A 114,214-nucleotide genomic window follows, 5' to 3' on the forward strand; every position below is an offset into this window, starting at 1 on the left:
TTTGTTTGGGTGTTTTTGTTACGTGTTTGTTTGGTCTTCGTCCCCGTGCCTTTACACGGCACGCCGTAATTTGGGCCTTAATAAAAAAAAATATTACGCATTCCTGCGTCTGTTTCCCGAACCTCTTCATACCGACGTGACAACGACTATACCACTTAGCTAAGAATGATGTAAATAATCAAGTCAATAAATGTTGGGTAGTTAGTTAGATAGCAGATAGTTAATATACTGCCTGGCAAGTTTGATGTATTAGTAGCCAACTAACGTTAGGTAACTAGCTAACATGCAGGTACATATTGCTGTAATGCTATGCGGTTCTTAAGGATAGCGTAGCTAACAAATTGTCAGCCAACATAATGTGTAACGTAACTTACTTTATTACATTTTTTTTTAAATGTTCTTAACATTTGTCATAATTAGTATGCGCTCTCGTCGGACTTCGGCTGCATATTTTCCACCATTTTCTTTACATTTTTCATTTTAGTCATTTAGCAGACGCTCTTATCCAGAGCAACTTACAGTAGTGAATACATTTCATACATTTTTTCTTTTCTCCGTACTGGCCCCCCATGGGAATCGAACCCACAACCCTGGTGTTGCAAACACCATGCTCTACCAACTGAGCCACACGGGACCTGAAAAGGTCTGAAAAGTTATGAAGCCACGGCCGTGGCTGATGAATTGCACGGAAATAGTGTCCACTGCATGTATACTTCGTATTTTGTCGAATTTAGTATGTCATCCGGGAACCTTTGGCATACTAACTATATCCATACTATGACCAATAAGCATACTATATACTCAATTCACGTCACAAATTGTACGGTTAGTATGAGTATTCGAACACAGCTCCTGACTCTCTGTCAGGTTACATGACAGACTGAGTAAGGAACAGACTGACTTCATGCACATGTTCCCCTCCTTCCCCCATACCTTCTTCCCCTTTTCCCTCCTTCCCCACCATCCACTCTTTCAACACTCACCTTGGTGTTCTCCCTGACTCTTGTCCCGGGTTGATGACATCACCAAGCACCTGCAGAGAGCACAATGGTGGTTTCCCTCCTGTTAAAGTAATTTAGGAGCAAAATAGTACAGAAAAGAAGGAACGAAAATAAAAAATAAATACGGAAGTCAAGAGATAGGAATAAAACACAGATTGGACTAAAATGTTTTTAAGAGCACTGGGTCTATTACCCCAATATCCAAAGGAAGTGAAATATGTCTGATCAAGTACTCCACAAGTATGTTTTTCAGTTTAGAGATTGAAGGATAGACATTACCATGCTGACAGATTAGTAGTCTGGCCCAGGAATCAGGCGTCATTCTAGACGGATGTTTGATGTCTAGACTGCCAACGACATCCTTAGCCAACTAAAACACAAGCTGTCAAAATGATCAGACACGTAACAAAAATGGGTGAAACTCTATGCTATAGGCTATTCAAGTTAAGGGTAATTGGTTCACTAAAATCGCAGCTCATAAAGCAGATAAAACACACACAGCCCAAATATATTCTGAACTATTTTGGGATCATTTGTGAAGATGAGATTTTACGTACCCATTATCCATCACCATAGGAATTGCTTGAGCTTTTATCAAAAAAATATCTGTCAACTTTTATTCAACACTATAATAAATTAAATGCTCGCTCTCCATCAACAGTGTGGTGTGAGTACACAACACTTTCAATCTGTTTGTCATACCATACAATCAATGCATGTCCACCCTCTGGTGGTGATAAGAGGCCAAACACTTCAAGAGTAAAAAAATAAATACTGGTGGTACCATACATAAATAAATACTCCTTATCTGCACTGGACAGACCGTAATGCAACAAATACTTTTTGAAATATTAGTATGAGTTTTGAAAGAGTGATCACCTTTGTTTACAATTAGAGTTTATTGGAGTTCACTGAGATTGAGGATATCTGCATACTTCATCTAAGCACATGAGCCAAGTCAAAGGGCTCTTTGTCCAACTGCATCTCTCTCTCTCTCTCTCTCTCTCTCTCAAACTGTTCATGCTGAGCCTAATGGATCACGTTCTGTCATTACCATGGAGACAGCAGGCAAGAGGAAAGCTGATGTAAGCACCTTCTAAAAGATTGTTTTAAAAGGTTGAGTGAAAGTCAACCTACCTACTGTTGTTGTGACACCTGTCTAAAGCAATAACCCACTCTCCTTGTCTGTAAAAACCTAAAGCTGATATGTGAGCCATAAAAGAAGACCATAGACCTACTGATTATCAGTCAAATATTCAAACCACATCTCAATGTACTGTATCATAAAGAGAAACACAAAAAAGGGGGTCATAAATGTTCAATCACATTCAAATGTACTATTCAAATGAGAAGAATGGAGCGGGAGGTAGCCAACTAAGCCAGCTAGGCCAGAATGGGAGTACAGTACACCACTGCATGAGGTTACTTACTCCTTCCCCTCCCTAGTCCCTAACCTAACCGGTATTACCAGTCTGCCTCTGGAGGAAGAAGAAAACAGCCAGTTGACTCTGACAGTCAGCAGTAGTGTATGGGGACATATGAGTCTCAGGTAGTTATTGTAAAAGACTATGAATTACCTGGATAAATATGTGGTTAATAAACAAGAGAAAGCCATAAAGGAAGGCAACACAGAGGAGGACATTGAGTCCCTCATTGATGGCATGGCGTACATCCCAGGTCACTTCCACCTGGACCTCAACCTGAACCATGAGCCCAGCGGGCCGGGGGAGCTGCGGAGGAGGGACACCCAGCTGAAGGTGGACTCTCTGGGGGCTGAGCTGGAGGCAGAAGTTGGGTATTGTAACATATTATCTTATGGTTATAAGGATGGAGTTTGGGATGTCTGATATTGTTAATTGAACTTTACTGAAATCATGGGTGTACATACAGGTAACTGCCAAAATAAAGGAAACACCAAAGTGTTAAGTGTCTTAATAGGACAAGTGTCTGGAACTCTATTGGAGGGATGCGACATCATTCTTCCACAAGAAATTTCATAATTTGGTGTTTTGTTGATGGTGGTGTAAAACGCTGTCTCAGGCTCCGCTCCAGAATCTCCCATAAGTGTTCAATTGGATTGAGATCTGGTGACAGATGGCCATGGCATATGGTTACATCGTTTTCATACTCATTAAACTATTCATTGACCATTGTGCCCTGCAGATTTTTATTCAGGAACCTAAGCATTATGGAATGTCAATTGTTTATTTAACTCAGGAACCACACCTGTGTGGAAGCACCTGCTTTCAATATACTTTGTATCCCTAATTTAACTCAAGTGATTCCATTATTTTGGCAGTTACATTGTTGATCACTAGCTAAAGAGTGCTGGAGTAAAACATGGAACTGGAATTCTAATTTCCCTTCAGCTGGTACAATGAATAATAAATGGACTGGACTATTGTTTTCAAAACATTACAGGTACCTCCAGTATGGTGTCCGTAACCTCCTGGGTCTCCTGGCTTTCCATTTGGACCAGCTGGAGCAGGCCGAGGAGACCTTCATGAGCATCTGTAAAGAAGACCCGGGGAACCTGAACGCTTGGGCCAACCTTGGCTACGTGTACGACCGCCTCCAGAGGGAGCTGGACGCAGGGGAGTGTGTGGAGAAGTTGTCCCAGCTCATGGGTCTGGAGGCTGGGCAGCCAGGTCATGCGGAGTCCAGGCTTTCTGCAGCCCGGTGCCTGGCAGAGCAGGCCTATGCTCATCCTTATGACATAGAGCTTGACAGAGAGGAAGACCGGAGGGAAAGACTGACCGCCTCTCTGATCCTGTACAACAGAGCTCTGGACTACGGGGGAGAGCTGGTGAGATCTCATGTTAGATTACTTACGAAGAACGTAATTTCACATCTACAGTAATATATTGATTTAGTAAAGGTTAATGTTGCTTATTTTTTTAGATACCAACAGAAGAAAAGAGAAGCTGGTATTTCAAAATGGCAACAATCTATATTAGGTAAATTGTGTCTTGAATGTTTCAAATCTTTTCATAGAAAATAAATTAGAAAATAATATCTACAAGCTCATGTGTAAGAAAAATGTAAAGCAATCTATTTTTGTAGACTAGATGATATGGTAAAGAACAAGGAAGACTCGGAGTACTCCAGACTGTTTCACTACAACAAGGGACTGAAGCTGCTCACAGAGACCCTGAAGTCAGAGAAAACACATCACAAAGGTATACAAGAAGGAAGAAAGATGGGGGGGAAAAAATACATTATTATTATTGCTCTCTCTCTCCATCTGAACCCACAAGATGAGTGCTGTGTCTTACTGTCCTAAAGGTATTGATTAATCATTCAGTATGTTTCTACCTGACCCCCTCGCCCACACAGCACTATCCTGGTGCTACATAGGCATCATGTTAGAGAGGAAAGAAGAATTCTCCACGGTGCCCATGTCTGTACATGACTGTGGCTACTCTGATTCTGACCCCCTGTCCTGCTTCGGAACTGTACGTACAACACTCACAGAAAAGTGGGACTTATAAACTAGAACAAGTCGTAAAGCCCTAGGGACTTGTCTCTTGCTTTTTAATGCTTCTAATGACTGCTTAGTGGCATCTTATCCTCACAGCTGCCAGATTCATTCAGATGACAGTGTATCATGAACGTTTGAATAATGATTAGCTGATATGTCTGCTTCCTCATCACCTACTGTATAAAGGGTTATAAACTTGGCGCCAACTTAAGAAGTCTACTACCGTATCTGCCCTCAGTTCTTCTGCAGGGTCGAAAACTTCTCATAAGCCCTTGTCATAAGCCCCTGTCATTCTTCAGGTTATCGTAAAACCGAATGTAATATTGATTGTCCCCTGCAGGCCATAAAACTAGCTGCAGACGATGCGTTTATCCTGAACCAGCTGGCCAAGGTGTTCTATCTGCTGGGGAAACATGAGATGTCCACAGGGATCTGTAACATGGCCCTCAATGTGCTGCCTGACCCTGAACTCAACTGGCAGGCCTACTGCACCCGCGCCAAGGTACACTACAGTAACCCTAACATGTCTAAACACAATGTTCAACTCAGTTTAACACTTGACACTATTGTAATATGAAATGTCACTTCAATAATGTTAATACTAAACCAAATGATAAATCTAAACTCTACATGACACTCGCAGGGATGGACTTACATGACAATCACAGAATACACACATTTACATAAACAGACATGCTTTTATTCTCAGATCAATGTGATGGCCTATGTGAGGGATCTTGAGAGGGCTAAACAGGGACAGGGTGGGCTCCCTGACAGACATAGCCTGACTGAGGCCAAGGCAGACCTGGAGAGGGTGCTGAGTGTTCGCCCCTGTCTACGCACACACCTGGAGATGGGACAGGTAGGTGGGGATGTGTGTGCTGCTCTCTGCTGTTTAACAAGACACTGCAAGCACTTTGACAGCAGTCACATCGGGCACGTAGAAATAAGCCGTGTGAGTGAAAGATCAACAGTAACTTGTCAAGAAAAACAGAATATCTACTGAGACATACAGTAATGTGTCATTGTGTTGCTGTGATAGGCAAACAAATGAATGCAGGTGTTACTACAGGTGTATCACCACACAGTATAATACAACTGTGTGTATTTTACCAGGTGTATCACCACACAGTATAATACATCTGTGTGTGTCTTACCAGGTGTATTACTACACAGTATAATACATCTGTGTGTGTCTTACCAGGTGTATTACTACACAGTATAATACATCTGTGTCTCTTACCAGGTGTATTACTACATGGGTGTGGATGCCCTTCAGGAGAGCCTGCTTGTGGATGAGGGGGCGTTAAACAGAGCCCTGGTGTCCCTCTCTCAAGCCCTGCAGTGTGACCCGGGGGACAGCCTCCCGGACCTCCACCTCCTCCGGGGGCGCTGTCTGCTGCTGAAGGGCGAGGAACAGAATGCAGCCGACTGCTTCAAGAGGGCCCTGGATCTGGAGCGGCCTGGCAGCAGGGACACCATGGCTCTACGCTGCCTCCTGGAGGCCCTGTTGGGGCTATTCACTCAGAGTGGCTCCGACCCCGGCCCCGCCATCACCCAGCTGGAGGTGTGGGTACGGAGAGCCCAGGAGAGGTACCCAGAGGACGCGGTGCAGGCTGAGCTGAGAAGCCTGTGCAGGGCACACACCGGGGAGGTGACCGAGCTCTCCAGGGCTCTGATCAGCAGGGGCAGGCTAGAGCTGGTCAGGAGGCTTCTGGAGACTGTGCAACCCAACCAGCCAGCCAGGAAGAGACCACTGGCCAAGTCTATGTCCATGTGAGTGGTGTCTAATGTCGATAGAGAACTAGCAAAGATCAAGCACTGATTGAACAGCCGGGTTCCTTTTCTTTAGTGTTCCCAGTATGACAGGAAGAGAGTCATTTTTCTGTTTCTTTGTTCCAATGAGGAGCTTGCCTTGTGTCAGAAGACTTTGTACTAATCATGCAATGTTCTAAAGTGAAATGGTAAAATACATCTGTGCACAACTGCTTTTTTGGAACCCGTTTCTGCCTATTTTGTCTTGCTTGAATCAACTCACAAACTGAATGTGCATCAGTCATCCAAGGAGTTTATATAAGACAAATAAACTGCTGATCCGAGACATTCAGGAAGCAATGAGGACACACCTATCATTTTAATGATGAACCATACCTTCCCAACAATGGTGATAACTCTAAAGCAGTGTTTCCCAAACTCGGTGCACATTTAGTTTTTTTGCCCTAGCACTAAACAGCAGATACAAATAATGTAAGTTTGATGATTAGTTGATTATTTGAATAAGCTGAGTAGTGCTCGTGCAAAAAATCTAAAAACGTGCACCCTTTGGGGTCCTGAGGACCGAGTTTGCCAAACACTGTTCTAAAGCTTATTGGTTTAACCTGTCCCAGGTATTTTCTACAGACCCCAAAATAAAGAGTATTTCCATAAAGCCAGCCAGCTTATTGAGTAATGCTGCTTGGGTACTATGGTGCACTGTAACACACAAGCTGCTGGAAAATGTCCTTACATGGCAAGAAAAGCTGGTTTAGTCAGATTGAGTCTTGTCAACTACATGTGTAACATATGGGTTGGTTTGGCTTTCACAATCATAGTATGTTGTTGAGACAGTGAAAAGGAAGTGACAAAAACAAATTCCAATACTTTGTTGTAAGGCCTTTTAGTAAGAGTGACATGGTGACTTAATTATAACAGATTTTATGACAGGTTCCCAGATTGACACTCATATAGAATTTGATCGATAAATACAGCAATGAGCACTGCAATCTTGCCAATCACAGAGTATGTTGGAGATATCTGGAACAATGTAAAGGCTCCCAAACATAACATTAATCTCTTCTCTTAAATAACAAAATCTGCACTTTTACAAATACTTTGGGCAGGGAGTGGAGAGGAGTGCAGTCCTTTCCGATCGGTGGGAAAGAGTTCATACCAGTAGTCTGTGAGATCGACAGGTCTAGGCTGATTTAATGAGGAGTGTCATTACAGTCGATGGGTTTTCCTTTCTGATAAGAACTTCTCGCAAAACGGCGACCCATTTACCAGAATGACAAAGCTGGGAGTTCCTGCTTTTACAAAACACCTGTCAAAAAAAGCAGGAAAGATCAGCCATGAGAAAGCAATTAGCAAGTCACAGTATACAAGTGAGTTCAAAGAAGTGAGAAAAAAATACATTCCGTACCTTTTATGCTGAAGGATTTTAATGAGAGGCGTCTCTGGATTGACTTGATATAAGGACTCTTTCTCGTGGTCTTCAAAGAACAGCTAAGGAGTCAGAATGGCAAAATAGTCAGAACCAACTAAGGAAAACACAATTTCAGAGATAGAGGATATAACCCCAAAACTGTTCAATGAAACCAATAAATCAAAGTAAAAACTACTGACCTGGAGGTTTTGGGGAGAATACTTCCGGTTAGTGTCCCAAGGTGGGAGTTCCTCTCCAAACATGAGAGTCAGGTGATCAAGAAAGCTAAAAAAGCAAATGTTATGTTTAAGCAATAAGGCACGAGGGGGTGTGGTATATGCCCAATATTCCACAGCTAAGGGCTGTTCTTAGGCAAGACTCATCGCAGAGTGCCTGGACACAGTGCTTAGTCGTGGTATATTGGCCATATACCAAAAACCCCTGTGGAGCCTTATTGCTATTATAAAACGAGTTACAAATGTAATTAGAGCAGTAAAAATAAATGTTGTCATACCCGTGGTATACGGTCTGATATACCACGGCTGTCAGCCAATCAGCTCGAACGACCCAGTGTATAAAATCTGTATTATTTTGAGTGTTATTGGTCATTAGCAATGTAATGTTGGTTCTACTTTAGACATCTTGTAGAGTATTGAGTTGGATGATTTCTAGGATCTACAAACCAACATACTGTCTGATTTTATGTAGACCCTTCCAACCCCACATGATAGATAGATAGATAGATAGATAGATAGATAGATAGATAGATAGATAGATAGATAGATAGATAGAATCATACCTGGAGGATTCGCTGAAGGCTGAGATGAAGTCTGTTTGTTGGTGTTCGGGGTAGAGGAAGAGGACTGGCCAATGCATGACACCCTGTTCATCCAGGAACATCTTGGCCCCTGTGGCCTCCACAGAACACAGACCATCCAGTTCCAGGCCTGCCATGGCTCTAGAGGAGCCTCTATTATCATCCTCACTGTCAGAGCTGCGCTTAGGACGCTGCTTAGGCTTCAGTAACTTGATGCCACGCTCCTGTAAAGCATGTGTGTCATAAAAACGATGTATTGCCACGCGGCAGTGCCTTCATCAACCCTCCTTATAAAGGAATCATGTGGTCGGATGCGTGTCTTGTGTGACTATGATCTCGCTCACCTTTATAGCAGCCAGCAGAGCCTCTCTCTCACTGAGCTCCTTCTTTTCTTTAACCTTCGCCTTCCTTGCATCTCTCTCTGCTGCTCTCTGAACCACAAATACAACCATTTCAGCATAGGTTCATCTAAAACATGGACTGGACTCCACAACAGAAAGGAGTCAAGGCCATATTAAGGCCTGTAATATACCTTGTGTTTATCTGCTGTAGCTCTCAGCTCCAGTAGCTTCTTGTCTGTGGGCTGCTGCTTGAGCCCCTCCTCACACCACAGCAGGGCATCTGTATATTTTTTCAGCTCCATACAACACGAGGCACCTGCACAGACACAGTCACAGAGCAGGAGAAAGAGAGAGGAGTCATGCATACAGCATTTGTCTCATTGCAAATGTTCAGTGTCTAGATGTGTCTTCCAGTAGAATAGTGAAATGTGATGTTTATCTATGGACAAACCTCTAATTAATGTTTTGAGGTGGTCTGGTTTAAACTTCTTTGCAGCGACAGAATCATTCAGTGCAGAGCGCATGTTACCTGCAAGGCAAGAAGAGAGAGTGACTGCAACAAACATCCCAGACCAATATCATGAGATCTACAGATGGGTAAGTTCTAAGAACAGGTCTGTACCCAGGTGGAAGTGTGCTGCCGCTCGGTTAGCGAGCAGGATGGCATTGACATTAGAGTCACTGCAGTTCTTCTTCAGTCCGGCTGTGTAGGACACTATAGCTTTCTTGTAGTTCTTCTCTTTAAAGTAGTCGTTCCCCTCATCTTTCAGGCTCTCGGCTTGCTCTGAGTAGAAATAAGGAAACAACCATTGACTCTGGGTTTGGCTGGGACAGCCAATTCATTCCTCAGGAGTGGAGAAAAAGTACAGCAACGGCTACCATACCCTCTAGTGGTCTGTCATCGTCGTGGATGATGGACTGAATAGCAGCCAGCTCCGGGTGTTTCATGGGGTCAATCTCATCAGGCGCTGTCTTCATAAACATAGGCACCTTATCGAACTCCTGCAGGACAGTGCAATGAATGAGACAGGTAGTAAAGCCTGTGGCCTCTGGAAACCATGGGGACAGTTCTGGGCATAGCTGAGTGCACGACTCTTTGCCAGTAACTAACATAACTAGCTAGCTAGCCAATCAATGAGACTGGCAGTATGACAAAATGTAAAGAAAACTGTGTTTTATATCAAAATGGTTTAGCCATTTAAACAAATCTTTAATAGTATTCTAGCTAGCTAACATTTGTCGTTAGCGCCCATTCACAGATAGCTAGCTAACCAGTCATATCTAGCCAACACTCCAATGATACTGACAGAGTAATGACTGAAAACTGTCAGTGCTATATCAGTCGTGTTTGTAGAGATGTTGCTAGTTACATGTCTTTACTACCTCTTCCCAGTTCTTCTCGGAAAAGGCGTTGCTATATTTCTCTTTCTTGAATTTCTCCATAAAGTCGTCCATGCCATCGTCGCTATCATCGCCCTGTTGTGATAGTGAAGCCATATTCACTCCAAATAAGGTGGATGTATTTGAAGATTAAACTAGTTGCTGAATTACGGTTTCTTAGTATTGACTACTGAAGCGACACGTATGACAAGAAATATGTCTACATAAAGTATGTAGGACAAAATCATACAAGTTGTTTACACGTGAACGTTGCGGTGCAATATCAAAAAGCTTCCGTAGGGGGGACAGTTAGAGCTTTAATAGTTCTGATGCAATGTGTGTATATGACTCGTGTTACTGTATCTGACCGAGCCCGGATGGAAAAAAATATTTTTAATGACAGACATCACACATGACTAATGAACCAACGTAATTTGAGAATAATTATTGAACCTCTTCCACCGGCCCTATATTGGACTAAAGGAGCCTAATACGTCTTAGTGCAAGGATTTGCATGTTCTGTTTAAAGGGTGAATTGGCTCTGGAAGCCTAAAACAGCCAAATACTCCCATCTAAATGTGAATCGATTCTCAATTGCGGTAAGGTTCTTGAAACCTAAATCCCTCTACTTTCATATCACATCAAAAATAATTTCACAAATGCTAAATACACACTTATTGTACACGGTCGTAACCGGTTTTAACAGTTGCAGATTACAGTATTTTTCAGTGACAACACGTTTGTGGCGTCCATCTTCCGTTTACACACAGGTGTCCGGAGACTCAGATAGCATATTAGCACAGGTAGTCCACTCTGTCTTCTGTAACATGGAAATATGACCATGTGGGAACCCTATAAAAGGTGTGTATCAATTGAACCTTTATTAATGTATATATTTTTTCCTTGCTGATATGAAAGCAAAGGTCCTTATGCTTCCAAAACCGTACCGCAAGCGATCCGTGTTAATGTTCAGACCGAGCGTCGCGGCTCTTGACAAAACTTCCTCGTACAGAAGACGCCTTCGTCCAATTGATTTACAGTTGAAGTCGGAAGTTTACATAAACTAGATTTAATGACTCCAACCTAAGTGTTTCAACCACTCAACAAATTTCTTGTTAACAAACTATAGTTTAGGCAAGTCGGTTAGGACATCTACTTTGTGCAACAAATTTCCAACAATTGTTTAGGCAGATTATTTCACTGTATCACAATTCCAGTGGGTCAGAAGTTTACATGCAAGTTGACTGTGCCTTTAAACAGCTTGTAAAATTCCAGAAAATGATGTCATGGCTTTAGAAGCTTCTGATAGACTAATTGACATCATTTGAGTCAATTGGAAGTGTACCTGTGGATGTATTTCAAGGCCTACCTTCAAACTCTGTGCATCTTTGCTTGACATCATGGGAAAATCAAAAGAAATCAGCCAAGACCTCAGTGAAAAAATTGTAGACCTCCACAAGTCTGATTCATCCTTGGGAGCAATTTCCAAACGCCTGAAGGTACCACGTTCATCTGTACAAACAATAGTATGCAAGTATAAACACCATGGGACCATGCAGCCGTCATACCTCTCAGGAAGGAGAGAGTCTCCTAGAGATGAACGTACTTTGATGCGAAAAGCGCAAATCAATCCCAAAACAACAGCAAAGGACCTTGTGAAGATGCCGGTGGAAACCGGTACAAAAGTATCTATATCCACAGTAAAATGAGTCCTATATCGACATAACCTGAAAGGCCGCTCAGCAAGGAAGAAGCCACTGCTCCAAGCCGCCATAAGAAAGCCAGACTACGGTTTGCAACTGCACATGGGGACAAAGATCGTACTTTTTGGGGAAATGTCCTCTGGTCTGATGAAACAAAAATAGAACTGTTTGGCCATAATGACCATCGTTATATTTGGAGAAAAAAGGGGGAGGCTTGCAAGCCAAAGAACACCATCCCAACCGTGAAGCACAGGGGTGGCAGCATCATGTTGTATGTTGTGGGGGTGCTTTGCTGCAGGAGGGACTGGTGCACTTCACAAAATAGATGGCATCATGAGGGAGGAAAATTATGTGGATATATTGAAGCAACATCTCAAGACATCAGTCAGGAAGTTAAAGCTTGGTTGCAAATGGGTCTTCCAAATTGACAATGAGGACAACAAAGTCAAGGTTTTGGAGTGGCCATCACAAAGCCCTGACCTCAAGCCTATAGAAAATTTGTGGGCAGAACTGAAAAAGCGTGTGCGAGCAAGGAGGCCTACAAACCTGACTCAGTTACACCAGCTCTGTCAGGAGGAATGGGCCAAAATTCAACCAACTTATTGTGGAAGGCTACCCGAAACATTTGATCCAAGTTAAACAATTTAAAAGGCAATGCTACCAAATACTAATTGAGTATGTAAACTTCTGACCCACTGGGAATGTGATGAAAGAAAGAAAAGCTGAAATAAATCACTCTACTATTATTCTGACATTTACATTTACATTTACATTTTAGTCATTTAGCAGACACTCTTATCCAGAGCGACTTACAGTAGTGAATGCATACATTTCATACATTTTTTTTTCTCCGTACTGGTCCACCGTGGGAAACGAACCCACACCCTGGCGTTGCAAACACCATGCTCTACCAACTGAGCCACACGGGACCAGAGAAGAATGGCAGAAACTCCCCAAATACATGTGCGCCAAGCTTGTAGCGTTATACCCAAGAAGACTCGAGGCTGTAATCGCTGCAAAAGGTGCTTCAACAAAGTACTGAGTAAAGGGTCTGAATACTTTAGTAAATGTATTATTTCATTTTTTATTTTTAATAAATTGGCAAAAAATTCTAAAAACCTGTTTTTGCTTTGTCATTATGTGGTATTTAGGTCTGAAGGTCTGAATACTTTCCGAATGCACTGTATATAACTTCTACATATAAAATGTAAATGCCATTATAATATACTTATGAAAAATATATTCCATGTACAATTAATTACGCAGTGGAAAACTGAACATGAAAAAAAAAATACAATAATTAAGCAACAGATATAACATGACAATACAAGCAACAAACCCATTTCAATGTGAGCTTAATTTTGGTATAAAGTGATTAATCAAATGTGTGTGTGGGTCACCAGCCTGAGGGTGTGTGCGTGCATGTGCGTGGGTGTGTTTAGCTCACCAGCCTGAGGATGGCCAGTCAGACATACATAACACGTTAACCACCATTCAAACATCCTATACCAAATGTTGCTTTGTCAAAAGGCACACAATTCTTTCACACCTATGCCCACTTAATCTTTTCCCCTCCACCTTTGGTTTAATGATCCCTCATTTTCCATAGAACTTCTTGTTGAGGAGGAAGATGAGCAGGTTGACGTTGACTTTGGCTTTGTCAAACATCTTCATCACCGCCACTCCCTCGTACTGCAGCTGGAGCAGATCCTGGAAATGGAGTTGAACCTTTTCCATCTCAACTCCCATGAACTTGGCCTTCACCTCAAAGTCCCCAACTTCCTCACTGGGAGAGATGTCAAACATTACATTTTTGAACTGGTTGGTCTGCAGCCCCTCTATCTCCAGGATCACTCCCTTCTCATGCAGTCGGGCAGCCGTGTACTTCAGAGACTGATGCTTCCACTTCTTACTGCCCTTCTCCTCCACCTTCCTTTCTAGCTTGATGGACCGCCGCGTGTTCTTCCTGTTGAGGTTGTCGAGGCAGGTCTTGATGTAAGTGTCGTAGTAGTTGGTCTGGTCCTGATAGAAGGCTGTCTTGGAGTTAAGCGCGCTCAGTGCCTGCTGCAGCTTCACCAGCTCCGCCTTCCTCCTCTGTCTGTAGCGTCTCTGGTAACGAATGTCCTTGGCGATGTCGTTGATGAGGTCTTGGTACATTTCACATTCTTAAAATAAACTGGTGATCCTAACTGACCTAAGACAGCAAATTTTTACTAGGATTAAATGTCAGGAATTGTGAAACTGAGTTTAAATGTATTTGGCTAAGGTGTATGTAAACTTCTGACAACTGTATGTGTAATGTAATGGAACTGAGAGTCATGATCAAGGGCTACTTCCACCCTACCCCACACATACATGTCCATAACAGTGTAATAATAGATTTCAGTCCAGCTCAGTTTGCATCAGACTTAGATTGGCCTTAGTAGGTATAGGGCTGTTGAGCAGTAGCCTCTTTACCACGTATCATCCCGCCCAACCACAAGCATGCCCATTTCAGAGGAGCAATAGAGTTCCACAGAGTTCAATAGTTTAGTCCAGGTCAAGATCAGTCCAACTCAGACCGTCTCCACTCGTCTGAGTAGGTCTACCAGTCCATCCCTACTGAGGAACATAGTCTCACCAGTCTGCTGGCAGATCACCTCAAACCTGGGTATCTCCTCTGTAGCCTTCTGCCCCAATGCCACCACGTAGGGGTATCCAAGCTGACTGGCATCCTTCAGCCTCTTACCAATGGTCATCTGTGTACGGTCATCCAGAACCACCTCACCTCTTAGGCTGGGCAGAGCCTCCCCCAGAAAAAGGGCCACCTCCTCAGATAAACCAGCCACCTCATCCACCTTACTGCCCCTTTTAGGGGGCAGAACACAGACCTGGTAAGGGGCAAGCAGCCCAGGCCAGCGGATAGCCTCCTCTGTGGACATCACCTCTATGGCGGCAGCAAGGATCCGGGTCACCCCCAGCCCGAAGCAGCCCATCTCAGTGACAGCAGGCTTGTTCTGGGTGTTATTGAAGGTGGCATTGAATATGTGGGAGTATTTGGTGCCAAGGTAGAACGTATGACCCACCTCTATGCCCTTGGACTCCACCAGTGTGCCTGCCTGGCACTGTGGGCAGTCAGTCCGGCCTGGTTCCATGGTCTCCACATTGGCAGAGAAGGAGCAGCTCCCACAGACCAGTAGTCTGTCCTCTCCGATATCTGCTGGGAGCTGGAATTCGTGGGAGAGTTTACCTCCGATTTTCCCTGTGTCTGCCTGGACCTGAACAATGCGCAGGCCCAGCCGGGAGAAGAGACGGTTGTAAGCCTGACATACAGACTCATACGTGTGGTAGGCAGCCTCTTCACTCACATCAAACGTGTACATGTCCTTCATGTAGAACTCCCGCCCCCGTAGCAGCCCGAACCGAGGCTTTGGCTCATCACGGAACTTGCGGGTCATCTGCATAGACAAATGAAACACATCAGCTTAATACCATTATAATATAAACCCAAGTGTACGATAAGAAGAAAGAAGCCCCAATCTGAATAAACTAATGAATAAGGTTTAATCTGGTGCCATACTGTAGCCTATACCTGGTAAAGCATTAGAGGAAGCTGTCTGTAGGACAGGGTTCCCTGGGAGGCCAGCAGCTCTGTCACTGCCTCCTCATGGGTGGGGCCCAGGCAGTATTCCGCTCCGTGGCGGTCCCTCAGGCGGAACAGCTCTTTTCCCATCAGGTCCCAGCGCTCGCTGCGTCTCCACAGCTCCGCAGAGCACAGGCTGGGCATGTCCAGCTTCTGCCCACCGATCCTCTGCATCTCCTGGTCGATCAGCCTCACCAGCTTCTCCATGGAGCGCACTGTGGCTGGGAGGATGTAGTAGCAGCCAGGGTTGGAAGGGTGGATGAGACCTGCCTGCTGCATCAGTCTCTGGCTCTTGCAGGTCATCTCCCCCTGAGCACGACTCTCCTGCCCCACATCACGCAGGTTGGAGGGCTGGAAGAGACGGGATACTAGGGGAAGGTGTGTGCTAGGTCGGGAGATGGAGTCAATGAGGGTTGGCTTTGGGGCATGTCCTGCAGCACAGCTTGAATGGCTCTTACAAGGAGTGGTGAAGGTTCTGGGCAGGTGGGGTAAGATTCTCTGCCGAAGGTGATGCATTAGGACTTCCATTGTAGTAGACTGGTGTCAATATCCTAGAAATATGAGAAATCAAGGACTTGTTTTAAATATACTGAACAAAAATATAAAAAGCAACTTGTAAAGTGTTGGTTCCATGTTTCATTAGCTGAAATAAAATATCCCAGAAATGTTCCATACAAACAGAAAGCTTATTTCTCTCCAATATTGTGCACAAATTTGTTTACATATTTGTTCGTGAGAATGTATCTTTTGCCAAGATAATCCATCCACCTGACAGGTGTGGCATATCAAGAACCTGATTAAACAGTATTATCATTACACAGCACCTTGTGCTGGAGACAATAAAAGGCCACAAATGTGCAGTTTTGTTACACAACACAATGCCACAGATGTGTCAAGTTGAGGGAGTGTGCAATTGACATGCTAACTGCAGGAATGTCCACCAAAGCTGTTGCCAATGAATCTAATGTTTATTTCTCTACTATAGCCACCTCCAACGTCATAGAGAATTTGGCAGTACGACCAACCGGCCACACAACCACAGGCCACATGCAACCACGCCAGTCCAGGAAGTCCACATCTAGCTTCTTCACATGCGGGATCGTCTGAAACCAGCCACCCGAACAGCTGATGAAACTGAGGAGTATTTATGTCTGTAATAAAGCCCTTTTTGTGGGGAAAAATAATTATGTTTGGCTGGGCCTGGCTCCTCAGTGGGTGGGCCCAGGCCCACTCATGGCTGCTCCCCTGCCTAGTCATGTGAAATGAATGGATTAGGGCTTAATTAATTCATGTCAATTGACTGATTTCCATATATGAACTGTAACTCAATAAAATCGTTGCGGCTATATTTTTGTTCGGTATAAAAATAGATTGAGGATATAAACCCAAGGTCAGCAAGAAAGTTTACTTAGCTAGCTTTAAAACCTAACATTGACACTTATTTTGTTAGGCAATGCAATAAACCATAAAACGATTATATTATCCAAATGTCAACTATTTGTAACCATTGAAAGTACCAGGTTGCTAGCTAGCTATATGCATTCCACCAATGCATTCAACCTTTCAGATGTAGCTAGCCAGGCAGGTATAACTAGCTAGCTAGATGTTAGCAAACAAGTTAGGTAGCTAGTTTGCTCTGCAATGCAATTCGGGAGCAAGCACGAGAGCAACTCACCTTGTGTATGAAACCGAACGAGTAATGATGAGCTGGTACTTGATCCATGCGAAGTTTATTAGCTAAAGAACGTTAGCTAAGCTAGCTAGCCGTGCGTACTCTTCTTCGACAGGGATGTCGACCCCGTGGATAACTATCATCTGTGTACTGCCAACTACCGTACTGGAGTAGCGAGCTAAAACGTCTTCATTTAAAAAAAAAATCCAACATGATATTTTCAAAACGGATGCATTTCTGTTATGGACAAGCACCGTCAAGAAAAGCAGACAACAGAGTCCCCAAAAAGTGGATCTATACACTAACGGGTCGTTTGTAAATTTTCCTGACCAATCAGAATCTTATCCGTCTTATGGGAGGAGTATGTTGCTATAGTAATATGAAACAAGAAACTGTGAAACGTGAAGTTAGTTAGCTAGCTTTCTTGCTGCCTCGAATATGTAACGAAGTCATAAACCGATTAGTAAACACCACTATTGCCTTTGTACTAACGACAACATAAGACCACCAAAAATGTCAACCACCAGAGCAAAACTGAAGAAACCCACTCTAAAAGTTACACCGTAAGTTGCTAGCTAGCTAGTTACCCTAAAAGCTAACCTGTCAAGCTAACATGCTAATGGAAATGGCAGGTGATGCTAGCTAGCTACTGTATGTAGACTGTTATCAGCACTTTTACTCCTAGGCTATGCTCTCCAAGGCATTTAACACCCTGTCATTTCACCATATCCTTTGCCCTATTAAATCACATGTTACTGTGTAATAAATCAGTGTGATCTCATTTATTTATTCATTTTTTACAATTTAAGCTAGTAGATAGGGTCTAACTTGATGTGTTCTGACCAGTAGACAAAATGCTTTTACTGTCTTACAGATCTTCCCGGGTAATGAATGTCTCAACATCAGGCGTACTCCGGGTCAACCACAGCTCAACATATGCTCGGAGTATCAATGCCTCAGTGAGCCGGAAAAGTTTCAGTTTGGCTGCTGACAGTAAAATCTTGGATAAAAGCTCTGTTCAAACACCAAAACACACAGTTCAGGTACAGCCCTTTATTGACACGTCTTCTTTGATACATTGCAGGCTCAGCTTCCTCCTGTACTCCCTGTTCACCCATGACTGCGTTGCTGTGCACGGCTCCAACTCAATTGTCAAGTTTGCTGACGACACAACAGTACAGTGGTAGGCCTGATTACCAACAATGATGAGACCGCCTACAGGGAGGAGGTGAGAGCCCTGGAGTGGTGCCAGCAAAATAACCTCTCCCTCAATGTCAATAAAACTAAGGAGCTGATCGTGGGGCCGCCGTGGAGGTCAGAAGTTCCTCGGCGTGCACATCACTGACAACCTGACATGGTCCCTTCACACAGACGGTGTGGTGAAGTAGGTGCAACAGTGCCTCAGGAGGCTGAAGAAATTTGGCTTGGCCCCTAAGACCCTCACTAACTTCTACAGATGCACCATTGACAGCATCTGGTCAGGCTGTATCACCACCTGGTATGGCAATTGCACCGTTCACAACCACAGGGCTCTCCAGAGGCTGGTGCGGTCAGCCAAATGCATCACCAGTGGCACACTGCCTGCCCTCCAGGATATTTATTTACATTTTATTTAACCTTTATGTAACTAGGCAAGTCAGTTAAGAACAAATTCTTATTTACAATCACGGCCTACCCCAGAACAAACCCTAACCCGGACGACGCTGGGCCAATTGTGCGCCGCCCAATGGGACTCTGAATCACGGCCGTTTGTGATATAGCCTGGAATCGATGTGGGTCTGTAGTGACGCCTCTAGCACTGAGATGCAGTGCCTTAGACCCCTGTGCCACTCAGGAGCCCCACATCTACAGCACCCGGTGTCACAGGAAGGCCAAGAAGATCATCAAGGACCTCAGCCTCCCAAGCCACGGCCTGTTCACCCCACTACCATCTAGAATCCGGAGACAGTATAGGTGCATCATCAAATTAAATCACATTTTATTGGTCACATACACATGGTTAGCAGATGTTAATGCGACTGTAGCGAAATGCTTGTGCTTCTAGTTCTGACAGTGCAGTAATATCTAGTAATCAAGTAATAACAAGTAATCTAACAATTCCCCAACAACTACCTAATACGCACAAATCTAAAGGGGTGAATGAGAATATTTACGTATAAGTATATGGATGAGCGATGGCCGAGCGGCATAGGCAAGGTGCAATAGAAGGTATAAAATACAGTATATACATGTGATATGAGTAATGTAAGATATGTAAACATTTTTAAAGTGGCATTATTTAAAGTGGCATTGTTTAAAGTGACTAGTGAATCATTTATTAAAGTGTCCAGTGATTGGGTCTCAATGTAGGCAGCAGCCTCTCTGAGTTAGTGATTGCTGTTTAACAGTTTGATGGCCTTGACATAGAAACTGTTTTTCAATATCTCGGTCCCAGCTTTGATGCACCTGTATTGACCTCGCCTTCTGGATGATAGCGGTGTGAACAGGCAATGGCTCGGGTGGATGTTGTCCTTGATGATCTTTTTGGCCTTCCTGTGACATCGGGTGCTGTAGGTGTCATGGAGGACAGGTAGTTTGCCCCCGGTGATGTGTTGTGCAGACCGCACCACCCTCTGGGGAGCCTTGCGGTTGAGGGCAGTGCAGTTGCCGTACCAGGCTGTGATACAGACTGACAGTATGCTCTCGATTGTGCATCTGTAAAAGTTTGTCAGGGTTTTAGGTGACAACCAAATTTCTTCAGCCTCCTGAGGTTGAAGTCGCTGTTGCCCCTTCTTCGCCACACTGTCTGTGTGGGTGGACCATTTCAGTTTGTCTGTGATGTGAACGCCCAGGAACATAAAACTTTACAATTTCTCCACTGCTGGCCCTTCGATGTGGATAGGGGGGTGCTCCCTCTGCTGTTTCCTGAAGTCCACGATCATCTCCTTTGTTTTGTTGACGTTGAGTGAGAGGTTGTTTTCCTGACGCCACACTCCGAGTCCCCTCACCTCCTCCCTGTAGGCTGTCTCGTCGTTGTTGGTGATCAAGCCCACAACTGTTGTGTCGTCTGCAAACTTGATGATTGAGTTGGAGGCGTGCATGGCCACGCAGTCGTGAGTGATCAAGGAGTACAGGAAAGGGCTGAGCACACACCCTTGTGGGGCCCCAATGTTGAGGGTCAGCGAAGTGGAGATCTTGTTTCCTACCATCACCACCTGGGGGCGGCCCATCAGAAAGTCCAGGTCACAGTTGCACAGGGTGGGGTTGAGACCCAGGGCCTCCAGCTTGATGATGAGCTTGGAGGGTACTATGGTGTTGAATGCTGAGCTATAGTCAATGAACAGCATTCTTACATAGGTATTATTTTTGTCCAGATGGGATAAGGCCGTGTGCAGTGTGATGGCGATTGCGTCATCTGTGGACCTGTTGGGGCGGTATGCAAACTGAAGGGGGTCTAAGGTGGCTGGTAAGGTGGAGGTGATATGATCCTTGACTAGTCTCTCAAAGCACTTCAAGATAACAGAAGTGAGTGCTAAATGACTGACCCTGTACCGATATTCATTTAGTTCAGTTATCTTTGCCTTCTTGGGTACAGGAACAATGGTAGGTAGCCATCTTGAAGCATGTGGGAACAACAGACTAGGGATGCATCTGAGCCAGCAGCCTTGTGAGGGTTAACATGTTTAAATGTTTTACTCACGTCAACCATGGAGAAGGAGAGGGGAGGGGGTGCAGTCTTTGTTAGCGAGCCGCGATGGTGGCACTGTATTATCCTCAAAGCAGGCAAAGAAGGTGTTTAGTTTGTCTGGAAGCGTGACGTTGGTGTCCGTGACGTGGCTGTTTTTGTTTTTGTAGTCCGTAATTTCCTGTCGACCCTGCCACATATGTCTCGTGTCTGAGCCATTGAATTGCGACTCCACCTTGTCCCTGTACCGGCATTTCGCTTGTTTGATTGCCTTGCGGAGGGAATAACTACGCTGTTTATATTCAGACATACTCCCAGACCTCTTTCCATGGTTAAATACGGTGGATCGCGCTTTCAGTTTTGTGCGAATGCCGCCATCCGTCCACGGTTTCTGGTTAGGGTAGGTTTTAATAGTCACAGTGGGTACAACATCTCCAATGCACTTCTTTATAAACGCACACACCGAGTCAGCGTATAGGTCAATGTTGTTCTCTGAGGCTGACCGGAACATGTTCCAGTCCGCATGATCAAAACAATCTTGAAGCGTGGCTTCCGATTGGTCAGACCAGCGATGAATTGTTCTCGTCACAGGTACATCCTGTTTGAGTTTCTGCCTATAAGACGGTACGAGCAAGATGGCATCGTGGTCGGATTTGCTGTAGGGAGGGCGGGGGAGGGCTTTGTATGCATCGCGGAAGTTAGAGTAGCAGTCGTCGGGAGTATTAGCCCTGCGTGTCGTGCAATCAATATGCTGATAGAATTTAGGTATCCTTGTTCTCAAATCATAGCTGGGACCGAGAGACTGCTAAACAGCTTCTATCTTCAGGCCATACTGGTTTGCAGTTATCTCTAGCCGGCCTCCACCCAATACCCTGCCCTGAACCTTAGACACTGTTCTAGCCAGCTACCACCCGGTTCTCTACCTGCACCTTAGAGACTGCTGCCCTATGTACATAGAGTCATTGAACACTGGTCACTTTATGTTTACATACTGTTTCACCCACTTTCTTCTGGATTATGTGTGTATAGATTTTTTTTTATTGCTATGTATTACTGCACTGTTGGAGCTAGTATAAACACAAGCGTTTCACTGCACCTACAAATCTGTGTACGTGACCAATACATTTTGATTTGATTTGACATTGCAATAACAATTACTGTGCATCAGTTAAAAAGTTACATCCCTCTCACAGGTCTTTGACGAAAGTGGCAAGGACGTCACCCCACAGCCTCTCTACCAGCCGGACCCTGCAGCAGTGATGTCTAAACACAGTAAGATCTTTGCCAGTGACACCTCTGGTGGCACCATGTCAGACTTCTACTCTACGGCATACCAGACAACAACCAACGCTAGCTTCGCTGGGCCCTTTACCAGGTAACACACTCTCAGAATATTCACTTTTTAAAAGAAACATTATTTAGAAGACAATGTGCATAACTTTATGGTCATTGGACTATGTACTGCTTTGAGTACCTTAATCTCACACTTTAGTTGTCTTGTAAACATTTTTAAGTAATATGACTGGTGATTATGACAGAGTAATGCTGCCTGTCGTATGTCAGGTCAGTGTTTGGAAGCAGCACAGTGTCGAGAGGGAGCCAGTCCACGATGGAGTCGATGAATGAAGAGATTGAGGACCCATCCTCCAAAAGGGACATCTCCATCAGTCTCTCAGGTTGACAATCATTTCACTCTCCTTTCATTTACTAATGATGTTACAGGAGTATGCAAAACATTCATTGTGTAATCAGACAGCACTTTAATTGCAACTTGATTGCAAGTATATGTAATCTGAAAAATCCAGGGATGTAAAGTTACCCCAAAATGTAACATTTTTATAACCTGGATGCTTTTATTTATGTTGTTGATGTATATTTCTGTCCTGTCAGATGTCCAGGTCAGGAGGGAAGAGGTGAAAGAGTTGATAAAGGAGGAGATGTTGGACGACGTGGTGGATCGGTACCTCATCGAGTCAGAGACCCTCTGGCTACTGCACATGCCAGCCGTCTCTGTGTCTGTGGACTCTGAGGAAGCTGAATCTGTCAAGTAAGCAATCACCTTTTCCAGATTCAGAATGAAATAGCTCATATGTAGATCCAAATGATGTAGATTCCAGGCTCAGGCCTCAGTACCTCATAATGCAGTTCCTTGCTTGCTATGTAGTTTATATACATTTTTATGCAACTTGTGTTCTGTCAATCACCCTCTGCCGGAAGAGAGAGAAACAATCTGTACATGGAGCTGTGTAAGAACAGAATGGGGAATGATAAGTACGTGGAGCGTTCCATGCAGACGTTCAACGGAGCACCCAAGACCAAGGAGGTCCAGAGTGAGGCCATCACCATGGTGGATGCAGGTTAGGATGCACTTCATCCTTGCTATGAGATATGAGAGCACTCTTGTCTGTTGTTCTTATCTCACCTCTCACCCAAGCACAGCCTTCTCAGTCAGCCTTTCGCTTGTTAAGCACCCCCCACTGTGCACTGATGTCAATTCAACTTCTATTCCACGTTGGTTCAATGTAATTTCATTGAAATGACGTGGCAACAACATTGATTCAACCAGTGTGTGCCCAGTGTGCCTCTGGCCTCTATGCCTGTTGTTACAAATAGCAATTGTCTCCTTTGCTCTCTTTGTAGCCACCACAGCCACCACCTGGGATATGTATGACTCATTCCACAGCGCAGGGCTGGGGGAGGCTGCCTTGTCCCCAGACACAGACAAGGCCAGCATCCCTGAGATTGTCTCCAACCACAGACTGGACCCCACCAGAGCCCCCGAGAGAACCATGTCTGTCATCAGCACCACTAGCATAGGTACAGTAACTGTCATTAATAGAATATAACCATATTAGAGGACAAAGGGATCTTTATGATTATGATCCTGCAGCAGTTTTAGAATTTCTTATTTATGTACAGTTTATTTCATGATGATGTGTGATATTAACAGGCGTCTTTCTATTCCAGCGAGTGCCTCTAGCTCGCGGATCGAGATAGAGCCTTTCGTGGTCCCGTCTGAAGATGAACCGGACCCGGAACTGATTCTGCAGTCAGAGAAGTTCCAGCAGGATCTGTTCGTGATGGAAAGGATCATTCTGGAGAACATCTACCAGCCGAAGCTGGCTGCATACAGACAGCTCCCCACATTGGAAGGTATGGTTATTACTGATACATGCGTCTCTACCCACTGGGCACAGACGTCTATTTTTGAGTTGTCAACTAACGTGAATTCAACGTGAAATCAACACCATGACATTTGGATTTAGGTTAAGTTGAGGACTTTATGCAAATCCAATCAGTTTTCCACTTTGATTCAACATCATCACATAACATATATATTTTTTTAATTATGTGGAAACAACGTTGATTTAACCAGTTTTTGCCCAGTGGGTAGTGGTTTTTTTTGGTGACGTTTGCAGGCAAACAGTACACTGTAATCTATGTCCCCATCTGGTTTATTAGCCGCAACGTTTTAACCCTTAGGTCTTCATCAGGTTCGGATCATATTTTTATCAACTTGAATTGATATTTAGTAATGTTACGTATTGAATGCCTCATTTCTTATTAACAACCATGTTTGTTGGATGTCCAGATCCTGACAGTGTGCCCAAGGTTGTGCCCACGGTGGTGAGCAGGAGAGAGGAGAGTTCCCTGGATGAGGAGAGCACTCTGACCCCGGCACTGGAGCGCCTCTGGTCCTTCAGCTGTGAGCTGACTTCAGGACACAACGTCAGCAGTATGGCCTGGAACAAGAGGAACGCCGTATGATTCTATCTTTATTCACTTATTTATTTGTCTTTTGTTTGTGTAATATTTTTTTAACAAATAAACTCTCCATGTTATTTCCTTCTCCAGGACCTTCTTGCAGTGGGGTATGGACAGTTTGACTTCAAAGACCAGAAATCAGGCCTGATCTGCTGCTGGTCTCTGAAGAACCCCACGGTAACTGACACTTCTCGCATTTCTGTTTTCTTCTGTATTTCAGTTCATACCATTCGTTTCTGAAATTGTGCTGTACATGTAGCCTGGTCCCAGATCTATGTGTGCTGTATACTCCTATGGACTTTATCATGCCAAACATTTGGCAAGGCAGCACAAACAGATCTGAAACCAGGCTACTGTACCAGTGCCAGGTTAGAGAATAGTTCTCTAGTGACTAAGCTAATGGGTTTTGTATCTTGTATCTACAGTGGCCTGAGAGGGTCTTTACCTGTGAGAGTGGAGTGACTACTTTGGACTTTTCAGCAAGCAATGCCAGCCAGCTAGCAGTGGGGATGCATGATGGCAGCATAGCCACCTACAATGTCAAGAGCAGAGAGAAGACACCCGTCATCGACAGCAGGTGGGTCTGTGTTTCCTCAGAGAGAGAGAGAGACAACCAAATCGACATGTCTTATTTCTCATAGACACCAGGTGGCACTGTATACTGGCAGACAAACAGGCTATATGACAGGGTTCCCCACCAAGTTTTCTAAGCAAAAGAAAATTAATAAAATAAATGTTATAATTTTTGTTCTTGAAGATAAAATACTGTAATATTACCAGGAAATTAGCTTGCACATGATTTTAATTTTAGGAAATCTGCTCACATGTATTCATACACATAAATACAGAGGGATATGTGATCGTATCCCAATGTTATCATGATTTTGTCAAATACCATATCTGTTTGGGATTCTTGCGGTCAATTTGCAGTGTACAAATTATTTATAACTATGTTCTGACTCCCCGACCATCTTCTCAAGGAAAAATCGACCCATGGCTGTTTGTAATTGGGGACCACTATATGGTTTACAAAGCATAGCTCACAGTCACAAACATTTCTGCTTTACCCATAGGCTTTACCTTTATAATTAGTCAGTGGAGTAGGTCTATGTTCCGTTTATAATTTAAAATAATAGCAATTGTAATATATAAACTTTTTTGATAATCACAAAAGATTGAGGTGATGAACAATATTGGAAACATTAATGATGAAGACAAGGATAAGTCTTATTTAAAAACATTTTATTTCTCATTTCAAAATGAGACTTGTTCATGTTCATTTGGAAATGCACGTATTGCACAGTCGGTCATGTCAAGGACTATGTTTAAAGAATAAAACAACAGGAAACCTACACTGAAAGGGAGATGGTTACCGTGATGCAGAGGAAACAACGGAAGGCCAGCCAGCCAACAAAAACACATAACAAGCCTTTTAACAAGCTGTTCCATCGTTCCTCAGATACTAGCGCAATATATTTGTGTGAATTCAATAGAGTGACGCATTTCCACCAAATATCTACTGTTTTTACAGTATCTCCTGTGCATATCTCCCCGTTACTCAACATCTGTCTGTTGTTGTTATGACTGACTAGCTGGGCTGTGATGTCACAGACTGTCTACTATTTGTAATCTCCGTTGGACACTGGAATATCTACTGATCTCACACAGACATGTAACAAAGCTGGTAGAAATTACATCTGTGAGAGCTACAGGAAAGCTGTGTAGTGACTGCGTCTAGGAAAACTAGGAGAACCTCAACGTGTGTGTTAGTTGAAGCACACTTATCGTGTGTGTGTGTGTGTGTGTGTGTGTGTGTGTGTGTGTGTGTGTGTGTGTGTGTGTGTGTGTGTGTGTGTGTGTGTGTGTGTGTGTGTGTGTGTGTGTGTGTCTGTGTCTGTGTGTGTGTGTGTGTGTGTGTCTGTGTAGTGACTGTGCCCACAAGCACACAAGCCCTGTGTGGCAGGTAAGGTGGATCGACCATGAGAGGGGTGCCTCAGGGGAGGACAAGGGAGAGACACTCATCTCTGTGTCTGCAGACGGCAGGATCAGCAAGTGGTTCCTGCGGAAAGGCCTCGACTGCATAGGTCCAGTTTTACCTCAATCTCTGAAAGTCTTGGGAAACCTTTCTATTAGTATGCCCCCTCCAAGTATCCCAAATATCCACCCATCCTTCAAATTTTTTTAGACACTTTTTCAGACAACTCTTGCAGACATTTCCCCCCATAACCTTCCAGTCAGTAGACAACACTTGCAGACATTTCCCCCCATAACCTTCCAGTCAGTAGACAACACTTGCAGACATTTCCCCCCATAACCTTCCAGTCAGCAGACAAATCTTGCAGACATTCCCCCCCATAACCTTCCAGTCAGCAGACAACACTTGCAGACATTTCCCCCCATAACCTTCCAGTCAGTAGACAACACTTGCAGACATTTCCCCCCATAACCTTCCAGTCAGCAGACAAAACTTGCAGACATTTCCCCCCATAACCTTCCAGTCAGTAGACAACACTTGCAGACATTTCCCCCCATAACCTTCCAGTCAGCAGACAACACTTGCAGACATTTCCCCCCATAACCTTCCAGTCAGCAGACAACACTTGCAGACATTTCCCCCCATAACCTTCCAGTCAGTAGACAACACTTGCAGACATTTCCCCCCATAACCTTCCAGTCAGTAGACAACACTTGCAGACATTTCCCCCCATAACCTTCCAGTCATAAGCGTAACAGTTACAGTTGAAGGCGGAAGTTTACATACACTGAGGTTGGTGTCATTAAAACTAGTTTTTCAACCACTCCACAAATTTCTTGTTAACAAACTGTAGTTTTGGCAGGTCAGTTAGGACATCTACTTTGTGCATGACGCAAGTCATTTTTCCAACAATTGTTTACAGACAGATTGTTTCACTTATAATTCACTGCATCACAATTCCAATGAGTCAGAAGTTTACATACACTAAGTTAACTGTGCCTTTAAACAGCTTGGAAATGACAACAGAAAATGATTTCATGGCTTTAGAAGCTTCTGATAGGCTTATTGACATCATTTGAGACAATTGGAGATGTACATGTGAAAGTATTTCAAGGCCTACCTTCAAACCCAGTGCCTCTTTGCTTGACATCATGGGAAAGTCAAAAGAAATCAGCCCAAAAATTGTAGTCTGGTTCATCCTTGGGATTAATTTCCAAACGCCTGAAGGTACCACGTTCATCTGTACAAACAATAGTACACAAGTATAAACACCATGGGACCACGCAGCCGTCATACCGCTCAGGAAGGAGATGCGTTCTGTCTCCTAGAGATGAACGTACTTTGGTGCGAAAAGTGCAAATCAATCCCAGAACAACAGCAAAGGACCTTGTGAAGATGCTGGAGGAAACAGGTACAAAAGCATCTATATCCACAGTAAAACGAGTCCTATATCGACATAACCTGAAAGGCTGCTCAGTAAGGAAGAAGCCACTGCTCCAAAACCGCCATAAAAAAGCCAGACTACGGTTTGCAACTGCACATGGGGACAAAGATTGTACTTTTTGGAGAAATGTCCTCTGGTCTGATGAAACAAAAATAGAACTGTTTGGCCATAATGACCATAATGACCTGTTTGGAGGAAAGGGGGAGGCTTGCCAGCCAAAGAACACCATCCCAACCATGAAGCACGGGGGTGGCAGCGTCATGTTGTGGGGGTGCTTTGCTGCAGGAGGGACTGGTGAACTTCACAAAATCGATGGCCTCACGAGGAGGGAAAGTTATGTGGATATATTGAAGCAACATCTCAAGACATCAGTCAGGAAGTTAAAGCTTGGTTGCAAATGGATCTTCCAAATGGACAAAGACCCCAAGCATACTTCCAAAGTTGTGGCAAAATGGCCTAAGGACAACAAAGTCAAGGTATTGGAGTGGTCATCACAAAGCCCTGACCTCAATCCTATAGAAAATGTGTGGGCAGAACTGAAAAAGGATCCAACAAACCTGACTCAGTTACACCAGCTCTGTCAGGAGGAATGGGCCAAAATTCACCCAACTTATTGTGGGAAGCTTGTGGAAGGCTACCCAAAACGTTTGACCCAATTAAACAACTTAAAGGCAATGCTACCAAATACTAATTGAGTGTATGTAAACTTCTGACCCACTGGGAATGTGATGAAAGAAATAAAAGCTGAAATAAATCATTTTCTCTACTATTATTCTGACATTTCACATTCTTAAAATAAAGTGGTGATCCTAACTGACCTAAGACAGTGAATTTTTACTATGATTAAATGTCAGGAATTGTGAAAACTGAGTTTAAATGTATTTGGCTAAGGTGTATGTAAACTTCTGACTTCAACTGTATGTGCTCTAACCCATACCTACACAGACCTGATGAAGCTGAAGAGGACGAGGAATGAAAAAGCCAAGAAGCAGGCTGGAGACAAAGAGAGGAAGAGCGAGGCACTCATATCACGGCAGGCGCCGGGGCTCTGTTTTGACTTCCATCCCACGGTGAGCGACCAGAGTGTTCTTAAGTTTCCATAAAGGATAGTTACACATGCGTTGTTTTAGTTACTTATTCCTGTGTGTTTAGGACTCCAACATCTACCTTGCTGGTACAGAGGAGGGCCACATCCACAAGTGTTCCTGTTCCTATAATGAACAGTTCCTGGAGACCTACATAGCACACAAAGTATGAACAGATCCTTCAGGCCGTACAGATGCTCTCTGCTGGACTGAATAATACAATGCCATTCATTCATTCCCTAACCCTAGCTTCATGTCTGCATCCCTGTTCAACCCTAACACTAGCCTCTACCACCACCCTAACCCTAGATTCATGTCCAAATCCCTGTTCAACCCTAACCCTAACTTCATGTCCACATCTGGTTGAGCCCTAACCCTAGCGTAAACAACCTTAACCCTAGCTTCATGTCCACATCCAGGTTCAACCCTAACCCTAGCCTCAACTCTGACCCTAACCCTAGCTCTAACCTCTCCTTGCTCTCAGGGCCCTCTGTACCGGATCACATGGTCTCCGTTCTGCTCAGATGTCTTCCTGAGCTGCTCCTCTGATTGGACGATCCAGCTGTGGCGGCAGGACCTGTTCACTCCCGTGCTGGGCTTCACCTCGACCCAGAGTGCCGTCTATGATGTCATGTGGTCCCCCAAGTGGGCCACCGTGTTTGGGGCCGTTAACGAGGGACGCGTGGAGATCTGGGACCTGGGAGCCAGCATGTGAGTAGTCTCTCTTTGTCTGTCTCTTTCCTTTTCTATTACTCTCTCTCTTAATAAATTGATTTCACTCTGTCTCTTTCTCTCCCTTTCTATATATTGTAGTTTCTTCTCTTAATGCATTTCCAGAAATATGAAGCTACAATAATAAAGCTCAACTCTTTACTCTGAGCTTGGCCTGTGAATAAACAATAGACAGCATTTCCACCATGCCCTTGTCCCTCTCCCAAGCCTGGACCCCACCATAGTGAGCCTGGCCAGTCCCGGGGTGAAGCTGACCTCCCTGCTGTTTGCTACTGAGACAGACTGTATTCTAGTGGGGGACAGTGACGGACAGGTCAGCGTCTACCAGCTCAAGAACCTCACCGTAGGAGAGGGAACACAGGTGAGGCAGGGGTCTCCAACAGGTCGATCGCAAGCTACCAGTAGTGCGCAGCCCACCTATGACTAGCTCGCCAAGCAATTATGAAAGTACATGCATTTTTTCGTTTCTTCCTTGCAAACTGTCAAAACCATAAAGCTCACGGCTACTATCCAATCAAAGCCACACTTACATTATCCCACCCCTGGTTAGCCACTATTGGTATAAAAAGCCAAACGTAACACATCTGCCAATTAATTTCCAGCAATATTGCCCTTGTCTGTTTGCCTGCGACTCAAACTGAATTCTTCCGCTGCTCTATCGTTCGCTACATACTTCAGTCTGAGACTGCCATCGTTGAAGTCTTTATGGTGACATCAAAATTAGGGGTGTTGTACAAGTCATCAATGATTGGGTCATCTCTAACCAATCAGAGTATCAAAGCCAATGACGAATTTTCAACCCCCCTAATTTTACCAGGTATATTTACAGAAAACACATCTCTTGCATACCAAGGAGCCGGGGATGAGTTGCAGTGTAGAAGAGAATAATGTGACCGTTTCAAAGATTAATAAAAAAAGAGTGGTTTGCAACGTTTCCTTTTCTAAAACAAGCTCTCGTGCTAGAAAGGTTTGGAGACCCCTGGATTAGAGTGGTAGCTTTCCGGTTTGAATATAAGCCAACTGCGTTGCATGGAAAGGGTCTGTTGTTGCATACACCTTCTGATCAGAATGCTTCATCGCTGTTCTTACAGTGACTCATCTTTTTGCGGTGTGCACTGTTCTGTAAGACATACTGTATGTCACTCAGTGCTTTGCCTTACATACAAACTATTCTGTGTAAATTCAGGTTGATTATTACAGACCATTTAAAGACAATTTCAGCCCAGATTAAGGCATCGTTTCCTCAGTCTGTGGGTGGCTGGTTAACTGTTTTTATCTCCCTGAGCAAACAGACAGAGGGTAAAATATCTTGTCTCATCTCTGTCCCCTTAGGTGGACGCGTTAGAGGACATCATCGGCTCCACCCTGGCCAGTCAGCTGTGAGAGGGACAGACCCAGCCATGGGTGGAGGGACACACCGGGACTATGTATCCCCTAAAGCCTGCCTCATCCACTATGTCATCATCGGCTGTCTGTCGCCATAGTGTTTGGTCCCCAAGGACTGCATCTTTGTCTCTTTTTATATTGAGAAAAAGAACATGATCATTTTTCATTACCATAAAACATGTTTCGTCTCTGCTTGTCACTCACGGTCTCTCAAAGTTTAGATCAATATCTAGATCAGTCCGATTTTTCTTTGTCTTGTTTTTATATTCATCTGGCCCAATGCCCAGTTTCCCCAGTTCCAGTCTTGAATAATAGCTGAAATATCTGGAATTGATTATATCCATTTCAAAGGAGGTTCTGCCTGATTCTATGTTGCTGCTGATCTTGTTGACCCAGTCATAAAGAAAGCTGTCTTTGAGCTTGTTTTGATGAAGAGCAATGGAGGATCTCTGAGTGACACACACGAAACGCATCCCAAGGATACTTTTTTCAGAAAGCTGAAATGCCATGCATCTCTTTTTCATCTTCCCAAACCTGCATCTTTGGCTGTCCGGCCCTCATCGCCACAGCAACGTCCCTGTTTTGTATGATAGTCATTGTGTGTGTACTGTATGGAGAGCACTGTGTTTTTGAGCATGCTGTTACTCTGCAGTGCTGTGTGTGTATATGAGTGTGTTCATGTGTATTAAGAGTGTAGCCTGTCTAAAGAGCTTCTGTTGCATCGAGATCCAGACACACGCACACCCCACTCAGCCTCCCATACCTCCGCTAATGGCTGTCATTATGTAGTCAAGGGCTTTCCCTGACATTTGAAAGTAGGTGTTGTTAACCGTCATTGTTATGTGGGTAAAAAGGCTAATACGGACTGGAGTCTACTGCTTCAGGAGCAAATGGGCAGAAAAACATAAAAACCTGGTAAAGTGGACATCTGACAGGAGTCACATGACAGTAGTAAACAGATCATATGCCATTATGACTGCTATCTCTGTCATGGGTGTCGTAGGGTAGAGACCAAGACGCAGCGGGAAAATGTACACTCATCTTTTTATTTAGATGAAAAAGGAAAACACAAATGTACACAAAACAAACTTGACAGTCTTGTCAGGCAAACAGCTAAACAAGAACAATCTCCCACAAAAAACAAACTCCTAATTATAGGACCCTCAAGAGGCAACAATAACCAGCTGCCTCCAATTGAAGGTCCAACCCCAATTAACAAAAGACTAGATAGAACATAGAAATATACTAACATAGAACAATGACTAACAAACCCCGGACTAATAAATCAAATACCCCTCTACCTAAACACATACACAAAACACACCCTGAACCACATAAAACAAACACCCCTCTACCTAAATACATAGCCCAAACCACATGAAACAAACACCCCCTGCCACGTCCTGACCAAACTATAATAACAAATAACCCCTATTACTGGTCAGGAAGTGACAGTACCCCCCCCCCCCCAAAGGTGCAGACCCCGGATGCACCTCACACAAATAACCAAAAATTGCCCCCCAAAAAATAAATCCAAAATCTAAAGGGAGGGTGGCTGCCGTCACCGACGGCTCCTGTGCTACACCCCCCCTCCCCAAACCTCCTGCAGTGGAGGTGGCTTAGGCTCAGGCCTTAATCCCCTACCAGACCAAACCACCCCCACTGCATACCTCTGCCTGAGGTCAGTCACTGAAGACCCTGGACTGGGCTCTGGGAGCTCTGGACTGTAGGCCGTCTCACTCGGTGCCGGACTGTAGGCCGTCTCACTCGGTGCCGGACACTCTGGACGAGGTACTGTTGCCGGACACTCTGGACGAGGTACTGTTGCCGGACACTCTGGACGAGGTACTGTTGCCGGACACTCTGGACGAGGTACTGTTGCCGGACACTCTGGACGAGGTACTGTTGCCGGACACTCTGGACGAGGTACTGGGCTGACGCACTGGTAGGGGAGGTATCAGACTGGGGGCACGCACCTCAGGGCTAGTGTGGGGAGCAGGAACAGGCCGAGTTGGACTGGGCTGACGCACGGGAAGCCTGGTGCGTGGTGCTGGTACTGGAGGTATCAGACTGGAGACACACACTTCAAGGCTAGTGCGAGGAGCGGGAAACACTGGACCGTAGAGGCGCACTGGCGGTCTCGAGCGCAGGACTGGCACCGCCCGTACTGGCTGAGTGCCCACTTCCCCCTGGCAAATGCGGGGCGCTGGCACTGCGCACACCAGCCTGAAAATACTTGGCCTCGCCACAGTACGCATTACCCCTAAGCACGGGACCTGTCCAGTCATATGTTGCCTAAAAAAAGCACAGGGATTTGGCTTGGGGCTTAATCCTCGCCCAGCCAAACTACCCGTGTGCCCCTCCCCCCAAAAATATTGGGGCTGCCTCTCGGGCTCCCTTAACTCCTCCATAGCCCTGGAAATGCTCATCCTCATCTCCGCCCATGTCCATCCTTCTTCCTCGTGCTCCTTACCCCGCTGCTTGGTCCGTTTGTGGTGGGAGATTCTGTCACAGGTGTCGTAGGGTAGAGACCAAGACGCAGCGGGAAAATGTACACTCATCTTTTTATTTAGGTGAAAAAGGAAAACACATAAATGTACACAAAACGAACTTGACAGTCTTGTCAGGCAAACAGCTAAACAAGAACAATCTCCCACAAAAAACCCATGAAAACAAACTCCTAATTATAGGACCCTCAATCAGAGGCAACTATAACCAGCTGCCTCCAATTGAAGGTCCAACCCCAATTAACTAATCATAGAAATACAAAAGACTAGATAGAACATAGAAATATACTAACATAGAACTATGACTAACAAACCCCGGACTAATAAATCAAATACCCCTCTATCTAAACACATACACAAAACACACCCTGAACCACATAAAACAAACACCCCTCTACCTAAATACATAGCCCAAACCACATAAAACAAACACCCCCTGCCACGTCCTGACCAAACTATAATAACAAATAACCCCTATTACTGGTCAGGACGTGACACTCTCTGAGTCTATCTGTTCTCTAGATCTCTACCCTTGCTTCCCATTTAGGGGTCTTCATCAAATCAGAATACTGGAACTTTTATTCTATTTCATCTTCATTTAAATTACACAGGAAGTCCCATTGAGGTGAGAAGACCTGTTTCCCATGGGAGACCTGGCAAAACTGACTCAGGCAGGTGGTCTCCAAACCTTGTCCTGAAGAACCACCGGGTCTCTAGGGTTTTGCCCGGTAGGTCAGGATGTAATCAATTAACAAAGCACCTCATTGATTAGCCTGATTGAGTAATTGGTGGATCCTTCTGAGAGGAGAGTGAGATGAACTAGAATTTGCCTAATTAGATCTTGTGAAAGTGTGTAGCCATATCCTTTCATCAAAACAATATAATGAGCGTGTTTGCTGTCAGCTAATGAGGAAACTACCCATGAGGAAACTACCCGTGAGGAAACTAATGTCATGCCATGATGTAATTTCACATTAGAAAGAACACTAAAATGAGAATGATGCATAGTCACTTTACCCCTACTTACATGTACAAATTACCTCGACTAACCCGTACCCCCGCACATTGACTCGGTACCGGTACCCCCTGTATAAATCCTCGTTATTGTTATTTTATTGTTTAACTTTTTATTAAAATGTTTACTTTATTTTATTTAGTAAATATTTTCCTCTATTTTCTTAAAACTGCGTTGTTGGTTAAGGGCTTGTAAGTAAGCATTTCACTGTATTCGGCGCATGTGACAAATAAAAATGGATTTGATGGCACTGATGTGTAACACAGATGATGATTTGTATTACAATTAGATCCAGCTGTGGCGGAAGGACCTGTTCACTCCTGTGCTGGGCTTCACCTCCATCCAGAGGTGAAAAAAAGAGAGAGAGAGATGGGGTAGATGAGGTGGGGACGGAATGGGGGGTATAGGGGAGAGAGAGAGAGATGGGGTAGATGAGGTGGGGACGGAATGAGGGGGTGTTATAGGGGAGGGAGAGATGGGGTAGATGAGGTGGGGACGGAATGGGGGGTATAGGGGAGAGAGAGAGAGATGGGGTAGATGAGGTGGGGACGGAATGAGGGGGTGTTATAGGGGAGGGAGGGAGAGATTGATTGACTCTTCAACAGGTGAGCTGAAATGTATAAATAGGAGGAAGATGCACGTCTTGAACCAGAGACCAGTCCACTGTGTTACTGCCTCAGCAAGAGGCAGAGCGAGAGAGAAAGAGCAGAAGGGGGAGAGAGAGGTAGAGAGAGGAAGAGAGAGAGAGAGAGGAACACAAACAGAATAAGAGAAAGAAAGAAAGAAATATAAAAAGAAGAAAGAGGAGAAAGTAGACCAGAGAAACAGTCTGTGGTGGTCTTTGCAAGCGAGCACCCCAGTTGGGACGAACACAGATACACACACAGCAACCAACAGAGAGCCAACCTCCAGTGTCAGGCAGGCAGTTGCTCCTCTGACTGGGTTATGGAGGTCTGTTATGCAGTCCTGTTCTCTGGAACATTATAGCCCAGTGGAACCCACCTCTTATAATCCGATTATGATGCTGATGATATCAGGGCAAGCCTGTTCCCAGTGGGCAGACCACAGCAAACAGTTAGCATATTAACCATGCTCATTAGAACCAATTAGAGGACCTCTATACCAGGCGGTGTCAGAGGAAAGCCCTAAAATTGTCAAAGACTCCAGACACCCCAGTCATAGACTGTTCTCTCTGCTACCACAAGGCAAGCGGTACTGGAGCACCAAGTCTAGGTCCTAGAGGCTTCTAAACATCTTCTACCCCCCAAGCCATCAGACTCCTGAACATCTAGTCAAATGGCTACGCAGACTATTTGCATTGCCCCCCACCCCACTCCACCACTGCCACTTTCTGTTGTCATCTATGCATAGTCACTTTAATTACTTTACCTACATATACATAAAACCTCAACTAACCGGTGCCCCCGCACATTGACTCTGTACTGGCACCCCCCCCGTATATATTGTTACTTACTGTTGCTCTTTAATTACTTGTTACTTTTATCTCTTATTCTTATCTGAATTTTTTTTAAACTGCATTGTTGGTTAAGGGCTTGTAAGTAAGCATTTCACTGTAAGGTCTACACCTGTTGTATTCGGCGCATGTGACTAATACAATTTGATTAGATTTTTATTTGATTTGATAGCGGCACAGATACTGGACAAGACTGATAGCACCAGGCTAAACCTGTTCCAGTCATTTGGGGCTTTTCTCATTTGACAGGTCCATGTACAGCAATTACATTGTTGAGCATAGACTACTGATAAGATATCAGGCACAGACAGTCCCCCAAGCATCCTCTGAACAAAATTAGGACTGGGGGAGAAAATGAACTTTGATTTGGACATGCATTTTTATGTTGACTGTCTTTCCAAGCTGTTTTATTAATGAGTGACTGTATGACTTTCCAGATTCATATCAGACTGTAATGCCATATTTCATTATGTGATATGATTTTATGACTTGAGCTTCCTGTTGTGTGATGTCATGGGCAGGTTTGGCCAATGAGGAGAAGAGTCCGATCAGTCTAGAAGACCTGAAGACCAGTCTGTGGTCAGAGTTCAGCAGTCGTGACCTGAACAACATGCTGACCACCGTGTGCTACCAGGTAGATAAACACAAGTAGAAGGCTCAGGAAAAACAGAATGTGAGGTATCATATATCATTAATGCTTGCACAGAACAATCCAAAATAGATGTTATGAAATCAGAGCTTTTAGATAGAGCTTTTAGACAGAGCTTTTAGATAGAGCTTTTAGATAGAGCTTTTAGATAGAGCTTTTTAGATAGAGCTTTTTAGATAGAGCTTTTTAGATAGTTGTAACTTGCGGTTGTCACAGCATTTGGTGCATATTATTAGCGTTTGAGATAAACTTTTACTTGTGTTGATGTGTGTGGATGACATTGAGCAGGGAGGGAGCTGTACTTCCTGGAGATGTTTTTCATGGAGACAGAAGAAGAAACCAGCCTCTGTTATATGTGTCTATGATGAGAGAGTTATTAAGAACCAAAGCTGAATTCAGGGACTTTCACGTAACTTCTTGAAAATACTTATCTTGATCGTACTGTATATTTTGCATATGCTTGACATGGGGATGTGATGTGTTTTGCTGTTACGTGATGACTTAGTGTGACATTTTAATCCACTGTGGATTACTACAACGCTTTGATCTTTTTGACTCTTAATACTGCAGTCTTTCATTGCATACCCTGATAGCCATAAGACCATTTCCATCTTTAACTGACACCGCAAGTTGAGGCTATCAGCTACAGGACAAAAGACAGACATTACCAATGCCACAGCACCTAAATACAGAGATGACCAATAAACCAAAACAAAACAATAGTGTCTGCAAGTACCAAAAAAGACGACAAAGAGAGCAGGTAAAATGTTGTACTGTGTGTACTGTAGTGTAGGCTATATCTGTCATCTTCTATCCGCACAGCACAGTCATCCACTCAGAATACAAAACAAGGTAGACAGTGAATTCCCCACTCAGATGATTGGCAGGTCTTACCTGGAATACTGTGTGTTGCCAAGATGTTACATCATTTTTCATCCTCTGGGAGAAGACAATCTGAATGCCAAAAAAGGAAATATATTCAAAGTGAGGGTTGGTGTGATACTAGCGCAGAATAGGAAATGTAGACTTGTTCTAATCCTTCCTAGACCAGTCACGACCATTAAGGCTATTTAAAGAAGATAAATCCTTTGTATTCATACTGCATACCAAAATAATTGAATACAAAACAACTGATCAAACATAATTGATACGCCTCCTTTATTTCAGAGAAAACCCACATCATAACATGGTGGTTCATTCTGCATTCGTTTAGAACATTTCATTAGTACGATACATCACATTAAACAATTTCATATTCAGTATCCTGTGCATTGGATAACACAAATAGCAAATATATCCATACAAATATAAAATGAAACAAACATATATGTACAGTACACATGGTATGTTGAATTAAAGGCTAATCATACTACAGTTACATCTCCCTCACAGCACACAATTCTAAACAGCTTCTTAATGGCAGAAGGGGTGTATTCCTAGTAAGGCTTTAAGACAATGTTGTTACAGCCAACCTTGATGTGTTGCACTGTACATCAGAACACAAAATTGGTGGAGGAAATACAGAATAAACTGCAATCGAGCAACATGCAAAATGTTTATTATATTCTATTGAGGCATTTACTTTATGTTGGTATTCTTATCTTTTTTTAATTCTTATTGTTGTTGCATTGTGGAGGAGGAACCTGTAAGTAAGAATTTTGTTGGACAGTGTATCCCATGTGTATCCTGTACCTACGACTAATAAAACTTCTGCTGTGAGTTGCAAAAAGAGTGCTCCAAAAACGTGTCCAGTTCATAACTTTTATTGGTTTTGGAAAGAAGCAAACTTAGTTTCTCATCGGATCATCTTAACATTGTCTGAACAAACACATCTTGCACATGTGTTTGACAGAGAAACAGTGCGGAACCCAAAGCAGTCGAGCTTAGCACGCCACACACAGACGTACTCCCTGCTCTGGTCTTCAGTTCTCACAGTTAACATGACAACAGGTCAACGAGTCTATTGGTTGGTGGACCACTTCACTTTAACACTATACCGTAACTGTATGCAGACACACATTACATTATCCATGCCGTAACACTTAGCTTGAACCCTCCCTCCATCATAAGCACGACCAGAGATCATACATAGTTCATAAACAGTAATAACATTACCAATGTAATTTCTGTTAACTATAGTTAGGTGTGTAAAATAATGTTCAAGTAAAGTGTTACTCACTAAACAGCTATACAGAGAGCTACATGACACAATTCATTGATGCCTTACTTAGAAATGCCAACTAAATGGTCAGACAAAATGGACATGTAAGACACTTCTATGGCAGTTCTAAGGCAGCCGTATAAATGGTGCTATGTAGCTTCATGAAGTTCAGATAGTATGCTGACATACTTATGATGCCCACACGAGGAGACCTTTTAAGTTAAATGTCATCACACACATTTTGTTCTCTATGTTGAATATCAGAGCATTCAGGAAGTTCCTAACATTATCAGCACAGTGTTTTTCACATGAAACAATATGTTTTTTTTGTTGTTTAAAAAAATATTACACTTATTTCTCTATCTTTTAGAGGACTGTCTGGAGTACACACATAAAATACAAAAAGCGTTTTGGTCATCTAACCTCCCTCCAAAACCTCGTCACCATGTCATCTCACAGAGACCATTACCATTATGCAAAATAAAGCCATGGATTCAAGCGCTGGTTGGTTTGATCCGAAGGGGAGTTCATGCTGTTTGATGCAGAATAACACATTGAGGTGAATGGGAGCAGAGCATAACATAGTCAAAACCTGACTGATTATCCATGGTAATAACTATTAGTGTAACTCTAAATAACACTGCTTTCATACTGCCTGACGTACGCATCCAGGTAGCTATTCATCTTGTTTTTTATTTTATCCCCCCACGCGCATATATCCTGTAGTCAAATCTTCTGATGCACTTGAGTTAAAAAATTATATATCTGAAATAAATTCAAAAATTATACCTTATACATTATACTGTACACAGGTTACCCAACTACACAAATAGCAAAAAAAGATAATTAGAATATTTATACCTTCAAGGATTCTAAATTGCGATTCAAATTCTATTCATATACAGAATCACATACTTTTTACATACTTTTTAAATCATTATCATCAATAAATAAAAATAGAATGCTGTAATGTACTCTGAAGTAAGTCTACCACTGCTGTGTCAGGAACAACAGCTATTTGACAATACAAGGAAAACACCAAACGCCCTTTCAGATATATATTATTAATTTAAAATGAGACTTTGTACAGGTTTTTTATTGAGGGAAACATATTATATTTGTTTTATATTGCAACCAAGAATGTATTTATTGTTGCAGCCGCCTAACTACTCAGGACTTTCTGATATTTTCTGAGGAAAATGTTGAGAATATATGTTTGAACCCGGTGTTAAATCACTGCATTCAAAGAAGAGAGAGGAAAGTGGTAATGGTCACCATCCAAATGAACAATGTCCTTTAAACCTGCTGTGCCAGCGTGTAACGCATTAACTGTTAAAAACCCAACAGCATAAAAACTCCAATACCCAGAATTCTATGGTAGGTCTAACCGTGTCCAATCAGAGGCATGCGAAAAGCAGCACGGGGAAGAATTAGCCCCTCCCTTAAACTGAATGGAGGAATGTGACATCATTGTGCGTCTATTCATCTTAGTTCACTCAATGGCACAAACCAATGGTCTTTTCATACATCCTCTCCTAATACCACATATTTGTTGTTGCATCTAAAATAAATACAGTGTATTATGTGTTAGGTTCACGGTTGAGACCGTGATTTTGCAGTTGAGTAGCTAGGTAGCTGTAGCAGTGTTTAAGTTTGAACACCACACGTTAGAGAGGGGGATAGAGAGGCAGAAGCATGTACCTTTAGAGAGGGAAACCCGGGTGGGTATCTAGAGCAGCAGCAATACAGATGTTCTGAAATTAATACATTTTACAAATACAATAATTACACCCTAAAACGGTCTACGAGACTATATGCAAGCTATACAATACTGCTGGGTACAGTAGGCTGTGTGGCCTTGGCCTGTCTGTCTCGCGGGTTTAGAAAGAAGTGTCTGTCTGTAGGGAGGTGGTGGTGTAGGTCTGTCCTCTGTAGTATAGGATTTCATTAGTCCATTGAGATGATGATCTCCAGTGTATTTGTTCAGTAGTAGTATGAAGTATCAGTTGTCTGCCAAGTATTTTCCTGAAAATGACAAACATGCCTTGGGTTTGAATACTTATGTGTGAAAAGGAATCATACATGCAACTATGTACACATAGCAAAACATATTTTACGATAATACTGTATCATAACAATGTAATAACACCAATTAATATCACAGTGATACACTATTAGTTTAGAATCATGTTATTATTACACTATGAGCGTTATGCTAAATTGAGTCAATCTTTCCCTTACTCTGGTATTTTGTGAAAGATGGGATGCACTCCATAATAATTTAGGTGACATTATTTCTGTTTAGCAGAGTAAGTGAAGAAAGGCAGTGTCTCACCTGCAGCGAATCTCTTCTTGATGAGTGAGAAGCGGTACCCTGGCCCAGCCAGTTCTATATCACAGCCTGACAGAGTGCTGCCCTCACTGGTGAACTGGACCGCCAGGGGAGAGGGTTTACTGGGGCCCTCCGACAGCTTGAACCGTGCCAACAATGAGCCAATGCCTAGGGACGTCACAGAGAGGGACAAAGGTTCAATATACTGCACAAACATACACATGCATATACAGTACCAGTCAAATGTTTGGACGCACCTACTTAATCAAGGGTTTTTCTTAATTTTGTATATTTTCTACATTGTAGAATAATAGTGAAGCCATCAATACTAAGACATAACACATATGGAATTATGTAGTAACCATAAAAGTGTTAAACAAATTCTTTGACATTCTTTGAGATTCTTTAAAGTAGCCACCCTTTGCCTTGATGACAGCTTTGTACACTCTTGGCATTCTCTCAACCAGCTTCATGAGGTTGTCACCTGGAATGCATTTAAATTAACAGGTGTGCCTTGTTAAAAGATAATTTGTGGAATTTCATTCCTTCTTGTAGGGGTGGTACACAAAAGATAGCCCTCTTTGGTAAAAAACCAAGTCCATATTATGGCAAGAACAGCTCAAATAAGCAAAGAGAAACGACAGTCCATCATTACTTTAAGACATGAAGGTCAGTCAATAAGGAACATTCAAAGAACTTTGAAAGTTTCTTCAAGTGCAGTCGCAAAAAGTGCAGTCGTGTCTCTGTGAGATGCAGAGTAGGTGAACGGATGATCTCCGCCTGTGTGGTTCCCATCGCGAAGCATGGAGGAGGTGGTGTGATGGTGCTTTGCTGGTGACACTGTCTGAGATTTATTTAGGATTCAAAGCACAGTTAACCAGCATAGCTACCACAGCATTCTGCAGGGATACGCCACCCCATCTGGTTAGCGCTTAGCGTGATTATCATTTATTTTTCAACTGGACAATGACCCAAAACACACCTCCAGGCTGTGTAAGGGCTATTTTTTATTCATTTATTTATTGAACCCTTATTTTACCAGGTAAGTTGACTGAGAATACATTCTCATTTACAGCAACAACCTGGGGAATAGTTACAGGGGAGAGGATGGGGGATGAATGAGCCAATTGTAAGCTGGGAATGATGAGGTGACCATGATGGTATGAGAGACAGATTGGGAATTTAGCCAGGACACCGGGGTTAAAACCCCTACTCTTACGATAAGTGCCATGGGATCTTTTAGTGACCACAGAGAGTCAGGACACCCGTTTAACGTCCCATCCGAAAGACGGCACCCTACACAGGGCAATGTCATTGCCCTGGGGCATTGGGGTATTATTGTAGACAAGAGGAAAGGGTGCCTCCTACTGGCCCTCCAACACCACTTCCAGCAGCATCTGGTCTGCTGGAAGTCTATTTGACCAAGGAGAGTGATGGAGTGCTGCATCAGATAACCTGGCCTCCACAATCACCGACTTCAAACCTACTGAGATGGTTTGGGATGAGTTGGACCGCAAAGTGAAGGGAAAGCAGCCAACAAGTTCTCAGCATATGTCGGAACTCATTCAAGATTGTTAGAAAAGCATTCCTCAAGAAGCTGGTTGAGAGAATGCCAAGAGTGTGCAAAGCTGTCAAGGCAAAGGGTGGCTACTTTGAAGAATCAAAAATATAATATATATTTTGATTTGTTTAACACCTTTTTGGTTATTACATGATTCCTTGTGTTACAATGTAGAAAATTGTAAAAATAAAGAAAAACCCTTGAATGAGTTGGTGTGTCCAAACTTTTGACTGGTACTGTACATCACTCACGTACACGCGCATACACACAAACATGCAAACCTGTCCCTCCACAGCACACAGCATGATATCAATGAATCAAATGTATTTATTAAGCCCTTTTTACATCAGCCGATATCACAAAGTGCTATACAGAAACCCAGCCTAAAACCCAAACAGCAAGCAATGCAGATGTAGAAGCGTGGTGGCTAGGAAAAACTCACTATAAAGGCAAGAACCTAGGAAGAAACCTAGCGAGGAACCAGGCTCTGAGGGGTGGCCAGTCCTCTTCTGGCTGTGTCGGGTGGAGATTATAACAGAACATGGTCAAGATGTTCAAACGTTCATAGACGACCAGCAGGGTCAAATAATAATAATCACAGTGGTTGCAACAGCTCAGCACCTAAGGAGTAAATGTCAGTTGGCTTTTCATAGCAGATCATTCAGAGTTAGAGACAGCAGGTGCAGTAGAGAGAGAGAGTTGAAAACAGCAGGTCCAGGACAAGGTAGATCTTGAATACTTGCCTGTTCTTTACATAGAAATCCTATTAAATTACTAGAGGAGCTATGTCATAAACCCGCAAAGTTCCAGAATGGGGTGAAAATGGCAGCCATATCGCTCAGGGAGAAATCCAAACCAGTCTAATTGGAATGAATGGCAGTAGAGGCATAATCCTGATTTTACTTACGCAGAAAAATAAAAGGCATGTGTTATATCAGAAATTGTGAAATAGAATTAGTCAACCTAAAACATTGTCATATGATTACAAATAAAGGTTATATGGGTTTTATACCAATTTTCTGTCTAAATAGCCTCAAACAGACCATAAATGTCTACATTTGTGTTTTCTTGGAAAGCTGTGAGTGCTATTATATGATACAATATCAGTACTCGTTGCATTTACAACTTGTATAAGTCCTATCATCAACTGATTTCAGCCAGTGTATGGCTGTTGATTGACTGCATTGTTTTAATGTAATGTTGGCATATTAGCAGTTAATTTGACAAATTCATGGAATCATTGCTCTAAAACTGTCTGGCTAGCTAGCTAATAAATTCTTCAAATTCATTATTTTATACAATATCTTATCACAGCACTGGCAAACCATGGTTGACCAACTCCCTGACCAAAATGGCTGACCTTTATCCCATCATAAGAAGGTTCATGTCCATTTTAGTATTTTAATTCCTAATTCTATGGTTCTTTAACTCATCTCTGATCATTATGACTGTTGGAACCATCTCCAGACAGAAGGGGGCAAGAGTGAGTTAAATGGGGCAAAGGCCAAACGTCATGTACAGTAAGTCAAAGGTAATGTCATTATTAAAAGGGTCTGTTCATCTGGACTGAAAAACACTAATGTATCCATCCATAGCTAAATGAGCCCTATAAGGCAAACATTCAGGTAACTACCTAAATAAAGGAAACACCAACATAAAGTGTCTCAATAGGGCATTGGGCTTCCACAAGCCAGAACACCTTTAATGCGCCTTGGCATAGATTCTACAAGTGTCTGGAACTCTAATGGTGTTTTGTTGATGGTGGCGGAAAACGGCGTCTCAGGCACCACACCAGAATCACCCATAAGGGTCAATTGGGTTGAGATCTGGTGTCTGACACACACAACCCTTTAAACCCCCTTTGAGACCCCTCTTTCAAAGTCACTGAGATCTCGTCTAGCCATGGTAGCCAAAATAATGGGCAACTGGGAAATTTAATACGTGACCCTAAGCATGAGCGGATGTTAATTGCTTAATTAACTCAGGAACCGCACCTGTGTGGAAGCACCGGCTTTCAATATATTTAGTGTTTTTTTCATTTTGGCAGTTACTTGTAGGTTGAGTTTGATTATTAGCTGACCATACACCCAAAATCTAGTTAGTCAGTCAAAGCCAAGCTAAGATGGCCTGTTGAGGAGTGACAGACTCCATCATAGCTGGAGGGGTGCTCTCATTTTATCTCTCAACAATGAAATAGGGTGCATGCCAGGCAGCAGGCTGTCAGCCAGCCTAGTGGAGTCTGCCACTAGCATAGTCAGTGTAGTCAGCTCAACTATCCCCATTGAGACCATGTCTGTGCCTCAATCTAGGTTGGGCAAAACTAAACATGGCGGTGTTTGCTTTAGCAATCTCACTGGAATAAAGACCTCCTCCATTCCTGTTATTATAGAAATATATTGTGATATCTCAAATCTCAAAATAGGGCTACTTAATATTAGATCCCTCACTTCCAAGGCAGTTATAGTCAATGAACTAATCACTGATCTTGACGTGATTGGCCTGACTGAAACATGGCTTAAGCCTGATGAATTTACTGTGTTAAATGAGGCCTCTCCTCCTGGTTACACTAGTGACCATATCTCCCGCGCCTCCCGCAAAGGCGGAGGTGTTGCTAACATTTACGATAGCAAATTTCTATTTACCCCCCAAAATGACTGCGTTTTTGTCTTTTGAGCTTCTAGTCATGAAATTTATGAAGCGTACTCAATCACTTTTTATAGCTACAGTTTACAGGCCTCCTGGGCTGTGTACAGCGCTCCTCGCTGAGTTCCCTGAATTCCTATCCAACCTTGTAGTCATGGCAGATAATATTCCAATTTTTGGTTACTTTAATATTCACATGGAAATGTCCAAAGCCCCACTCCAAAAGGCTTTCGGAGCCATCGTCGACTCAGTGGGTTTTGTCCAACATGTCTCCGGACCTACTCACTGCCACAGTCATACTCTGGACCTAGTTTTGTCCCATGGAATAAATATTGTGGATCTTAATGTTTTTCCTCATAATCCTGGACTATCGGACCACCATATTATTACATTTGCAATCGCAACAAATAATCTGCTTAGACCCCAACCAAGGATCATCAAAAGCTGTGCTATACATTCTCGGACAACCCAAAGATTCCTAGATGCCCTTCCAGACTCCCTCCACCTACCCAAGGACGTCGAAGTACAAAAATCGGTTAACCACCTTACTGAGGAACTAAATTTAACCTTGCGTAAATCCCTAGATGCAGTCGCACTCCTAAAAACAAAACACATTTGGCACAAGAAACTAGCTCCCTGGTAAACAGAAAATACCCGAGCCCTGAAGCAAGCCTCCAGAAAATTGGAACGGAAATGGCGCTCCACCAAATTCTAAGTCTTCCGACTAGCTTGGAAAGACAGTACCATGCAATATCGAAGAGCCCTCACTGCTGCCCGATCATCCTATTTTTCGAACTTAATTGATGAGAATAAGAACAATGCTGAAAGTGTCGCAAAGCTAACTAAAAAGCAACATTCCCGAAGAGAGGATGGCTTTCACTTCAGCAGTGATGAATTCATGAACTTCTTTGACAAAAATATCATGATCATTATTAGAAAGAAAATTACAGACTCCTCTTTGAATCTGCGTATTTCTCCAAAGCTTAGTTGTCCTGAGTCTGCACAACACTGCCAGGACTTAGGATCAATGGAGACACTCAAGTTTTTAAATCTTATATCTCTTGACACATTCATGAAAATAGTCATGGCCTCTAAACCTTCAAGCTGCATACTGGACCCTATTCCAACTAAACTACTGAAAGAGCTGCTTCCTCTGCTATGTTGAAGATAAAAAAAACGACTCCCTAATCACCAGATGTGTACCAAACTCACTAAAAGTGGCAGTAATAAAGCCTCTCTTGAAAAAGCCTATATCGAATCTACCATTCCTATCAATTTATTTTTTTAAAGCTGTTGCGCAGCAACTCACTGCCTTCCTGAAGACAAACAATGTATACAAAATGCTTCAGGCTGGTTTTAGACCCCATCATAGCACTGAGACTGCACTCGTGAAGGTAGTAAATTACCTTTTAATGGCGTCAGACCAAGGCTCTGCATCTGTCCTCGTGCTTCTAGACCTTAGTGCTGCTTTTGACACCATCGATCACCACATTCTTTTGGAGAGATTGGAAACCCTAATTGGTCTACATGGACAAGTTCTGGCCTGGTTTTGATGTTATCTGTCGGAAAGATATCAGTTTGTCTCTGTGGACGGTTTGTCCTATGATAAATCAATTGTAAGTTTCGGTGTTCCTCAAGGTTCCGTTTTAGGACCACTATTGTTTTCACTATATATTTTACCTCTTGGTGATGTCATTCGGAAACATAATGTTAACCTTTAATGCTATGTGGGCGATACACAGCTGTACATTTCGATGAAACATGGTGAAGCACCAAAATTGCACTCCCTGGAAGTCTGTGTTTCAGACATGTGGAAAAACTCGGTCAAAACAGAGATGCTAGTTCTAGGTCCAAAGAAACAAAGAGATCTTACATTGGATCTGACAATTCATCTTGATGGTTGTACAGTTGTCTCAAATAAAACTGTGAAGGACCTCAGCGTTACTCTGGACCCTGATCTCTCTTTTGACAAACATATCAAGAATATTTAAAGGATCTATTTCTTCCATCTTCGTAACATTGCAAAAGTCTGAAACTTTTTGTCCAAAAATTATGCAGAAAAGCAAATCCATGCTTTTGTCACTTCTAGATTAGACTCCTTCAATGCTCTACTTTCCGGCTACCAGGATAAAGCACTAAATAAACTTCAGTTAGTGCTAAACAAAGCTGCTAGAATCTTGACTAAAACCAAAAAATGTGATCATATTACTGATTTCAAGGTTTTACTGCTAACCTACAAATCATTACATGGGCTTGCTCCTAGCTATCTCTCTGATTTGGTCCTGCCGTACATACCTACACATACACTACAGTCACAAGACGCAGGCCTCCTCATTGTACCTAGAATTTCTAAGCAAACAGCTGGAGGTAGGGCTTTCTCCTATAGAGCTCAATTTTTATGGAATAATCTGCCTATCCATGTGAGAGACTCAGACTCTGTCTCAACCTTTAAGTCTTTATTGAAGACTCATCTCTTTAGTAGGTGGTATGATTGAGTCTAGTCTGGCCCAGGGGTGCGAAGGTGAACGGAAAGGCACTGGAGCGACGAACCGCCCTTGCTGTCTCTGCCTGGCCGGTTCCCCTCTCTCTACTGGGATTCTCTGCCTCTGACCCTATTACGGGGGCTGAGTCACTGGCTTACTAGTGCTCTTCCATGCCATCCCTAGGAGGGGTGTGTCACTTGAGTGGGTTGAGTCACTTACCTGATCTTCCTGCCTGGGATGTTGCCCCCTCGGGTTCGTGCCGTGGAGGAGATCTTCTTCATGGGCTATACTCAGCCTTGCCTCAGGGTAGTAAGTTGGTGGTTTGCGGATATTCATCTAGTGGTGTGGGGGCTGTGCTTTGGCAAAGTGGATGGGGTCATATCCTGCCTGGTTGGCCCTGTCTGGGGGTATCGTCGGATGAGGCCACAGTGTCTCCTGACCCCTCCTGTCTCAGCCTACAGTATCTATGCTGCAATAGTTTGTGTGCCGGGTGGCTAGGGTCAGTCTGTTATATCTGGTGTAATTCTCCTGTTTTAGCCGGTGTCCTGTGTGAATTTAAGTATGCTCCCTCTAATTCTCTCGCTCTTCCTCTCCCTCTCCCTCTCCTCCCGGAGGACCTGAGACCTGGGTCTATGCCTCAGTACTACCTGGCCTGATGACTCCTTGCTTTCCTCAGTCCACCTGGTTGTGCTGCTGCTCCAGTTTCAACTTTTCTGCCTGCGGCTATGGAACCCTGACCTGTTCACGGGATGTGCTACTTTGTCCCGGACCTGCTGTTTTCGACTCTCTCTCTCTCTCTCTACCGCACCTGCTGTCTCGAACTCTGAATGCTCGGCTATGAAAAGCCAACTGACATTTACTCCTGAGGTGTTGACCTGTTGCACCCTCTACAACCACTGTGATTATTATTATTTGACCCTGCTGGTCGTCTATGCATGTTTGAACGACTTGGCCATGTACTGTTATAATCTGCACCCGACACAGCCAGAAGAGGACTGGCCACCCCTCAGAGCCTGGTTCCTCTCTAGAATTCTTGCTAGGTTCTTGCCTTTCTAGGGAGCTTTTCCCAGCCACCGCGCTTCTACATCTGCATTGCTTTCTGTTTGGGGTTTTAGGCTGGATTTCTGGACAGCACTTTGTGACATCGGCTGATGTAAAAAGGGCTTAATAAATATATTTGTTTTAATTTTACTGATATTAAGGGTCACACACATCACACCGAATAAGGACCTCCCGTTCATCTACTGATCGACTGCCGACATTTTTGCGTGATTCTACATGTAAAATCGGTTGGCACTTAGTTCGCAAGTACTCTCGGCAGGCAAACGTTATTGATGTGTTTCAAGCCCTTAGAGCCTGTTGTTGTCATGACGCGACTTCACCAATTCTTTTTGATTAGTACTTTAGTGGAGAAGATGATAACAAGGCATTACTGATTCCTCCTGGGTATAAACAAGGTTATTTACCTCCATTTTCAGATTTCTGGGAAATATCAGGAATCTTCCACAGGATTCTTTGCTGCTCTGCGTTCCTGGAAGAACAGAATTTAATGTAATCTGTTACTCTCTAAAAGCAAGGAATAGGTTTCATCTGGGTTTGGGAAACGGGCCTTTTCAAACAAGAAAAATGAATGTCTTCACCACAGGGCTGAGCCATAGAGCCATTGGATGTCTCCGACTGAAGCAGCCTTCAACTTTTAATTATCAAATTAAGTGAATTTAATTCAATACAAATGTATTGTATACAGTTCTGACATGCAGTATACTATTTGGTCTTACCATGCGGCGGGGGGAAGCACAGCCAGTAGCTTGGTGACCCCTCCGTCTACGGGGATCAGGAACTGGACGTTGTTGAGCGCCACGGGCGTTGTCATGGAGCTGCCGTTGTACTTGTAGTCTATTCGGAGGTCCGTGCTGGTGGGTTCACACCGCCAACTGGCTGCCAGGTTCAGGGGGGTCGACGTGAGGCCCTGCGCTGATACCTGCACACATAAACAATACAGAGGAAAGAATGCATAATAACATTAAACTGGAATAGTAACTATGGATACAGACTGGACAGGACAGACTTTAAATGTCTGGTTTTAAATGGGTCAACCTTGGACACAGAAAGAAGACATCACTTGATCTTTATGGATCAGCCTATAATCTAGTACCAGTTGCAGACAGAGAGATGGGCTGACCTGGTATTGGTTTCTGTATCTCTATAGTAGAACATAGTTCAGCTCACCTGGTATTTGAGCATGTCCACATTGTAGTATGTGGCCTGGGGTTTCTGCTCAGCCACCTTCTTTAGATGGGTCATCAGGTTTGGCATGTTCACCCAGAAGGTCTTGCAGTCAGGGTTGGGTGTTGTGGCGGTGTCACTATGTGGGCACATAATATGTATTTTATCATATGATCTAATATCATGATTGATCCATCTAAACTTTAGTCAACACATAGACACAACAGAGTACAAGTTATCTTTGTATCTACTACACAGAGGTCAGGACTATTGCAGTGCAGAGATTGCAAACAGATACTGAGTGCTATACAACAACAACAACTGTGATGCATTTTACACATGAGAGTGCAGAATAACCTTGGAATGAGGTGGTTAGTCAGACCACTGGGATGAATTCACAGTGACTCAGAGCCCAGTCAGAACTGGACGGGTAGATTGTTTTGTTACAGCATGATTTTAGGCGTTCAATGTCACATGTTCTAAATGCTACAGGGTGTAGTGAGTTGTCTGAGGGGTGTTATAGAGGTCTTTACCAGCAGAGTAGCTGGGGATTAGGCAGCACATGCTCCAGCCAGCTGTAGTGGGTTATGCTGAAGGTTAGCACGGCAGGGGACGGGTTATTGGCAAAGTGCCGCGTGATCCCCGCTGGAAACGACAGCACCATCTCGCCTGTGATCTTCACAACACACCTTTTGACAGGGACACGGGAGGAGGTTAGAGCATCCGAAGGATGAGAAAGAGAAGAACAGAGTAAAACAAGGAGAGAGATATCATAGAAATGAAATGGACAGAGGGAAAAAGAGTAAAAGAGAGAGAGTGGAGAGAATTGGGAGAAAGATAGAAAGGGACAGAGAGAGACAGAGAGGGAGAGAAAAAGGGGGGAGAAAGAGAGGGTGCATACAGTGAGAGACATCTCCTAACGTGTTTGAGTGGACCTACTTGTTAGGGTTGGCTCCTTTGAAGAAGGCATTGACCGTTTCAGTAAAAGCTGCCGCCACCGGAAGGGTGTCCTGGGCCCCCATGGTGAGAGGGCTGGGTCCCCTGGAGCAGCCTGTTTCAGACAGCACACACACATTTAATGGCAATACAGAAAGGAGAGAGAGAGAGAGACTCACTCAGACAAAAAAATGTTGGAGAGAGAGAGAATGAAAAGCAGAAAGAGAGAAGGAAGACTTTCAGCATTAAACACAACCCATGTCCATAGTCCTCACAAACCACCACAGCTACTACTGTACTAAACCCTCTATTTTCTGTTCCCTAACTCTCCATCTCTCAACAGCCATGTGTGGATGAAGATGGAGAACCAAAGAGTGTGTGAGAGAATCACTGTATTCATATGTTGTATTTATTAAGGATCCCCATTAGCTGCCTCCTCCTCCTGTGGTCCAGCAACATTAAGGCAGTTATATACAATTTATAATATTACATTTTGTAACACTTTACTCAATACATTTAGTGTGTTCCCTCAGGCCACTACTCCATTGTCACATATCTATGTAATTGAAATGAGAACGAATACCTGTGTGTGGGTGGGTTTAGCTCCTATGATATCCCATTACCTTGTTAAATTAAATGTTGGATGTACTGTACATCAATGTGAAGTCCCTTAAGACTGTTGGACATTGTTGTACAATTTCAGGTTTCACTATATTTACAGTAGGAGGGTTAATAAAGCCAGTTACATGAGGAGGTTTGTTGTGATTCGGAAACACTGAAAAGCACTGAGAAGACCGACAGAAATAAAGAATGAAAAATAATTTTACAAAGAGAGAGAGAGGACATGCGTATTCCAGACATACTGTTGATGCTGAGTCATTGTGACAAAATCAGAGAGAGATCAATACCCAAACCCAAAAGACAAAAGAGAGTGAGTCCACACAAAAAAAGAAAAATGACAAAAACAGATTAGTAAAGTACATGAAGAACGATCAATGATCAGGAGGCTGAAGAAATTTGGCTTGTCACCTAAAACCCTCACAACTTTTACAGATGCACAATTGAGAGCATCCTGTCGGGCTGTATCACTGCCTGGTACGGCAACTGCACCGCCCACAACCACAGGGCTCTCTAGAGGGTGGTGCGGTCTGCACAACGCAACACCGGGGGCAAACGACCTGCCCTCCAGGACACCTTCAGCACCCGATGTCACATGAAGGCCAAAAAGATCATCAAGGACAACAACCACCCGAGCCACTGCCTGTCCACACCGCTATCATCCAGAAGGCGAGGTCAGTACAGGTGCATTAAAGCAGGGACCGAGAGACTAAAAAACAGCTTCTATCTCAAGGCCATCAGACTGTTAAACAGCTATCACTAGCGCAGAGGCTGCTGCCTACATACAGACTTTAAATCATTGGCCACTTTAATAAATGGAACACTAGTCACTTTAATAATGCCACTTTAATAATGTTTACAAATCTTGCATTACTCATCTCATATGTACAGTATATACTGTATTCTATATGATCTATTGCATCTTAGCCTATGCCGCTCTGTCATTGCTCCATATATTTATATTTATATATTCTTATTCCATTCCATTCCTTATTCCATTAGGTATTTGTTGTGGTATTGTTATATTGTTAGATACAAGCGTTTCGCTACACTCACAATAACATCTGCTAACCATGTGTACGTGACCAATAAAATTTGATTTGATGATCTTTTAGGAAACGGCAGACTTGTGGACACCGAATGTGAAATGAGAACGAATGACTACACGAGGAGGTCGAGAAGGAGTGAGAGGAATAAGACAAGATGACTGCATGTAGAGGGGCGCAGCAGTTCGCTTGGAGGGAGTGAGATGTGGCCATGACTGAAGGAGTGAGAGGAGTTAGAGGAGGGGGGAGGAGTTAGAGGAGAAGCTTGCACAGATGAGGCCCGGGTGAACCCGAGTGAGTGTGTGCACTGCAGTTAGCCATTGTGCAGACACAACTTACCTTCAAAGGTTAAATAAAACTTCCCTCTGTCAAACCAAACCAGGGAAGGCTGGTCATTCTCTGTGGTGGGGCAGGGAGGAGGGAGAGTGGGTGAGGAGGGTGGGTGAGAGGAGGAGGAAGAGAGAAGGACAGTAGCATGAGTCACATGGCAGGTCCATCACACAACACAGTGAGGTGAGGTGGGGTAAAGAGGGGTGCATGGCACAGCAAGCCAAAACACTGCCAGGACAGGACAGGAACAAATTGTGCGTGACCCTGTGTGTCTGTGGGTCATTTCACACTATAGTCCAACCCGAACCTTACTGTGCAGGCTCAGATCATATTCTTTCCACATTGTCCTTTCCAGCATGGTTCCAGGAAGCAACTGGACATGTCAGATAAGCTTAGTACAGCTCGGCTCAGTAGTGTGAAAAGGTCCCGTGTGGGTGCGTGGGAGGGGGTTGGAGGTTGGACCAGGTGAAGTTAGATATCTGGTGGTGGATGGTGGTGTTGAGTCTCTTGGAGAGAAAAAGCCAAGCCTGGAGGAGGACTGACTGGGAATGACACCTGTCATACAATACTCATCTACACACTGCTATAGAAAACCATTACCATTACATGAATCCTTTTAAATCACATCCTCCTGTCCTAATGGTTTTTGTGTCATGCTCTGTCTTTCAATACAGATGGAGCCTGGCTGTTGGACTGTCTGTGGACCACAGAAAGAGTAGCTGCTGCTTCTGCAAACGCTAATGGGGATCCAAATAAATAATCAAATCAACCTGATGACATACACCATGGGGCAGTGATGTGGGTAAAACCATGGGTGGAGGAGGGGAGTTGGTCGAAGGGATCAGTGTTAAGGTGTGACTGCTTAGGGTGTGATTGGGCCCTTTGGGTGTAGTGAGTAGATGGCTGGAGTAGATGGATTGAGTGAAGGATGACTGTGGGTGAAGACAATAGAGAATAGTGGGCAGGTGTTCTGATGGGGGTGGTTAGTGAAGTGGAGCAGAGTGTAGTGGAGCGGAGCGTAGTGGAGAAACATGTTCCCATGGGGTGGAGTGAGAGAGAAGAGGCGGTCTGGGACAGAGGGAGGGGGGTAGATGGGGGTCAGGGTGAGAGGTTTGGAAGTTCACTGTCTGTCTGTCTGTCTGTCTGCCTGCCTGCCTGCCTGCCTGCCTGCCTGCGTTGTTCTGAGAGTTGAGGAGAAGGTGGCACAATAATTACCAACTGGTTGGAGACACTCATTTTCCTTCCAGACTTCAAAAGAGGCTCTGTCTGTATCTGTGTGTGTGTGTGTGTGTGTGTGTGTGTGTCAGGGCAGTCGCCATACACTAGCTCGACACCAAATATTTAATATAGGCTGCTACAATCAAGCAGTTTAGCAGACTTTATGTAACCGATGTGAAATGGCTAGTAGTTAGCGGTGGTGCGCGCTAATAGCGTTTCAATCGGTGACGTCACTCGCTCTGAGACCTGAAGTAGGGTTTCCCCTTGCATTGCAAGGGCCCCGGCTTTTGTGGCGCGATGGGTAACGATGATTCGTGGGTGTCAGTTGTTGATGTGTGCAAGGGTCCCTGGTTCGAGCCCGGGTTGGGGTCGAAGAGAGGGACGGAACCTACACTGTTACATTGATGCTGTTGACCCGGATCATTGGTTGCTGCGGAAAAGGAGGAGGTCAAAAGGGGGGTGAGTGTAACCGATGTGAAATGGCTAGTAGTTAGCGGTGGTGCGTGCTAATAGTGTTTCAATCGGTGATGTCACTCGCTCCGAGACCTGAAGTAGGGTTTCCCCTTGCGTTGCAAGGGCCGCGGCTTTTGTGGCGCGATGGGTAACGATGCTTCGTGGGTGTCAGTTGTTGATGTGTGCAAGGGTCCCTGGTTCGAGCCCAGGTTGGGGCGAAGAGAAGGACGGAACCTACACTGTTACATTTAGGACCATGCGGATGCCTGGGAGCGGGAGGGAAGGATGATTGTATGGCTGGCTGGCTTTATGGAGAGTGCATGGACGCAGCTGCAGGGAACAGCGTGACTTTTTCTACAAAACAGTGCAGAGGTAAAGATGGCTGTAGTAGATCGCTTTAGATAGGTAACTGCTGTTTGACTTGACATGTAACCAAACTGGAAATGTTATTCCGCTGCTGAGCTAGTGCGTAGCAGCTAATTCTTGTAGAATGTTAAGTCCCCTACTGACTGAAGTGAATGAAGCTACAGCAACAAGGTGATAATGGCTGGAGGAAATTTGACTTGTTTTTGCTGTTCTCCAAATTGCATTAGAGAGTTTTTAAATTGTGTAGCAATGCAGTAAATTAGCTTCAATTCCTTGGAGGAATAACCCCCCCCACCCTCCCCCTGTTACTTTTCCATACCCTAGGTTTAGCTGAAATGACGCCCCTGGAGTGTGTGTTTGTGTGTCTGGATCTCGATGCCACAGAAGCTCTTCAGACAGACTACACTCTTAATACACATGAACACACACTCATACACACACAGCACTGCAGACTGCAGAGTAACAGCATGCTTGAAAACACAGTGCTCTCCATACAGTACACACACAATGACTATCATACAAAACAGGGACGTTGCTGTGGCAATGAGGGCAGGACAGCCAAAGATACCGGTTTGGGAAGATGAAAAAGAGATGCATGGCATTTCAGTTTTCTGAAAAAAGTATCCTTGGGATACTTTGATATGAGAGTATGTGAGTAAGATAGGCAGCGAGAGAGGTGTTTCACCATTTATCAAAGTAAAAAAATGAAAATGTAATCCGTGGCGTACTCCAATATCTCAGTTCAACATCTACTCCCCTCACAAGATGGCTGCCATCCATTCTGAGATGGCTTGACAAAAACAAACAAACAAAGCAAGAGCATTCTCATGGACGGATGACGTATGACATCATCATGGGTAAATAGGCATCATCGGACCCCTTCCAGGTCCCACCCCACCCCCAGCCCCTTCCTCTCAGATAGCCCCCCTCCCTTCATCCACACTATACTGTACCTGCCAGAGAATCAAAGGGCCTCCCAAACGTAGGCAGTTTGTCTACAAATGCATCATCTTCTGACATCACGTCAAGCGACAGCCCAAAAGAAAAAGGAACAAAGACAAGAGCAAAAACAAAACAAAAAGAACGCAAATCAAAAACAAAGGAGAAATCTAACTGAAGAATAAAACCATGTAAGAAACAATGGTGACAATTAAAAATGTACAGTCTCAAAGTATGGAGGGCATGTTGTGAACTCAAAAATGATGGCTGGATGAAAAATGTTGAGGGAAAAAAAATCTATGGGATGCGAAACACAAGGTATGATCAGCACTTCAATTGTGGGCTCTCCGCTCGCTAAGCCTACTTAGGTTGCAAATCATATTTTCTACTATTCTCCTTATTTATCTAACGAAAATATGACAAATGCATAATGCTTTGAGTATCTAACAAAACAGTAAATACCCAGCAAACCTTTACCACATTATGCTTCATTTAAGTGATGATTTACAATGTCGCTCTTTGGGTTTAATACCATATGTTCCTTATGACGGCCTGTATTATGTTGTAATATACTGTAGGTTCCTTTTCCCCTAGCTGAGTGAATGGTTACAGTATATTTAACCATTACATTATGACTTATTAGGCATTTCTACTCTTGAAAATCCTATACCACATTCACAGAAATGCAGTGTAATACATTGAGTGAATACTGTACTCGAGCAGATATACACTGAGTGTACAAAACATTAGGAAAACCTTCCTAATATTTAGTTGCACCCCCTACTGTCCTCAGAACAGCCTCAATTCATTAGGAATGGACTCTACAAGGTGCCAAAAACTGTTCACAGGGATGCTGGACCATGTTGACACCAATGCTTCCCACAGTTGTGTCAAGTTTGCTGGATGTCTTTTGGGTGGTGGACCATTTTTGATACACATGGGATACTGTGTGAAAAACCTGCAGTGTTGCAGTTCTTGACACACTCAAACCAGTGCGCCTGGCACATACTACGATACCCCGTTGAAAGGAATTTAAATGGATGTGGCCATCTCAGTAGCAGAAATTGACCAAACCACACAGGCAACACGGGCAACACAGCACAGACTACCACAGTAGCACAAATAACCACACTAGCACAGATAGAGATAAGAGATGATGGTGTACACACACCTGACACAGAAAGGGTGAGATTTTTACCCACGGTGGGGGTGGTGGCTGCACTCAGGGAGTTGTTGGAGGAGATAGAGGAAGTGCTCTCGGCCCGGGCCAGGGGGGCAATGGAAGGGGGGCTGGACGAGTGACTGCCCGGGGGACTGAAGGGCCGGCTCTGGGGGGACAGAGAGAGAGAGAAAGAGAGAGAAAGAGAGAGCGAGAGCGAGAGAGAGAGATTACAGGATTTACTAGTATCACTGTTTTTATGTTCAGACACCCTCACAGTTCAGCATACATTTTTTGGGGGCTAAAAGTGAAACCATAAAAAATTGAAAGTACAGATATCTCAAGGTATGGAGGTACCATACAGTATAAACATCTTAAGAGGGGGAGTGTCTTTTTGAGGTGGGATTTGAGCTGTTGTTGTTTCTGTTTAAGTACAGTGTAAATAGAGATGGACAATATCACATACCATGTCCCCCTTGCTGGGTTTCCCAGGGGGCAGTTTGGGTCGTGAGGTGGGGCGTGGAGGGGGAGGGGGCGGGGTGGGGCTGCTGAAAACCGCTGATGGAGCTGACGGTGTAGCAGGACGAGCCGGAGAGGATGCTCCTGTATGGGGACAAGAAGACATCTGGGTTAGAACACCATGACATCACCGTCCAGAGAGTTAGAACATCATGACATCACTGTCCAGAGAGTTAGAACACCATGACATCACCGTCCAGAGAGTTAGAACATCATGACATCACCGTTCAGAGAGTTAGAACATCATGACATCACCGGCCAGAGAGTTAGAACATCATGACATCACCATCCAGAGAGTCAGAATATTACAATCTGGGGAGATCCTTGAACATGAAAACAAAAAACTGACCAGACGACGGAGTCAAGAACATCTAGTACATTCTGGAATAATGATTGGTTAACCTGGTGTCCTGTTTACAGAACATTATGTTTTATTGAATTGCTACTGAGCTGAATTGGAAAGAATTCCAGTCAAACACAACACACACCAGTCCCATGGTTGCCTGTTCAGTGTTCAATGTGAATTTTGATACAGTGCTATTTGGGATGTTAACTAGATTCGTCCCACTGTACTTGCCTTTTCATTTAAAAAATTGTAATGTCTGACATTTGACTGCATTGTTAGGAGCTAGGAACATAAGCATTTCGTTGCACCACTATAACACCTGTTAAACTGTGTACGCAACCAATAAACTTTGATTTGACTTGGGCCAGTCCATTTATTGGGGGACTATTTTCCCACAGTGGGACAAGACATTCCGGGCCTGAATTCTCACTCATCCTGACGTTCCGATGTGCAGTGTCAGCGAGATCTGTCCCAGCTGTGTTTTCAGTCCTCAATCCTGGTTTCCCATTCCCTTTGTGTTAAACTAATCAAACTGTCGTTGTCCTCATCATGGTCAGCATGCGGCCTTTCTGTAGCCTACAGGCTGGAGAGAAAATGGATGACTATCACGTTCTGACCAGTAAAGGGGTCATTTGTTATTGTAGTTTGGTCAGGAAGTGGCAGGGGGGTATTTGTTTTATGTGGTTTGGGGTGTGTGTTTATGTAGAGGGGTGTTTTTTTAGAGTTTCCGGGGTTTTGGTCTATGTTCTATGTTATTGTATTTCTATGTCTGATCTAGGGTGTTTAGTTCTTTGTTTAGTTAATTGGGATTGGGCCTTCAATTGGAGGCAGCTGTTTCTTGTTGCCTCTGATTGAAGGTCCTATATATAGGGGTGTGTTTGTTATGGGAATTGTGGGAGGTTGTTTGTGCACTGCTATGTTCAGCCTGCATTACTGGTGAGCTGTTGTTTTTGTATAGTGTGCGTCATAAAATAAAGATGAGCATTCACGTACCCGCTGCATTTTGGTCCACTTCCTACGACGGCCGTTACAATGACAATGTAATGAGAAGGAAACTTTTAACATCATGCAGGTTTCTCCGATCAAATAGCCTACCTAAATTGCGCCGAATCAAATAAAAAAATGTGCTGACATGCTAACAACCTAAAAACCTAAATCCTAAAAACAGGACAGGTCCAGGTAAAATGGACAACATGGAATAAACTATCAGGCTACTAACAACTGCTGTGCAGGAGTTTCATCCCTTGGGCTAAATTGTCATGAGTAGTTTCTAGTTTGTATATGTACATTTTTTTTATCATAGCGCAAAATAAAATCCTTCTGCATTTCCTGCTGTGTAAATATTGAAAATAGGCTCAGGATAACTCCTGATAAAGTTGGGTAGCTGATAGTCAATGCTTAAATAGCCAAATTTATTAGTCACAGGAATCAGGACAAATAAAGCCAATGCAACGGCCTGTTTTACAAACGGTGGCCCTACCACATGGATGGGCATTCACAATTCCATTGTTGGCCGACAAGGTCGGCTACACCCCAAGTAAGCACGGACTGACGCCGACTTCTTTTGGAAGTCTCTTTTGGTCTGGTCTGGACCGGCCATCTTTTTTTGGTGTTTTACAAATGGTGGACCTACCTTATAGATGGGCATTCCTAAAACTCTACTTCAGCTGACACTGTAGGCTATACCTCAGTAAGCACAGGCCAACGCCTTTAGGACATCTTCTTTTGGTGCAGTCCGGACCGGCCTTGATTTCAACGCATATGGACATTGATTTTTGGTCTGAACCAATCATAGGCGTCGATGTTTGGTTCAGATTTTGTCCAGTCTGGACCAGCCTTGATTTGGCCCAAACATACATGTCTAGAAATTATGTATTTTCAACTTTCATTCATAATTTAAATTGAACCTAACTTCCAACGTCTGGAAAATACATATTTTAGATGTCTTTTCAACATCATTTTGCTTACTGGAACTATTCTAGTTCTGCGGGGGGGCGTCACTTTTTTTGTCTCGCCTAGGGTGGCAGATCGGCCTGGACCGCCCCTGTATTTCAGTCTTCGTGTGATATATATAAAGTGTTATATTGGGATGCAAACACCAAATGTAATACATTTCAACTCTATATCTGACATGGTACAGGTTTCTTCTTTTTTTTAAGCCCATAATCATGTGCATGAGGTGTATACTTTTGTTTCAAAGTAGATTTGTTTAAGACTACCAAGAAACACTCTGTGTGACCCTGATTTAGCCCACTGCCGTAAAGGTTAAATAGATAGGGAGAAATGGGTTCATTGGCTGAGAGTTCTCAACCCACTTCTTACTGATAACACTCAGCCACCCACACACACACACACACACACACACACACACACACACACACACACACACACACACACACACACACACACACACAGCCTCAATGTGATATACTGTTTTGTAAGACAAGCTGTACATCTAAACAAGAGCAGGCAGGGTTTCTGTACAGTACCTCCACAGCTCATATACAGTCTTTAATGTGTTTAACTTTGACGATTGTGATATGGGAGTCAGTCAGCATTAATCTAGCAACATTAAACAATGTAATGAAGATATCTCCTATTCACAGTAGATTGCAATGAGCCGCTCCAGGCAAAGAGCAAGCCACACCAATCTAATCATTGCCTTAAATAGATAGTCAGTTAAGAACCAACTCTTTATTTACAATGACAACCTATCAAGTATGTGCTTACACTAGCTAACTGCATGATACAGCAGAAAATGTCTACAACACAGACACTGATTCTGACAGTGGTCAGGTGGGTTTTTCTGTTATGGATGAGTGTGACGCTTGGGGGTACTCACCACTACCCATGCCCCCTGTCGTGGGTCCTGGCGAGGACACAACTGCCCTGTACGTAGGGGGTGGAGGAGGGGGAGGCGCAGCACGGGACACCTGGCCAACATCTTTGGGCGAGGCGGCGGTTTCAACAAGGCCCTCGTTCGATGGAGCAGGCGGGACAGGCGGAGCTGCCCCTTCAGGACTCTTCCGTTCCTCCTCGACAAAGACAAGGGGTCTGGGGATGGTGCGTGAGGGCTCGTCCACAACGGCAGGGCCAGGGGGGCTGGTGGGGGAGACAGGTGTCCTTGCTTTGGGAGGAGAGGGGACCGCAGGGGGGACAGGGGAAATGCTGGGGGGTGAAGGGGCAGGGGGAACAGGGGCAATGCTGGGGGGTGAGTCAAGAGGGGGGACAATGGTGGGTGGAGGAGTGGGGGGTGGTGTATGGTCCTTTGGTGGAAGTGGTGTGGGTGGGGGTGTAGGGTCTTTAGGCACGGGTGGGACAGTGGGTAGGTGGAGTGCTGGTTCGTCTGTAGGGGTTTCAGAGGTGGGTAAAGAAGAGACCGGTTCTTCCTGTGGGGGAGGGGAGGTAAGGAGAGGGGGGAGAGAGGGAGAAGGGTCTTCCGAAGGGAGAGGGGAGGTGGGTACAGGAGGGGCGGGGGGATCTTCTGGAGGGGCTGGGGACGTTGGTAGGGGTGGGGCTGGGTCCTTCGGAGGGGGCGGTCTTTCAGAGGCTGCCGATTCCTCGCTGAAGCAGACCCACTTATCGGCAGACTCCTCGCCAAAGGCAGAGGGCTCCGCTGGGCCGAAAATGTTGTCCAGGTCCGGGATGGAGGTCTTCCTTCCTGAGCCTTCTGTCGATACTGACAATTCTGACAAACAGTCATGTGCAGGGAGAGAGGACCATAACAGTTTGTATGAGAATGAGAGAGAGCCGACAGAGATAGAGAGAGAGAGAGAGAGAGAGACAGCAAATGCAAGAAAAATAAAGCAATACAGAGAAAAATTAAACATACAAAGAGGGGATGGTTTGGAGATATATGAGGTGTAGGGAAGAAGGGAGGGAAGGGAGGAGGGCTGGAGGGAGGGATCGAGGGATGAGGGGTCTTACCGGCAGCATCTACAGAGGGGGAGCTGGTCGGAGGGGGGGAGGTTGGGACATTCTTGGGCGGAAGCGGAGGCAGAGCTGCAATGACATCAGTGCGGCCATGAGCAGCATGGCACTATAAAGGGTGGCACCATCTAGAGGCCCCTGGGGTTAGGGTCTGGCTGCACCACACCAGCACAGGACAGGAAATACTATACAGCCCCATGCCATACACCACCATGCATATGGCCCATAACCCACAGCAGATGCAGATACAGGGAGGAAGAGGTGATTGAATCATGATGCTCAACATTAGTAAATCTACCAGGTCTAATCTGAACTCTATGGTATATGGATTTAATTATTTCTCAAACTAATGACGGATGAAATTAGTGCATTAGTACAGGCTGCAGAGGAATTGAGAGAGTTAATGGTGTGCTCATTCACAGATCGCTCGTTAGTTTCATTCATGAGGGTGAGTTGGTTTATGAGGTGAGTGGATGGTTTCGTGCAGTCATTCCAGAGTCATTCCAGGAAGTGCAACATAAACAGAAAACATACTTCCTGTGGAGAAGGTTCTGGTGAAAGAGAAGTCTGGGCTCAGTGACTCAGACTCAGGTAGCGGAGCACCCCACACGTCACACACCACCTGCTCAGATATTCCCACTACATTCAGAACAGACAGGGGACATAACATAGAGGAGGTTTCAGTATCATGAGCTAAATAAAAATACCTCAGGGGACTTTTAAATTGCTAAAAATAAAGTCATGTTAGCATTAGCCTAAACATGTCAGGTCAAAGATAACCAAACACTGTGCTAAAAAAGAGACACTTCATCTATAACCGTTACTTAAAAAGAGATGGATTTCTTTTCATTTGAGTCCCTCAGAACATAATGTATTTTTCAAAAACGACCTGACTAAGAGGGAACAATGAAGAGATCATAGGAACACTATCAGTTCCTCAGAACTGTTCCACTCCATTGAGAACGGGAGATACTACATGCAGGGACATTACCCACATAGTTCTATCTCTGAATGGACAGAGTGTTAAAAAGGAAAGGCTGCTGTACTGTATGTGTGTGGTGACATTAGCTATGTCTCAGCAGGTAGTTACATAACCAGCTAAGAGCTTCCCATCCCAGAGCCTGCAGAGCTAAATCCACCGTGACTGGAAGAGGGATGAGGGGAGGATCCACATGACATCACAGCAAACCAACCACGGAGGAATCAAATGTAACCTCATAGTGCCTCTGACCACTAGTGTGTTTGTGAAATGTTTAGTGTGCAAGACATAGTGGCAGTGTGTGCAGGTGACAGGAAAGAGGGACAGTGTCTTTAGAGGTGGTAGAGAGGCAGTGTAGGTAATAAAAAGCATCCATGTTGTTGGTGTTATTCTGGTGCAGTGTCTTTAGTGTCACTGCCAGCCTTAGTGGATCACAACAAGTCACAGAGTTGTTACAGTGCTCAATCACAACCAAACAAGGTAGAAACACGCTCAATCACAACCACACACACACGACCACGAACACACATACACACACACACGCTCAATCACAACCACACACACACGAACACACACCACATATACGCACACACACGCTCAATCACAACCACACACACACGAACACACACCACATATATGCACACACATGCTCAATCACAACCACACACACACACCACATATACGCACACACACGCTCAATCACAACCACACACACGAACACACACCACATATACGCACACACACGCTCAATCACAACCACACACACACGAACACACACCACATATATGCACACACACGCTCAATCACAACCACACACGCACACACGCACACACGCACACACACACACACACACACACACACACACACACACACACACACACACACACACACACACACACACACACACACACACACACACACACACACACACACACACACACACACACACACACACAGAATGACAGTGACAAAGATAGATGTGGCAGAGAGTTGTACCTTCAGTTTTCTGTTCTCTGAAGGCTGTCTCCAGGGGAGGTCCAAATAAGGCTGTAGCATCCTCTGGTACTGTGGCTGGTACTGGGGCTGGGGCTGCTACTGGGGCTGCTACTGGGGCTGGTTCTGGGGCTGGTTCTGGGGCTGGTACTGGGGCTGGTTCCTTCTCTGGTAGTGGTACTGCTGGGGATTTCTTACTTCTGGGAGGGAGATAGAGAGCGTGACAGAGACAGACAGGGTTAGTAGGCTGTAGCATCGTCTGGTACGACTGAGGGAGTGGAGGGAGATAAGAAGTGACAGACAGAGTTAGTCAGACCATCACAGAGACTATCACAGACACGCTTCCGTTGGCTCACTCAACACAGGGAGATGGGACAAGGACAGCAGAGTGAGTCAAACCATCACACTAACACAGAAACTTCCACAGACACTTCAGTCACCTCACTCAGCATACTACAACCAGAGATGTATTCATGTCACGAGGGAAGCAAGGGGATGTATCAGTCTTTAACTGAACGTCACTAAATCAGTGATTGTTGAGTAGTCATGAGATTGGAAGTCAGAGGTCAATGAAAGTGCCGAGGTATGATTTTTTATTGGTCACATTTTCCGAATACAACAGGTGTACTGTAGACTTTACAGTGAAACGCTTACTTACAGTACGAGCCCATTCCCAACAATGCAGAGTTAAAAAGTAAGACAAATATTTGATAAATAAATAAAATTAAATAAAAAAGGAAATAGTAACACAATAAAAACAATAACGAGGTCATATACAAGGAGTACCAGTACCGAGCCCTGGGGCCAGTGTGTGACAGGTCAGTGGGGGACAGACAGTGATGTACCTGGGGGTTGGGGCATTGTGGAGGGGGCGGGGGTGTAGGTGACAGATGAAAAGAGGACAGACAGAGACGTACCTGGGGGCTTGTAGCACCGTGGCTGTTAACGTGGGGGCTGCAATGGGTGCAGAACGTCTTGGCCGAGCTACCTGTATCTCTTCACCTGAGGAGAGATTCATTCACAGACATTCACCTCAACTGCCTCACACACACTAAAACAGAAACTAGTCAATTACTTGAGTTTTGTTTCTAACCGAAGCATTTAGCGAGAGCGACAACAAAAACAAGATAAGAAATATTAGATACTTACTACAGTCCTTATTCATCAACCCCTGGAATAAAAACATACATTTGTAAAAAGACAACATAAAAACATATCACACTACATTTTACACTCAAATGACTTCTATGGAAATATTAAAGGGGTTTAAAATCCATGAGTAACACCATGTTGAATGTTCATATTACATACAGTATTTCCAGGAGGAAGCCTGTCTACTAGCGAAGGTCAGAAAATGGTCTCTATAACCTTAGGATGGGCTAATCTGATGAGACCATTGGCTGCCCTGTCTCCACGGGGAAGTGGATGACTAATATTAGGCCTATTCACTCAGAAATACTGTGGAACAATCTAGTAGCTATTGGCCTTAGGACTTACGAGCTGACATGTTTTTTTATAAATAAAACAATGCACATTTCTGCATGGAAGGGAGTGTAGAATATTGCTTGTAGTTACTGAAAGTTACACAAAATGCAGTTACATGAATTAAAGTAATATTTGATAATTGTATAATAGTCATTAGAATCCATTCTACAGCTTTCTAGCATGAGTCTCAATAGGCACAGAACGCTGTCAGAAACAGAAAGAGTAGGTCTTTAAAGCCTCATGTAAGCCCAAGACATTGCACACCCTGCACAGCATTGAGGAGAGACAGATGAGACAGCATAATGACAGAGTGAGAGATGCAGAAACCCAGAGGTAGAGAAAGACACAGACAGACAGACAGACAGACAGACAGACAGACAGACAGACAGACAGACAGACAGACAGACAGACAGACAGACAGACAGACAGACAGACAGACAGACAGACAGACAGACAGACAGACAGACAGACAGACAGACAGACAGACAGACAGACAGACAGACAGACAGACAGACAGACAGACAGACAGACAGACAGACAGACAGACAGACAGACAATAACTACCATGGGATATGTGTATACAGCAACCTTGGGAAAATCCTCTGCATTATCATTAACAACAGACTCATACATTTCCTCAGCAAAAACAATGTACTGAGAAAATGCCAAATTGGCTTTTTACCAAATTACCGTACAACATACCACATATTCACCCTGCACACCCTAATTGACAAACAAACCAAAACAAAGGCAAAGTCTTCTCATGCTTTGTTGATTTCAAAAAAGCTTTTGACCCAATTTGGCATGAGGGCCTGCTATACAAATTGATGGGAAGTGGTGTTGGGGGAAAAACATACGACATTATAAAATCCATGTACACAAATAAGTGTGGGGTTAAAATTGGCAAAACACACACATTTATTTCCACAGGGCCGGGGGGTGAGACAGGGATGCAGCTTAAGCCCCACCCTCTTCAACATGTATATCAACGAATTGGCGAGGGCACTAGAACAGTCTGCAGCACTCGGCCTCACCCTACTAGAATCTGAAGTCAAATGTCTACTGTTTGCTGATGATCTGGTGCTTCTGTCCCCAACCAATGAGGGCCTACAGCAGCACCTAGATCTTCCGCACAGATTCTGTCAGACCTGGGCCCTGACAGTAAATCTCAGTAAGACAAAAATAATGGTGTTCCAAAAAAGGTCCAGTTGCCAGGACCACAAATACAAATTCCATCTAGACACCGTTGCCCTAGAGCTCACAAAAAACTATACATACCTCAGCCTAAAAATCAGCAAGTAACACAGGTAACTTCCACAAAGCTATGAATGAGCTGAGAGGCAAGGCAATAAGGACCTTCTATGCCATCAAAAGGAACATACATTTCAACATATCAAAATCCAGAAAAGAGACATTAAATTCTACAACCACCTAAAAGGAAGCAATTCCCAAACCTTCCATAACAAAGCCATCACCTACAGAGAAATGAACCTGGAGAAGAGGCCCCTAAGTATGCTGACCCTGGGGCTCTGTTCACAAACACAAACAGACCCCAAAGAGCCCCAGGACAGCAACATAATTAGACCCAACCAAATCATGAGAGAACCAAAAAGATCATTACTTGACACATTGGAAAGAATTTACAAACAAACTGAGCAAACTAGAATGCTATTTGGTCCTAAACAGAGAGTACACAGTGGCAGAATACCTGACCTGACCCAAAATTAAGGACACCTTTGACTATGTACAGACTCCACCAACAACATGAGGTGGAAACTGAGCTGCACTTCCTCACCTCCTGTCAAATGTATGACCATAGAGACACATATTTCCCTCAGATTACACAGACCCACAAAGAATTCAAAAACAAATCCCATTTTGATAAACTCCCATATCTATTGGGTGAAATACCACAGTGTGCATCACAGCAGCAATAATTGTGACCTGTTGCCACAAGAAAAGGGCAACCAGTGAAGAACAAACACCGTTTTAAATACAACCTATATTTATGTTTATTTATTTTCCCTTTTGTACTTTAACTATTTGCACATAATATTACATTTGAAATGTCTTTATTCTTTTTGAACTTTTGTGAGTTTAATGTTTACTGTTAATTTATTTTGTTATTTTTTTTCACTTTTGTTTATTATCTATGTCACTTGTTTCGGCAATTTGAAACATATGTTTATCATGCCAATAAAGTCCTTAAATTGAAATTGAGAGAGAGAGAATTGAGCGAGAGAGAGGAAAGGAGTGAAAGAAAGAGAGAGACCAAGACAGAGAGTGATGCTTGTTAGTCAGGATACAGTGCATGCAATAAGTCTCAATGAAACACGACAAGAAGGAAAAGAGAGGGAGGAGAAAGAAGGAGAGAGGGAGGGAGGGAGAGAGAGAGAGGATCAGCTGAGGTGTGTCTGAATTGACAGATCAAAGGGTACATCTGTCAACATGGCTGAATCTCAAAAGTCCTTCCTCGATTGCTTGCGTCATCTCCTCCCATCCTCTCCCCAACTCCTTCTCAAAATGTCAAGAGGGAGGTGAAGAGAGAAAGCAAGGAGAGAGGACACAAGGAATCAAAGAAAGAGTGAGATTCACCCAGGGACTTAGAAGACAAAACCTGTATCTTCTTAGCCATCTTTACCTGATCTGTCATTTTAGCAATCAACCCCACCCCTCTCCACTCCCCCAGCAGGTTACAGGATGCACAGAGGGACAAAAAGTGTTTGTTATTTACCCCAGCCCAGGGAAACAGAACGGAACGGAGGAACACTTACCGGGCTACGTCTCTGTGACCAGCAAAAAGGAAGAGAGAACAGACACCTGGTCAGACAGTGACAAATCAGTAAAGGACACATCTCCAACACAACAGTTACACTCATAACCACAGTGACACTCCCAACACAACAGTTACACTCCCAACAGGAGAGATACAGTATTGTTGTAGTGATGTGTGTGCCTGCCAGATCATGTGTTGGTGTGTGTGTATGTTGAGAGAGAAATCCCAGTCATCCACAGTCCATAATAGCTGATCCTCTCTGCTCATCTGTGGACCTGCTGTGGCTTCATTCAGCTGCATCTTGCAGAGCTGTGTCTTTCTCCCGTCTCCTCTTTCTGTTGTCTCCTATCATCTCTCCCTCCCTTCATTTATTCCCCATTCAGTCTCCAAGCAGCCAGATTTCCATCTTAGCGAAGGTCACTGAATAGCAGCCATCTCTGTGCTGGTATTGTGGTAGTGTTAAATCCTACGCCCATCAGTACTCACTCAGAGCAACCTGTTCTCCACAAATCCTGGTTCACCTCTACACCTGAGTGTGTTGTGTTGCTATTGCATATTTCTCTTACTCTATTACAATGGATCCAATGGACACCCACCTGACATTCAATAACATAGTCCTTAGAGAGAAAAGTTAGTACACTGAATCACAAACCTGAAGGGAGAAAACTGACATGGAGCAGAGAGACAGAGAGGGACAGAGAGAGAGAGAGAGAGAGAGAGAGAGAGAGAGAGAGAGAGAGAGACGAGACACAGACAGACAGACAGACAGACAGACAGACAGACAGACAGACAGACAGACAGACAGACAGACAGACAGACAGACAGACAGACAGACAGACAGACAGACAGACAGACAGACAGACAGACAGACAGACAGACAGACAGACAGACAGACAGACAGACAGACAGACAGACAGACAGAGAGAGAGACAGAGAGACAGGAAAGAGCAGAGAGGAAGATCGTATACAAGAAAGAAAGACAGACAATATGACAAGAACAGGCTTACCGGACTACTCCTCTACAGAAGAGAGCATCATACATAAGGGAGATGAAGAAAAAGAGAGGTTAGGGAAAAAAAGGGAAGAAGGGTAGAGAAGGACAAAGGGAGGGGGCAGGACAGAGAGAGAGGAGGGGAGAGAGGGAGTAGAGGGGATACTATGTCAGTGGAGATAACCTACAATCACATATGAAGCTGTGAGCAGAAATTACGGATGGGTAATATGGAGGTGAATATTGACTGACTAAACATACACACATCATGTCAATACGTTTCTTCTCTGCCTAATGAGAACATCCAAGGTGAGAACACAAGTATCCACCATCTACCAATCTGTCTATCCATTTCAGTTTCCACACCATCTATCTACAGTATATTGATACACAACTTTGATCTGATCAGTGACTGGATGTTTAATCAATAGTCTAATCAAACTCAAACAGGGATAGTTGATGAGCACAAGGAAACTCCAGTGTATTGTACTGTGGAACAGAAAGGCCTATGGGAGGTTCATCTGCTCTCACACATACTGTCTTCCTCTGTCTCTCCTTCTGTATTCTCAACAGCCATCACCCTCCAACAACAACACATTCAACTTTAATACAGAGAGATAGAGGTCAAGGGAGAGAAAGAGAGAGGAAGAGAGAGAGGTCAAGGGAGAATGAGAGCAAGAGAATGCAGGAGAGAGAGAGAGAGAGAATGAGGGAGCAAAAGAAAGCGAGGGGTAGTGAAAGAAATGTGGAAAGAACCTCTTGTTGTTCGGTTTAGCCTGTTAACCTTTGCGCCCTATCGCAGCTCCCCTCAGCCGATTTCATGGTCAAACTGTTTCCAGGACTACCTGGGTAAGCGCACATTTGACATAGAGAGAGGTGCGATCATGTGACTTGTGTTTAATTAATGACTGAGAAGAAAAAGCAGAAGTTTCAGCACTCTGGACAGACTGGTATGGCTTTACTAAATAGGGGAGAGGCTAATTGGCATAGACTTAATCTGGAGAGAAAAGGACAAAGTTGACACTGCTTTCTATTCAGACGTGGGAGTTAGAATCATGGCTTGGGGATAAATCTCTACATTAAAGTAACTGCCCAGTGTTTCCAGATTTCTATGATATTATGACCTATAATTAATTACGAGGGAAATAGTTTTCCTTGCTAAAAATTGTGATTAATTATGTTAAAAAGCAGCTTTTCTGTGTTGGAATAGTGTGGGCTTACCCCGACAACAGAATGGTGTGGGCGTACACCGGTCAATAAAAATATGATTGTGAGTAGACTGCTGATTGGCCAGCTCATCCACCTCAGGAAGATATCATCCTCTATGAAGAAATAGCAAGCATTTTTGAAACGGTCTGTTTGAAATACAAGTTTGAGGTGTTTATATTTTTATGTCTCTCCAATTCATGCTTTGGCTACAAATACGGATGAGTCACCAAGTATAGGATGAGTCACCAACAGCAAGTCAGTTAAGAACAAATTCTTATTTACAATGACAGCCTACACCGGCCAAATCCGGACGATGCTGGGCCAATTGTGCGCCGCCCTAAGGGGACTCCCAATCACGGCCGGTTGTGATACAGCCTGGATTTTGGGTATGAGTTAACAGAATAGGAACTTTAGGCATCAAACTTAGGTGTTAGTGTTAGGCGGCAGGTAGCCTAGCGGTTAGAGTGTTGGGCCAGTAAGCGAAAGTACACTGGTTCGAACACCCGAGCCAACAAGGTGAACAATCTGACGTTGTGCCCTTGAGCAAGGCACTTAACCCTAATTTGCTGCAGGGGCGCTGTACTACTATAGCTAACTCTGTAAAACAACCCAATTCACTGCACCTATCTGGGGGTATGTGACAATAAAACCACACAGCCATTGTATGCTGAGCTCTATTGTCAAATCCCTCTACACACAGAGAGAGCCAGGTACACCTTAGACAACCAAACACCTGCTCACTGTTCCTGGTAAGGGAGCTAGCGACTAGCTACCGGCTCGACAGCCAGCGGATGGATGAATTATTGAGTCTATAAGGTTCTCGTATGACCAGAGACTGTCCTTGCGTATGTACAGGACAGAACCTCACTGTGAATGCCCACTTTCCAGGCTGAATTATTTACACCAGTATTGACACTGGAGCTAACTGTCCCAACTAGAAAGTTAGAGGTACAGTAGGGTGGAGGTGGAAGAGGGAGGGTGGAGGAGGCAGGGGGGCATCCCAAAGGGAAACTCCTTCAACAGCTCTCCCTCCCACTCCGCTCTCATGTTTGGATCACTGCTATTTTGAGGTTAAGTGAGGCTTTTAATTTGAGTGTTTGAATCTCATGGGTTGTCATTGTTATTGTGGTGTGGGAATCTGACCCTAGATCAGCTAAGATCTCTCTCCAGTTCAAAGTGGCTGAGCAGGGCCAGCTCTAGTCTTTTGGGGGCCCCCGGAGGTCAGGGACCCTGGGCACGTGGCCTGCGTGACCAGTCGGTATTCGGCCATGATTACTACAAATTTAGATAGCTGGCTAGACTAATTTACCAATCTAAAAATTGTTAGCTGACATGGCTGTCAAGTGTCTTGACATAATAATAGAAAAATTGCTGATAGTTTCGAACTTGCACCATTCTACTATTCTAACGCTCAACAGTAAGTTGAGACCCCAACTGAGTTACTAAAAGACAAAATAAATAAACACATTTTTGGGGAGGGTTCGGGGCCCCCTACTGGGCTGGGGCCCTAAGTGACCGCTTATGTGGCTTATGCCTCGAGCCAGCCCTGTGGTGGAGACTCAAACACCCCACTGTTGGCAATGGGATAACTGTAATTGGTTTCTCTCCCCAACCTCCCTACCATCAGCAGTTGTGTAGTAGAGGGTAAACTAACGCATGTCTCCCTAGCTCACTGTCATTCCAGGGATATGGATGGAATTGGCTCTGAGATACTATCATTCACTCCCAGACAGGCATATGCATGGGGTAATGAGAAGAAAAGAAACGTAAACAACATGCAGTGAGACAGAAAACCACACAAAGACATATACAGAAAGAAATGTGTTGTGAGCCGTGGGAAGAACTTCCCTAATGAGCAACAGAACAGTCAAACAGATACAACAGTTCAAACACATTCTAGAGATCTACAGTTCTATAGTTCTACTCCATAACAACACAGTAACATGAAGAGGAAGTGACATCATGACCCCAGTGAGGACAGAGCAGTGAAGGCAGAGGGGGGAGGTACTCACCAGAGGAGAGGGAGACAGAGCTATGTTGCCTATGGAGGCTTTAAGTTCATCTACTGATGGGGCCAAACAGTTGGCACTTTCCGCTGGTAACGGTTTGATCTTGATCTTAAACTTTTTCCGGTGGTCCTCCTCTCCCTCTGACTCGCTGGAGGAGAAGAAGTGTTCCTTGGGGGGTTTGGGGCCAGGTGGGTCGCCGTTAAGGACAGCAATGGTTTCAATGCTGAAGGTCATAGGTGATAGGAGTAGAGTGAAGTTGCCCCTAGATGCTGATCTGGGGTCAGTTTAGTATTTTCCACACTAATGGTTAAGGTTAGGATTGGGGGAGGGGAGGCTGATCCTAGATCTGTACCTAGGATAAACATTACCCCAGAGCGTGTTTATATATCTAAATCTCTGCCAAATAGCATATACTACAGCATACAACCAGGAGACTGTACAATCTCCTCACAGAACAGTAGGTTCCATAAATATCAGACTAATCATTACATAGTAATTCCAGGGAGCGTGCCGTTAGCTGTTATTGAGTTGAAGTGATGCTCAGTTTTTCCCCAGTAGTCTGTCTGTTTGTTATTGAGTTGAGATGAGATGATGCTTGACAGTACTGTGATGGCCTGGCTGTCGTGATTCACAGTTAGGTGTTTGCCAGACTAGTTCTGTGGTGGGCTGAATACTAAATGTTTCTGATCTAGTCAGACAGTCATTCACTAATTCAGCCAGTCAGACATACCGACAGAAACAAGTACAAACTGATACAGACTAGCACACAGAGATATACTACGTCGTGTGATGTAGTTAATGTCTATCTCTATTAGGGTGTATAGTAGATACAAAGGATATCTGATCCTGGCCCCTCCTCCTCATCTGGCCTGAGACTGTAACCTTCATCGTCCACCGTAGGGGTGTTCTGAAACAGACACACCATATTTACACCATGCTAATCGGGGTTGGGCTCAATTCCATTTCAATTCAGTCAATTCAGGAATTTAACTGAAAATCATGTGCTATGTGCTTGTTACGAGGGTAAAATAATGATTTTTGCTTTACTTACATACTGTATCTGTTTCTGAATTGATTGAATTGAGCCCAACCCTGATGCTACGTTGACATACCCCCAGAATGTTAAGAAACGACAGTAAAACAGTAACAGATGGGTCAGAAGAAAATCTATTCTCTATAAAATAGATTGATTGTTTTGTATCATGTGCTATATGAGCTTGTTCAAAGGGTAGAATGCTGATTCCTTACATATCTGTCCCAGTCGATCTCTCCAGAGAACCCATTGACAGCTGCTCCATTGGACTTCTTCTGGGACTGAAAACAGAACAACATCGCATCACAATGAATCCCACCAATCAGAATTATGTATACTCAACTCATGCACTTCTATACTATTGAGTGATTGGCTAGCGCTACTTGATGGCGATGCCACCTATAGGGCAACTAGGTGCATTAAGCTCTAGTGAAGTCTGGTAGTAGAGTAACTATCCTACGCTAGAGGGGACTGCATAGTGTTCAATACCGATTCAATCTGCTGAGGATCCTGAATGATGACGGTCGACAACACAGAGAACACAAATACAATAAAAATCATGCAACAGTTAACAAGTTATTCAATAGACTCATTTCATTTGATTCTATAGTCTAGAGTCTATTAAAAAGGGACAGTGTAATGTTACAGTGTTGATTCTCCTAAAGGACTGAGAGTTTTAAAATGACAGTAGTAAATCAAGCTTGTAAATAGCCAGTTATGTCTTTCTCCTTCCAGCAATGACAAACTTCTTTATTGAAAAGGTAACAAACTAAGATATTATGGACTATTTCTCAGCTGAACAAGTTGTCTGATTAATCCATTAGATAAAACATGAATGATTTTGGGATACTTACACCCCCATCTCTGTCAGGGGACCCCCTGAGGAAAAAAAGAGCGAGAGAAAGAGAAAAAACGAAGGAAGAAGGGATGGATGGATGGAGACAGGGACAAAGAGAAAGTAAGGATCTTGAAATCCACTCGCCATATAATAAAATAGTTTATATTCAAACTGAAGTGCACTGCCAATTAGCAAAGCAGCTTACTGGAATATCACAGTCTATTGGGGCTTTCTCAGGGAAAACTTCACCCACACACAAATACATACACCCGGACGGACGGGCAGCAGGCGGGCACGCACGCACACACACACAGCAACATACCCACCTATCAGATCTCAGGAGTCATGAATCAAAATGAAAAGCTATCATGCACATACAACCCTGTGAGGTGAATCGATACGTCCCAAACAGAATTAGAGAAAAGGCCTGGGCCAGGTAGGGATTGATCACAGTGCTGAGCCTCAGCTACAGTTAGTTTCACAGAGGCATGGGCACAGCCTACAGCTGCCAAGGCAACAGTCATCGCATGAGCGGACATTACGTCTCAAACTGTAGAGCTCCTCAGGTGGAACGTTCATGGTCAATAGAACCTCAACTCCCTCGATGGAACATCCACAGCCAGTGGAATCATATTTGGATGACTGCTGTGTTTGTGTATGTGTGTGTGTGTGTGTGTGTGTGTGTGTGTGTGTGTGTGTGTGTGTGTGTGTGTGTGTGTGTGTGTGTGTGTGTGTGTGTGTGTGTGTGTGTGTGTGTGTGTGTGTGTGTGTGTGTGTGTGTGTGTGTGCGTGCGAGCAAGTGTAAGTTTGACTGGTTGACTTACGTGGAGTCATTGTCCTTGTCTCCCTTCTCTTTCTTCCGTATCCCAAAGGCCTTCCTGGTACGTTTTTTCAATCCTGAGGACAAACCAAAGGAGAGAGATGATTAAGTGTGTGTGAAGAACAGATCAAACACAGTCCCACACACAGATGGCACACACGCACACGCACCCCCACACACACACAGTCAAGTTCCGAGCACACAAAATCAACAAGCAGTGTGTGTGTGTGTGTGTGTGTGTGTGTGTGTGTGTGTGTGTGTGTGTGTGTGTGTGTGTGTGTGTGTGTGTGTGTGTGTGTGTGTGTGTGTGTGTGTGTGTGTGTGTGTGTGTGTGTGTGTGTGTGTGTGTTTGTGTGTGTCTGTGTTTGTGTGTGTCCGTGTTTGTGTGTGTCCGTGTTTGTGTTTGTGTGTGTCCGTCTATGTTTTTGTTTGTGTTTGTGGGTGTCTGTCTATGTTTGTGTTTGTGTGTGTGTCTGTGTTTGTGTGTGTCTGTGTTTGTGTGTGTCTGTGTCTGTGTTTGTGTGTGTCTGTGTCTGTGTTTCTGTGTGTCTGTGTTTGTGTGTGTCTGTGTCTGTGTTTGTGTCCATCTGTGTGTATTCATAGAGTTCCAGACTGGCTATACTCTCCAGTGTCAGAACAGAGGCCCAGACCTGTGGATCAAGGTTGAGCTTTTCATCTATTATTGAGTAGCAGAATGCTCTTTGAAGGTTGATATTCATTCACATCTCAAACGGTCCTCATGGCCAATGCAGAGGGATCCCTTTCTGTTGATCACTGATCTGTCAAGGCCCCTTCCTCTGATACTGGCTCTGCTCTGGATAAATTAGTACTGGCTAAATTACACCTCTGTGTAAATTATTCCTCTGTGTAAATTACTCCTCTGTGTAAATTATTCCTCTGTGTAAATTACTCCTCTGTGTAAATTATTCCTCTGTGTAAATTATTCCTCTGTGTAAATGAGTCCTCTGGCTAAATGAGTCCTCTGGCTAAATGAGTCCTCTGGCTAAATGAGTCCTCTGGCTAAATGAGTCCTCTGGCTAAATGAGTCCTCTGGCTAAATGAGTCCTTTGGCTAAATGAGTCCACTGGCTAAATCAATACACTATCATCAACAGACATACAGTAACTCATATTAGAGCCAATGAGTAGGAAGGAACCTGGCAACTACTTCTGTCTACACTTCATCCTCACTTATTATGTTACAAAGTACAACAGAGAATGGCTGATATCTACCTTTACAGCAGGGAAAATAGTCCCTTTCTCTCAGGAAACACAAATCAAGACGATTCTGCTTCATTATATCTGTAACCTGCCATGATACCAGCCTATTAAAACATGAACTCAGAAGGGAAGCAAACTTAATTGCTCTTCCTCCATATTCAGACCAAAGAGACTGGAGCCGACTGAAATGACTTGGAACAGTATACTAAAACAGTACAGCAACTGTTAAAGGCCCAGTGTAGTCAAAAATTTGATTTTGCTGTGTTTTATATATATTTTCACACAATAAGGTTGGAACAATACTGTGAAAATGATGATGCCATTTTAGTGTAAGAGCTGTTTGAAAATCTCAGCCTGTTTTTACATCACCAGGTGGTAAATTAGTTAATAGACCAATAAAAAAAGAGAGTCCCAAAATTCTCTGCCAAAAACAACTAGCTGTCAGTTTAAAGTCCCTACTCAGACAGTCCTCGAAAATTCTTGCTTGAGAAATTGCTCTTTGCTAAGAAGCTATTTTTGTTTCTTTTTGACAATTTTTGTAGAAAACAATCACAACAAGGTACTTAATTGTCACCAAGAAATTATTTGATATTGAGACAGAAATGGCTGAATTGGACCTTTAAGATTAAGTACCTCTTACACAGAGACTGAAATTGGCATAACCTTCTGGACATATTTTCAAATTTTCTGTGTAGACTATTTCAAAGGGAGTAGGACTATCATAAATCTACTGTACACAATTCTCCAATCCATTCTTACCCAAAATGAATGTCCAGTTATCTCCCTGCATTTCTGGTCCCTATATTCCAGCCTTGTCATTCTGCCATGTCTGTCTCTGCCTGTCGTCTCACACCTCCACCTCTCCTAGTACAGTGCAACACGCAGCGGGGGAACCAGAGCCTTAGAGTGTGTCTGCACGAAGTAGTATCGCACGCACGCACACACACACACACACACACACACACGTACACACACAGTACAGTATCTTTATCCCTATCCTCTAGGCCAGTGCTTGAATTCAAAACCAGTGACTCAACTCATGAATAAACAACAAATGCCAGAGTCGACGAACGAATAATCAACCCAGCACAGGGAGGAGGCCAATCTCCATGCAATCTCCCAAGGCACAGTCTAAACATGCCTCATCTGTAGCATGCAAAATGAAACTGCCAGAAGTCCAAGAGATACGTGACAAGAGTTAAAATATGCCCCTATGTCTGTCTGTCTCTTCCTCCTTAGATTTTCAGTATCTTAGGTACCTGTTCCTGTCTGTCTACAGGCTCTGTGAAGACCTGTCACTACCTGCCACTGTCCTTCTGGGCAACTGTCAGTACCTGCTCCTGCCTCTGTCACAGCCTATGTCCCCGCTGGGTTTGAGGTTACCTTTCACAGTCTCACCCTGCCTCTATCACATTCCCAGACTCAACTGCTTCCTCTGTCCCTGCTACAATCCTAGAAAAAATGACCTAAAAGGGTTCTTCAGCTGTCCCCATCGGCGAACCCTTTGAAGAACCCTGTTTGGTTCCAGGTAGAACCCTTTTGGTCCCAGGTAAAACCCTGTTGGGGGCCACATGAACTCCCAGCCAATAAGAGACCAGGAACTGGAGTGCCGCCTGACTCAAACGACAGGAACAGGAAGCAGGCAGAGGGAGGCGGGAAGAGGGCGGAGGGAAGAGGATGGAGGGGGTAAAAAATAGTTAACTATGGATGGCATCTGGGCAACTGAGAGGGAGCAAAGAATACACACTGCAAAAAAAAAAGGGAGGCATCTTCGTCTGCAGTGAAGCATGTAGGCAGTTCTGTCTTTCTACTTTTCAGCATTCCATTTCGGTATGTCTTGGTATCTCTTCATCTAAGGCAGCTCTGTTACTGTTTCTCTCAATCCCCCAACAGGTTTCTAGATCTGGAGATCTATTCCAAACCAAACAACAAGTCCTAAAACGAATCAGACCTGTCAAAACAACTTCCTGAGATAAGACAGTTTGAGGTGATCTACAATGCTACTCTCTACAATAGTTCTGTTATTGCTGTGCTTTACTAGATGTCTGTACCTCAGCTACCCTGTGAGTTATGTGCTTGTGTGTGGCTTCCTGTGTGTCTGGACTGCATGGTGAGAGTGTTGTGTGCTCTTCTGTGTTCTGAGCAACACAGTGTGAATGTTGTGTGCTCTTCTGTGTTCTGAGCAACACAGTGTGAATGTTGTGTGCTCTTCTGTGTTCTGAGCAACACAGTGTGAATGTTGTGTGCTCTTCTGTGTTCTGAGCAACACAGTGTGAATGTTGTGTGCTCTTCTGTCTTCATGTGTCTCTCTCTGGGTTTAACTGTAGTCTGGAGATGTTGACTGTGATTCAGACCCCCAAAGCCTACAGCAGTCTGGACCAGGGAATCCCTGGAGTGCCGAGGATAATTAAAATAGCTATGATCTTAAAGAAAACACACACACACACACCCACACACACACACACACACACACACACACACACACACACACACACACACACACACACACACACACACACACACACACACACACACACACACACACACACACACACACACACACACACACACACACACACACACACGGTCCCCCTCTCTCTCCCCCTAGCTGGTGACTGAGCTCATTTAGGGAGATTGCTAACTCTAGTCAGGAGAAGCAGAGACTGTTTCACAAGCTGTTTTAAAGGGAGAGAGCTGGAGAGGCTGGAGAGATTCTTTATCCACAGTGAACAAGACTCAGGCTGTCTGCCAGGAGGGCCCTCCACACAGACAGGCAGCAGGGATGGGGAGACAGGTGTCCTGTGAATACTAAGTAGAAGAACATGGCACACACTGAGGAAGCAGAGAAACGGGTGTCTGGTAACTCAAACCTATTCTTGGAAGGTGTGTGATCATGCTGCAAGGTGTGTGATCAGTCACTCCGACAGGTGCAGTTATTGTAGGAAGGTGTTAAGTTATGGAGGTGTGGGTGGTCACTAGAGCTGTGATGGTCATGACATTTTGTCAGACGGTTATTGTCATGCAAATGACTGCCGGCATAGTAATTGACCATCAATTAACATAAACATATCTCCGATACGCCATGCTATAGGCTAGTTCATTTAGCAGACAAGATATGCTCATAAGTCCCGTGACATTATTTTATATGATTTTATTGTACGAATCATATAATAGACCCTTTTTCAGTACACAACATACTGACGTCACGTACAGATGCGCGCGACTCTTGGCGGCAGTAAGAAAGCCATCGCCATCTGCACACAATCAACATAGATTTATGTTTTTATTACTTCTAAACAAAATCTTACAATTATGTTTTTATTCTTGCTTGAACAGTCGCTACAAATATATTTGGTTGTGATCAATGCTAAATCATTATTTTCAATGTAGCAGTTGTTAGCTAGAATGTTAACACTCATTGATATTAGAGCTCGACCGATCATGATTTTTCAACGCCGATACCGATACGGATTATTGGAGGACCAGAAAAAAATGATACCAATTCAATCGGCCGATTTATATATATATTTGAAATAATGACAATTACAACAATACTGATTGAACAATGAACACTTTTATTTTAACTTAATATAATACATAAATAAAATAAATTTAGTCTCAAATAAATGGTTGGTTTAAATAATGCAAAAACACAGTGTCGGAGAAGAAAGTAAAAGTGCAATATGTGCCATGTAAAAAAGCTAACGTTTAAGTTCCTTGCTCAGAACATGAGAACATATGAAAGCTGGTGGTTCCTTTTAACATGAGTCTTCAATATTCCCAGGTAAGAAGTTTTAGGTTGTAGTTATTATAGGAATTATAGGACTATTTCTCTTTATACCATTTCTATTTCATATACCTTTGACTATTGGATGTTCTTATAGGCACTTTAGTATTGCCAGCCTAATCTCGGGAGTTGATAGGCTTGAAGTCATAAACAGCGCTGTGCTTCAAGCATTGCGAAGAGCTGCTGGCAAACGCAATAAAATGCTGTTTGAATGAATGCTTACGAGCTTGCTGCTGCCTACCACCGCTCAGTCAGACTGCTCTATCAAATCATAGACTTAATTATAATTGAATAAACACACAGAAATACGAGCCTTTGGTAATTAATATGGTTAAATCTGGAAACTATCATCTCGAAAACAAAACGTTTATTCTTTCAGTGAAATATGGAACCGTTACGTATTTTATCTAATGGGTGGTATCCACAAGTCTAAATATTGCTGTTACATTGCACAACCTTCAATGTTATGCCATAATTATGTAAAATTCTGGCAAATTAATTATTGTTAGCAAGAAATGGTCTTCACACAGTTCGCAACGAGCCAGGTGGCCCAAACTGCTGCATATACCCTGACTCTGCTTGCACTGAACACAAGAGAAGTGACACAATTTCCCTAGTTAATATTGCCTGCTAACATGAATTTCTTTTAACTACATTTGCAGGTTTAAAAAAATATACTTGTGTAGTGATTTTAAGAAAGGCATTGATGTTTATGGTTAGGTACATTTGTGCAACGATTGTGCTTTTTTTACGAATGCGCTTTTGTTAAATCATCACCCATTTGGCGAAGTTGAAGTAGGCTGTGATTTAATGAGAAATTAACAGGCACAGCATTGATTATATGCAACGCAGAACAAGCTAGTTAACCTAGTAATATCATCAACCATGTGTAGTTAACTAGTGATTATGTGAAGATTGATTGTTTTTTATAAGATAAGTTTAATGCTAGCTAGCAACTTACCTTGGCTCCTTGCAGCCACAAGGTCCTTTTGATGCTGCACTCGCGTAACAGGTGGCCAGCCTGCCACGCAGTCTCCTCGTGGATTGCAATGTAATCGTCCATAATCGGTGTCCAAAAAGGCCGATTACTGATTATTATGAAAACTTCAAATCGGCCCTAATTAATCGACCATGCCGATTAATCGGTCGACCTCTGATATAGGCTGTAGCAAAAGCTATCCAAAGAGACATTTTACTGGTTGAAGTTATAACAGCTGGTTATAACGGCTGGGGTTGGCTGGGATGGGCTGGATAAAATGGCTGGAGTTGGCAGGGATGGGCTGGGTATAATGGCTGGGTATAATGGCTGGGTATAATGGCTTGGCTGGGCTGGGTATAATGACTGGGGTTGGCTAGGATGGGCTGGATATAATGGCTGGGGTTGGCTGTGTAAAATAGCTGGGGTGGGCTGGGTATAATGCCTGGTGTGGGCTGGGTATAATGGCTGGGTATAATGGCTGGGGTTGGCTGGGTATAATGGCTGGGTATAATGGCTGGGATTGGCTGGGTATAATGGCTGGGGTTGGCTGGGTATAATGGCTGGGTATAATGGATAGGTATAATGGATAGGTATAATGGCTAGGTATAATGGCTGGGTATAATGGCTAGGTATAATGGCTAGGTATAATGGCTGGGTATAATGGCTGGGTATAATGGCTAGGTATAATGGCTGGGGTTGGCTGGGTATAATGGCTGGGGTGGGCTGGGTATAATGGCTAGGTATAATGGCTGGGTATAATGGCTGGGTATAATGGCTGGGTATAAGGGCTGGGTATAAGGGCTGGGTATAAGGGCTGGGGTTGGCTGGGTATAATGGCTAGGTATAATGGCTGGGTATAATGGCTGGGGTTGGCTGGGTATAATGGCTGGGTATAATGGCTGGGGTTGGCTGGGTATAATGGTTGGGTATAATGGCTAGGTATAATGGCTGGGGTGGGCTGGACTGGGTATAATCGTTGGGTATAATGGCTAGGGTTGGCTTGGTATAATGGCTGGGCTGGGTATAATGGCTGGGCTGGGTATAATGGCTGAGCTGGGTATAATGGCTGGGCTGGGTATAATGGCTGGGATGGGTATATAGAGGAGGTTTAACATGGCTCCTGTGCTGGTCTGAGTCATCCCTGTGAGGATGGAGCAGGAGAGAGATGCAGCAGGAGTCTGGCAGATACAACTCTATGAACTAACAAATGTGCGTGCACACGCACACACCACACACACACACACACACACACACACACACACACACACACACACACACACACACACACACACACACACACACACACACACACACACACACACACACAAAGAGACAGAGAGAAGAGAGACAGAAAAGAGAGACAGTGCAACAGGGAAACAGAGAGACAGTGAGACAAAACAGCCCAATTCTGATCTTTTTTTCACTCATTGGTATTTTGACCAATTTTTCAGAGCTGATCCGATTGGTCTAAAGAGGAATGAGTGGAAATATATCAGAATTGGGCTGCCTGTGTAAACGCAGCCTTAGACAGAGGCAGGAAAATGGCCACCGGACTTCGGTCACCACAAGCCCTACTCAGTGTGACAATGCACTAAGGCTGATCTCTTACTGTATTGTCCAGGTGGCTGCTATGGACTGACACACTTACTGTACACACACACACACACGCACGCACGCACACACACACACACACACACACACTGACCTTTCACAGACATTGTGCATACACAATATCCGGCACATTACACGGCTCTGGAACACGACGACACGCAGTGCCGGATTTGTCAGTTGCTAAATGGATGCACACATTGATAAGACAGATTCTGTAGCTAATGACGTGTGGCTGAACACTAATGAAAGTGGGTCATCATGGGTAGAACTGGCTGCAGTACACTGACAGCTGGCAAAGTGTGGACAAAAGGTGTTCCGGAATGCCTCTCTGTCCTTATGTTCTCCTAACAGCTGGCACTCCCTATTACATGCACCAAAGGCTGACATTTCCACAACTTTCTGTAACATCTGCTTTCCATACACCAATCAGCAGCCGCTCTTTATCAGATGTTGTCACGACTTCTGCCGAAGTCGATGCCTCTCCTTGTTCGGGCGGTGTTCGGCGGTCGACGTCGCCGGTCTTCTAGCCATCGCTGATCCATTTTTCATTTTCCATTTGTTTTGTCTTGTTTTCCCACATACCTGGTTTTCATTTCCCTCATTATGTGTTGTGTATTTAACCCTCTGTTCCCCCCATGTCTTTGTGTGGTATTGTTTATTGTAAGTGCATGTGCACATATGTTTGACTGGTGCGCGTCGGGTTATTGTACCCATATTTCGTATTTTCTTATGCCGTTGGTTTTTACTATTAAACAGCTCCGGCTATTACCAAGTTCTGCTCTCCTGCATCTGACTTCCCTGCCACCAGTTACGCACCCCTTACAGATGTATAATATTATTGATAACAACAATGACTTGTGTCTGCAGATAAGTCAGTCATCATTTAGAAGAGAGCATATTCTGCATTCCAGAATATGACGATGTTAACAACTATTTTTTGGTTGAAATCTGTGTATTAGATTGAACTGACTGCTGGATGAGTCAGCACCAGGGCACAGTATGGGTTAGGCCTATAAATCTGTGACCGCTGGATGGGTCAGCACCAGGGCACAGTATGGGTTAGGCCTATAAATCTGTGACTGCTGGATGGGTCAGCACCAGGGCACAGTATGGGTTAAGCCTATAAATCTGTGACTGCTGGATGGGTCAGCACCAGGGCACAGTATGGGTTAGGCCTATACATCTGTGACTGGTGGATGGGTCAACACCAGGGCACAGGATGGGTTAGGCCTATACATCTGTGACTGGTGGATGGGTCAACACCAGGGCACAGTATGGGTTAGGCCTATAAATCTGTGACTGGTGGATGGGTCAACACCAGGGCACAGTATGGGTTAGGCCTATAAATCTGTGACTGGTGGATGGGTCAACACCAGGGCACAGTATGGGTTAGGCCTATAAATCTGTGACTGGTGGATGGGTCAACACCAGGGCACAGTATGGGTTAGGCCTATAAATCTGTGACAGGTGGATGGGTCAACACCAGGGCACAGTATGGGTTAGACCTATAAATCTGTGACTGGTGGATGGGTCAACACCAGGGCACAGGATGGGTTAGGTGTATAAATCCAGTCTACAGCATTTTACCTCGAGATTGAATCCCCAACTATTCCAGCCACATCCTCCTCCTTTCACAACAAATCACCATATAAATCAGAAAGAGCAACCCAAAGGTCTTCCACAGCCGCATAAATACCAGTCCATTTAAATTGAATGTCACTTGCAGCAGCTCTTGGCTGAGCTCAGTCACCAGATTCACAGCAGAAAGACAAGGGCAGAAAAATAAGCACTTATGTCATAAGAAACTAGCTCCCTGGTATACAGAAAATACACGAGCACTGAAGCAAGCTTCCAGAAAATTGGAACGGAAATGGCGCCACACCAAACTGGAAGTCTTCCGACTAGCTTGGAAAGACAGTACCGTGCAGTATCGAAGAGCCCTCACTGCTGCTCGATCATCCTATTTTTCCAACTTAATTGAGGAAAATAAGAACAATCCGAAATTTCTTTTTGATACTGTCGCAAAGTTAACTAAATAGCAGCATTCCCCAAGAGAGGATGGCTCTCACTTCAGCAGTGATGAATTCATGAACTTCTTTGAGGAAAAGATCATGATCATTAGAAAGCAAATTACGGACTCCTCTTTAAATTTGCGTATTCCTCCAAAGCTCCGTTGTCCTGAGTCTGCACAACCCTGCCAGGACTTAGGATCAAGGGAGACACTAAAGTGCTTTAGTACTATATCTCTTGACACAATGATGAAAATAATCATGGCCTCTAAACCTTCAAGCTGCATACTGGACCCTATTCCAACTAAACTACTGAAAGAGCTGCTTTCTGTGGCCCTCCTATGTTGAACATAATAAACGGCTCTCTATCCACCGGATGTGTACCAAACTCACTAAAAGTGGCAGTAATAAAGCCTCTCTTGAAAAAGCCAAATCTTGACCCAGAAATTATAAAAAAAACTAATCGGCCTATATCGAATCTTCCATTCCATTAAAAAAAAAAAAAAAAAGCTGTTGCACAGCAACTCACTGCCTTCCTGAAGACAAACAATGTACACGAAACGCTTCAGTCTGGTTTTAGACCCCATCATAGCACTGAGACTGCACTTGTGAAGGTGGTAAATGACCTTTTAATGACGTCAGACCGAGGTTCTGCGTCTGTCCTCGTGCTCCTAGATCTTAGTGCTGCTTTTGATACCATCGATCACCACATTCTTTTGGAGAGGTTGGAAACCCAAATTGGTCTACATGGACAAGTTCTGGCCTGGTTTAGGTCTTATCTGTCGGAAAGATATCAGTTTCTCTCTGTGAATGGTTTGTCCTCTGACAAATCAACTGTACATTTCGGTGTTCCTCAAGGTTCCGTTTTAGGACCACTATTGTTTTCACTATATATTTTACCTCTTGGGGATGTCATTCGAAAACATAATGTTACATTTCACTGCTATGCGGATGACACACAGCTGTACATTTCAATGAAACATGGTGAAGCCCCAAAATTGCCCTTGCTAGAAGCCTGTGTCTCAGACATAAGGAAGTGGATGGCTGCAAACTTTCTACTCTTAAACTCCGACAAAACAGAGATGCTTGTTCTAGGTCCCAAGAAACAAAGAGATCTTCTGTTGAATCTGACAATTAATCTGGATGGTTGTACAGTCGTCTCAAATAAAACTGTGAAGGACCTCGGCGTTACTCTGGACCCTGATCTCTCTTTTGAAGAACATATCAAGACTGTTTCAAGGACAGCTTTTTTCCATCTACATAACATTGCAAAAATCAGAAACTTTCTGTCCAAAAATGACGCAGAGAAATTAATCCATGCCTTTGTTACTTCTAGGTTGGACTACTGCAATGCTCTACTTTCCGGCTACCCGGATAAAGCACTAAATAAACTTCAGTTAGTGCTAAATACGGCTGCTAGAATCCTGACTAGAACCAACTCCTATAGAGCTCCATTTTTATGGAATAGTCTGCCTACCCATGTGAGAGACGCAGACTCAGTCTCAACCTTTAAGTCTTTACTGAAGACACATGTCTTCAGTAGGTCCTATGATTAAGTGTAGTCTGGCCCAGGGGTGTGAAGGTGAACGGAAAGGCTGGAGCAACGAACCGCCCTTGCTGTCTCTACCTGGCCGGTTTCCCCTCTTTCCACTGGGATTCTCTGCCTCTACCCCTATTACGGGGGCTGAGTCACTGGCTTACTGGTGTTCTTCCATGCCGTCCCTGGGAGGGGTGCGTCACTTGAGTGGGTTGAGTCACTGACGTGGTCTTCCTGTCTGGGTTGGTGCCCCCCCTTGGGCTGTGCCGGGCGGAGATCTTTGTGGGCTATACTCGGCCTTGTCCCGGGATGGTATGTTGGTGGTTGGAGATATCCCTCCAGTGGTGTGGAGGCTGTGCTTTGGCAAAGTGGGTGGGGTTATATCCTACCTGTTTGGCCCTGTCCTGGGGTTTCATCGGATGGGGCCACAGTGTCTCCTGACCCCTCCTGTCTCAGCCTCCAGTATTTATGCTGCAGTAGTTTATGTGTCGGGGGGCTAGGGTCAGTCTGTCACATCTGGAGTATTTCTCTTGTCTTTTCCGGTGTCCTGTGTGAATTTAAATATGCTCTCTCTAATTCTCACTTTCTCTTTCTTTCTTTCTCTCTCTCGGAGGACCTGAGCCCTAGGACCATGCCTCAGGACTACCTGGCTTGATGGCTCCTTGCTGTCCCCAGTTCACCTGGCCGTGCTGCTGCTCCAGTTCCAACTGTTCTGCCTGCAGCTATGGAACCCTGACCTGTTCTCCGGACGTGCTACCTGTCCCAGACCTGTTGTCCCAGACCTGCTGGAACCCTGACCTATTCACCGGACGTGCTACCTGTCCCAGACCTGCTGTTTTCAAGTCTCTAGAGACAGTTGGAGCGGTAGAGATACTCTCAAAGATCGGCTATGAAAAAGCCAACTGACACTTACTCTTGTGTTGCTGACTTGTTGCACCCTCGACAACTACTATGATTATTATTATTTGACAATGCTGGTCATTTATGAACATTTGAACATCTAGGCCATGTGCTGTTATAATCTCCACCCGGCACAGCCAGAAGAGGACTGGCCACCCCTCATAGCCTGGTTCCTCTCTAGGTTTCTTCCTAGGTTTTGGCCTTTCTAGGGAGTTTTTCCTAGCCACCGTGCTTCTACACCTGCATTGCTTGCTGTTTGGGGTTTTAGGCTGGGTTTCTGTACAGCACGTTGAGATATCAGCTGATGTAAGAAGGGCTATATAAATCAATTTGATTTGATTAATACATATGAATCTCAGCAAGCTAGCTGGCAGATGTCCTTAACTGGAGAGTCATGCTTAACAATCAGTTGAGCTAGAAGTGGAGGGGAGAGGAGAAGGAGAGAGGAGAGGAGGAAAGAGGAGAGGAGAGGGGAGCAAGGAGAGAGGAGAGAAGAGAGGGGAGAGGAGGGAAGAGGAGTGGAGGGAAGAGGAGAGGGGAGAGGGGAGAGAGGAGAGGGGAGACAGAATAGGAGAGGGGAGAGAGGAGAGGAGAGCGGAGAGGGGAGAGAGGAGAGGAGGGAAGAGGAGAGGGGAGAGAAGAGGAGAGAGTAGATAGTCTTATTTTGGTAGCTGTTGCTGCTTTACGCTCATTGTGCGCTGAGTAAACATGTCACCCTGTCCACAATATGACGAATAGCAGTAAACAGACAAACAAGGAAACAAATATCCATGCACATATCCATGAACAATATCCAAATAGATACAAGAATAGAACACACATACTAAACTTGTGCCTGTGTACACCATACACATACTAATGGTAAGTTATGCTAAGTGTCCATTGCCCATAATGAGCATCCAGCAGTCTGAGCTCTTTGAAACCTTTATGAGGTATGCTATAATTTACAAGGTACTGTAGATAATAACACACTGGTAGATACACAGTGACCATACAGTGAGACACCCCCTAGTTGATCCCCAGAGGATGAGTTGTCAATTCCTGATTCCCTCTAGCCAGTCAGTCCCTCTCACCTGATCCTATAGAGCCCTCAGCCTTGGATAGAGTAGACAGAGGTTCATCCTTACTTATCCTATAGAGCCCTCAGCCTTGGATAGAGTAGACAGAGGTTCATCCTTACTTATCCTATAGAGCCCTCAGCCTTGGATAGAGTAGACAGAGGTTCATCCTTACTTATCCAATAGAGCCCTCAGCCTTGGATAGAGTAGACAGAGGTTCATCCTTACTTATCCTATAGAGCCCTCAGCCTTGGATAGAGCAGACAAAGGGTCATGGAAGTGACATCGGTCGTTCACAATCAACCTTTCATGGAGTAGACCAATCATCAGAAAGTGTTTCACACAGATTGCCCTGCTCGTGCACCAGTAATAACATCTGTCCACCTGAGTAGAACATGTCTGAACATTGCATACACTCCCACCTGTACCGGTATTTACGGGAAAATAAAGTGAAACATGTCTCCACATATGGTATTAAATGGGCACTGCAGAGACCAGAGTAAACAATTACGTCACCCGAGGGACCTTCCACAACATTGCAGTAACATAGACAAACGTTAAGAGAACATTACCTGCTAGATGGTAATCCTCACGAGGGTCCTTCACACTACTCATAGAAAAGGAATTGTGAAAGCATTTCCCCACAAATCATTCTTAGGAAGCATATCAGCAAAACATACAGCGTGTACATCTGAGAGGAGATGAGTGGACCGATTAATCTGGAATGACGGGAGCAACTAGTGTTTGACTCCGTCAGGAAGACAGAGGGTCGGTCAGACGGTCCGTCCAAGGCTAGCTCTTCTACCAGGCGGGAGGATGGGATGAGAGGGAGGCATGTGAGGGCCTGCTGTGGTCTGGGGCTGAGTGGAACGGAGAAATTAACACACTCACAAAACAACACCTTACTCACACACACCAAATCATAACTGACCCGTACTTGACCGGAGTTGAATAAAGTTACGCAAAAAGATGTGTGTTAAATCTTTATGTCCGTTAAGGTTTGATGCCTGGCCATTCCTGAGTCCTCTGTGTGAGTGAATAGAATAGCCATTCCTGAGTCCTCTGTGTGAGTGAATAGAATAGCCATTCCAGAGTCCTCTGTGTGAGTGAATAGAATAGCCATTCCAGAGTCCTCTGTGTGAGTGAATAGAATAGCCATTCCAGAGTCCCCTGTGTGAGTGAATAGAATAGTCATTCCTGAGTCCCCTGTGTGAGTGAATAAAATAGTCATTCCTGAGTCCCCTGTGTGAGTGAATAAAATAGTCATTCCTGAGTGTCCTGTGTGAGTGAATAAAATGTTTAGCTGCCTTCATCTTATTGTCAAATGCACTTTCAATTCCAGCTAAAAGAGCTCAGACCAATCATGCTAAACAGGCTGAATAAAATGAATAGGTAAATTATGGCTAATATACATCAGTGATATGATATTCCTCCTAAAAGCCTCACACACAATAATACTAATCAACTCCATTCACGTCCAGCTCTAAAGTTAATGTTGTGAAAAATCATTTCAATGCAGAGAAGCTGATGAGATATTCTACTCCTCTTGTGGACAACAATGTAGCCATGTCCTCATGTCTGCATGATGATTACAAAACTTTGAAAACCACATTTAGTTAAAAGCTTTATCAGAAGGGTGGCACGCTCATTGTCATGGAAATAACAAGGCGAAAGGGGGTCAACGAAACAGTGTGTTTACAAAGCTAACTTGGATATTCCCATGATGCCAGAGCAGAGAAGTTGCAATGGCATGATCTTACAGTGGAGTCTTACAGTCAACCATACCAAGGTGAAAACACAAACACACAAGACCTAAACACACTGAACATAAACCAATAAATAGCCAATAAACCCTTTGGTTATTTACTTTCATCAGTATAGATCTTTTACTAATCAATGACTCAGAAACTAACAAGTCTTCAGTTAATGTGTCATTCATAAATACCGTTAGTTAAATGGTCGATAGAGTTGAGGTGTGGTCCGCCACTGTCCTGTTCTTTCTGATACTGTTAATCTACTCCCTCAGATGGTGTCGACAGACTGATACAGACCACCCCAGGGACTATTATAGACCATCTCTAGCCTATTTTAGCCAAGCTCATAAACAGGAAATGGAAGTGGATTAAACCAACTCTGGAGCTACTGGGCAGGAAGGACTTGCACAGAATATTGTAGAAAAGCATATGGTACAACTGAGATTTACCCGCTTTTGAATGTGAAAAGGTGAATTAGTTCACTTCAAACTAAACTGCCATTTTAAAACCAGTTACTCCATGTACAGTATCCCAATAACCCCTGACTAAGTGCTGAGCTATCCTTTAACCAAGCTTACATAAATCCTCTATCTCCCAGTGAGTGGCTGCCAGAGAGACTGTCCTTTCAACACCTCGCGGATGCCAGGAGAAAGCTACCTTCCCCAATGCACAGTGCCAACTAAAAGTTTGGTGGAGGAGGACTAATGGTTGTTTTTCATGACAATGCCCCTGTGCACAAAGCGAGGTCCATACAGAAATGGTTTGACGAGGGCCTCCTGATTGGCCCAGCGGTTTAAGGCACTGCTTCGCAGTGCTAGAGGCGTCACTACAGACCCGGGTTCGATCCCGGGCTGTATCACAACCAGCTGTGATCGGGAGTTCCATAGGGCAGCACACAATTGGCCCAGCTTCGTCCGGGTTAGGGGAGGGTTTGGCCAGGGGGGCTTTACTTGGTTCATCATGCTCTAAAGACTCCTTGTGGCGGGCTGGGTGCCTGCAGGCTGACCTTGTCGTCAGTTGAACAGTGTTTCCTCCGACACATTGGTGCAGCTGGCTTCCGGGTTAAACGGGCAGGTGTTAAGAAGCATGACTTGACCTTTGCCTCCCGAGCCCTTTGGGAAGTTACAGCGATGAGACACGATCGAGTGGAAAGTCTTCCCAGAAGAGTGGAGGCTGTTATGGCAGCAAAAGGGGGACCAACTCCATATTAATGCCCATTATTTTGGAATGAGATGTTTGACGAGCAGGTGTCCACATACTTTTGGTCATGTAGTGCATCTGTGAGATGTGTCATGTAACCCTGCTATTGTTCTAGGCAGTGTGGAGATACCATTTATTCTCTTTAGTGGACGGAACATTTCTCATAGCCTAGTCTTATTAGTATGAGGAGGATTTGGTTGGCACTGAGCTTTTCAAAGGAGACAGCAGATGGTATCTCTGTTTCTCTCTATCCCACTACCACCATCCCTCGCTTGTTCTGTGTCTGTCCACCTTCACGTACAAGTGTTCACGTGAGAGGAGCTGAGTGGAAGTAATATTGTGGGTGTTCGTGGTGTGTGTGTGTGTGTACCTTGATATAGTGTCTGACTCTGCAAGCCCTCTCCAGCCCCTCCAGAATGGTATAATTAATAAATGGCCCTCCCATAGACTGGCTCTGCTGCTGAGATGAGCCCATACATCGCTCTTGTCATGACGTGGCCCTCTTTGGGTACAGCAAGCACGATCCCCCTCTCTCTCTCACCACCTCTCTCTCTTCCCCCTACACCCAGGCTCTGTTAGGCAGGTCATAAATTCCTAGAGGAGTTTCACTCCTCATGGCCAGAGTATAGAGAGTGAGTTTCACAGGAGAACAAAGGAACCTCTTCCACATCACATAACTTGAGAACTGAGCAATGTCCATGTTTTGGAGAATGTGTACACGGTCGGGGGAGAATCCAGCTACGATCGGTCCATTTCGTTTAATGTTTGTGATACTCATGAGAGACAATACAGCCACATTACCATAACTATGTTTATACAAGAGTCTCAGTTGTGAGGCTTGCATCTAATTGTTGTATGAAATGAATGAGTAAAGATGAAACTATTTGTGAAATTATGTAATATGATTTTAAACTGTTTACTGAAAGAGAATCCAATTCCCTTTAAAGTTTAACTAAATCATTGGCTCGCCCCATGAGCACAGACATTGATCTGGCGTCATGGGACAGCCCCTTTCTACTGTTACGAATATAACCCCTACCTGGAGGAATTCCCTTCAGACTAGCTTACCTCGATTACCACGAGAGGGCTAAGGTTTGAAACCAGACCAGTACCTCATCACAGAGGGAGCAAAGGTTTGAGTAGATTGCGGAATCTTTTAACCATACCACGTGGTAAAACTCTGAGACTATCGATGCGACAGAATAAGAGAAAATCTTTGATACTAATTACTAGTCTGCAGCTAGGAATTCTATACCATTGAATGCGAAGGCCGACAACCGCCGAAACATCTATTCTATAACAACATTTCTGAATGGGACTCTGAACTATCTATTCTAACCACGGAAAAGAGAGAGAGAGTGCGGACAAACTCTCTAACAGAAACTAACTTTCCAACAGAGATCACGACGACACACTGAGCGTAAATATATATATTGATTGCAATTATTCCCGAATGAGTGAGCGTTCATGTGCAAAGGATTAGCATTTCAATTGTTATAATTATCAATTGTGTAGTGTCTTTTATCTTTCGCGCCCTTTTCAGTCCCTTTGTCTACCAAGCCGCCATACCGGTTTAGCCCACTAGGGAACATCCCCTATCATTTCCTTGTAACCATATCTACTTTGTTTGTTTGTGTGTGCATTTCTGTGATTATTTAGTTAGTTAATAAATAAATGATTGAGACAATTGATGTATGGATGGTTCATAGTGAAGACTGGGTTCGTGCAGATAACCAACAATTTACGACGTTTGGAATGAGACTAACGTGAGGTAAAGAATAACTAATTAATTAGAAGACTAATTGATCAGATATTAAAATATCTGAAAGTTATATTAGGAAAATTATAACTTTGTAATCTGAATATTTTCCTTGGTGCCCCGACTTCCTAGTTAATTACATTTACCTGATTAGTTAATCACGTAATAATAATTACAGAGAATTGATTTGATAAACTAACAGTCTTCAGTTGAATGAAGCCAAAGACACGACACTCTCCTCTCCCAATAGATCAGCACTGCATCCATTCCCATTCACATTATACTATGGAAGAGAGGCTGAGAAAGCATTGTTCTCAACACTAACATGAGCAGCCTCTATAGAAACACATGATCTGACCTCACAGCCTGGACCGGTTGGAGAGAGACCACCTTAGACCTGAATCAGATCCAGACAAGGAGACATTTAGTGGACGAAGAGCTAACGAGCGAGTGAGTGAGTGAATGAGAAAGAGAGAGAGAGACCTGTCTAGCAAACCAACGAGCTGTGTGTGTGCGCTGTGCGGTCCTGGACATGTACTGCTGGCCAGTGAGAGTAGGAGGGAGAAAGAGACAGGAGAAGAGAAGAAAAAGAGTGAGAGAGATGGCAGATACAGGAAGAGAGAGTGGCCCAAGCTTTCACACTAGTCATCAGTCTCCACACACAGTTGCCCTCTGCCTAAGCACAGCTCGACCAATCACATCACTTGCAGCTTTCTTGCAAGATGTTTTATTGGTCAGAATAGAACGCTCAGAGAGATAGACTCCATGAGAGTAGTATGCTGAGACACATTGTGCCTCTATAGCTCTTGTTCAGATGAAATATTACGGAGGAGCAGCTAATGTGAATCAGTAGCTGAGATGAATCAGGATCATGTTCCCTTCTCAGCTCCCTGGGGGGACAGGAAATGTGTAAGCCTCGCTATGCTGAGGAGACAGAGATGTGACAGCATACGGCAGTGATTTTAAATGGACGACTCTGCAAGGAAACAACTCCATCTTTAAAAGGTCTCTCTCCCCCTCACGGGGATTCTTTGGCATGGGAAATGTGTTTACATTGCCAAAGCAAGTGAAATAAACAAAAGTGAGAACATCATCAATTATGTACAGTGTTTTAGCAATGTGCAAATAGTTCTAGGGGGAAATAAATAAACATAAATATAGGTGGTATTTACAGTGTTGTTTGTGCTCCACTGGTAGCCCTTTTCGCATGGCAACGGGCCACACATCTTGCTGCTGTGACTGCCCACTGCGGTATTTCACCTAACAGATATGGGAGTTTATCAATGTTTGATTTGTTTTCAAACTCTTTGTGATCTGTGGGAAATATGTATCTCTAATGTGGTCATACTGTATATTTGGCAGGACGTTAGGAAGTGCAGCCCAGTTTCATTTTTGTGGGCTGTGTGCTTGTCTTAGCCTGTCTTCTCTTGAGCGCCAGGTCTGCCTATGGTGGCCTCTCTCAATAGGAAGCATATGCTCACTGAGTTTTCTTAATGTTGTACTATCTGTTTAGGGCCAGATAACAAAAAAAACTCTGCAAATTGGAAAGCTAATTCTTTCCATCTTTTTGTTTTCTCATGATTTGGTTGGGTCTAATTGTATTGCTGTCCTGGGGCTCTGTGGGGTCTGTGTTTGTGAGGGGACTCTTCTCTAGGTTCATCTCTCTGTAGGTGAGGGCTCTGAGGGGACTCTTCTCTAGGTTCATCTCTCTGTAGGTGAGGGCTTTGTGGTGGAATGTGTGGGCATCGCTTCCTTTTAGGTGGTTGTAGAATTGAACAGCTCTTTTCTGGATGTTGATAACTAGTGGGTATAGTCCTCATTCTACTCTGCATGGATTGTTTGGGGTTTTGCGTTGTACACAAAGTATATTTTTGCCAAATTCTGCAAGAGTCTCAATCGGGTGTTTGTCCCATTTTGTGAATTATTGGTTGGGGAGTGGATCCTAGACCTCACAACCATAGAGGGCAATGGGTTCTATAAATGATTTAAGTATTTTTGGTCAGATCTTAAATTGGGATATCTCCCTCCCTCCAAACCGATAAGGAGATCTGACTGCTAAAGGCTCAAAGCTGTTAGGAATTACTTTGGATTTCTCTTCCCTCCATCCCTCTCTCTAATCAGTGTGTCCGAGGCAGTCCTGATCTCCTGCCCCCTCCATATAGGGATTACCGGTTGATCAGGGAGGGGAATGTCCTGTCAGGCTCTTCTAACCAGAGGGTCTATTTAAACCAACCTTAAAATTCTTCTCATCAACCACCATCCCATCCACAAGCCACTAGGATGTCTGTTTACAAAGGGAAAGAAGGAAGAATGAAAGAACGAAAGAGAGAGAGAGAGAGAGAAACCACAGGCAATCTCTAGGTCTGGAACCACTTGAAGAAACACACACCACCAATTCCTCTCACTCACACCCCCACCCAGCCCTGTGGTAACCATAGGCTGCTGCTCTGATCCGTCATAAAAAACGCATTCCAGGGAAAGTGTCTGCTTGGCCATCACTTATCAAACACCAGATAAAGAACATATCAAAAGCACTGGTTCATTTCAACTACAAAACAGACGCAAAATGGAGTGAGAATCTTAGCAGCCCTACATCAAACAGCCATCTTATAAGAAGAAACTTGTTGTGGGCCGGGGACACGTACGCTCTGAGCCCCACTGACATGACTTTCAAAGGGCGAGACACACCGAGCACAGCTGTACACCAGGGCAGCACAAAGGGCTAAGACAGCCTGGGGCTTCAACTCGACAGGCTAACCTACACACTGGCCCTTCTCCCTTTCCCATCTCTGTGGTGAAGAAGTAACTTCCTCAGTAGTACCTTAAGATTAAATGTTTCATTGAACACATTTAAAAGTCTATATACATAATATGGACTTTAATTTTAAAGAAATCAAATTAAAATGGATTTGCTTATTCTAAGACATTAATACAAATGTCCTCTGTATTCATTTTGGTTACACAGAAAGTGGCAACGTTGTCACAACGATGGCTGCCATTTCAACGGTATGCTATGTAATACTATATAGTCCTTGTACGTGTCCTCAATTGACATAGATGATAAGATGAGATGTGGCTGCTTGTCGTCCTCCATATTTAACAGCCAGTGGGATTTTCTTTTGAAAAAATAAGTCTTCAAAGACGTCAGGCTCTGCGGTGCGGTGAGGTTGTCTTCAAGGCTAATATAAAACTTAAACACAACAACATCAAAAACTCCTTCCTCTGGCTGTAAGACTGAGATTCACTGAGAATGACTGGTATTCTGCCAGGCAGTCAGGTGCTGCAGGGAGGGAGGGAAGAGCATCCAGGGATAGCTATGTCTGTATGTCCATTGTCCAAGGAGACTAGGTGAGTGTCTGACATCATCGTAACCTATCCAGAAACATTATCAAATGAGCTATCATACATTTTTTTCTATAAAGACTCTGACCTCGTCTGTCAGCATGTCACGTAAAGCATGTCAAGACCAACACATTAAGGCTCCAGACCAAGGCCAGAATACATCACACAATCTCTGACATCTCACAAAAAAACATTGCTAGCAATAATAGACCAAAGAAATGAGGTCAAGGCTCTGTGGAAGAAGTTAGAGGGTGCAATACAATACAATCATGACAATGGAATATTATTCATCTACAATATACCCTTGACGCACAACAGGGCCTGGGAGGTTCACAGGGATCCACAGTACTCCATCAATGACCTGGTTTTAAACTCAATACTTCTTGTATTTTTTAACATAAATGCACTGTACTTTAAGCTTTAAAACCGCTAAATTGTCTCTGTTCCCCATGGGAAAATGTGTAGAGTTGACGGAAATTAGCATTAAAACTGCTAAATGTCCTCGGATGCCTTTAAAAAGTGATCTTTCCTAGGACCTGAGACTTGGTTAGTCCGGCCATGCACTGCAGCATTCATAGTAAAAGTCCTTGTAAAACGGGTCCCCCGCCCCAAAAAGTTTGGGAACCCCTGGACTAGACCACACACACACAGACACAGACACAGACATACACATACACACACACACACACACACACACACACACACACACACACACACACACACACACACACACACACACACACACACACACACACACACACACACACACACACACACACACACACACACACACACGTACAGTCCCACTATTAACCCCCAAAGAGAAGCACACAAAACACACTAAGGTAAATGTAGCCTCCAACATAATTTGGGGTAATTATCTGAAAACCTGATGACTCGTTACCTGGCTAGATCCCACTGGTCTTTATAATGACAGCTCAGCCTCAGACACACAGTGACAGCCTCACGAGGTCTCCTACTCATCGGAGGTGGTTAGGTGTTACTCAGTGATCCAGTCAAAGTAAAGAGGAGTGCTGCTATATCTGGCCTGATATCTTAGCAAGCATCTTTGCCTTGCTAAATTAGTATCCCAAAGATAGAAGTAAAGTGCAGCTACAAACCACTGACTCAAATGCATTACAGCTATTAATTTATATCTAATGTACAGCATCATGTATAATGAAATATAATTTGTGTGTGTAATTATCAAATCAAGTACCAGTGACGTAGTTCCAGTAGGGACCGAGCTGCCCAGGAAATCCTAATTGGACATAACCATACTAAATAACTGTCTCACAAAAGGTCAAAGCTGTCCAAAAATTGAATTTCTCTCTCCTCTCCTTTGCTTTGGAAGAGGACCAAACTTCCCTGGAGAGATAACTAGGGGAGAGAGATGAGGTCCAGAGCATCAACAGTGTCTCAGACTGTGGACTGGTTAAAAGGACTCCTCTAAGCTAGAGTTCTTCCCTCAGGCCTTCACACGCAGGCACACATGTGCAAACACACACATGCATGCAGACACACACACCGACTACTACCCTCCAAGATATTACACATTCAGCTACCGCTCAGTCACAGCTGTCTGATATACACACACGTACACACACATCACTACATGTACACACACATACACTACATGTACACACACACACATACACTACGTATACACACACACATACACTACGTATACACTACATGCACACGCACATTCACTACATGTACACTACATGTACACACACATACACTACATGTACACACACATACACTACGTGTACACATACATACGCTACACATACACACATACACTACACGTACACACACATACACTACACATACACACACATACACTACGTGTACACACACATACACACACATACACTACACTACACGTACACACACACATACACTACATGTACACACACATACCCTACGTGTACACACACATACACACACATACACTACACGTACATACACATACACTACATGTACACACACATACACTACGTGTACACACATACAAACACATACACTACACTACTGTCTTATTTCACTGTAGAGCCTCTAGCCCTGCACAATATGCCTTAACCAACCATGTTGTTCCACGTACATACACATACACTACATGTACACACAGATACACACACATACCCTATGTGTACATACACATACACACACATACACTACATGTACACACACATATACACTACACGTACACACACATACACTACATGTACACACACATACACTACGTGTACACACACATACACTACATGTACCCACACATACACTACGTGTACACACACATACACACACATACACTACATGTGCACACACACACACACACACATACACACACATACACTACATGTGCACACACACACACACACATACACTGCTAGCCCCGGTCTGCCAACTGTTGCTTGCTAACCCGGTCTGCTAACTGCTAGCTTGCCAGCCCCGGTCTGCTAACTGCTAGCTTGTTTAGCCCCGGCCTACTAACTGTTAGCTTGTTAGCATCGGCCTGCTAACTGTCTGAATCGCGGTGTCCCCAGTCAGCCCAACCACTCACTGGACCCATATGTTCACTTGGCTACGCATGCCTCTTTCTAAAATCAATATGCCTCGTCTATTACTGTCCTGGTTAGTGATTACTGTCTTATTTCACTGTACAGCCTCTAGCCCTGCACAATATGCCTTAACCAACCATGTTGTTCCACGTACATACACATACACTACATGTACACACAGATACACACACATACCCTATGTGTACATACACATACACACACATACACTACATGTACACACACATATACACTACACTACACGTACACACACATACACTACATGTACACACACATACACTACGTGTACACACACATACACTACATGTACCCACACATACACTACGTGTACACACACATACACACACATACACTACATGTGCACACACACACACACATACACTACACGTACACACACATACACGTACACACACTACAGGTACACACACATACACTACAGGTACACACACATACACTACACACACACACCACATGTACACACACAGACAATGCAAACACATCCACATACGCATTCCACACACAAATACATATCACACACTCACCCACACAAGTCAAACACAGCTGACCTCCATCCCCCTCCATCCATCCTCACAGTTTCCATCTAAAACCTCATCTCTACTCTTCCTGTGGCCGTGGTGCTGCATCACTGTGACCGTGTCTAGACTTGACAGTTCATGCAGCTTTAGTATTCTGATCATAGAGTTCTGATCATGGAATTCTGAACACGTCATGCATCCACACCTCCATTTAAATGTGTCTACCGGGTCCACTGTGTGTCCGGATGCCATTTCACAAATGGTGGAATAGTCAAAATATGATAACACAACAACAACTGATGGCAGTAGCTAACTACTGTAGCCAACTAGCCAGCTAACCTCTGTAGCTAGCCAGAAAGCTAGCAAGCAATGCTAAAGAGATTGCAAACGGGTTAGCATAACTCTAGCTTTTTTTCTAAATATTAGCTAGCTGGCCAGCATTTATGAGGCAAGCAAACGTTCCTCACACTCTAGGAACTCATTTCCTCCAACGTTATAATGAAAAGGTGCCTCTCGGTCCCAAAACACACGTTTTCTGGAGACTTGTGGGAGGAGTGCTGATGACTTAGCCCACTGTATGCGCTTTCGGTAGCCTGATTGCGTCCAGACAGATGAGAAATCCGCACACAATGCATCCCTGACCACCTTCTGGTGGCAGCCAGATCTGAACACAATCAGACCACAAAGCTACTTTTGTGCATCTGAACCCGTGTTTTCAATGCGACCTTCGTATTCTGATAGCAGAAGTCGCATGTAAATGTCAAGTGTAGACACGACCTGTGTCACTGCCTGCACCCACACTAGTCTCCATCCCTGGCCATCTCAGGGAAAATGGGATATGCAAAAAAACAAATTTCACACCACATACTTGTACATGTCCCACTGTAGCTCAGTTGGGAGAGCATGGCGCTTGCAACGCCAGGGTTGTGGGTTCGATTCCCACGGGGGACCAGTATTTAAAATGTAATAAAAATGTATGCACTCTACTGTAAGTCGCTCTGGATAAGAGCATCTGCTAAATTACTAAAATGTAAAATGTACATTTTAATCCGAGATGGCGTAGCAGTCAGACGTCTTTGTCCTGTCGTATCCCTTGTATATATCTTTTTACATCTTTTTCTTCACATATCTTTTTAAAATATTTCCTAAACCTCAACTTCTAAATACTTTGCTGCAACCTGCCTCACCCAATGTGGCGTGGATCTGTTTTTTTTTCTAAAGTATTTCTATTTACTTCGGATCTGGAATCCCTCAACTGAAGCTAGCCAGCTAACTACCTACCAGCTACAGTCAGCAAACCATTGCTAGCGGTCATCAGCTAACCTTTAGCTCGGAAAGCTCTCGCCAGTTCGAACAACGTGACTCAAACCAGAGCATAACGGACCTATTAATATTTTATATATTTTTTTCCCCCATATCCCCGGATTCCTACAGCAAACTCTGAACATTTCATCTGGATCTTCGCAACTAGCTAACCGCAATCCCGGGTGACTACTCCTGGCTAGCGTTTCCATCCCGGAGCAAGCACCAATTAGCCTGAAGCTAGCTCGGCCAGGGCTCCTGTGCTACCACCGAAGCCCACTCCTGGGCTACAATATCCGGACCTCTTCTACTGCCGGTACGGGGCACGGAACCCCGCCGATCCTCTACGACTGGAATACCGACATAATCTGCCCGTGGATTCCAACAGGCCCCTCAGGTGCGACGTCCGCTGAAGGCCCATTCTGCTAACCGCGGCCTACTAGCTACCTAGAGCTACTTGGAACCCTACTAATTCCACGACTGGTCAATCGACGTCACCGCACGAAAAGGCAAAAACAGACTTACCCCCATCGCAACGTCCCCCAAAGGCTAACTTGCTAGCCCCGGTCTGTTAACTGCTAGCTTGCTTGCCCCGGGTCTGCTAACTGCTAGCTTGCCTGCCCCGGTCTGCTAACTGCTAGCCCCGGTCTGCCAACTGCTTGCTTGCTAACCCGGTCTGCTAACTGCTAGCTTGCCAGCCCCGGTCTGCTAACTGCTAGCTTGTTTAGCCCTGGCCTGTTCACTTGGCTACGCATGCCTCTTTCTAAAATCAATATGCCTCGTCTATTACTGTCCTGGTTAGTGATTACTGTCTTATTTCACTGTAGAGCCTCTAGCCCTGCACAATATGCCTTAACCAACCATGTTGTTCCACCTCCTACATATGCGATGACATCACCTGGTTAAAACGTCTTTAGAGACTATATCTCTCTCATCATTACTCAATGCCTAGGTTTACCTCCAATGTACTCACATCCTACCTTACTTTTGTCTGTACACTATGCCTTGAATCTATGCTATCGTGCCCAGAAACCTGCTCCTTTTACTCTCTGTTCCGAACATGCTAGACGGCCAGTTCGTATAGCCTTTAGCCGTACCACTTATCCTACTTCTCCTCTGTTCCTCTGGTGATGTGGAGGTTAATCCAGGTCCTGCAGTGCCTAGCTCCACTCCCACTCCCCAGGTGCTCTCATTTGTTGACTTCTGTAACCGTAAAAGCCTTGGTTTCATGCATGTTAACATTAGAAGCCTACTCCCTAAGTTTGTTTTACTCACTGCTTTAGCACACTCTGCCAACCCGGATGTCTTAGCCGTGTCTGAATCCTGGCTTAGGAAAACCACCAAAAACTCTGAAATCTCCATCGCTAACTATAGCATTTTCCGCCAAGATAGAACTGCCAAAGGGGGCGGTGTTGCAATCTACTGCAATGATAGCCTGCAGAGTTCTGTATTACTATCCAGGTCTGTACCCAAACAATACGAGCTTCTATTTCTAAAAATGCACCTTTCCAGAAACAGGTCTCTCACTGTTGCCGCTTGCTATAGACCTCCCTCTGCCCCCAGCTGTGCCCTCGATACCATATGTGAATTGATTGCCCCCCATATATCTTCTGAACTTGTGCTACTAGGTGACCTAAACTGGGACATGCTTAACACCCCGGCCATCCTACAATCTAAGACTGATGCCCTCAATCTCACACAAATTATCAATGAACCTACCAGGTATAACCCCAAATCCGTAAACATGGGCACCCTCGTAGATATCATCCTAACTAACTCGCCCTCCAAATACACCTCTGCTGTTTTCAATCAAGATCTCATCGATCACTGCCTCATTGCCTGCATCCGTAATGGGTCTGCGACCAAACGACCACCCCTCATCACTGTGAAACGCTCCCTAAAACACTTCAGCGAGCTGGCCTTTCTAATCGACCTGGCAGGGGTATCCTGGAATGACATTGACTTCATCCCGTCAGTAGATGATGCCTGGCTATTCTTTAAAAGTGCCTTCCTCACCATCTTAAATAAGCATGCCCCACTCAAAAAATGTTGAACTAGGAATAGATATAGTCCTTGGTTCACTCCAGACCTTGACCAGCACAAAACCATCCTGTGGTGTTCTGCACTAGCATTGAATAGCCCCCGTGATATGCAACTTTTCAGGGAAGTTAGGAACAAATATACACAGGCAGTTAGAAAAGCTAAGGCTAGCTTTTTCAAACAGAAATTTGCATCCTGTAGTACTAACTCAAAAAAGTTCTGGGACACTGTAAAGTCCATGGAGAATAAGAGCACCTCCTCCCAGCTGCCCACTGCTCTGAGGCTAGGAAACACTTTTACCACCGATAAATCCACTATAATTGAGAATTTCAATAAGCATTTCTCTACAGCTGGCCTTGCTTTCCACCTGGCTACCCTTACCCCGGTCAACTGCCCGGCACCCTCCTCAGCAACCCGCCAAAGCCTCCACCATTTCTCCTTCACCCAAATCCAGATAGCTGATGTTCTGAAAGAATTGCAAAATCTGGACCCATACAAATCAGCCGGGCTAGACAATCTGGACCCTCTCTTTCTAAAATGATCTGCCGAAATTGTTGCAACCCCTATTACTAGCCTGTTCAACCTCTCTTTTGTATCGTCTGTGATTCCCAAAGATTGGAAAGCTGCCGCGGTCATCACCCTCTTCAAAGGGGGTGACACTCTAGACCCAAACTGCTACAGACCTATATCTATCCTACCCTGTCTTTCTAAGGTCTTCGAAAGCCAAGGTAACAAACAGATTACCGACCATTTCGAATCCCACCGTACCTTCTCCGCTATGCAATCTGGTTTCAGAGCTGGTCATGGGTGCACCTCAGCCACGCTCAAGGTCCTAAACGACAACATAACCGCCATCGATAAGAGACATTACTGTGCAGTTGTATCGACCTGGCCAAGGCTTTCAACTCTGTCAATCACCACATTCTTATTGGCAGACTCGACAGCCTTGGTTTCTCAAATGATTGCCTCGCCTGGTTTACCAACTACTTCTCTGATAGAGTTCAATGTGTCAAATCGGAGGGCCTGTTGTCCGGACCTCTGGCAGTCTCTATGGGTGTGCCACAGGGTTCAATTCTCAGGCCGACTCTCTTCTCTGTATACATCAATGATGTTGCTCTTGCTGCTGGTGATTCTCTGATCCACCTCTACGCAGACGACACCATTCTGTATACTTCTGGCCCTTCTTTGGACACTGTGTTAACTAACCTCCAGACGAGCTTCAATGCCATACAACTCTACTTCCGTGGCCTCCAACTGCTCTTAAATGCAAGTAAAACTAAATGCATGCTATTCAAATGATCACTGCCCGCACCTGCTCGCCCGTCCAGCATCACTACTCTGGATGGCTCTGACTTAGAATACGTGGACAACTACAAATACCTAGGTGTCTGGTTAGACTGTAAACTCTCCTTCCAGACTCACATTAAGCATCTCCAATCCAAAATTAAATCTAGAATCGGCTTCCTATATCGCAACAAAGCATTCTTCCCTCATGCTGCCAAACATACCCTCGTAAAACTGACCATCCTACCGATCCTCGACTTCGGTGACGTCATCTATAAAATAGCCTCCGACACTCTACTCAACAAACTGGATGCAGTCTATCACAGTGCCATCCGTTTTGTCACCAACGCCCCATACACTACCCACCATTGCGACCTGTACGCTCTCGTTGGTTGGCCCTCGCTTCATACTCTTTGCCAAACCCACTGGCTACAGGTTATCTACAAGTCTCTGCTAGGTAAAGCACCACCTTATCTCAGCTCACTGGTCACCATAGCAGCACCCACTCGTAGCACGCGCTCCAGCAATATATCTCACTGGTCACCCCCAAAGCCAATTCCTCCTTTGGTCGTCTTTCCTTCCAGTTCTCTGCTGCCAATGACTGGAACGAACTGCAAAAATCTCTGAAGCTGAAGACTCATATCTCCCTCACTAGCTTTAAGCACCAGCTGTCAGAGCAGCTCACAGATCACTGCACCTGTACATAGCCCATCTGTAAACAGCCCATCTATCCACCTACCTCATCCCCATACTGTATTTATTTATTTATCTTGCTCCTTTGAACCCCAGTATCTCTACTTGCACATCTACCATTCCAGTGTTTAATTGCTATATTGTAATTACTTCGCCACCATGGCCTATTTATTGCCTTAACTTACCTAATTTGCACTCACTGTATATAGACTTTTTGTTTTGTTTTGTTCTACTGTATTATTGACTGTATGTTTTGTTTATTCCATGTGTAACTCTGTGTTGTTGTATGTGTCGAATTGCTATGCTTTATCTTGGCCAGGTCGCAGTTGCAAATGAGAACTTGTTCTCAACTAGCCTACCTGGATAAATAAAGGTGAAATAAAAATAAATACAATAAAAAACGTGTGAAACAGGACAAATAGGGAGAAAAAAATTGCCCTCTTTGACAGCTTTTTTTTTTACTGCTCTGGCACTGATACCAGCATCACAGTGAAACCTAATGGATACATCCATACTGTTAATACAACACAAACACGGTTCTATAGATCAAAATGGATGCCACCGCTGCAGAGTTGAAACTATACATTACCTGTACTATACTGGAGATGAGTCCCTCTAAAATCCTCTTTAACCAGTGGTTGAATTCCCTAAAAATGTAACACACTGCACATAACTGGCAAAGTGGCAAAGTGAGATCAGATTGCCCACTGAGATTACAACTAACAGTGGACTGTGTATTATGTCTGTTTTTGTATCCAGTCAGAGACATTGTGGGGCTGAGAGAGAGCCAGAGACAGACACAGCCTTAGTTAATTGGCAATGTGGGAGCAGCAGATTTAGTTATGGAGGGAAGAGATAAATAAAACATGACCAAAATAAATCACTCCAATTTCCCTCAAGGCATCCCCCTCTTCTTTACCCCATCCCTCCCCTTCTTTACCTCATCCCTACATCTCTCCCTCCTCAAAACCGGAAGGAGGGGAGGAGCGGAGTAGATGTCCATATCAACAGGAAATGGAGGACACTCAGGGGAAAGGAGGAGGAGGAGAGAGACAGAACATTGTAGTAAGATTGAAAAAAGATATTCTCAGATGGACTAGGCTGGCACAAGCTGGTTGCCTCTGGACTCTGGCACATGGCTGGAGTGACAGGATGGCAGAGCTGCGGGCAGAATCACGGCTGGCATTGTTTGGGTTCTAATCGGGGCTAAAAGTCTATATACTGGTAGAAATTGTAATGAGTTATTTGGGCTCTACATATTTCTGAGATCCCGTCTAGACTTTCTGAGTTTGAGCAAATAGAAGTCCCAGAGGCCAGTGATGTAACACGCAGGACAGTGACTCAACAAAATAGAGGCCTGAGCTGGCTGCCATCCGGGGTCACTGGGATCACAGAGTTCTCCCTCTCTCTCTGTCTCTCCCTCAAGCTCTCCCTTCTCTCTCCCTCTCTCCCATTCTCTCTCTGTTTCGCTCTCTCTCCCTGCCGCTCTCCCTCGCCTCCTCTCACACTATCAGTGTCCCTGTCTGTCTCCCTCTTCTATGCTCATGCTCTGTTTATCTCTAAGCTTTCTGACTGATTACCTCTGTCCCTTCATCTCTCTTCTGTTTACCCATATTTTCCTGACACGCCGTTTCTTGCTCTGTGTTGTCTCTCTCCCTCCAATCCTACAGCTATCCCCTGTATATAGCCTCGTCATTGTTATGTCATTTTCTTGTGTTACTTATATATTTTAAAACAAATTGTACTTTAGTTTATTGTAAATATTTTCTTAACTCTATTTTTTGAACTGCATTGTTGGTTAAGGGCTTGTCAGTAAGCATTTCACGGTAAGGTCCACACCTGTTGTATTCAGTGTATGTGAAAAATAACATTTGATTTGACATTTCTCTTTCTTTTTCACTCGGCTCTGTTCCTGGTGGTTTTGGTATTCTCTCGCTGCAATTCTGGGCCTGACACTGCTGTCAGAGACAGTATAATCATCAGGAGTTTCTGCGGTGTAGATGTGTGCGTGTGTTTGTGTGTATTGTGTGCGAGTGCATGCTTGCGTGTGTGTGTGTGTGTGTGTCTGAGAAGAGAGAAAGAGAGACCTCCTAATCCAGGGTCACATGTTCAGGAAGGCTCTAATCTGTGACCGGAGCTCGCCCGCTACACTCGCTCACACACACTCACAGATACACAGATAGATGAACAGACTAGAGAGAGAGACAGTGATACAAAATATAAGGAGACTGACAGACAAACAGCTAAAAAGACTGCGTCACAGGCACAACATGTCAACTTAATGTGCTTTTAAATCATTATCTTCCTGTCACGTGACTAATAAGGCATTACATTTTCCTGTGTGTCTGTGAGAGGAACCCATACTACCGTTAACACCCTAGCAGGCAGGCAGGCTAGCCCGTCAGTCTGGAGAAGGAAGGTTTTCCCAGCGCTGCTGCCTGTAAAATAAGCAATTGTGTTCCTCTACCCCTACTCAAGGCCACGCTCATTAAACACTGTTTGACTTATCTGAGACAGATTATTAGAGATGGTTTACTTTAGGTGGGCTGAGGGAGGTGTGTGTGTGTGTGTGTGGGGGGGGGGGGGGGGGTTGTCTTAGAGTGTACGTGTGTGTGTCTTAGAGTGTTGAAGTGGAAGTTAATGTGTATGTATGTTAATGAGTGTGTTAATGAGAGGTGTACTAGCTGTGGACAGAGGTGTGAGGGCATAAAAAGGGACAAATGAAGGACAATGAATCCAGACGACAGTCCCCTTCCTCTGCCCACTTCCTGTCCCTGCTGCATGCCTTTGTTGTGGGAAAGTTCATTTTGGGTCTTTTGGGTCTCTTACTGAATAATTGTCCCTCACAGCAACAAAGACCTTATTCTTCCCTACAATGAGTTCTTCCTCTTCTGTGGCATGTCTCTTCATTCTCTCTCTCACACACACACACACACACACACACACACACACACACACACACACACACACACACACACACACACACACACACACACACACACACACACACACACACACACACACACACACACACACACACACACACACACACACACACACACACACACACACACACACACACACACACACACGACCTGTGTGGCTCAGAGCAAGGCGCTTGTTCCAAGGGTCATGGGTTTGATTCCCGCTGGGGCCACCCATAAGTGAAATGTATGCACACATGTTTTTAAGTCGCTTTGGGAAAAAAGCAGCTACTAAATGGCATATGTTATTGTATATTACACACACACACACACACACCTCAGTGGCTCCACACACAAACGGGTCACCTGGACATTGCCCCCCCGTCCCGTCCCGTCCCCTCCCTTTCCCCCCGTTCCCTACCCTCAGTATCCGTATCCTCTCCTCTCTGTGCTCCGCTCCACAGCCACATCTCCAGTCCAAACACTTGTTATAAAAGCATCTGCTGCCAAAGCAGAGAGGAGTAATGCTCCCTCCACAGGAAAGGCCTTTCCTCCTGAGCTGTCAGAAGCTCTAACATTATTCACTAGTGCTTCCTGTCTAGCTCTGCCTCTAAGTAGCTCAACACAGTGACCAGGGTCTGTCCAGTAACACATTGGTCTGTGACAACACCAGTATCACATGAAAACATGAAGCAGACCGAACTCTTTGGTCCATTAAAAACTTGCTGTATGTTAAATATTGTGTGCTATAGGTTAGAAAATAAATACATTTGACTCTGGAAGACAACATAATGATGCTTGTTTCCAACATTAGAGCCATTTTCCTAAAGAAGTTAAATCAGCTCAGTTTTTTGTTTACTTACCACGATACTAACGAGTATTGCGATACTGGTATCGTCCCGGACCTAGAGACAGGGGGATCGTAAATCTCTCAAAACACAATGCTCATTAAAAACCAAGGGTAGATTAAAGGACTACTTTGTTGTTTTTTTAACTACAATGTCATGTTTTGGTGTGATTTATAGATGTGTAATGGTTGCTTTATGTATAGTTCATGTAAATTGTTACCTTTAGTTTTAGTCATGTATTGTTTCATGGTTCAGGATGAGAGTGTGCAGGGTTGGTGCTGCAGCTGAGGCTAGTGCCAACCGAACAGACTAGGGAAGAAGAACCCTGTTAACCACGGTAACAGGGGCGGGTCCAGTAGAGTAATGCTAGGGTGGGACCTAGCACAGACCTACAACTAGTCACAGGAAATGGAACAGCAACAACACAACTATTTAAACATCTATTTAAAGCAGCCTTCCTAAATCCTAGCCTTGTCCTGATGCCAACCCTGGTGTTAGCCTAAGGTGATAGCCCTGGTCTTAGCCCTGGTGTTAGCCCTAGCTGAAGCCCTTTTGGGACCACCTGGGCCTCTCCCATTCAGTCACAGCTTCAACTATATTAAAACTTTTAAAGCCATACTACTGGCATCAATGACCTCTTCTTAGAAACATAGCATTAGGAGGTTACCCAGGGCTAATGCTCCCAAGAATGGGCCTCCCTCTGGGCTCTTATTCCTAGAGCTACCATATCCTGTGGGCGTCTCAAGATCTACCTTTATGGTTAACTGTGTAGTCCCTGTCTATCAACCTTAACAGGACTTAATAATACCATAATAAGCACCCAATGGTGATTATGTGATAAGTCTTGTTCCTCCATAACAATACCAGGAACCTACAGTGCAGCCACCTATTCCAGTGTTTCCCGACCTTTTCCTTGATTACCTCCAACCAGTTCCACGTATTTGATCTAGTCCAGTACTAGAACGCCTGATTCAACATGGTCAACTGATCATCAAGCTCTTGGGGCTAGTATCAGGTGCCCTGCTACTACTGGAATAGATTCAATGTAAAACTGTCAGTGGCTGGGGTCTCAGGAGTTTTAAAAGGTCCAATGCAGACGTTTCTATCTCAATACCAAATCTATTGCTGGGTAATAATTAAGTACCTTACTGTGATTGTTTTCAATTTAAAATGATCAAAAATTGTTTCTTGGCAAAGAGCAATTTCTCAAGCAAGAATTTTGCTAGAACTGTCTGGGAGTGGAAAGCTGAAAACTAGCTGTTATTGGCGGAGAGGTTTGGAAGTCTTTCTTACTGGTCTATTAACCAATTTACCACCTGGTGATGTCACCAGGCATGCCAAAACTCCATCCCACCAAAACTGGCTGAAATATCAGGCGGTCTTTTCAAACAGTTCTTATACTAAAAAGGGCATTATCATCATTTTCACAGTATTATCCAACCTCATAGTGTGGAAGTATATATAAAAGCACAGCCAAATCATGTTTTTGACTGCACTGGGCCTTTAAGGAGAGGTCTGGGGATCACTTCCTATTCCAGATTAGGACCATACCTCCACATCTATCCCTGACAGCTAAACTGGGTGTTTCCTCTGTAGAGATAAAACTCTTGATGGTTTCCGGTATAGTACCATTACCATACCTGGTCCTCCTAGCAATGGGATTGTAAACAGCACCGCTAACAGGGATTAGCATCCACTTTTACACCTGACAGTCAGTAATCCAGCATCACAAAGCCACGCTAAAGCGGCGCTATCATGGAGGGCTATTTAAAGACACACGGCACACTGTGACTGTCGCTTTCCTCCCCATGCAACCTCCAACCCCAACCCATACCTAACGTTGCCTAACACCTCTCCCTTGACACGTGCTGGGAGATGCCTCTAGCTAGCTAGCGTAGCATAGCCTCAGCTCTGACAAATAGACATACATAAATAAATAGCATGGCATGAACTTTGAAGTGAACACATAGCCTCACACTCTGTTGTTCAGATGCAATACATTTAATAATAACCAACATTTTGACAGCAAAAGGCCTTCATCAGATTTCAGTTTTTTTTGGCGTATGTACAGGATACACATGGTATACACCGACCAACAAAATTCTTACTTACAGGTTCCTTCTCCACAATGCAACAACAATAAGAATTAAAAAAAGATAAGAATACCAACATAAAGTAAATGCCTCAATAGAATATAATAAACATTTTAGCATAAGTATAATACAGGAAGGCACAATTTATTGTCCAATATTTACATGTGTTTTGGGGAAGTGGGATTGGGGGGCAAGCATTTAAATTGGTGGATGGCATGCACCCAGTTGAGAAGAGGAAGGAAGGAAGGAAGGAAGGAAGGAAGGAAGGAAGGAAGGAAGGAAGGAAGGAAGGAAGGAAGGAAGGAAGGAAGGAAGGAAGGATGGATGGATGGATCACAAAGTCCTTCGTGGCTGTAGGACATGTCTGATAACCTATAGCTTTTGTACGTATTTAACATCTCATCAGCCACTGTCAATGGACTGGGGAAGTGAGGAGCTTTGACTGGGGTGTTGATGACCATTCAGAAAGCGTCACATCATGTGACCTGTCCAGAGGTTATGATGAGGGACCAAGAGTAACACCATTATGATACACTGATTGAGACAGACACAGAGCACATGATGGACGTACAGGCATTATCTCACAAAACACACACACACAAAAACACACAAAATCACTATCTATAGGGTTGTCAGAACTCAGTATGAGAGTCAGAATGGTTTGGGCAATCATAACCTGGTCGGTGATAGTGTTGTGTTGAATGTCAGCATCAGAGAATCAGGGGTCCTATCCATGTTCAAATATCATGGGGTTTTACTGATGGGTGTTCCACCTGACTCAATGCTGCCTTCATGAGACAATGCTGTCCCTGCCCCCTACAGTCCTTTGATGTGGACTCCGGAGTAGGTGCCAAAGAAATTACAAGAACAGGAACATTTCCTCAGAACACGGAACATTGACTTGAATGGGAATAACCATTCTAGTACTTCTATTTCTATGGCAGAAGTCAAGTCAACAACCTTAACAGCCGGGACTGGCGACCAGAGATATCTGGGGATGACTGAAGGCACAGACACACCGGGAGGATCAGAGCCAGAGCCAACCGATGGTTAACGACATGCATCTATGATAAAAAGGAAAATAGTGTAGCTGCATACACTATCACCAACGCAATACATTTATTCATCACCATTTCAACAGCAAGCGGCCTTCATCAGGGTACTGGCGGTCTGGGCGTTCATATTACTGTACTACTATAGAGGGGAACGTCAGGGTACTGGCGGTCTGGGCGTTCATATTACAGTACTACTATAGAGGGGAACGTCAGGGTACTGGCGGTCTGGGCGTTCATATTACTGTACTACTATAGAGGGGAACGTCAGGGTACTGGCGGTCTGGGCGTTCATATTACTGTACTACTATAGAGGGGAACGTCAGGGTACTGGCGGTCTGGGCGTTCATATTACTGTACTACTATAGAGGGGAACGTCAGGGTACTGGCGGTCTGGGCGTTCATATTACTGTACTACTATAGAGGGGAACGTCAGGGTACTGGCGGTCTGGGCGTTCATATTACAGTACTACTATAGAGGGGAACGTCAGGGTACTGGCGGTCTGGGCGTTCATATTACAGTACTACTATAGAGGGGAACGTCAGGGTACTGGCGGTCTGGGCGTTCATATTACTGTACTACTATAGAGGGGAACGTCAGGGTACTGGCGGTCTGGGCGTTCATATTACAGTACTACTATAGAGGGGAACGTCAGGGTACTGGCGGTCTGGGCGTTCATATTACTGTACTACTATAGAGGGGAACGTCAGGGTACTGGCGGTCTGGGCGTTCATATTACTGTACTACTATAGAGGGGAACGTCAGGGTACTGGCGGTCTGGGCGTTCATATTACTGTACTACTATAGAGGGGAACGTCAGGGTACTGGCGGTCTGGGCGTTCATATTACTGTACTACTATAGAGGGGAACGTCAGGGTACTGGCGGTCTGGGCGTTCATATTACCCCACACACTGGCCTAACTAGGCCTGAATGATGCCATTATCATGCGTAAATAAAGGTAGATGAGTAGTAGTTTTGTCAAAATCAATAGAAAGATAAATATAAGATAAGTCCATAGAATCAGAATAACTTAGTAGACTAGATTATATTTCTACGGATAAATCACTGTTACAAATAGAGGATTAAGTTTTAAAAAAGATTATGGATTATAGAGATGAGAAGGAACAAAATGGAGCAGGTAGAATAAATGTATTAAATGAATCTTGTGTTTACAGAATGCATAAATAACACTTCTCTCTCTCCATCACCACAGACTGATTATGTCATCAACATAAAGGGCCATACATGCATTTAAAAACGGCCAGAATGTAATGTGTGTTTTCAACACAAAATCTGTCCACAGCATGTACACATGAACTAACGCAGCTATACCTAAGGTTGAAAATGGCCTTCAAACGCAACGCGAGCGACCGGCCGCGCATATACATGCTACAGCAGAACACACCGTGTTTACCGTGTGTGTGTGTGTGTGTGTGTGTGTGTGTGTGTGTGTGTGTGTGTGTCGCTCCATACAAATAGAATTTATACAAGCTAGCCAGCTGGCCCATAAGCCCTTCTGCACAATAAAACCAAATAATCTTTATGACGGGAAGGGGAGAGGGGGAGAGAGAAAGAACACAATTAGCTGGGCCATTGTGTTGGCATGGTAGGGAGAGACGTTCTCAACGGTGACTGTGCCCTTCCCACTGAATGACATGCAAGATCACTGGAATGCATGCACTCAAAATAGCAGGGCAGCTTATGACATTTGAAGCTGCCAAACACACACACGCACACACACACACACACACACACACACACACACACACACACACACACACACACACACACACACACACACACACACACACACACACACACACACACACACACACACACACACACACACACACACACACCACACACTGCTAGCAGATGAGACACCGTAGAGGAGGCAGATAAATAAATAGAGAATCAATTAAAATGTGTCTTACCTTCCATCATGATTGCAGATTTGCATTCCTTTATCTCCAAGGAGCCTGAAAAGAAAGCAGGAGGGGGAGAGAAGCCCCTGGTTAGCAAATGATAAACTAGAGCACAGAGCCTAGTGCCACGGATAACACCCAGCCTCAAACACCCCCACACGTCGTCTGTCAACTGGCCCAGGGTCCATGCACCGCGGCTGGGCAGAGAGGTGGGGCTGGCTGGGCACTGTGCCGATCGGTAGCCCGAGAGAGGCAGGGGCTGGGGCTTAGGCCATGGATGCTGCTACTAACCTACACAATCAGCCTAGGATGCTGAGGAAGGAAAAAAAAAAGCTATTCTGAAAAGATTAGAACAAGAGGGGGTAGAGAGGGAGGGAGGGGGGTGGAGAGGCAGAGCGAGAGAGAAAGAGGGAGCGATGCTTGCTGAGGTCACAGCTGCTCTCAGCCAATCCCTGAGGTGCTCTGCAGAGTCACATGGAAT

General features: G+C 44.2%; 5 protein-coding genes, 1 long non-coding RNA gene and 1 pseudogene across 6 annotated transcripts in view; 2 read left to right on the plus strand and 5 right to left on the minus strand.

Moving 5' to 3' along the window:
• The first annotated feature begins 2,480 nt into the window (after window positions 1-2,480).
• Window positions 2,481-6,481, plus strand: ttc22 (tetratricopeptide repeat domain 22). Its single transcript, XM_014123382.3, has 8 exons — window positions 2,481-2,796; window positions 3,423-3,807; window positions 3,903-3,958; window positions 4,065-4,180; window positions 4,338-4,456; window positions 4,823-4,984; window positions 5,192-5,344; window positions 5,729-6,481. The coding sequence occupies exons 1-8, from the start codon at window positions 2,570-2,572 to the stop codon at window positions 6,260-6,262; spliced, it is 1,752 nt and encodes a 583-aa protein (XP_013978857.3). The 5' UTR covers window positions 2,481-2,569; the 3' UTR covers window positions 6,263-6,481.
• Window positions 6,482-7,119: 638 nt separating this feature from the next.
• Window positions 7,120-10,518, minus strand: ttc4 (tetratricopeptide repeat domain 4). Its single transcript, XM_014123385.3, has 10 exons — window positions 10,205-10,518; window positions 9,706-9,823; window positions 9,444-9,605; window positions 9,273-9,350; window positions 9,013-9,137; window positions 8,825-8,911; window positions 8,463-8,704; window positions 7,864-7,948; window positions 7,661-7,743; window positions 7,120-7,561 (listed from the first exon to the last, which is right to left on the minus strand). The coding sequence occupies exons 1-10, from the start codon at window positions 10,316-10,318 to the stop codon at window positions 7,462-7,464; spliced, it is 1,194 nt and encodes a 397-aa protein (XP_013978860.3). The 5' UTR covers window positions 10,319-10,518; the 3' UTR covers window positions 7,120-7,461.
• A 2,482-nt stretch (window positions 10,519-13,000) lies between these two features.
• On the minus strand, window positions 13,001-14,061 carry LOC145858584 (ras GTPase-activating-like protein IQGAP2 pseudogene; annotated as a pseudogene).
• A 398-nt stretch (window positions 14,062-14,459) lies between these two features.
• On the minus strand, window positions 14,460-17,490 carry pars2 (prolyl-tRNA synthetase 2, mitochondrial). Its single transcript, XM_014123383.3, has 3 exons — window positions 17,202-17,490; window positions 15,476-16,077; window positions 14,460-15,341 (listed from the first exon to the last, which is right to left on the minus strand). Exons 2-3 carry the CDS (start codon window positions 16,052-16,054, stop codon window positions 14,460-14,462), a joined length of 1,461 nt encoding a protein of 486 aa, XP_013978858.1. The 5' UTR covers window positions 16,055-16,077; window positions 17,202-17,490.
• Window positions 17,491-17,492: 2 nt separating this feature from the next.
• Window positions 17,493-32,719, plus strand: dnai4 (dynein axonemal intermediate chain 4). The gene is made up of 17 exons (XM_014123380.3): window positions 17,493-17,761; window positions 18,073-18,241; window positions 22,056-22,237; window positions 22,426-22,538; window positions 22,753-22,909; window positions 23,080-23,219; window positions 23,503-23,679; window positions 23,830-24,015; window positions 24,455-24,624; window positions 24,718-24,804; window positions 25,053-25,204; window positions 26,554-26,711; window positions 28,992-29,116; window positions 29,199-29,297; window positions 29,616-29,842; window positions 30,071-30,224; window positions 31,196-32,719. Exons 1-17 carry the CDS (start codon window positions 17,712-17,714, stop codon window positions 31,244-31,246), a joined length of 2,397 nt encoding a protein of 798 aa, XP_013978855.1. The 5' UTR covers window positions 17,493-17,711; the 3' UTR covers window positions 31,247-32,719.
• A 5,309-nt stretch (window positions 32,720-38,028) lies between these two features.
• Window positions 38,029-77,416, minus strand: sgip1a (SH3GL interacting endocytic adaptor 1a). The gene is made up of 24 exons (XM_082956605.1): window positions 77,273-77,416; window positions 75,298-75,370; window positions 74,490-74,514; window positions 73,851-73,916; window positions 73,443-73,509; window positions 72,502-72,790; window positions 68,392-68,611; window positions 65,282-65,303; window positions 65,050-65,134; window positions 64,136-64,332; window positions 62,695-62,799; window positions 62,158-62,232; window positions 61,073-61,918; window positions 57,832-57,968; window positions 57,378-57,534; window positions 56,221-56,277; window positions 53,240-53,299; window positions 51,240-51,351; window positions 50,834-50,989; window positions 50,304-50,439; window positions 49,853-50,055; window positions 49,541-49,605; window positions 41,391-41,555; window positions 38,029-41,080 (listed from the first exon to the last, which is right to left on the minus strand). Exons 1-24 carry the CDS (start codon window positions 77,301-77,303, stop codon window positions 41,058-41,060), a joined length of 3,372 nt encoding a protein of 1,123 aa, XP_082812731.1. The 5' UTR covers window positions 77,304-77,416; the 3' UTR covers window positions 38,029-41,057.
• A 36,320-nt stretch (window positions 77,417-113,736) lies between these two features.
• Window positions 113,737-114,214, minus strand: part of LOC145858585 (uncharacterized) — a 916-nt gene continuing 438 nt past the window's right edge. Inside the window, exon 2 of the long non-coding RNA XR_014379036.1 lies at window positions 113,737-113,787. This is a non-coding gene — a long non-coding RNA (uncharacterized LOC145858585). The remainder of the gene's footprint in view (window positions 113,788-114,214) is intronic.

The sequence above is a fragment of the Salmo salar genome, chromosome 10 (assembly GCF_965601325.2).
Source record: "Salmo salar chromosome 10, fSalSal1, whole genome shotgun sequence".
NCBI lineage: Eukaryota > Metazoa > Chordata > Actinopteri > Salmoniformes > Salmonidae > Salmo > Salmo salar.

Bases quoted from the DNA above. Each gene is read 5' to 3' on its own strand.
- ttc22 (XM_014123382.3), top strand. From the start codon at position 2,570: ATGAATTACCTGGATAAATATGTGGTTAATAAACAAGAGAAAGCCATA. The intron at 4,985-5,191 runs GTACACTACAGT...TTTTATTCTCAG, and splicing joins CCTACTGCACCCGCGCCAAG to ATCAATGTGATGGCCTATGT. The intron at 5,345-5,728 runs GTAGGTGGGGAT...GTCTCTTACCAG, and splicing joins CACACCTGGAGATGGGACAG to GTGTATTACTACATGGGTGT.
- ttc4 (XM_014123385.3), bottom strand. From the start codon at position 10,318: ATGGCTTCACTATCACAACAGGGCGATGATAGCGACGATGGCATGGAC. The intron at 9,824-10,204 runs GTAGTAAAGACA...ACTGTCCTGCAG, and splicing joins CCGAGAAGAACTGGGAAGAG to GAGTTCGATAAGGTGCCTAT. The intron at 7,562-7,660 runs GTACGGAATGTA...TTTTTTTGACAG, and splicing joins AAAATCCTTCAGCATAAAAG to GTGTTTTGTAAAAGCAGGAA.
- pars2 (XM_014123383.3), bottom strand. From the start codon at position 16,054: ATGGAAGTCCTAATGCATCACCTTCGGCAGAGAATCTTACCCCACCTG. The intron at 15,342-15,475 runs GTATAGGCTACA...TTGTCTATGCAG, and splicing joins TTCCTCTAATGCTTTACCAG to ATGACCCGCAAGTTCCGTGA.
- dnai4 (XM_014123380.3), top strand. From the start codon at position 17,712: ATGTCAACCACCAGAGCAAAACTGAAGAAACCCACTCTAAAAGTTACA. The intron at 22,238-22,425 runs GTAACACACTCT...GTCGTATGTCAG, and splicing joins TTCGCTGGGCCCTTTACCAG to GTCAGTGTTTGGAAGCAGCA. The intron at 25,205-26,553 runs GTGGGTCTGTGT...GTGTCTGTGTAG, and splicing joins ACACCCGTCATCGACAGCAG to TGACTGTGCCCACAAGCACA.
- sgip1a (XM_082956605.1), bottom strand. From the start codon at position 77,303: ATGCAGGGAGATAACTGGACATTCATTTTGG. The intron at 73,917-74,489 runs GTAAGTATCCCA...TTCTGTTTTCAG, and splicing joins CCCCTGACAGAGATGGGGGT to TCCCAGAAGAAGTCCAATGG. The intron at 51,352-53,239 runs GTAAGTTGTGTC...TGTCTGAAACAG, and splicing joins GTTTTATTTAACCTTTGAAG to GCTGCTCCAGGGGACCCAGC.